This window comes from Artemia sp. Qi Xiang Cuo, chromosome 4 (genome assembly GCF_049724085.1).
Source record: "Artemia sp. Qi Xiang Cuo chromosome 4, ASM4972408v1, whole genome shotgun sequence".
In the NCBI taxonomy this organism is placed as follows: Eukaryota; Metazoa; Arthropoda; class Branchiopoda; order Anostraca; family Artemiidae; genus Artemia; species Artemia sp. Qi Xiang Cuo.
The window spans coordinates 46,849,224-46,993,402 of NC_142797.1; the positions used below are offsets into that span (position 1 = coordinate 46,849,224).

The 144,179-nt window shown below is 35.5% G+C and overlaps 1 protein-coding gene across 2 annotated transcripts; it reads right to left on the reverse strand.

Moving 5' to 3' along the window:
• Positions 1-10,184: 10,184 nt before the first annotated feature.
• Positions 10,185-120,379, reverse strand: LOC148953168 (facilitated trehalose transporter Tret1-like). 2 transcript variants are annotated; one of them, XM_089088332.1, is made up of 7 exons: positions 120,222-120,379; positions 84,690-84,822; positions 29,241-29,455; positions 19,909-20,156; positions 14,602-14,782; positions 12,993-13,187; positions 10,185-10,715 (listed from the first exon to the last, which is right to left on the reverse strand). In XM_089088332.1, the coding sequence occupies exons 1-7, from the start codon at positions 120,261-120,263 to the stop codon at positions 10,302-10,304; spliced, it is 1,428 nt and encodes a 475-aa protein (XP_088944458.1). In that variant the 5' UTR covers positions 120,264-120,379; the 3' UTR covers positions 10,185-10,301. The 2 variants fall into 2 exon arrangements, with proteins under 2 accessions (XP_088944458.1, XP_088944459.1); XM_089088333.1 differs by lacking the exons at positions 84,690-84,822; positions 120,222-120,379 and adding an exon at positions 34,754-34,924.
• Positions 120,380-144,179: the final 23,800 nt, after the last annotated feature.

Below are 144,179 nucleotides of genomic sequence, written 5' to 3' on the forward strand. Positions count from 1 at the left end.
CTTTAAACCAGTGGCGGATTCAGGGGGGGCGAGGGTGCGCAGGCCCTCCTAACGTAGTCTAAAGTAGTGTAATTTATCTAATTAACTCAAGTTTGCTTTATTTAAACTTGCTCCTGACGCAATTTTATCAGTTAAACCTATTTTGCGCCCCCCCCCCCCCCTAAAAAAAGTCCTGGATCCGCCCCTGCTTTAAACTGCGTACTTAAGTAACTACTGCAATTTTAAATAGTTTTTATTTTTCCCTTTTTTTCCTCTTGGCATATTCGTGTAAAATCAGTAACCCTCTCTTTCTATATAAATAGTAAAATTCAAGGTTTCTTTTTTAATTTATTTTTTGTATAAACAATTTTGGCTCAACCTTAGGTGGCAAAGAGGGCCAAGATCCTCTTAGCCCAAGAAAAATCACAATTTTTCCCACTTTCAAACACAATCGATTTCACGTCATGGTGTTTTTTTTTGCCAAATAAATAGATCTTTTATTCCTCCAACTTGTTTCGGCCAAATCATAAATGTTCTACAATCTCTGTTACCAGTAAAAGCACTGTATTTTCACAGTCTGTTTTTACGGATGTGCCCTTACCTCAACCTCCTTTAAAAAATTATGTATACAGGCATGCTTAATTGTCATTTTTTTGGATTTTTTTTTTTGTTCCACAAAAGAAGTTTTTCAAAGAAATATAAACAGCTACCGTATATTAAACCAAAGATGAGCAGAAATAAAGTCAAATAATATTTGAAACGTAAAATGACCGTAAATTATTATCAATTGATAAATAAAACTCAAAACGAACAGAAATTGCCATAAATAATCAATCCAAACTTAAAACGATCAGAAACTATTACAAAAAGGAGGGGGTTAACGTCCTCTTCGTCTTCTAAAGACCAGAACTTAATTTACACTTTACTGAAACAAAAATTGTGTCGAGCTATGCATTTTTATTTCTTATAACATAAAAAAATCACCATAATAACCAACATTACTGAATAGAACAAATTAATTTGGCTTGACAGTTTCATATTATACTGATATTCGTTTCTAAAAGCAATTTGGGATTTATTGAAGTAATAAAAGAGAAAACGTTGAAAATAAGTTTTCAATGAACATAGATGGCGCTACTTTAAAGAGTTTCAAATAGTCTTTATATATCTTTTCCGTGAATTCTTATTTTAGCCAACAATTTTTGAGAAACAGGCAGTAATGTTAGAGCATAAAATCAAACATTTTACGGGAACTTAGCAAAAACTGATATAATTACTTCTTTTCGTAACATAACTCTTGTTGTACAAGTTTTGTTTTTCAACCTTTTAAAAGATCTATGTTAAAACAATTTCACAACTTTCATTTTATTTTCAAAGTCACCGTCAAATTTGATTATTAATTAGAATTTTAAAATGCCATTTCTTTCTATTTTTACTATCCTTCGAATTATTTCACGAAAATTGATTGAGGCTATTGATGTGTGGCTCTCACAAATCTCTATATACCGTTTAATGGCTATGGGAAATGGACTTCAGAAAAAATATAAATCTTAGATATAACCTGTTGTAATTTATTTTCAGCCCTGGAAGAAAAGAATTACATTTCTTCTCATTCAACTTAGTCATAGTCACGTATGTCTCTGCTTTCGGTCGTCATCTGCTATGTTCTATTCACTGTAGAGAGATTTATACCACAGTAGATAGAATATAGTGGATTTATACAGTAGAATCATGATCAAAATATATTTGTCTACTGCCGTATCGGTGCGTATAAAAGCTCCTCCCATATTCTCTACCATCAATGATTCAGGTCAGTGTATATTCTCTACCATCATATTCTCTACCATCAACGATTCAGGTCAGTGTATATTTCTCAGGCACTGAATAATGGTGTGAAATTGTATCACTCATGATTGCGAAATCATGGTAATTTTTTTAATTTAGCAAATACGGAAATTTCTAGTTCTAACTTCTAATCAACAGGGAAATAGCCGGAATTTCATAAACAGTGAGAGAGGGATCCACGAAGTGACGGGACTATTTGAAAATTTTTTACGACAAAGGGGCAACCTAATAGTTTTAGCACATATTATCTATAAGGTTTCACAGTAATCTGTGGTTTTATATAGTCATTAAATAAAAAACAAGTTTTTTTTACTGAAAGTAAGGAGCGACATTAAAACTTAAAACGAACAGAAGCTATTCAGTATATGAAAGGGGCTGTCCCCTCCTCAACACTCCGCTCTTTACACTAAAGTTCGACTCTTTCTCAGAACTCTACTTTTTAAAACAATATAAAACTTCAGCGTAAAGAGCGGGGCGTTTAGGAGGGGACAACCCCTTTCATATACGGAATAATTTCTGTTCGTTTTAATGTCGCTCCTTACTTTCAGTTAAAAAAACTCCTTTTTTAATTTAATTTCTGAACGTTTTGTAATTTATACAGATATTGAATTTAGCTAATCGCATATTAACAACTAAAACTGAGTTTACATATTAATTTCACTTTTTTTGGCTAAAAAGATATCTCGAAATTTTGATCCCACGATTTTGAGAAAAAAGGGGTGGGGAGGGGGCCTAGATTCCTTCCAATTTTTGTTACCTCCAATTTGGTTACTTAAAAAGGGCACTAGAACTTTTAATTTTATTTACAAACGTTTTTATTAGTAATAAATATACGTAACTTACGAATTAGCTTACGCAACGAATTTCTATGTTCGTATAATTTTATTACGTATATGAGGGGGTTCATCCCCTCTGCCAATACCTCGGTCTTTATGCTAAAGTTCGAATTTTTTTCCAATTCTTTAAGAATGACCTCTGAATCATAAAGGCCATTTAATTAGAATAAATAGCTCTTTTGAAATTACTAAAAATATTTTAGCGTAAAGAGCGAGGTAATGACGAGGGGACGAACCCACTCATATACATAATAATTTGTTCGTTTTAAGTTTTAATGTTACTCCTTACTTTCAGTTGAAAATTTGTCTTTTTTAATTTAATTTCTGATTGTTTTTTAAAGAATGCTGGGAATTCCAGCGCCCCCTTCATGGAAATTCTCTTCCCCCATGGAGATACTCTCACGTAACCCCCTCCCCCTTCCCCACCATAAGAAAACCCCCCTGAAAACGTCTGTATACTTCCCAATAACCAATACTATATGTAAACAATAGGGAAAGTTCATAACTTGCAGCCCTTTCCCCAGGGAATGCAGGAGATTAAGTCGTCCTCAAAGACATACTTACTATATTTTTTTACTATGCTGAACGAAATGGCCATCTCAAAATTTTGATCCGGTGACTCTGGGGAAAAAATGATGCTGGGCGGGGGCCTAGTTTCCCTTCACTTTTTGGTCACTTAAAAAGGCCACTAGAACTTTTAATTTCCGTTCGAATGAGCCCTATCGTAACATTCTAGGACCACTTGGTCGATATGATCACCCCAGAAAAAAAACAAAAAAACACGCATCCGTGATCTTTCTTTTGGCAAAAAAATAAAAAATTCCACACTTTTTAAGACAGGAGCTCAAAACCTCTACAGTGGGATTCTCTGATACGCTGAATATGAAGGTGTGATTTTCATTAAGATTCCATGACTTTAGGGGGTGTTTTTCCCTTTTTTCGAAAACAAGGCAAATTTGTTCAGGCTCTTAACTTTTGATAAGTAAGACTAAACTTGATAGAACTTATATTTTTAAAATCAGTGTAAACATCCAATTCTTTTGATGTATCTATTGGTATCAAAATTCAGTTTTTTAGAGTTTCGGTTACTATTGAGTCGGTTTGCTCATTACTTACAGTTCCTTACCACGAACTGTTTGATATGAAGGGTGTTTTCCCCTCCTAAACACCTAACTCTTCATGCTAAATTATTATTTATTTCTTAAAAAATCTTTTTAATGGCCTAATTAAGTGACCCGTTGTGTTTTGGGAGTCGTTATTAATGAATTGGGATAAAATCCAAACATTAGCGCAAAAAGTGTGATTTTTAGGAGCGGAAATTATTCCGTATATGAAGGATTGCCCTCTCCTTAATACCTTGCTCTTTACGCTGTAGCTGCATTCAATGGGAGGGGGAGACCTTTTATATACGGAATAATTTTTTTCGGTTTGAGTTTTAATGTTGCTCCTTACTTTCAGTTAAAAAATCTAGTTTTATTTATTTAATTTCTGATCGTTTTTCAAATAATACCGGTAAATCTGTCTCACTCTCCATGAAATACACCCCCCCCCTCACAGGAAACTCCTCCCGGGGAATTTCACCCAACGTATAGTGCACCCCCTCAGTTAAATTCCTTCGAGACAGTTCCCTCCACGCTGAGAATCCCCCCCCCACCCCGCGTAAAATGTCTTGAAGACGATTCAGCATAAAAAATTCTTCTTATCATACTTTCATGTGTAAAAAGACTTTAATTTCTAATCGGTTTTTCAATCATTCTGGATATACCCCTTCCGTTGAATTTTTTTCTGGAAACCAAAACACGCGGAAAATAACCCACGGATAATTCCCGCGGAACATCTCCAGATGAAAAATTGAGTTGGCAAAGAGAATGTAAGTCAATTAAAAGGAATTTTGTATAGAAATTTTGTCTAATTCCCCCCCAGAAGGCTCCCTCCCCAAAGAAGATCCTCCTTAAGGAAATCACCCCCAACCACAAAATCCCCCCCCACCAAAAAACGTCTACAGTTCCCAATAACAAATACTATGCGTAAACACTGGGCAAATTTCATAGCTTATAGGTCTCTCCCCACGGACTCTGGGGGGTTATTTTACCCCTAAAGACTTAATTATTCCATCTTTCAATTATACTCAACAAAATGAATATCTCAAAATTTGGATCAGATAACTTTGGGGAAAAAAGGGGCATGAAGAGGGGAAGAGGGGCCCACCAATCTTTTTGGTCACTCAAAAAGGGCACTAGAACTTTAATTTTCGTTCAAATACACCCTCTGCCGATCTTCTAGGACCGTTATTTCAATTCAATCACCCTTGGAAAAAAAAATTTAATAAACAAGCATCCGTGACCTGGCTTCCGGCTAAAATAGCAAAATTCCACATTTTTGTATATAGGAGCTTGAAACCTCTACTTCAGAGTTCTCTGATATGCTGAATCTGATGGTGTGATTTTCATTAAGATTCCTTGAATTTTAGGGGCGTTTCCCCCTATTTCAAAAATCAGGCGAATTTTCTCAGGCTCTTAACTTTTGATGTGTAACACTAAATTTGATAAATTTTATATATTTTCAATCAGCATCATAAGCTGATTCTCTTGATGAATCTATTAATATCAAAAAAAATTGTTTTTTAGATTTTCAGTTACTATTCAGCCGAGTCGCTCCTTACTTACAGTTCGTTACCACAAACTGTTTGATTTACCCCGGACAATACCCATAACATCACCACGCATAAAACTGAGCTGGCAAATAAAACTGGTTTTGTTAGAATAAATAGCTCTTCTGAAAGTACTAAAAAAATCTTTAGCGTAAAGAGCAAGGTATCGACGAGGGGGCGAACACCCTTATATACATAATAATTTCTGTTCGTTTTAGGTTTTCATGTTGCTCCTTACTTTCAGTTCAAAAAACTTGTTTTTTTATTCAATTTCTGATCGTTTTTAAATAATGTTGGGGAATCCGGTGCCCCCTTCATGAAAAATTTTATCCCCCCATGAAAAATTCCTAAATGGAAAGATCCTCCCACGTAATCTTCTCCGCACCCCGACCCCCACCAGAAAAATCCTCCCTGAAAGTGTCTGTATACTTCCAAATAACCAATACTATATGTAAACAATGGGCAAAGTTCATAACCCGCAGCCCTTCCCCCGGGGACTAAGGGGGATTAAGTCGTCCTCAAAGACGTACTTACTAGATTTTTCGACTATGCTGAACAAAATGGCTATCTCAAAATTTTGATCGGGTGACCATAGGAAAAATGAGCGTGGGAGGCGGCCTAGTTGTCCTCCAATTTTTTTGGTCACTAAAACCCCGCATTAGAACTTTTAATTTCCGTTCGAATGAGCCCTCTCGCGATATTCTAGGACCACTGGGTCGATACGATCACCCCTGGGGTAAAAAATAAATAAACACGCAGCCGTGATCTTTCTTCTGGCAAAAAATACAAAATTTCGTATTTTTGCAGATAGAAGCTCAAAACCTCTAAAGTAGGGTTCTCAGATACGCTGAATCTGATGATGTGATTTTCGTTAAGATTCTATGTCTTTTAGGGGGTGTTTCCTCCTTTTTTGAAAATAATACAAATTTTCTCAGGCTCTTAACTTTTGATGAGTAGGACTGAACTTAATAAGACTTATATATTTGAAATCAGCATAAAAATCCGATTCTTTTGATGTATCTATTGGCATCAAAAATTCCGTTTTTTAGAATTGCCGTTACTATCAAGCCGGGTCGCTCCTTACTTACAGTTCGTTACCATGAACTGTTTGATATTGCACCATGGACCGTCAAAAATTTTTTCTCATTCGTAAGGAAAAATATGCCCTGGAATTTTTCCTCTTTTATAGGCTACTCTTTTTTGGGCCATAAAAATGTCCTTCAAAATTTGATATAGGACCTTTGTTGTTTTTTTTTCTACTAGCTGGTGGAATAGCCATATCCAAGAAAATATCAAACTTCTCTTAAGAACTGTTTTTCGTGAAATTCTTAGTGAGTTTTCAGAAAATTGAAGGACATCAAAAGAATTGTATTGCTTGTTGTTATTATTGTTGTAAATATTCTGCCACGAACTTGCAAATTACGTAAAACTTCTCATCAGAAAGTACTTTTCTATGACTCTTTAAGTTAACCCTCACGATTCTTTTTCAGAATTGTGTTAAGATTATTTAAAACTATTTAATTAATCTAGTTACCAAGTTTATTGTCAGTTGCTAATCAAACTTGTTTTGTCCAGGGCAAGTTTGGAGGCAAAGGGAGGTGGTATGGCCCCTCACTAGATCCAGTAATGGCCCTGCTTGCATAATTTAATGTAGCTTAATTATTAAGCTTTAATGTGACACAGCAAAAGACTTTTGCAGATGCCAAAACAAATGATTTTAGTGGAGTGCATTTCCAGGATTTTCTTTTTTGGAGAAAGGGAGGGGGCTGAGTTTTTCTTCTTCGATTCTTTACATTCAGTTCTCGTTTTAACTGTCTTGGCACAATTAGCTTCGCTTTTTAAGAAAATTGTCCACACTTAGGCTTTTAGCGGTAGCTAACAGAACTTTATAATGCCTTTTTCTGCTTTTGAATATGTTTATCTTATCCGCCTTTAGAGCTACCACCGTTATTTGGCATTTCAAGGACTTACAACGGTTCTCAGTTTTAAGGATTGCAAACTTCTTGGTTTCTCACCATGTGCACAAACAGAAAGAAGTCTTGTTCATAACGTTGTGAAAGATCCTCATGTGCTCCAGAGAAAGTTGTGCAAGTGGCATAATTTTTTCTTAGTTATTGATAAATATAATGTTTCACCTTCTATTTTTTCTAAGAGTTGGATTTTCTATCAGTCCAAAAGTAGGATTTCATGGGACAGTGGACTTTTTTCAAAGCGAGAAGGAAATATACGAAAGATGGTCATCTCTGCATACCTAGGTCCTCATGTTATTTTATTCTTTAAACCCACCTTCTCTCTGATCTCTCCTGTCAGAGATTTCATACTAAAAATTACTAGTTTTCTGCTTTCGGGCAAAGATGCATTAGAGGCATTTTTAAAGACAAATACAAATTTTAATCTCCTAAACAAACCCTAATCAAATTTCTTAATCAAATGTCATCATGTTATGGCATTGTTAAAATAAAACTTATTTTTACCTTGATTATCGTTATAAATTCATTCTTTGTTTTTCTTTCCATTCTCAAACCAATGTTATCTTTACCTTTTGCACTATTACAGCCATACCAATTATTTTCCTTCTTCTTTTTAATCTCTTCAACGTATTGTATTCTTCCTTATCCCGTTGACGCTCGATTCTTCTTATTTTCCTGTTGTCCAGGCTGTGAATACCTTTGCCACACGCGTGCCTACCCATGAAAAAAAATCTAATCTCGCTTAAGTTTCTACTCCTTTATATGTTCTCCGGAGCAGGTGCATCTCGGTCCGGCTTTGTCTAATGATTGAGATAGGTAATGATTATCCTGCTGCAGTTGTTCTAGTTTTGCTGATCTTCTCGTCAACGCCGTGACGAAATCAGTCATTCTTCTCGCTTAGGATTTCCCAATACTATTATGGAACTGTTATGAAATTTTCTATATACAAAATGATACGTAAACGATAGAATAAATCATTTACGAGCGGGCCAGAGCCGGATTCATCTCTTGGTAGAAAAAGGAGATCAGCATTTTAGGACCCACGTCAATATATATTGATATCACTGTGCCATAGTTTATTGCCATTGTGAGGACAGAGTGATACAACTAGGTATCTTGGTATCCAGCTAAACAGCAATCTGTCATTTGAAATTTACATAGTTAATGTAGAGAGCTAATGATTAACCATAATGTTGGTAAGCTGTATTGTATGAAATCTCTCCTACCTTTTAATGCCATTCGTTCTGTGTATTCTTCCCTTATTCAACAGTATCTTACTTGTGGTCCCCTTGCCTATTTTTATGCGTTGAAGAGGCATTTAGGTGTTCCTCAGAGGTTACAGAATCCTCAGGAAATCCTTTTTTTAAAGTAGTTCTTATCATATATAAGCTACTTAATGTTTTGCCCCTTACTCAATTGTTTTTTTTTCGATTATCTCATCAAGTTTTCACATTAAATATAGTATGCCTTGAATGACGTATTCAATTTGTTTCCTGTGGACCAAGTCCATCATTATCCTACTTGTTCTGGTTCTAATCCTCGTCAGCCTCTGATAGGATTTGAGTGATCAAGGTTTAGTCTACGAAATTGTCTTTTTATATTTTATAAGTTCAGATGCTAAAGAAATTGTTTGCCATTTCTTTCCTTTGCTGTTTTTTTTTTTTTTTTTAGGATTACTTTGCTTGATTTTTTATTAATTGCTGATTTAGCCTTATGTTTGGTTATATATAGCATTTTAGGTGGTTTGGCAGCTGCCTCACTGGTCCATCCACAACAAGATTTTCCTAGAGATTTAGTAAGCGCTGATTTGAGCCAATCAGAATTTTGCTTAAAATTTTTCAGCTAATCAGATGATTCTATGAAAATCTAATTGGCTCGAACTAGTGGTAGCTAAATTCCAGTGTTAGTAAAACCTCATTGTAAATGGGTCTTTTATACGTTTTCTCTGACATTATGGCAATAGTACTTTATTATGGGATTTTTGAGTCTTTAATCTGACATGTTAAATTCCATTATGCATTCTCTTATCTTTTATTTTACGCCTCAACTACTTTTGTGTTCCCTTGCTGTCGGACAAGTGATGTTATTTAATTTATTTGTTTTATCTTAACCTGGATATCACATAAATTACTTATTAATGCGTTATTCGATCACTGATAGCGTTTTTATTAATGTTCAGTGGTGGCTTACACCCAGCCCCTCAAGGCCTGCTGTCGGCTGGGAAAATATTGAATTTTCTGTACATTCTAATTTTGCATATGCATTTTTTTTCCTATTTTCCTTCTTTGAATTTAATTTATATGCTTTAATAAAAGTTCTAAGATTTTTTTTTTATAGAAGCAAAAAGTTTAAGTAGATTTCCAGCTTTCACAATTTGCGACAATTTGGTATTATTTGAGATATCAAGATTCAGTGCTTGAATTTGGAACTGAAACTATAAACCAGATCGTAACATGTGAAATGAATAAATGAACAACAAAATTCAATTTGATGAGCCTTTGACATTATTGAACAGGCATAAGACTAAACAATTGAAATGGAATTTTCAAGACCAATAAGATTTTTTTAGCTTAAGCGAAGCTGTATCAGTGTTAGCTTTCTTAACTTTACTTTTCTTTGTCTGCACTTTAATATCTTATTTTGACATTTTTCCATGAGTAAAAATAATCAAAACAAACCTATCTTTTTTAAAAGATTCTATTTTTGATCGTTTTATGAAAAATGTTATTATCAGATATTGAAATGCTGGAAGGAATTGCTAGGTTGTCAGATAAGAAAGCAAATCAAACCCTGTAATGCAGTCAGGCTATGCAGTAATCATCTGAGGCTCTTCAAATCCTATTTTTTATTTCATCTCCTGCCAATGCAAACCATTGAAAAATCGTGGAAATATTTGTTCATTACTTTTCATTTGTTTGATTTTATTTTATCTCAAAAATCCCCATTTCATGAATTTTGCATTCTTATCTTCATCACGAAGAGGCAGTGGGGTTTTCGTCAACATCAACACAAGGTAATTGCCTATAATTTTGGAACTAAAGCCCGATATGCTTTATCACTATCTGCAGTCTTTTCAACCTTCTTTCTCGTCATCTTCATCTCTATTTCTTCCAGTGTTTTACCTTTTGTTTCTGGCATAAAAATCCACACAAATATAATACCAGAGAGTAAGACGGCTGCATAGAACCAATATGCTCCAAAATGTCCTACTCTGTATTTTAAGTCAGCATAAGTCTTTACGCTAAGAAAAACAAAGAGAGAATTTGCAAAGTATCCAATGGAACCCATTACATCACGATATCGCACTGGGAAAGTCTCACCAAGAAGTATAAAAGGGACCTCATAGTATCCAAGGGAATATGCACCGTAATACACAAAAAGAGATGCAACTGGAAGCCATGTTATTGATGACACAGCAGATTCTCCTTGGAACTCCTAAAAGAAAAAAAAACCTCCATCAGTAATACTACTTTCATTTCATTTAATAAACACGTTTCCTCGAAATAATTTATAACTAAATTAATAAAAATAACTTTTTCCGCAAAATAAGTTTTTCAAAGAAAAGTAAAGAACTCCATTAAACCGAAAATCAGCAAAAATAAAAAAATAATCTACCAAGCTTGAAACCACCACAAATCAGAATCGATAAATAAATGAAACCCAAAACCAACAGAAATTACAATAAATAACCGAATCAAACTCAAAACGAGCAGAAATTAACATAAGTTGGGCTCCTAACCCCCTATGCCTTCCCAAGGCCAGAACATTGTCATTGTCATTCTTAAAAACTTAATTTCCAGAACTTTCAACTACGTTGAACAAAATGGCTATCTGAAAATTTTGATTGGATGTGTTTGGGGAAATGGTGGGTGTGAGAGGGTGGTTAGTTGCCCTCCAATCACTTTCGACTATTAAAAAGGGCACTAGCCCTTTCAAATTCCAATCGAATGAGCCCTTTTTGAGGTTTCTACAACTAAGCGTTCTATAAAAGCCTTGTATATCCCCTGGGCAACCTTACAACCCTTACCTTGAGGGCTGTGGGGGAGTTTCCTCCTCAAAAACATAATTTCTATTTGGAAATCAACTACGCTGAACAAAATGGTTATCTAAAAATTCTGATTGGATGTTTTTCAGGAAATAGTGGGCGTGGAAGGGGTGTTAGTTGCCTTCCAATCACTCTTGTCTATTAAAAAGGGCACAAGCCACTCCAATTTCCAATAGAATGAGCCCTCTTCAAAGTTTCTACGACAACTTCTTCGATACGAAATGCCCTGCTCTAAAGGAAAAAAATAATAAATAATACAGTGTGGCAACAAATTCTTATATGCCCCCAGGGCATAACTTAAAACCCTTGCCCTGGGGGTTATGGGGAATTGTCCTCCTCAAAAACATATTTTCTATCTGGAAATCAACTACGCTGAATAAAAAGGCTATCTCAAAATTTTGATTGGATGGCTTTGGGGAAATGGTGGGCGTGGAAGGGGTGTTAGTTGCCTTCCAATCACTTTCGAGTATTAAAAAGGGCACAAGCCACTACAACTTCCAATCGAATGAACCCTTTTCGAAGTTTCTACGACATTTCCTTCGATACGAAGTGCCCTGGTATGGAAAAAAAAACAAAAAAATAAATAGTACATAGTGCCAACATCATTCTTTACTTAGGCAGAACGATTGCGCTGCCTATGAAAGAATCTTCAACCGTGTATTGTTGGTGCAGAGGAAAGCATTGTTGACAAATAAGACTTTTCATTTTGATTCATAAAAATTGTAGAAACAACATGCTTTTCCACTGAAATAAAGCGTAATAATCAACCTAAAACGTGTCGAAATTTTCTAAGGTAAAGAGCGGTCTGTCGTACCTAAGGGTTTTCTTGCATGTTGTAACATGTTGTGCACTTACTTAACACACAGACCATCATATTTAGAAATTTGACTCCTCTGGTTAGTCAAAAGAAAAGAGTAAAAGTCAGAAAAGCATGGCAAACACACGGGCAGGAGCATTCTAATCTGTACCTCCCCCACCAACGTGGGAATTTCGTCTATTCTCTCTATAATTTCTTGTGGTTTCTATTTAATCTGCCAATTTTATTTTTTAAACTGGTACCATCTACCCGGAATAAGTTCTTGTTTTCTAAATGAGTATTATTTTCTCTTTAAAAGTATAAACCTTGCAGGAAAACTCGTAAAAAATTTTTTGGGGAAAAATCAAAGGAAAGGCCTTCAGTATTACTTTGGGATTTTTACTTCTTTTTCTTGTACTAAGAAATATGAAAATTTTGATGTGGCTTTTTTGCGTTGTTTTTAATCTGATCCCAAATTCTTTAGGCTATATATCTTTCACGCTCCTAATCTTACTCATTCAAAACTCTTTTAAATTCTCTAAGAATGTTCCTTTAATAAGTTACATTTGTCTCTAACAACTAATCAACGATTTTATTTTCTGGTCTCACCAAGACAAAAACCCTATAAGAAAAGGAAAAAAAAAAAATGCTATAAAAGTGAGGCACCTTCAGACAAAAACTATCTTTTGTATCAATTGAATGTGTATACTAGCATAGCAGGATATATTACTATTATTATTATTTTTTCTTTAAACGAGATAATATATTTATGTAATAAGACTTTTTATAATTTGTGAAATAGATTTATTTCTTGCTGATTTTTAACTATTTACTGTGTAGAAGAAAACTTGTTCTGAATTCTTCAACTTACCTTGATGTAAAAGAAAGCGCCCAGAGCACAAAGTGCAGCAATGAGAAAAAATCCAGAAATTGATAGGAGAACCTTTCTTCCTGCTTTGTCCATGATGAATGCAGCCATTATAGCAACTGCAACCATGACCGCAGCTAGTATGATAGATGCATTCTCTCCACGAAGGGGACTGTTGACCTCAGTCAAAATTTCAACCTAATAAAAATTAAATAAATGATATGTTGCACAAAAAATTCTATCATGACCATATCTCATTTAGAGTTTAGGGAACAAACAAGGATTTAGGGAATGCACAAGAGAAAAAATGCAATGTCCTTTGTTACAAACGGCTAAGTACTAATTAATTACTTACTAAAAACTTAATAATGAATTACTTACTATTTACTTACATGTCTAACTTCTAGCATGAAAAATTAAATAAGCCAAAAACAAACAAACCAAAAGGTATCGAAAAGTTAACGCAGACGGATAGCTTCGGTTATCCATCAGCTACAGACAATATACAGACAAATTCTTAATGTCCCCCTCCCCCTATGCTGGTCACTCATGGAGTTTTACATGATATCTTATGAATTACAATATAACCATCAATTGATGCTGGCCACACTTCATCAAATCTCAACGATCTTACATAAAATAGTCAACTAGTGTTACATGAGCAAACCCAAGTTTTGTTCTAAACGTGGGTAGACGTCAGTTGTAGCTGAAAGGTTAGAAATACTCATTGCCAAAATCAATTGTTCATTGAAATTGACTATTTAGACTTAGGAAGGTAGCTGAGTAGCAAAGAAACCTTATTTGTTCAATTGAAAAAACCAAACGGAAAGAAAAAGAAACACTACACCTTTATTTAACAAATAATAAATAACATAATCAAATAAGGTAGTTTTAAAGGCAGTTAATTGTAGAACAAACAAATTTAATATTTCGGTTATATATTTAAAAGCTGTCTTCACTAATATAAATAAGTAAAATAAATATAAAATTAAACTTACGCTAGAAACCAGAAAACTAAAACTGTTTTATTGTTAGGACTGTTTTATTGTTGGTTTTGATTTTAATCAAGCCCTTAGATAAAAAAAAGCAGATGTTTTTTTAATTCTTGTCCCTTTACGCCACCACTCAGACTGGGCAGCCCTGGGTGGGTGTCTAAACTCCAGATCGAAGATGCTTATGCGTATGATTTCGGTTGAAACAAGATGCAACATGCCCTCCTTCTCTTCTAGAACCTATCTGTGAAAATGGGCAGTTTGAACTTGGGACCATTTTTACCGGGACTGCGTGGGTCAAATCATCCTTGAGGTCATGTTTATTGGATACTTCGATTATTCTGGACAAAATAGTTATCTCAAAATTTTGGTCCGATTCCATTGAAGGTGAAGAGAGGCAGCCATGACCGCATATGGAGTGTGTGTTTTGGGGACTCACGGGACCAAATCATGTCCATAATGATGCATGTTTAAATTCCTTGAAAATTTTCAGTTTTAACTAAGTCCGACAATCAGATATTTTGAGGTTGTTTGCCTCGGGCTGCGCGGATAATATCTCCCCACTCAGAGAAAAAAAAAATTGAGTTCATGCTTAACCAGAAGATTAATGAAAAGCTTACTGAGTGGAAGATTATTGGACCATAGCCCCCAAACATTTGGAAAAACATCATAAAAACACAAAGTAGAACCGGCTTGTAGAAAAGCTTATCGAATATTTCTCGTATATGAAATTTTGGCCTTTCAGCGTCTTTATCACAGTTCTCCTTTATTCGCAGGAATTCTTCAGAAATCTCGTTATTCCTGGAAAAGGACAAGAAAAAGATTAACAACAGAAGATACACTGGAATGAGCATTTTTAAACCAGAATAGACAGATGTTCGACTCGTTTCGCCTAAATTACAGTCATTTAAAGGGACATATTGCGACTCTAGTTCATGGCTGATTCGCATAGCTATATATTTTATTATTTCTGTCCCATTTTCCTATTTTTTAGGGCATCCTTGCTAAAGAAATTGGAGATTCCCCTTTTCCCCTTTCTTAATAGTGATATTAGAAAGTTGCCCATGGCAAGAAAAATAGTTTTTGAGCTAACAGAGACACAATTTTCTTTTTAACACTTTTAAGAACACGTTGAGTCGGCGATGAACACATTTTGCATTGATTATTCTCTATTAAAATTTGCCCATTAGTCACAATTTTGAAAATCTTAGAAATTGACAGCTTTTTTGTTGTGCTACGCACCGAAAAAATTGTATAATGACTCCACTAAAAACGAGCTAAGACCGGATTCGTCGGAAAACCCAGCTGGGGACAAAAAGCAAACCTGTGTTCCGTTCGTTTTCTTTGGTCAATTCGGCAAGAAAGTTGGATCTTGGGAACCAGAGTCACGCACAGATTTGTATGAATGAAGAACCAAAATAGGTCAATGGTCCTCTATCATCCCTCCCCCCGCACATCCAACTGACAATTTTTTAGCACAAAGGTAGGCATGCTCCCCCTCCTTCGAAACAGAATAATTCAGTGATTTCAATGCCCCTCCAAAAACAATCTCCCATCCCTCCACCAGATTTTTAGCAGAAAGGTAGGCATGTTACACGCTGAACCGCAATTATTGGAGATTTTAAAATCAGCATGATTGGTGGCAAAGTTTACGGCCGTGGACCCGGAGACACTCACTCTCCCTGCCATATTTTTTGTGTAGAAAAATTTTGCACTTTTGCAGAAGAAAAATCCCCCAAGAATTTTAAATCTATCTTAATGGAAGCATAAAGTGCATGGCCGGTCTAATATCCACCAGTCCTTCCCGCGATTAACTTTGCAGCAAAGGGGTAGGCATATTTCACCTTGTTTCAACCGGAACAACTAAGATTTTTCTGTCGGTGTTATTTGAGAATCAAAGTGAACCAGAGGCCCCTACAATAACCCCATCAACTTTTCAGCCCAAAGGTAAGCATTTCGCACTCTATTTAAACCAGAAACAAACACGAATTTTAAATCTGTTTGAATGGAAGACTAAAGAAGGAAGTGGCCAAACCAACACTCCCCACCACTACAACTTCCAACTTCTCACCAGAAAAGTAGGCATGTTACACCTTGTTTAAAGCAGAATATGCAATGGTCTTCAATCTTTATGATCTGAGGTACAAAATGGACCCTTTTCCCTCCAGTACCATCACCCATGATCAACTTTTCAGAACTAAGGTAGGTAGGAGGATCTTTTTCAATTATTGGTTGGGAATTTAGGAGGCAAATTGGCACTGGAACATGAGAATGATGATTTACAGATGCTTATTGCCCTTCTCCGGTCTCCAATCCGAAAGAAACCTAGGGGTCAAGCAATTATGACCTGAGGAAACAGAACTGATGGATTTTCAAGCAAACACCTGTTTTGAGCCTCACCAAACTTCCACGCTAAACTATTTACCTGATATTTGGTATGAGGGTACCTACAGCCAAGAATATGTTAATCAAGGAATTTTAAACCGTTAAAATGCACAGCCAAGGCACTAGCAAGCTTCAAAGTTTTATCATCCAGAGATTTCTCCTCTATCAAAACAGCCCTTCTAAAAAAAAGAGCTCTGGAGCTAACTTGGTGAAATAGTAACTAATGGGTATATATTAATGGTAGGGGTTCAATTGTGACGGTTATTCACGAGAAGCATTCGATTGTGCTGGTTTTAACCAGGAAATGGCAAAAATCAAAAACGAGGAAAATTTTGAGCCTGAATAAACCACAGAAATAAAGCATTCCAGAAACTAGCCAGTGAACTAAGTTATGTTTACTTGAAATATGTTATCTACGGAGTTTGGTCATCAAAGTCGCGGCTTACAGAAAGGGATGCTACTTCAGTCAACATCACCATCTAGCTCTCAAAGAAGGAGAAGGGAATGTCGTACCCGCAAGCGATGTTTCGCCCTCAAATATGTGCCAAATTGTCATATTGCTGAAGCACTCAGATTCTATATAAGATTATAAAAAAAAAGTGTTTTCGAATGAAAGTAAAGAACGACGTTAAAACTTAAGATTAACAGAGATTATCCTGTATACATACACAGGCAGAAGGTCGTATCGAGTTACATATGAGGAATCACGGGACAAATATCAGCGTCTTGGCTCTGTTTGGGCCTATATTAACTTGTGGCAGAAAATAACACTTTGCTTTGGTCAGAAAAGGCATCGGTATTTCATATATCAAACAGTTCGTGGTAATGAACAGTAAGTAAGGAGCGACCCGCCTCAAGGGTAACCGAAACTCTAAAAAAAGGAATTTTGATACCAATAGATACATCAAAAGAATCAGATTTTAATTCTGATTTCAAATATATAAGTTTCATCAAGTTTAATCTTACCCATCAAAAGTTATGCGCCTGAGAAAATTTGGCTGATTTTCAAAAAAGGGGGACAGACTCCCTAAAAGTTATAGAATCTTAATGAAAATCACACCATCATATTCAGCGTATCAGAGAACCCTACTGTTGAGGTTTCAAGCTCCTATCTACAAAAATGTGAAATTTTTCATTTTTTGCCAGAAGAAAGATCACGGATGCGTATTATTTTTTTTTTTTTTTTTTTTTTTTTTTTTTTTTTTTTTTTTTCAGGGGTAATCGTATTGACCCAGTGGTCCTAGAATATCATAACAAGACTCATTGGAACGGAAATTAAAAGTTCTAGTTCCCTTTTTAAGTGACCAAAAACAATTGAGGGCAACTAGGCCCCCTCCCACCCTCATTTTTTTCTCAAAGTCACCCAATTAAAATTTTGAGATTGCCATTTTGTTCAGCATAGTAAAAAATTTAATAAATATGTCTTTTAGGATTACTTAATCCCCCACAGTTCCCAGGGGAAGGGCTGCAAGTTATGAACTTTGCCCATTGCTTACATATTGTATTGGTTATAGGGAAGTATACAGACATTTCCAGGAAGGATTTTTTTCTGGGGGGGTTGGGGGGGGTGGAGGGCTGGAGGAGGGGGCTACTCGGGAGAATCTTTCCGTGGAGGCTGTTTCTTTGGGGTAAAGGACATTTCTATGAAGGGGGCGCCGGATTTCCAAGCATTATTTAAAAAACGATCAGAAATTAAATTTAAAAAAAGTTTTTTCAACTGAAAGTAAGAAGCAACATTAGAACCTAAAACGAACAGAAATTATTACGTATATGAGGGGGTTCTCCCCCAAGTCAATAACTCGCTCTTTACGCTACAGTTTTTTTTGTGCTTTCAAAAGAGCTATCTATTCTAATCAAACGGCCTTTGTGATTCAGGGGTTTGTTAATTATTTTTTTTTTTTAACTTTTAACGTACAGAGCGTGGTATTCACTCCGGGGAGAACCCCCTTATATACGTAATAACATATACGTAATAAAAAAAAACAATAAAAAAAACAAGCGAAACGGCTCAATAGTAATCGAAACTTTTAAAAACGGAATTTTGATGTCAATAAATGTATCAAAAGAATGGGCTTATAATGCTGACTCTAAATATATACATTTTATTAAGTTTAGTATTACTCATCAAAGGCTACGAGCCAGAGAAAATTTACCTGATTTTTTGAAGAGGGGGAAAAAATCCCCTACAAGTGAAAGAATTTTAATGAAAATAACACTGTCAGATTCAGCGTATTAGAAAACCCTATTACATAGGTTTCAAGCTCATATCTGCAAAAAACTGCAACTTTGTATTTTTTGCCAGAAGAAAAATATACGAATATAGAAGTTCGTTACGTAAGTTAATTTGTAAATTACGTCAGAACCAAATTTAGAGACAGTCATTTAGCAAAAGAAAAGTAAAATTTTTATGCAAATTTTTTTTACTTATTCAATGACGGTGAGCCAAAATAAAAGCTGTATTTACTAAAAAACGATCAGAAATTAAATAAAAAAAAAACAAGTTTTTTAAACTGAAAGTAAGGAATGACATTAAAAATTAAAACGAACAGAAGTTTGGTACAAATTATTCCGTATATGAAAGGGACTGTCCCCTCCTCAACGCCTCGCTCTTTACGCTAAAGCTTGACTCTGTCTCACAACTTCATTTTTAAAAAAAATAAAAAACTTTAGCGTAAAGAGCGAGGCGTTGCGGAGGGGACAGCCCCTTTCATATACGGAATAATTTCTGTTCGTTTTAAGTTTTAATGTCGCTCCTTACTTTCAGTTTAAAAAACTTGTTTTTTTTTATTTACTTGATAGGATGATCCTATGGTAGGATCACCCCATAGAAAAAATTCAAACACTTGTCCCCGTGGCCATCTTCTTCGGAAAAAATATGACATAATGCACTTTCGTAAAGAGGGGTTGAAGACTTTGCTCTAAGGTTCTTAGACATGTTGAATTTGATGGTGTAGTTTCATCAATATCGCTCCTATTTTCGAGGGTGCTTTACCCTTTCGCAAAAATTTTGCATATGTTCTTATATTTATAGATTTTGACGAGTAGCCTTATACTTAATTAATTTTACATACTTGGAATCAATGTGAAGAATTGTTGGAATCAATCAAGAAGAATTTTTTTTTATTTATACATTGTCATCAAAACTCAGTTTGTTAGAGTTTTGGTTTCTATTGACAAGGGTCGCTTTCGACTTGCCATTCATTCCTATGAGAAGTTTGGTACATATTTTACATTATGGACAAGGATTTATTTTGTGCAGGTTGTAATTGTGAAGGAAATAACATGACTTAGCATTATGATATACATGGCTTAGCTGTATAAGACTCTATAATCATATAGATGTAAAGAAGTTGTAGTATGTTATTATATTACTGAACGCATAAGCGTTAAAATGTAAACGATGAATACGAAGATTTTAACTTGCTAATTTGACGCTTGGTTCCTGAAACAGTTCCTGTCCCCCCTCCCATTCCCGCACACACACAACTGGATTTACCTTTAACTATGTAAATAGGTTTTATAAATTACTTAAGTCAACTTACTTTCCACGAAGCCGTTGTAGTGACTCTTGAGCGTTGCTATTGTGCCCATTCTGGAGAAGCCATACAGGTGATTCTGGCTGGAACCACATGAATAGGTAGGCGATAGGAAAGGCAAGTCCAACAAGAGTCATATCTCTCCATCCCAGAAACGATCCCATCACGTACGAGAGCAGAACTCCACTGAGATTGAAAATTGAAGGAATTGTAGCAAGTATTCCCCTAATTTCTGGGGAAGATATTTCACTAACCTGTAAGAAGACAAATTCAGATTCTGCTGACTCAGCAGGTAATTAAAAAAAAGAATTCATATGAAAGTTTGATCGGGACTAAAACAAAAACACACACAGATTAACCCGAACATAAGGGACTGGTACTCCACCCCCTTTCTGTTCATGCTAAAGTTTAATTCCTGCTTTACTGGAAATATTACCTATTTTCAAACATGAGTTTTATCAGAATGTTTGAACAAAGAGTACACATAATTGTGTGTATTTGAAGAAGTACCACCAGGATTTCTGATATACTAGTGGTGAGACTTTCATAGTCTAACCATAGCGATGGTCGAATTACATAGCCCACACTTCAAATTCGCGTGTCATTCAACACTTTTCTCACATAAATGAATTGACAAAGCTTTTTCATTCTGTAATAAAAAAAAGCACAGTGACACAAAAAAGAGATTAGCTATTCACAACTCAGCATTATCAAACACCACATACAAGAATAAAACATGACGAGTAGATAAAAAAATAATTATTAAATTTCTGGGTGTTCAGTACTTAGAGGTCGGGTTAGTGAAAATTTATGGTTCTTTAATAATTGCTTTATTGCTTTTATTTAATTAAATAGCTTCAATAGGAAAACCTTTGTATAATTTAATACACTGGTGATTTAGAAAATTTTAGTAAAATAAACTTTAAGAACATTTAGCAAGCAAGTCTGAAAAGAATAGACTACTACTACTACTAACAACTCACCACAGCACCAAGCCGCCTGAGGCCAACACAGCTACGCACGCTCCTCCTCCATCCCCATCTATTCAAAGCCTCCCTTTTTACACCCACCCATGAAGTTCCCATTTCCTTTAAATCTTTCTTTATGACGTCCACCCCAGATGAGGACGACCTGCTTTCCGTTTAGCCCTAGATGGTTGGCCGAAAAGAACAATCTTCGACAATCTGTCATCCTTCATCCGCACAACTTGCCCTAGCCACCTCAACCTTTCTTTCATTATAGCCCTAGAGAGCGGTATTGAACCACATTTTTCGTATAGCCTATTGTTTGAAATACGGTCAGTCAGCCGGGTACCCAGAACAATCCTTAAACAATTTCTCTAAAAACATCGAGCAAATCTTCATCCGCTTTTCGGAGTGCCCATGCTTCAGAGCCATATTTGACCACTGTCATCACTGCAGCTTCTAATATTCTAATCTTGGTTTGCAGACTTATCTTATTCTTCCAAACCTTTCTTAACTGTGAAAAAACACCCTGAGCCTTGGCTGTTCTACTTTTGACATCTTCACTGCTCCCACCATCTTTACTAATAATACTACCAAGGTAGGTGAAGCTGTCCAGCTGATCAATCTTTTCATTACCCAACTTCACCTTTTCACCCTCATTTATTCCTAGCCTTAGCGACTTAGTCCTCTTAACATCAATTTATAGACCTGTTCTAGCACCACGAAATCGCAAAACCTCAAAAAGGTCAATCATCTTGTTCAAAATTTCATCTTGGATGCTTAAACCATCAGCAAAGTCCTGGACAATTTTTCCTCCCCGTTTGATTCTATAGTCTCTCATTGTCTTTCTTGTGCTCCTTTAAGACAAAGTCCATCAAAATAATCCATATAAAGGGGGATAGAACACAACCCTGTTTAACTCCTGATTTAATACAAACCAGCTGCTAACCTCGTTTCCTAACTTAACCACAGCACTATTAATCTCGCATATAGCACAAATCACTTTAATGTATTTGCCTGGTATACCATACAAGGATAAAATCTTTACTAAAGCTCTTCTATCAACAGAATCGAACGATTGCTCATAATCTATAAAACTCAGGACCAAAGGTGTTTGACAACTCAAGCACTTCTCAATTATTAACCTAAGAGTGAATATATGGTTGACACATCCTCTACCCTTTCTAAGACCGCACTTTTATTCTCCTAAAACTTTATCAACAGCATCTCTCACTGTAAAAAGTATCATATTACTAAGTAATTTACTACCTACAGAGACCAGACTAATCCCTCGATAATTAACACACTCATTTTTATCACCTTTCTTATAAAGTGTCTTAATTAAGGTTTTCCTAAAATCGCTAGGTACTTCCTCTTTTTCAACAATCATATTCATATTCTTCAGTGACTTATTTCTAACCTCATAGCCATCATATTTAAGAAACTCATTTATCACACTATCAGCACCGGGCGCCTTATTATTTTTTAGTCCTTTTAGTACTGTCACTAATTCTTCGTTACAAAATAAATCTTCCTTCACATCCAAGGTGTCACAAACTTTTTCATTTTCCTCTACGTCTCTTCCTTCAACTCTATCTCGGTTAAGCAAATTCTCAAAATGTTCGCCCCATCTCTCTTTAGTTTTGTCCTTATCACTATTTGCCACTCCATTCTTGTGTGGAGTTAGGCCTTTAAAGTCCCAATTACTCTCTCTCAAGTTACTAATATTCCATCATAATGTTTTACTGTTATGCCATCAAGATAAATCTTATAGATCCTCGACAATTTTCATCCATGTCCTCCCCTTCACAACTTTTTAGTGCGTATTTTAATGCTTTCGCCACTTTCTTTACATTCCTTTTGTTTTCAAATGATCTATCACTAAGGTAATTCTTGTACAAGTCCTTACTCCTTTCTATCAAACATAATGCTTTTTCACTAATATTCTTAGCTGAAGTTATAGCTTTCTTCCCTAAGACACCTTCAGCAACTTCACAAATTATTTTTCTAAAATTATTCCAACCATCTTCCACATTATCAAATTTTAAACTCTCCAATTTAGTATTCCACTGTTCCTGGAAAGTTTCTCTCAAATTTTTATCCTGGAGTCTACAACATCATAACGTCCTGAGAGGTTGTTACTGTTCAGATATATCTACTTTAAATTAACCCTGTATTAGGATAGATGGTGATCTTTACCCATACTGTCCGTAGAAATAATCCAATATATCCGTGTAAAGTTCATTGATTTTGCCAGTCCTCAGTTTAAACTAATATAACCCATAAGATTTGCCACCTGACTGTGATGGGAATGTCAAATTAATTTATGACTCATTTTACGTCAGCACATTGTATTGGTTCTAACTAGATTTTTATACCTACAAAATTGCAAAAGTCTGTATCCATTACTGTTTTCTTTTCCTACACCAAATTTACCTAGGCTAGGATACCATCTATCCCTATTTCTACCAACCTGGGCATTAAAATCTCCCAGTAAAAACATCATATTTCTACCTGGGACCCTGTCTATTTGCTCCTGTAACTGTAAGTAAAATTCATTTGAGTCACTAGTATCTCCGTCAGTCGGTTCTACAGGGGCATATATTACTATAACTGATACCCTGAACTTTTTAGTCATAAAATAGAACCGTCAGTCGGTTCTACAGGGGCATATATTACTATAACTGATACCCTGAACTTTTTAGTCATAAAATGAGCAATTAGCATTATTCTATTATTAATATCTTCCTAGCCTAAACAAGACTTAGCAGCTTCCTTATTCATCATGAGCCCTACTCCCTGTCTTTGTACCCCATCCTTCCTGCCTGAGTAAACAAATTCTATATCACCTAATTTCATAATTCCTAACCCTAGGATATGAGTTTCTGAAACTCCTCATAAATCCAGTTCGAATCGTCTGAATTCGTCAGTCAAAATGTCAATACGATAGTCATTTTTTAACGTCGTAACATTCCAAGTTCCATTTTTAATGTTCTTTAAATGATTGAAATTATTTTCGCCTCAGGAAAAGCAATGATCCCGGATACCAGTGCAGGACGGGGATCACATATCTTCTCAAGTCTACACGGAAGTGCTTAAGCCGGCTTAGAACCGGATAGCAAGAAGTCCCAGGGACCTCCATGAATGGGGGCTTTGTGCAATCCTGGGCCCATCTTGGTCACAACATGGTTTTCAGCACTTGGCGATGCTCTTCTATCAACAAGAGTCGAAATCCTGCACAGACAATCTCCAATCTATTACATCCGACTCATTATATATTTATGCCTACAAATATTTTGCTACTACAGGGAGGGAGACCATAATGGATAAATCAGGTAGTCAGAGGTTTATCAGCGTGAAGACACCTGTCGAAACATACGTAGCCAAGATGAACTGTTCATTAGTCAGAATACTACGCAAATGCTGTGTCGTTTACTAAGCTATAATTTCCTCGAGGGGCGCCACTCCTCAAGTAGGAATAGAGTTGACCGCAAGGTCCGCAGTCTTGCAGGTACCCCGAAAGGGTCAAGGCAGCCCTTTGCAGAGGCCGTTGTCCATAGACCTGAATCTTACACCCTGCCGCAGTTGTCCTCCTATAAAAGATCCTCCCGCGATGGTGTTCTGTATCACCATGCAATTTAACCCATTACTGGGAGGTTTGTAACTCCTTTTACTTGTGGACAAACCAGTGGGCCCTTTTGAGTGTATATTTGAGGGGCCTTCTTCCTCCTCCGCCTTTATTTATGACCCCGAGCGAGGGTGCCCCAGTTTCTCTTATGGACTCCGAGGGACAAGGGTCCCCCCTTGGTCCGTGCCTCCTGTGGAGGTACCCTACATATCTGCAGGGCGTTCCCCTATTATCACCTGGGGACACGCCGAATGGCCTGGGGGAGGCCAACTAATATCTAGCTTAATTCACTGATTCACTTCAACATTATATTACAAAACTAATGTAAGACTAGTAACTAGCTTAATTTATTAAATAAGTTCAGCATTAGCTTGCAAAACAAATGTAAAATTGATGTCTAGATTAATTTATTGATGTACTTCAACATTAGCATGCAAAATTAACGTAAAATTAATGTATAGCCTAATTTATCGATTCACTTAAACATTAGCTTTCAAAACTAATGTAAAACTAATATCTAGCCTAATTTATTGATTTACTTCAACATTAGCTTGTAAAACTAATGTAAAACTAATATCTATCCTAATTTATAGATTCACTTCAACAAGAATATATGGTACTGTGAAACTGAAATTTTAATATTACCTTTTGAGTACTACGATATAAAAAAAAAGATAGTGAAGACTCTCACTGTTATATCTTCACAATGTTTTCTCATGGTTATAAGAATGGGTTTTTATGTAAGAAAAAATGATGGAAGATGTCATTTAAAAAGGTTATTGCAGAGAGCAATTTGTGCGCCAAGTCGTCACCTCGGAAAAATCATTAAACAAAAAAATCATCATGTTTTTGAAGAGCTCTGCTCTGGTAAAAACATTAGAAATCATCTACAGCGATTGTTTGACAATTCACGGTGACGAACTGTAAGTAATGAGCTACCCGTACCAATGGTAACAAAAACTCTTAAAGACATCACTTTGGAAACGATTTTTAAATTTGTTGAGTGTTATTGTTCTTTCCTTGTTGTTTTTGTGTATATGGCCACTGGTTTTTAAATACACGCATGTATGTATGTATACATAAGAAACCTCCATTTTATGACAATTCAAAACACTTAAGATTTAGTGAGTTTAATGATAAGCATTAAAAATCTTTAATATCAATAAATTTGTGTACTCTCATAAAAAGCAAGAAAAATTACCCAAAAGCAATCTGATCTCGATAAAAATTGCACCTCCAAATTCGTAATGTCAAAGAACTCCCTTATGAAATTTTCCAGCCTCTAACTACGAAAAGGCAAAACTCCCTTTTTTGTGTTATGGGTGCTCGTTTATTTGCTTTTCTGTGTCTTTCGAACCAGTAGGCATAGAATTTTGGGAGGGATCTAATCGAAGCGGCCATCAAGAGTTCTAGTGCCCTTTTTAAGAGCTACAACTTACCTAACTTTGACCAGGTTCCCTCTTGATAAAATTGATGAAGATTTTGAAGATGCGGCCAAGACGGCATAAAAATAAAATATTGTACTGGTGTGTTAAAGAATTAAAAGGGAATAGTCAATCTGGACTTGTCCCAGGTAAAGAATAGGAACGGGGCATCAATTAGTGATAAGGAAAGATTTAAAGAGAGATAGGCAGAACATTTTGTATGTGCTGCAACTTGATAAATTTACAGGAAATGGTATAGATTAGAATGAAAAACTTTATGACACTATAGAAGTGAAGGAAGATTTAGTTTGTGAGGAAGAATTAGTGACAGTACTAAAAAGATTAAAAAATAGCAAGGCTCCAGGTGCTAACAGTGAGGTAGATTTCAAATATGGTGGTTGTGCCGTTAGAGATATATTACTGAGGATTATGAATATGATTTTGAGAAAGGGAGAGTACCTAGCGATTTATGAAAACTTTAGTTAAGCGCCTCTATAAGAAAGGTGATAAGAGTGAGTGTGGTAATTACAGAGGCTTTAGCTTGGCTTCTGTAGGAAGAAATTACTCAGTATAATGATACTTTTTAGACTTAGAGATCCTGCAGATAAAGTTTTTAGAGAAGAAGCGTGTGGTTTTAGGAAGGGGAGACCAAATTTTCAATTTTAGATTAATAATTGAAAAGTGACTGAGTCATCAGATACCTCTCGTCCCCAGTTTTATAGATTATGAGCAAGCGTTTGATTATTCAGACAGAAAAGCTTTAACGAATGTCCTATCCTTGTTGCAATTTGCAAGTTGCAATTTTCATATTTTTTAAGTAATTGAAATTATTTTGGCCTCAGAAAAAGCAATGGTCCCAGAACTAGTGCAGGACGGGGCTAACACATCTTCTCAAGTCTACACAAAGCGCTTAAGCCGGCTTAGAACGAGACAGCAAGGAGTCCCTGGTGCCTCCAGTTGAAGGGAGGCTCTGTGCAATTCTGGGCCCATCTTAGTCACAACATTGTTTTCCACACTTGGCGATGCTCTTCTATCAACAAGAATTGAAATCCTGTAATGAAAGTCTCAAGCCTATTACCTTCGAATCATTATATATTCATGCCTACAAATATTATGTTACTACGAGTTGGCAACAATAATTATGTTACTACAGGGAGGCATAAAAGATAAATAAGCTAGGAAGAGGTTATTCAGCCCAAAAACGACCACCAAAACATACCAAACCCAAAAGAATTATCCATTAATATATTTATCCATCATGGGAGGGGGAGGAAGAGTCTAGAGGAGCAATGCACTTTTATTATTGAAATAAGAGTTTATGATTCTTTTAAAATAGGTTTCAGAATTTTTGGTAACTACTTTCTACTGGCAATTATTAAGGAACAAGGTGTCACTTTAAGGGTTCCTTTAAGGGATTAAAATAAAATTTGCCAATGAAGTGTTTAGTATATTTGGGAAGAGCATAAAAAGGGCACATCAAGTGGTGTGCTCATATTCTACCTAGGTAAGTAATTGAAAAAAAAAACACCAAAACTCATTATGAGAGCAGAGAACAAAAAAAAAAAAAAAATCATCTTCCTATTACTTTGAACTACAATTGTGTCTGAATTACAACATGTTCATTAGTATAGTATACAACTAGAACAGTTGGAAAAATTCTTCTTCAATTGTTCCTATACTGTTTAGGAGGGAACAAATTTCTCTTACTGATTTAGTCACATCCTTAAAAATAAAACCATTTCTTAGGCCCATTTCAACTATCCATACTTTGTCTTTCTCACTGAAAAAAGTGTCACGTGGTGTATGGTTAGTCTAGAATAGACGAACTTTAATAAATTTTCCATAGCGCTCTGTGTGGTTCAAATTTCCAGCGCCGCTGAAACCATTCTAAAAGTAGAATATCAAGTCTTTTTCTTTAAGACTCACTGCAAGTATATTTTTATGATATTTTGAATTTTCCAAAATTTTGATTCACCAATTTTGGGCGAGTCTAAATTATGTTTCTTGTGAATATAATCTCTGAGGTCCCTTACTTCAATAACTAGATTCTTTATTACCCATGTTGGGATAGCCTTCCATGCCCCACTTGTCCAGCGTTTGTTTTCTTTATGTTTGTTATGTTTTTTGTTTTTTTCTTTAACCAGGTTTTTTTTTCTTTCTCTCTTTTGTTATGATGAGGAAATTTTTTTTTTTTTTTTTTTGTTTTGATTTGTTTATGTTTGTTTTTTAATTTTTATTATTATTATTAATACCCAATTTTACGAGCTTTGCTCTCTGTTGGGGGTATATGTTTTTTTGTTATGTTGATTTATTCAAATAAAAATCAAATAAATCTTATGTCATTAATAGTTTGAGAAATGGTTTCGAGTGTTTCTGTCGTCTTTGTTGGGCCAATGAGAACCTTCTTTAACCTCATTGTTTTCAGTTTTAATACAATTTTAGCTTTATTCAAATAATTAATGGGACAATAGATGTAAACGTTAAAAATATTGCATATTTTCTTGAATATCTTCGACGGTGCTCAAAGTCATTTTCAAAATAATGGAACTCTGAATTGAGCCAAATTTATTGGTTAAACCCACTAATGCAGAATAGGCTAAGTTGTACTATAAATTTATACAGGTTCCACTACAAAATAAGTGTTTTTCGTAGCGTCCATAGTTTTACCTCTGGGTTTTAATTTTTTGAAAATTCTAATTTAGATTTAGAAAACTGCGAATATTTTTCGAAGCGTCCGTAATTCTTCCCACTGGGTATTTAGCTTTTGAACATTCAGATTTGTCCAGATAAAAGTCATAAGTATTACCATCCCCTCAGTCCCTTTCCAAGAATTAAATTTTCCGACTTGACAAATTTCTTTAGGAAACCCAAAAAAAAAGTCAAATATCACGACAAGCGAAAGCTTTCTGTGTTGTGGTAATAACATTAGATAAATAAATATTTCACACTAGACAATTGTCATTTAGGAACATATTCTTATTAGATAGTTGTTTAAGAAACATACTGAGTCAGTCTGTAGCAGAAGCTGCCGTCGGATTAAGAAGAATACAAGGTTCAAGGTTTCACACGATTAGATTTTCCCCTTTGAAACCAGTCGGGTTTAATGAATTGCCAAGTGGCCAGCTTAGAAGTAAGACGGAGTTACAACGTTCGAGAACTAACCCAATGGTGTAAGTAAAGTCTTTATGGTCCTGAGCAGAAGTCTCAGACTCGCAAAAATTGTATTCGCGGTAAAAGACTCTTGGATTTTGTTTCCCTGACCAAATTGAAATTTAAAACGTAATCAGTGCACAAATACTTTTAGTTATAAAAAAAACTTACATAAATTTGAGCAGCCATTACATTGCAAATGTGTCCAATTCCAACAATTATTCTTCCCGTCAGGACGATTGCAGAGTTAAACCCGTAGGCACTCATAAGATATCCAATGAAATATAAGGGAGATACCCTTAAAATGGTACCCTGTCGGCCAAATTTATTGGTAATAAGAAAAGCAAATATGGCCCCAATTGTTGTACCAAAAGGTGTACCACTAGCTGAAAAAAAAGAATAGTTGAAATTGCAAAAAAGTCACGTGCGAGATTTGCATTGCTGAAAGAAACTAATAAATTGTGGAAGGCATTATACCATGTCGTTTTCGTACGCCATGAATCAGGAGCACCGAGGCAAGACCCAAAGGTACGAAGTAGAATCAGCTACACGGCTAGAGGTATAAGAGGAAAGACCAAAAACAATCCCTCGCCGATCTTTCAGTGACAGTCGTATGTGTCTAATGCAGAAACTAAGCAATACCTTGGACAGCTTCGAGAAGCAAGATCGTAATTCAGGAGGTCGGAAAAAAATAGCCCGGGTATGGATTTCCATCCATAGAAACATCGATTTCACATATGCAACTATGAATCTTTGTTTTGTCAATGATTTAATAATTTTGGCTGTTTTCCATAGATGTTAATTGCAATGACTGATTTATGCTCTATTCGGGGGGGGGGGGGATGGCAAGAAAAAACATCAATGGTAGATATACCACTGACATCAGAAAGAGAACATTTCTAGAAGTCAAACTTTCATCCAAAGTTAAAATAATTATAAATGCAATGAACTACTATATTATAATTAAAATCATTATATAAATGAATACTGCAGTAATTCGTTTCATAAATTTGTTCAGTTTCTGATAGGGAAGACCTAAATATGTGCTGTATCGTGGTTGCAGCCGTAGCTGCGTCCTAGTAAACGACGAACCAATAATATGACGGCCAATGGTAAGCCAAAATTAATTATTTTGAAACCAAATTGGATCGAAATAAAAAGTACATAATTGGAATTGTCCTAGTAGAATCCTCTTTTTGGATTCTGCAACACACATAGCAAGCATTTCTTTAACACACATAGCAAGGATTTCTGCAACACAAATAGGAGGGATTCCCATGATGCCCTGGAAGCGACACCCCCGTCATTCCTACGACGCCCCGTTTTAAATGATCAGCAGGTGTGACGTCACGGATAATGTTTACCTTCGTAATTGGGAATGTTTACTTTCATTTGTTATGCTTAGAAAACCTAGGGTGTGGGGGAAAAACCTTCAGGGGGTCCTTTACCCCAAGAATTTCCTTAAAAACCTACATTTCCCTAGGATTCTCCATTAAAAGCCTATGAGGACTTATTGGCCTCTTGATTACTCACTAAAAACCTACTTTACCTAAGATTTCCATTTAAAAAACTGTGAAGTTTTTTTTACCAGTAGTATCCCCTTTTAAGGTTCCATGACACCCATACCCAGGAATCTGGAAGACATACCCCAAGATTCCCGTGACACCCCTGTTTTAAACGGACAGCAGTTGTTAGTTAAGTCATAGGCGAAAACTACGAGACGCAGGTTTTAGGCTTAATAACCCAAATATAGAGGAAAAACCTTTAAAAAAAACTGAGAATGCAGGGAAAAAACCTTCTGGGGCTCCTTTACCCCAAGAATTTCCTTAAAAAACGTACATTACCCTAGGATTCTTTAAAAACATTCTTTATCCTACATGACCTAATAATTTCGTTTAAAAAAACATGTGAAGGCTCCTTTACCCCCAAGATTCTCCTTTAAAACCCTACATTACCTAATAGTTGCACTTAAAACAACCTGTGAAGGCTCCTTTACCCCGGGAATTTTCTTAAAAGCCCATGAGGGCTCCTTTACCCCAGGAATTTCCATAAGACCTACAGTGCCTAATAGTTTCCCTCTGTGAACCTTATAATTTCATTTGAAAAAAAATGTGAGGCTTCTTTACCCTAAGACTCCCCTTTAAAAACCTACATTATCCCAGAATTCTCCTCTAAAAACCTACATTACCTAAGATTTGCCTCTAAAAACCTACATTACCTAAGATTCTCCCTTTAAAACCCCTGTGAAGGCTTCTTTACCCTAAGATTCCCTTCTAAAAACCTACATTACCTAAGATATCCATTTAAAAACTTAACTTACCCTAGGATTGTTCTTCAAAACCTAAATTACCTCATACTTTCTTTTAAAAACCTATATTACATAAGATTCTCCTTTAGAAACCTGTGAAGCCTTCTTAACCTCAGGAATTTCCTTAAAATACCTATGAGGGCTCCATTACCCCAGGAACTTCCCTCTAAAAACCTACATTACATAATAGTTTCATTTAAAAACAACCTAAGGGTTTGTTTTACCCTAGGATTATTCTTTAACAACCTAAGTTTCATTTAAAAAACCTGCGAAGCCTCCTTTACCCCTTGAATTTCCCTCTAAAACCTACTTTAACCTAGGATTGTTCTTTATAAACCTACATTACATAATAATTTCATTTAAAAAAAACCTAAGGGTTTGTTTTACCCTAGGATTATTCTTTAACAACCTAAGTTTCATTTAAAAAACCTGCGAAGCCTCCTTTACCCCTTGAATTTCCCTCTAAAACCTACTTTAACCTAGGATTGTTCTTTATAAACCTACATTACATAATAATTTCATTTAAAAAAAACCTAAGGGTTTGTTTTACCCAAGGATTGTTCTTTAAAAACCTAATAGTTTCATTTAAAATACCCGTGAAGGCTCCTTTACCCCTGGAATTTCCCTCTAAAAACCTACATTACCTAAGATTTCCCCTTTAAAAACCTTCTTTTCCCTTTAAAAATCTTCTTTACCCTAAGATTTCCCAATATACAGACGATCATTTTATGCGAACAAAATTTCCGCCATTTTCCAGACAGCAAGTATCGATTTCTATTGGACTAAGAATTCTTGGAAATTCTTTTCCCCCGTTAATTCTTTGAAAAACATCTGCTAGAATTCTAACTGGAGGTCCAAAATACAAACGGTCATTTTATGCGAACAAAATTTTCAGTCATTTTCCAGACAGCGAATATCGATTTCTATCGAACGATGAAACCCCCGTTAATTTTCGGAAAAACATATGCCTTCTCTTCTAGCTGGAAGCCCATGCAATTCCTTTTGTCTCCAGGGCACTATAAAAGCAGGGGACTAGAACGGATTTTCCATCATTATTACATAACTTATTGAACATGACACGCCTCAACTTTAAAAAAAAATGGATGCTAACGGGAAATTGAAAAAGGATTGAGCAACTGCTTACATGCTGGTGAGCCCTTCTTTTCTATGCTCTCTATATTGGGCAAAACTCCTAAAAACTTTTTATTGCAGCTAGAACAATTTCTCACAGAATATATGCTTTTAACCTTCTCCAATTTTAATGTACTTTCCTGCTAATCGAAGGACTCGGGCAAACTGGTAAAGGGCCATAAACATCTTTTCCCATAACCCCTCGCCCCACCATTAAGGTGTACATATTCAAATTTGAGCAGATATAACTCCCTTATATTAGATAAACAGCTAAAACCCCATCCCCTTTCCCAATAAAGTACTTTTACCGCTGATAAATAAATCTAATTTATTGTGTTAAAGCATTCTTTACTCTATTCTAAAAGGTGCTTTATTGTCAAGCTGACAGATGTGTCTAAGCCAGGTTAAATATTATCCATCAGCTATTGAGGATTAAGCCTTTAATTATTGTGCATTATAAAAACCTGCCTGCTGTTAACTAATTGTGGATTAGGGAGATGCGTTGGTGCTTCCCTTTGCAATTATTCAAAAAGGGTCTTTTTTTGCATTTCGGTCAAAATAATTCATTTCTCTGCAAAATTGACGAGTTATTTTTCTATAATAAATCAATTGATTTTCGAGATGTATGGTGCTAGTTATGAATTATCTAGGGACAGATGTAACCCTGAAGTTTAGTGATTTTCTGGCCTTTTTCCTCTAGAGTACTCCAATATACATATTTCTTCCTAAATCCTCCCCCCCCCCCCCTCAAAAAATTCTAGTTTTGATACAAACAATTTAAGCTAGGTTTCTGGCAAAGATACAGAAGGGGGATATGTTAAAGCGTTCTATAAACTTTTTAATTGGAAATCCTTTTATTTGAAAATAAGTTGTATTTTTTCATGAAAAACTAATATTTGTTTCTTTTTAAGGAGTAACCCGACCTGCCCCCACCGACAAAAAGGGCAAGGGCGCACGACACAAACCCAGTGCAACTGGCAAGGCCATCGGTCATGAGATATGCTGGCCCTTCCAAGCCTCATGCCGATCAAGCTACCGGCCCTTCAAGACCTGTACTGTCAGCGCTCCCCATGCAAGGCCATGATGCTGCCCCCTCAAGCCCCAGTCAAGCTTCGGAGCCTTCCAGAGCTTTGCAGCTTGTGCAATGCGAAGATGTAAGTGTCAATTATTCTTTCGTACAAACTTATTTATTAGGGCTATAAAAACTATTGATATTCACTTTTTATTTTACTATTGGAGGGGGCTTCACTATGAAGAAAGGCCCCCCCCCTCCCCTAAGAGAGAAACGAGGAATTCATTTTGTCTCAATTTAAAAACTTTTTTCAATAACTAGGCTATGATTCATCTTTAAAAGTAAAGCATTCTTTCCACATTTTGAGTGCCTTTTCACTATGATTTAACGCTAAAAACTAACTTTTTATCCCAGATTAACCATCTTTAAAAAGTAACGCATTCTTTTTGGATTAATAAAAGGGGCCCCTGTCAATAGTTTGGAGACAAGACCCCCGCGCCCCCCCCAGTCCAAAGAGAGAGATACAAGACATTCATTTCGCCTCAAATTAAAAACTTTCTTTCAGCCAAATAACAGTGTTGAAGGGCTTTTCACCATGATTTAGCGCTAAAAACTCAATTTTATCAGAGATAAATTTCACTGGCTTTTAGAATATTGATGATATTAACAATCTTTAAAAAGTAACGCATTCTTTTCAAGTTTTGAAGGGCTTTTCGCCATGATTTAACGTTATAAACTAAATTTTTATCCGAGATTAACCACCTTTAAAAAAGTAACATAGGTATGTAAAAGTTCGTTACATAACTAAAACTAATCCATTCTTTTAGTTAACAATAGTGCTTTACAATTGCCTCTAACAAGGTTATTTGAGGGCTCCTAATAATTGGGGAAAATTTCAGGGGGACTCCCCGGGAAAATAGGACATTCTTTTCAGGAAATAACTAGGACCTTCTCTTGAAACATTTTCAGAGCAACTATAATTTTCCCTTATACAGCTAAAATCATAAATACTACAAGGGGAATAAAATTTGTTATTCTTTTTCCAGGTCAACAATGATGAACTCCCAGCATGGGTCCACGATTTACTCGAAGCCTTTGGAAATACACCAATGGGCAGCAACACCTCCTCAGTAAGTTTTTTTCTAAGACTCTTGAAAACATACCTGATATTTTTTTCAATAAAGTATATAGCTAGTACTATGGACTCAAAGGGTCTAGGGATGGTCATTATACCTTTAGATGCTAGTATGCTCTTAATACATCCAAAGAGCTCCTTTGCAGGCCCATGTATAGTTATTAAATTTATAGCCAGTAGTAAGTTCATAATGTGTCCGAAGGGTCTCATTGCCCATCTACGCTCACTACGTGATAGTGAGGTCCTTCAAGCCCATTGTTAACTATTCTCTTCCCCTTTCATAGGCCGAAGTGTTCCAATGTGCTAATAAGCTCTTATTATTTTCTAGGTTTACATCCCGACACTACCAGGGCCCTCCATTGAGAACCTCTTGCATCCTCCATCAAAATTACACGATAATATGTGTACGACCCAACTGGAAAGAGAACTTGAGGGGGGGAGAAGTGTGGGAGTGAGCCCTATTTGCATAGAGTCCCCAAACTTTGATTTAGACACTGGGATCTCGGCCTTGATACCTTATTTTTAGACCGTTTTTTAGATCAAGTACCAGCAAGCGAGGTCGTGAGGGCGCTATAGGCACCCACCCCTCACAGTGATATGGGGGAACCAGAACAAAATGGTGCCGGATCACCCCCTGTTTTACCTTACTTATATTTAGCCAATACCGCTTTGCAAAATATTTATGTTTTTAGAGTTGAGTTTGGAGAACCCTTAAATAATCTTACAAATGGTAGTATCCATACGGATCCGGTGGACATAGCGTACTCATATATCAGCAAGATTCGGGATTTCCTCTAAAACCACAGACAGTATAAAAGCATTCATCGCACTTAAAATATTTTTTTAATGAAAAGACAGGTGATTTGTACTCGCATTACCTGCAGACAGAATTGCGGACACTTCATCCGGACTTGCATAATTTTTAGAGTATTTTTTCTGACTGGATGGGTATTACTTTTAATACGGTGGAGAATCATAATGAAAATGGGAGTGGGTCAGTTGTTTTATGCATAGAAAATTTACAGGTTAGTCTAAAAAAATTAAAAAGGAATTTGTTTTAAGAGGCGGGGTTCGGAAGAGGGGTGCAAGATATAATGCATATCTAAAGGCATGTGAAGGTGTACAAGATTTTCGTTTTGATACGGGCTTAGAGTGCCTCAAGTATTCAGTCCTCGTCGTGGGACATAAACCCGATTTGCCTTGGGTTTATTGACTCTAAGTTGGGGGACTCTATACTAAAAGGGCTCATCCCCAAACTTAAACCCCCTCAAATTCATTTTCCATTTGGGCCGCACGCGCATTTTCGTGGAATTTTGATGGGGCTGGTGAGAAGTTATCAAGAGGGCCCTGGTAGTGTCGGTCCAAAGGCTTCGAGTAAATCGTGGACCCATGCTGGGAGTTCATCATTGTCGACCTGGAAAAAGAATAAAAATTTTTATTCCCCTTGAAGCATTTATGATTTTAGCTTTGAACGGGAATGTTATAGTTGACCTGAAAAATTTTCAACATAAGGCCCTAGTTATTTTCTGAAAAGAATATCCTATTTTGCCAAGAGGGTCCCCCTGATATTTTTCGCTATTATTAGGAGCCCTCAAATAACCTTCTTAGAGGCAAGTGTTAAACACTAGTTTTAGCTAAAAGAAATGATTAGTTTAGCTATGTAATGAATATCGGCCAGGGGTCCATTTATTAACCTGAAAGGATTATTTAGGACCGACAACAGTCTAGTTATCTTCCAAACCCTTAAGAACTATCGAATAGGACCCTCAAAGCCTTAATTAGCCAGAGAAGAATGCATTACTTTTTAAAGATGAGTAATATTATCAATATTCTAATATTTTCCAGAAAAAATTTAGTTATTAGCGTTAAATCATAGTGAAAAGCCCTTTAAAGCTTTAAAACAATGCATTGCTTTTTCAACGGTGGTTAATCTCCGGTATAAATGTGGTTTTTAGCGTTAAATCATAAAGCTTGAAAAGGCCTGAAAAGAATTAAAAGCTTGAAAAGAATGCGTTACTTTTTAAAGATTTTTAATATCATCAATTTTCTAATAGCCGGTGAAATTTATCTCAGATAAAAATTTAGTTTTAGGGTTAAATCACGGTGAAAAGCCCTTCAACCCCGTTATTTGGCTGAAAGAAAGTTTTTAATGTGAGGCAAAATGAATGTCTTGTCTCTTTCTTAGGAGGGAGGGGGGCAAGGGGGTCTTCTCTCAAAACTTTAGACAGGGGCCACCTTTATTAATCCAAAAGGAATGTGTTACTTTTTAAAGATGGTTAATCTCGGATAGAAACTTACTATGATTACAATTTACTATTTCAAAAATTAAAATTTCTCGCATTTTGTGAGAAATTGTTTTAACAGTAAAAAAACTTTTTTATGGGGGTATACACAATATAGAGTACAGAAAAGAAAGACTCAATAGCATATAAGCAGTTGCCCAATCCTTTTTCAACTTCCTGTTAGCATCCATTTTTTTAAAAGTTGAGGTGTGTCACGTTCAATAAGTTATGCAATTCTGATGGAGCATCCATTCTAGTCCCCTGCTTTTATAGCGCCCGTAGACAAAAGGAACTGTATGGGCTTCAAGTTAGAGGAGAAGGCAGATGTTTTCCCGAGAATTAACGTGGGTTTCATGGTTGGATAGAAATCAATAGTCCCTATCTGGAAAATGACTGAAAATTTTGTCCGCATAAAATAGCCGTCTGTATATTGGGAAATTTCAGGGTAAAGAAGGTTTTTAAAGGGGAAATCTTAGGTAATATAGGTTTTCAGAGGAAAATTCCAGGGGTAAGAGTCTTCAAAGGTTTTTTAAATGAAACTATTAGATTTTTAAAGAACAATCCTAGGGTAAAACAAACCCTTATGTTTTTTTTAATGAAACTATTATGTAATGTAGGTTAAAAGAACACTCCTAGGGTAATGTAGGTTTTTAGAGGGAAATTCCAAGGGTAATGGAGCCCTCATAGGTGTTTTAAGGAAATTCCTGGGGTTAAGGAGGTTTCACAGGCTCTCAAAGGAGAATCTTACGTAATGTAGGTTTTTAAAAGAAAATATTAACTAATGTAGGTTTTTAAAGAACAATCCTAGGGTAATATAGGTGTTTAGAGGGGAATTATAGGGCAAAGAAGCCTTCACTGAGTTTTTAAAGGGGAAATCTTAGGTAATGTAGGTTTTTAGAGGCATATCTTAGGTAACGTAGGTTTTAAAGGAAAATTCTGAGGTAATGTAGGTTTTTAAAGGGAGATCTTAGGGCAAAGAAGTCTTCTCAGGTTTTTTAAATGAAAGTATTAGGTTTTAGAGGGAAACTATTCGGTAATGTAGGTTTTTTAAGGTAATTCCTGGGCTAAAGGAGCCTTCACAGGCTTTTTTATTAGTGAAACTATTAGGTAGTGTTGGTTTTTAAAGGAGAATCTTCGGGGTTAAGGAGCCTTCACTGGTTTCTAAATGAAACTATTAGGTAATGAAGGGTATAGAAGGTTTTTAAAGGAGAATCCTAGGATAATAAAGTTTTTTTCGATAAATTCCTGAGGTAAAGGAGCCCCTAGAGGTTTCCCCTACATCCTTAGGCATTTAAGTACAACACCTGTGCCTTGTAGTTTTCCCCTATGACTTAACTAACACCTGCTGTCCGTTTAGAACAAGGGTGTCAAGGGAATCCAGGGGTGGGTCTTCCAGAATCCTGGGTGTTACAGGAATCCTGGGTATGGGTGTCACAGAACCTTAAAAGGGGATACTACTGGAAAAGAAGCCTTCACAGTTTTTTTTTAAATAGAAATCTTAAGTACTGTAGGTTTTTAATGAGGAATCAAGAGGTAAACAAGTCCTTTAAAGGAGATTCCTAGGGTAATGTAGGATTTTAAGGAAATTCCTGGGGTAAAGGACCCGCTGAAGGTTTGTTCCCGCACACCCTAGGTTTTTTAAGCATAACAACTGAAATTAAACATTCACAATTACGTAGGTAATGATACCCCGTGACGTAAAACCTGCTGACCATTTAAAACAGGGCGTCTTAGGAATGACGGGGGTGTGTCTTCGAGGGCGTCATGGGAACCCCTCCTATGTGTGTTGCAGAAATCCTTGCTATGTGTGTCGCAGAAATCCTTGCTAATTGTGTTTCCGAGTCCAAAAAGGGGATACTAATTGCCACGGCCGACAAACCCCATACAAGAAACTTACAGTTTTCTCGTTTAAACAACAAGAAAAATCACTTTTTTGCATGGTTAAGTATTAGGGACTGAGTTGTTGTGTCTAGCTCTTTTAAAAGAATGGACAAACAAGTCCTTTAATTTACAACCTCCTCATCTTTTTGCTGTATTTGGCTCGTCGACAAGTTCTCTTTTCTTCTAACATAAATGAAATCCTGTTTGCAGCAGTAACCGCAACCAAGTAAAGAGAGAGCAACGGCCCATAGTAACCAAAAATTAAAAAACGGAGGTTTTTAAATAAATATATTTTTTTAAACCTTGATTTGATAATAATTCAAGAATGGTAACTATAATGCATGTTAAACTTAAAGGTAAAAAGTAATGACGAAAACAAAATCTATGGGAACTTAGAAAACGAGCCTTAGAAGCCTAGAAAACACTCGTGGATCTAAATAAAAAGTATACCATTGAAATAACCATGGTTGAAAACCCTCACATGTATATACCTTACTTCCGTCTTCAAATTCAAGAAAATCACATTTAAGCTTAGGTAGCACCGATGTCTCCTCCCCCTTGTGATAACGGGGTGCTTGAACGTCCTTGAAAGGCGTTTAAGAAGTCATTCGACAGCAAATGCTTATATATAGGTGGATTTTTTACAATTTCGTCTTGATAGCAATAAATTACGCATATTGAAAAAAAACTGTCAGGAGAGAAAGAATCGCCATTTGAACCCGATTCAAGAATTGACTGGAACGAATTGCCTGAAACCCCATAAAAATGGTGTCGAATCAATATGAAAACTGCACCATTGGATACACCATAGACGAAAACCCCTTTTAAATGAATTACACTCCCCCATCTTAACCAACAAGGAAAATCACTTTTTCGCATGGGAAGCAGTGATGTGTCTCCATTTTTATTAGTCGCCGCTAGTGAGGCACTGAAAATCATACAGAGATGTTTAAGGGCTCATTTAAAGAGAAATTGCTGTATCTAGTGTCTTTTGGAAGTATTAAAATCATGTAATTAAACTAAAATGTAATTTTTGACAAAAATGCATCTTAATTTAGGAAATGATGCAACACAGTTCAGTCAAACTTAGTTCAAAGTGACTTGAACTCACATCCTCCAACTCTGAAAGAGAGTATTTTGGTCACTGTGTTTGCGGTACCACAGAATTATATCAATTTGGGTAAGGACTTTTTTTTATTATTCAGCGACGTGGCGGATGACTGTTATTTTGGGATTCAGGGTGAAATTCTGATTCATCTCAACATAATGAGATAAAACCTTAGCTATGTCAATAAGTGTAAAGAATACAAAATATATAACATGACCATTAGTGGGGGGGGGGGCTAAAATAAATTAGTGGGGCTAGCTATTTTAATATTTTGTTAATGGGAAAATCTACTCCGATTTTCCGTTGATTGATACAACAATTCAAAACATATCCTTATCCTAAGTGAGTAGGGAGGCATATCTAATTACGGAACGAGATTTAATGTCCTTGGTAAAAGTCTTATTTCTAAGCCAATCAGAGGGCTAAAAATACTAACGGGAGTGACATCACAGCCACAAGCCCATTGAATACTAAGCTAAGTAACATCAGACCAGATTTCTGGGAATTGATTAGCATTGGATTTGTGTAATAGGATGATGTCGTAATCAAACTACGCATTATCTGCTTTTATGATTCCAACCATATAAGTTGTTTGTGCTTCGAGCCTAAGATAGCAGTTCTGTTGAAACCTTTGAGGAATAAACACAATCTAAAATGAAGAACATTGATGATGTAGGTACGGAAATTTATATCGTAAGTTTTATTTTTAAAAATAATTAATTGAGATATTTGCATTATATTGGAGACATATGAAAAAAGACAAGTTTACTTAATAAAATAAATAATTGATGAAAAATACTTTATAAACAAATTTGGGGTGCATATTTGCACATTGTGTGGGAGGGGTGGGGTTGCGTAAAGCAAATATTAATTATAACCATGCTAGCATTTTTTCTCTGAACATATTAATTTATTTGGGGTCTACTAGGCTAGCAGTGAAAATGTCGTTTGATGTAAATTTTAGGCCTATAAGCTGTGTGTGTGTGTTAACGAGCATTTAAACACATGAAAAAAGACAATTCTACTTAATAAAATAAAAAATGGGTGAAAAATACTTTAAAAACACATTTGGGTTGCATATTTGCACAGTGTGTAGGATGGGTGGGGATTGCGTAAGGCAAATATTAATTGTAACCCTGCTAGCATTTTTTCTCTGAACACATTAATTTATTTAGGGTCTACTAGGCTGGCAGTGAAAATGTCGTTTAATGTAAATTTTAGGCCTATAAGCTGTGTGTGTGTGTGTTAACGAGCATTTAGACACGTGAAAAAAGACAATTTTACTTAATAAAATAAAAAATGGATGAAAAATACTTTAGAAACACATTTGGGGTGCATATTTGCACATTGTGTCGGAGGGGTGGGGATTGCGTAAGGCAAATATTAATTGTAACCCCCCTAACATTTTTCTCTGAACATATTAATTTATTTGGGGTCTACTAGGCTAGCAGTGAAAATGTCGTTTGATGTAAATTTTAGGCCTATAAGCTGTGCGTGTGTGTTAACGAGCTTTTAGACACATGAAAAAAGACAAGTCTACTTAATAAAATAAAGAATGGGTGAAAAATACTTTAAAAACAAATTTGGGTTGCATATTTGCACAGTGTGTGGGACGGGTGGGGATTGCGTAAAGCAAATATTAATTGTAACCCTTCTAGCATTTTTCTCTGAACACATTAATTTATTTGGAGTCTACTAGGCTAGCAGTAAAAATGTCGTTTGATGAAAATTTTAGGCCTATTAGCTGTGTGCTTGTGTTAACGAGCTTTTAGACACATGAAAAAGGACAAGTTTACTTAATAAAATAAAGAATGAATGAAAAATACTTTAGAAAACAAATTTGGGGTGCATATTTACACATTGCGTGGGAGGGGTGGGGTTGCGTAAAGCAAATAATAATTGTAACCATGCTAGCACTTTTCTCTGAACACATTAATTTATTTGGGGTCTACTAGGCTAGCAGTGAAAATCTCTTTTGATGTAAATTTAAGGCCTATAAGCTGTGGGTGTGCGTTAACGAGGTTTTAGACAAATGAAAAAGGACAAGTTTACTTAATAAAAAAAAGAATGGATGAAAAATACTTTAGAAACAAATTTGAGGTGCATATTTGCACATTGTGTGGGAGGGGTGGGGTTGCGTACAGCAAATATTAATTGTAACCATGCTAGCATTTTTCTCTGAGCACATTCATTTATTTGGGGTCTACCAGGCTAGCAGTGAAAATTTTGTTTGATTTAAATTCTAGATATATAAGCTCTGTGTTAACGAACTTTTAGACACGGGGGGGGGGGTTGTTCTGTGTAAAAGATGGGCAATTTTTTTTCACTATGGTTTAAAAAAAATAATTTAATTTCTTTTTAAGGATAATTTTAAAAAATATGCCCCTCCCACTGACAACTAAGCCTGGATTGAGGATGGGGATCACATACGTCCGTCTGTAATTAAACACGCTGCACGTTATAAGTTCAATATAGAAGAAAGCAAACTTACAATGAATACGATGACCTTGCAAGGAAGAAATAATGTGAGTTTTAAATTTACGATATTTTCGCTTATGATTTTTCTACCAATGAGAATAGTCAATTTGAAGGACAAGGATTGTACATTTTTCGTTTCTACTTTCACATGTGGATGCCAAATTGCGTTATATAGGCTTCGAAATAATTCCAGAATTTATCTCTAAGCCTAAAGAATTCTAAAAAACATATCTCTATTACATACTGCAATCTAAAGGCTTCAACCCTTACCCTATAGGAAGCCATAATCAGCAATTTATCCTAACACCTTTCCATGCATTTTCAATTTTCAGATCTAGGTTCATGTCTGAATTCCATGGCCTATTGCGTAAATCCATGCTAGCGTTCCTAGGACTTGGTCAAATAGACATCTGAACAGTATAGTCAAAAACACAAGTCTGAACAGTATATGCACACGGATATTGCTACTAAGTATGTTTTTTATTTATTTTAATGCATATGTTTTAAATGATTTGAAAATATAGTCGCTAATAATCCAAAGTTCAACTTAAAAAAAAAATAGGGTGATTTATACACTTTAAAATAAGTGTCTATTTTCTTTATAGGTTAGAACGGACGCCATAATATCACTACCTTCTCCCCCACCTGAAGACACAATTCATGAATTATGTGATCTCATTGACGAAACTGTTTTAATTGAAGCGCTAATGCAGTTTCGTAATATTCAGATCGCCGTTGGAACACCACCTATCAGTGAACGGTACGGTAAATTTTTACGGGAGTGTTAATTTAGAAGATATACCTTCTAACGTTATTGACGACTCGGAATGGGCAGATATCCTTTTAAGAAAATATTTCAGTGTTGGTAATAATTCTTTAGATGTAGACACTAGCACAGTTGAACAAAGCAATGAAGTTAATTCAGAACAAGATGTGCTAGAGGGCGATTTTCCTTGGCTGAGTCGTAAAAGCACGCAAATTTTAGATAATTTTAGTCGTAGGTTAAATCAAATCCCTTCCCCGACACATTTAATGGACATAACCCCATTTCAACCCAATTTAATTGAAAAAAAAAGAAAATAAACTCGCTTGCACTGATTCACATAGTCCTAACTCGTTAGAGACTATGTTTAGCGAGCAGGGGGATTTCACTCCCCACACCAGCGCTATTGTTGATGTTCAACAAAGTTGGTGAGGGGAGTAGTTAGTGACGATATACAATTCTTACCACTACCGGAATTTCATCAAAAAAATTCAATTCTGAATACAATAGACGCTTTCACTGCGACTTTCGGCGATCCGTTTAATACACTGATGGCGAGAAATATTATAAGTGATCCCATAAGTATTATACATACATATGTGGAGAAGATTCGAGCACTTCCTGAGCACCAAATTTAACTGTGGGGGCGACGAAACAGCATCAAGTTGCAGAAAGCACAGCATAAAGCCTCAATTGTTTAAAAAATATTCTATTTAAATGAAAATCACGGTGAAGTCTACGATCATTATGGGCACACTGAAATGTTGGTGCTGCACCCACAGTTGAGGAATTACGAGAATTTTTTCATGCAATGGGTAGACAATGTTGTCACGCATCAGGACAATTATAATGAGAATGGTAGTGGTTCAGTGGTTTTATTTGTTGAAAATTTAAGTGTAAATATATGTAAATTTAAGAAAGATTTTATTTTAAGAGGAGGGGCAGGGCCAGGATCTATAGTTTTAAAATATAATCCTGATTTAGAAGGATGTCAGGGTGTCCAACGAAAACAGAACGAAAGTGTTTCATGTACGCATTTCTCATATCGGCTTTCCGACCTATGCAAAATAAAGCTACTAAGAAAAATTTGGATCAGTGGGCCCTGCATGGAAAACAAGGATCTGATTTCCCCGAGTAGATTTCACTTGCTTAACAGATAAATTTCCTGTAACATTCAAAGGAATAGATACTTATGAACGGGCAAACGCATATTTAAACACTAGTGCTACAGTACTACAATACGAAACGGAATTTGAAGAGGGTATAAGCTCTAATAATAAGAAGATAATATTTACTGTAAAGATCCCGTCAACAGAATCTGTGGAACACTGGATCTTTTTGGTATACACACCATATAGTGAACCTGATTCAATTGGCCATTTTAACCCAATTACGGATATTAGTAGAGTGCTGGGGAAGGGAAAGAAGGGGAGCGGGGTATGCTACTATTGTTCAATGTGTTTGTCTAGATTTTGGACTGAATTAAAGCTAGAGAATCGAATGTTACACTGCAAACGACACGGCTATCAATCTGTGGGGACCGTTGCTGGTGACCAATCAATTTTAAGTTTTAGAAATTTCCAGAATACACTTATGCAAAGTGATAAAATAATCTTAGACTGTGAGGCTAGACTCACAGATGTGAACGACCCCCGACATCCAAATCGTATGAAAGAACATCAAGCTATTGCAGTTTCCTATGTCCATGCGCAGAAAGACAGCAGTAACACAATACGACTGTTAGAAATATTTGAGACGTTGGACGAGGAAGATTGCAGGGTCAAAGCGTTGACTAAATTAATTGTCAAAACGAATAGAGCAATCTCTCGCTGGAGACATACACATGACCCAATGATTCTATCAGCAGAGGATCGTTTAGCAATTAAAAATGAGAAAATATGTTGGGTATGTAAGGGGGAATTTGAAGGGGGGCTAAGGGGAAAGGGACTAGGGGAAAAAATACTAAGGGGGGAGGGGAAGGGGAATGTCCGTTACCACGATCATTTATGGTAGGAAATATCATCAGGGGGTAGTAATTTTCGTGGCGTAGCACATCAATCGTGCAAACTGAATGTGAGCCAGCAGTTCTTTTATACCGGTTTTCATTCACAATTCAAATTACGATTGGAAAATTATTTTACCGGCACTGGCACGTATGTACAGAGAGGGAGTTGCAGATAGCCCATGGTTAGATAACTCATTTACCTATAATATTATACACAAATCAGCTGAGAAGTTTTTGCTTTTAGAATTCAAGTGGCAAAGAGTGGATAATGGGCATACGTGTTGGAATAGAATCCGCTTTTTAGATTCTTATAGTTTTTTCCCCAAAGCTTTCAGCCAACTGATTCAAGTGCAGAAAAATGACAATTTCGATAGTTTCCCTCTGCTTAAACAGGACTTTCCCGACAATGAAATATATGACTTACTGACTTGTAAAGACATATATGCATATGATTATTACAACTGGCGCAAGGTTAAGTGAGGAGAAACTCCCCCCCCCATTAAAGGATTCTATAATTCACTTACCGATAGTGAATGCACTAAATTCTTCGCGATTTTTGGTTTTATAGTGAATGCACTGCCGAAGACTATGAATTTGCCAAAAGGGTATGGGCTAAGGGGGGCTGTAAAATGGTTGGAATTATTGTAGAATGTACTTGACAAGCGATGTTTTAACTCTTTTAGCTATTGTCTGCAAGAACAGAAATCAAATCTATCCGGAATTTTTTAACACCACACCTAGTGATGGATTTAATTCTAAAAATCAGTAGGAAGGAAATAGGTCTAATCACCGACGTGGATCAACACTTCTTTGTAGAAAGATCTATGAGGGGGGGGGGGGATATGTTTTTCATGGGGATCGCGTCTTAACGACTGATCGAACAGGACAGAACTCTGTTAACGGCGATGTATAGTCCAATACTGTTTTTCTGGACATGAGCTCACTCTATCCCTTGGTAATGTCTCACTATAGTTTACCGTATGGCATTTACAAATGGCTTGAAAATCCTTGTGCCTTAGATTTCCCAGACATTCACACTGTCGAGGAAAATGGTTCCCAAGGGTGTTTTTTTTTAATTGACAGTCACATACCAATGACGCTCCACGATTCCGTCAAAGATTTTGTTTTTCCGTGTGTAAATAGACCGGTGACCAAGAACTCTTTGAGTCCATACGATTTGTCTTTGGTCGAGGATATGGGCATGCAGTGCACCCCCTCCACGCAGAAACTAATTGCCGATCTGGACCCGAAACAGAATATTGTTGTTCACCATGTGCTATTGCGGTGGATGGTGACCAACGGTTTCAGGGTTACAAAGATAGACAGAGCCCTGCAATTCGACAAGAAACCCTACTTGAAAACGTTTATAGACACGTTTGTCAGTAAATGTTCAAAGGCAAAAAGTGAAGTTTAAAAAGAAATATATAAACTTATTTCAAATTCAGCTTTTGGGAAAATGTGTGAATGCTTACGAAACAAATTTCATTGTGAAGTCGTAACCTGCCCCCTACATTGAGCATAAATCGTTACCGATCCTAATTTCACACAATATTAATTATCATAGACCCGAATGTGGTTTTCTTGAACATAAAAAGGAGAAACATCGTTCTGAATAAGAATATGGCGGGAGGGAGTGCGATACTAGAAATTTCCAAGAAACTCATGTTGTCATTCTTTTACAATGTGTGTAAGGTACAATGGCCAAGGGAGGGGAAGTTCAAGTGCACTATGGAGACACAGATTCTTTATTGTTAAAAGTTAAAACCGAGAATTTATTGAAAGATTTGGAAAAAGGTGTACATATCAGCTCTTTTATGGATTACACGCATTGGAATGAGAGCATCTATCCCGAGTTGGTGAAACGCCAGGCCCCCAGACAATTGTTATCATTAAAGTCGGAGACGGGGAGCGATTGATTATCCAATGGGGTGTTCCCCGGTCCAAAAGTATACTGTGGAGAAACACGATAAGGATGTAAAACAAGCGTGCAAAGGACTGCCTACACACTTTGTAAAAAATGTTTTCGACAGGATTGTCTACAGAAACTGTGTGGAGAGTAATTTAGTGCCAAGATCAAAAGTAATGGCGATTCGCTCATTACAATTTAAAAATTATTATGTTAGAGTGGAAAAAAATGCCATGTCTTACATATCCGACAAGGTCCATGTACTTGAGGATGGTGTGAAAGTACTCACCCATGGTCAATATCGTATTTCAGATAGAGTTGAATATATGGACTATCGAAAACAACTCGGTCTGGATAAATTAACTTAAATTCAAAAATAGTACTAGTACTATTTGGCGGGTGGTTTTTTTTGGAGGACAACAATTTCCCAGCAATATACATTTTATTTTTTGCCATCGTCAACATCATCGTCATCAACATCATTTAACTTTTGCTGCTATTTTATATATTTTTTTCCACCGCAGCGGGCCGGCCCCCGTGCTTTCCGGCCCCCGGGGTGTGAGGGGTCCCAGCCCTCAGCCCCATGGGGTAGGGGGTCCCGGCCCGACCCCCGGGGGGGTGGGGTGTTATTCTCGTCTTTTAAATGTTGTAAATAGTGTTTTCTATTTTCCTATTTTCATAGTCTACAAATATGTTCAACGGTGCTGCTGCTGTTCTTGCTGTAGTGCATGCATTATTTAAAATACATGTTGTATTTGTTGTTCTTGTTATTGCCAATAAATGAAAAATATGATTCTTACCTTGTTCTTTTGCTATTATTGTTGTTGTTGTACAAAAAGTGTTGCTAATAAAAGAAAAAATATGTTTTTGTTGTTCTTGTTGCTGTTAAATATCCTACTAGGTAGATGCTGCTACTCTAGGGAAAACTATTATTATTTATTCATCAGACAAGTATAGCTTACAGTTAGTTGTAGTCCAACTGCTGTCAACAGCAGTATGTATCAATTTAAAACACCATTCAGATCGTTTCTCTGTGGTCCGTCAATGTGGGGGAAAACGACACTTTTAAGTAAGATAATTAGAAATTGTAATAAAATGTTTTTGGAAAAAACAAAGAAAATTTACTATGTTCATAGTATTTGGCAAAAGCCCTATAACCAAAAAAATGCTATTGATTCTGCTACATATATGCCAATACAATTCTTACGAGAAATTAATGTTTTCAATTGTATTGAACCAAATTCATGGATGATTATTGATGATTTAGCTGAATCCATTGAACAATTCTCACAGGAAATGCTACATCTGTTTACTGTTCGCTCTCATCATGATCACATTTCTATAACCCTAGTTCTATACAATCTGTTTCATCAGAGGAAGTGTATGAGAACCCTTGCTTTGAATTGAACCGTCTATATTATCTATAGAGTTGTTCGTGATTCAAGTTCTCTAATAACTCTCAATAAACAAATATATCCCGGTGCCCTAAAATTTCTCCTTTCAGTGTACAATCAGGCAACAAATAAGCCCTACGGGTACATTCTGTTGGATCATAATCAGAATACACCCGAGGATTTGCGTGTAATCACAGATATTTTTGACAAAGAAACTGCTGTATATCTTCCGGTGAACAGTAGAAAAGGTTATTAGTTGCCATCATGACACTGAAGAAACTACACGAAAATAGACACTTATTTTCCGTTCTAAGTACTTAAAAACCACCCCTCAGGAAGGCCATACTCAAACATGGTGTTGACAAAGAATATATGAATCTAATATCTGAACTTTATTTCAATTTAACCGAAGGCAATGTATAGTTGCCAGAAGGTGTTACACAACAGACAAAGCAACATCGTTCCACTGTACGTGCCTTGGCTTAAGAAAACAAAGGAATAGATTTTAAAAGAAAACGTCTCCTTCAAGCGGGCGGTAGCTTTTTTTGCACCTTTACTGCTAATAATCGCAGGACTTGTAAACAGTTTTTTCTCTAGATGGCTATACACTACAAATTGACTCCAAAAGAACTTGTCCTTTCACCAATTGAACAGTTTAAGAAGAATCTTAAAGAACTGATTAGTTAAGAAAATATTGCCAATGATAATATGCTGGTTCTAACCGAGGACGTCTTGTTTTGAGGGAGACAGCACATATTTTATTCGCAGAATTCCGCTGTCAATGTCACTGATCCGCAGCCACCCAAAAGGGAAACATCTCCTCAAGATTCTGCAGCAAGAGCAATAGCACAATCAAAGGAGGAAGAATTGAATTCAATAGTGACATCAATTGGAAACTTACTGCCACAGACCTATCGGGAACAGAGTAAAAGAATATTAACATAACTCACATTAGAAAGTGGTGATGATCATCAAGTTTAAAACGACAACACAAGGAAGCGAATTATAATTCAAGAGAACATTTACAATCTACATAATTTCATTTGTGATGTGGTTGTAGATCGTAAAGGACTTTTATCATTTGACAATAATCTATACAGCTTTCTAATAACATAAAACTTCCCCAAAAGTCTTATTGGCAATAAGCAAAAACTAGGGAAATTTAAGGAATATAGTAGAGGTGTCAGTCTTCTATCACCAACACCGCCACCAACAACATCACCATTTAAAAAAGAAGAAGAAGAAAATTTTAAATCTAGCAGTAGTAGCAGCAACAGCGACGATGGCGGCGGCTAAACAAAAGCGAAGACGTATTTATATCAACTCACCGTCACAAGCACCACCTTCCAGTGTGCAAAAGGGTAGCGGGTATTACACTACGTGTTTGCGTTCAAAATGGATGAAGTTTTAAAACATGTGTATGAAAATATTGGTATAGTAGGAAGTCTAAGTTCCCCCACAACACTTTCTAAAGTCGCCTCTGACGTCAATGGCGGTGTCAAAAGCAATTTGAAAAATGCAAAAGAGTATCTAGAAAATGAACCGAGTAACACTCTACATCGAAATCACAGGCTTCGTGGCAAACAATATTGACAAACTAAAGCCTTTATCCCACTGCATATAATGCAAGCAGATCTTTTAACTCTAGATGAGATTCAAAGACGCCACAATACACCCTAAATATATATTCTAGTGGTAATCAGTGTCTTTAGTCGTACTGCATATGCTATTCCTTTGCGATCAAAGAGAGGTGTTGAAGTTTGTCAGGCTTTAGAAAATATTCTTGAACAAGATTGCTATGGACAAATTCAGTGATCGTGGTAGCGAATTTGTTAATCCACATGTGGAAAAGGTTCTATTGAAATATAATACAAAGCTCTATCATAGTCATAGTTTAATAAAGGCTGCATTGGCAGAGTGATTGATAAGAACGATTCGTCTATTAATTATGAGATATTTTACACTGAAAAATACTGCTACTTTTATTCATAATTTAGAAAAAATCATGCAAATACATAACCAAAGACCTCATCGATCTCTGTCCAGTGTTAGCCCTCACGAAGTTCATTGCAGTGAAAATACATTTGACACTTTTATTAAACAATATTCCAGTGAAAAAAAAATTGTGAAGCAAAAATTCAATGTTGGTGATACTGTTCGAATTAATGGAACCAGCAATATTTTTGAAAAGGAGAATTATTTATGGTCCACTGAACTTTTTAAAGTGTCAAAAATCCTAGACACCGTGACCACGACATATCGTCTGCGAGACACCAAAGATGATGAGATTTCGTCGGTTTTTATGATTTCGAACTACAAAAAGTTAGAAACAGTAGTGAAATTTATCAAATTGAAAAGATATTAAAGACCCGTACTTGCAGGGGCAAGAGATAGTTGCTTGTTCGTTGGCTAAGATACAACTCTGATTTTGATTCTTGGGTTGCAGTTGAAGACATTAACAATGCGCAATGATTTCTGGGCGACACTAATGTCCAATATCTCCAATCCACTCTACTATGATTTGAGTAGAACGAGTGGTTTATGGACGAAACTCTCTCCCACAATCAAATTCAATGGGGCGTGTGAAGTGGCTCTTGTCGACTTTATTCTCAAAAACACCTATAATATCCTGAGAAAAGATCGCATATATGTTATAGAAATTAGACCCTATGATTGGCCGCCACCCATTAGCGAACAACATAAAATTCAAGAGATAAATTGATTGGACTATCCATGTATTGAATTACTATAAAAAGCGCTCAGTTGTATGAATTATTTGTGTCATTCTATGAATAAAAGAATTTCAGCTCGTAAGAAAGGAGCCTTTCATTTCAACTATTCAAAGGAAGAGGGCAAGTTCTACATTAGTTCACCCATTGCCAGTGAAAAGGTTATTCTCAATGATAAGCTAAAAGATATTCTTGGCTTTAAACTTAATATAACCAATAGTAAAAGTGCCGGAAACACTAATGTTATTTTGGCTGCCTATCCGCCAGCATTCTTCATCGACACTTATATATTTCTTCATGCTTCATGTGTTGAAAAATTATGAGTTGGCAATAGAAATGTCCCCCTCCTAAGACATCTTGAACGAAAAACCAATCAAGATCATAATCATCCTTACAATACAAAATATTTTCACTATATCCCTATAAACACTTTCTATGTAGAATTCTGCCAGTTAATACTAAGAACTGAATTAGGTTATTCTCTAGCAATATCAAAAGGTTTGGCTGTCATTACACGCCATTTTCGACCCATCGTTGTCAGTGTAAAAAAAACAAGATGTCTAATAGAAAAGTGGTTTTCATTTGTCCTGATATTGAAAGCTGTGTTAATACTATTGGCCCAAGACAACTGGGCAATAGAATGGACTATTACAAAGGTCATTCATCAATGTCTGGCTATGGTCTTGGCAGTTGGTTTGCTAAGCTGTTTCGCTCTGCACTACCTCTGGCTAAGAAAATAAATTGTACTGGCTACTACAAATTTTGCATCCTCTACACTATACAATTGAAGCTCTGGTGAGGATTTTAAAAAAAGTGGTTCGGGAAATATTAGGTCTTGTGCACGAACCCTTGGCGAGCAATTGGAACCTTGACAAAATAGAAATATTTTAAAATAGTCAAGAAACAGTGCATCACTCATCAGTCTCTAGTCATATCAGAAACGAAACACATCACTCCTGTCAAAGAAAAGAAGGGAAAAAACGACAAGTACAATAAGTAGAAGAAGAAGAAGAAGCCCCAGGAAGAGAATTGTTAGATCGAAACTGGATTTCTTTTCATAAACTGAACAATGGCATATCTACCGCATATGGATTCTCATCCTTCAATCACTTCATCTTTAAATCTATTCAATGCCTAAAACGTTGATTTGAGCGTAAAACATGGATACTATGAAACATTTCATCTACAACAGTCGGTATCTGATAATATCCGCTTTCAAATTTATTCCAATGAGGACTACTTTATGGACATGTTTTCGACATTTATAGATTTACATGTGATAGTCAAGAAATCCAACAATGGAATGCCAATTCTTACCGATGGAATATCCCATGAAAACTGTATATTACATCATATATTTCGTCAAATCAGTGTCTAGATAAATGGAACATTGGTGAGCACAAGCAATAATCTCTCAAATTATACAAGCTATATGAAGCTCATGCTGATGACAATCAAGTCATACAAGGAATTGAGAGACACCTCAAATAGATATGAATATATTACAGATACTGATAGTACAGATGCACTTAAAAATGCTACCACCAGTCAATTACATCTAGTCGAAAACTAAATCATGAGATATTTAATATACCCCAATGGCTACCCCACCACCAAATATTAAAGTGGATATAAAATTGACGCTTGCTCCATCCAATTTCATTTTACGAAAGGAACTTCCTTTCAATCCTGATGTAACTCTCTCCCTAACCATGGCAACACTACATGTACAAAAGTAGCAGATTATGAGTTCTGTTACTTTGGCAGTGGAGAAACTGAGAGCCAGTGGGATTAATATTAAACTACTTGTTCCTCATACCATCACCAATCAACGTAATATTGCCAAAGGCTCGCGCACCTTCATCGACTCGTCCTTTATCAATTGCGAAATTCCATCTAATTAGCATTGGCATTTGTAAAAAGTGCTAGCGCAGTAGGATCGTGGACTGGCTGCCCACATAAATTTGAGATTTTTGGGCTTTCATCTCTTGTCTCTAAGTAAATAGAATTCCACTCTACAATCTATCTTTTGATAAATCTTACAGGGAATCGTATGAGTTGAAAATGCAACCCCTAGATCACGATTCACAACTATTTGAAAATGGTATAACCAAAGAAATGTTCGCTAAAACACATGGTATTATTGTTCTAGACTTGCCTGTCACACAAGATATGAGTATAGTACGAACATAGAGTGTTTGCGTTTAGAGTCCACAGTTGCTGACATATTATCTGAGAGTATTACACAAGTCCCGTGACGTCCATCTCAAACTTATTGGGATGTCTATCTCGAAGGTAGTGTTTTACAAGATCTATCGTCATATACACTAGTCAAATAAGAGACTTTTTTTATATAGACCTCTAAATTTCACTCTACAATTCCCTTTATCTGCCGTGGGGCTTCCTTGGGGAAATTCAGTATACCAGCAATACTATTGATATTATTAACAGCGTCTTTTTGAAATTGGCGGTTGGCGACTTGCACTGTATCTTCCAAAGAACAAAGATGATTAAATTTTTTTATCCTCTCGGCCTATCCTATACATTCTACACTCCACACATCAACAGCTATATTGAAAGCAGTGGGACAACTATTATTCAAAATCGAAAGAGAGTGCAGGATCCAACGACTAAAAGTTGCGGTTTTCATGCGCTACTATATTTTGTGTTCAGATGTTGCAGTTATATTTACAAGCAGTTTCTCAAAATTTACGTAGACAACCCACGTCTGAATGACTTTATGGTGGAAAATATGCTGTCAGACCTGTATAATATTGATTTTAGCGTCCTACGAGTAAAGAGTTTGAAAAATGTATGTAAATTTGTTTATTAATATACAAAAATGTATATACACATCAACAATGTCTTTATTCTTCACTTTAGATTTCTTCAACTACTGTGTATAGGCAACTGTCGAGAGCCACTAATGCTGGTAGATCATTTGAATTCACTGTATATGGATCTTGACTGGCTACAAAGTCAGGGTCACATTTTCAACAGTACAATGTAACTTCACTCTTATCATATCTCTTTGTATAGTCAATGATACTATATGCATTCATATTGTGAAATTCACGTGTTTCAATTTGTCTATTTCAAGCAATATCGTGTTTTCAAGTGGTGAATCTCATTCTGTAACAGCCAAATAATAATCACTAGTTTTATAGTCATGATAGGCAGTGTCTTCACAACGATGACGTAGAAACCAAATTGTCTTGTTACCCCAACAGTTGAATCGTAGACCTGATTCTTCCTCCTAAAATAATTTAAAACCACGACGATACCAGTCTCGTAGAAATACACTAAAATTTCGTTTGGGGTTCTTTCCAATCATACCAGGATAAGTATTCTCCCACTGATCACATTTATCATAGTGACAATTGGAGCATAGTTACCCTCTAGGGTGAGAGTCACAAATCTCTTCAAGACATGAATTGCAGCCTTTAATTTGTACTACATATCCTCTATGTAATTTACACAGATTGCATAATTTGCAATTTTCATTATACTCAACAATAATTGTAAAATTCTCACATGATGATCAACTGCCAAGAGTATACACACGCAGTGGAAATGCATAAAATATTTTTTTTTGGTTTCCAGTGTAAACTTACTCATAGCCAAAATGAAACAGAACTATTTTTGATAAATTTAGAGGGGGGAGAGAGAAGTAAGTCAGTGAAATTACATTATCTGTTGTAAAGGGAGAGTCATCAACATAGAATCTATGGTAATTTTTTCAAAAGTATATCCACGGTATAATTCTGCTTTGTTTCAATTAATATGTCAGTAAATTGAGTAAATGCATTTGAGTCACGTCGTAAATGCTTCATACAATAGTCCAACGGTGCAGAATCCGTTTTCATTATATTTTCAAGTGTTCCCTAAGAAAATATCTTCCGTTGAAGAGATGACTCTAGAAAATCGCCATCTACAATCAAACGTTTTCCCATAATCACAAGATTCAACTTAATTCTCTCTTTCTGAAATTCATTCATTTTTCAATCCTAACACTCTCACTGCTGATTCTAGACTAACCACGTTTCGTTCTACTTCAAGAATATTCGATAACCTACTTTAAAAAAATATAACAAAGAGAAAGGGGACATTTTCAATTTCGAAACAATTGTATTGTGTGTGAGAATAATTACAATAATAATATATTACACATATTCAATTACCGATATAGCTTATTGTCCTCAATATGATTCACTGTTACATTTGAAGCTCTTTGAATTCCATGTACATGTATTATATCAACTTTCGCAGCGAAGCATAATTGGTCCTCCAATTTTAATTTACTCAAAGATATCACGTATCTTGCATACACTTCTTCCCACTCGAGACAAAGTCGAGATCCTCTTGTGATTTCTACCGCAATGTTAGATGCTCTTGTATCATTTCTGCTGCTGCTACCAGCTCCCATATGAAATTCTAATAGTGTAAACATTCCACTCATTATTGCAAATATATATCTTGCCAAATAAATAAACGAGTAAAGTCAAACTGTTCTCACTCCTTGAATTCTGTTCTCACACTAATATCAACTATACTGAAAATCATTCATTATATTAGTTGGGCTTGCTATTGCGCAGGTTTAGGCTAAAATTCCTGAAAAAAAGAGCTAAGTGATGTCACTTCGTCTCGTATTTCTAGCCCTCTGATTGGCTTAGAAATAAGGCTTTTACCAAGGACATTAAATCTCGTCCCGTAATTAGAGATGCCTCCCTACTTACGTTATTACTGTGCGATAAATGCAAGAGACCAAACTGAAGGACTGAGATAGTTGATAGAGAGGAGGCAAAAACAAAAGCCAAAAGTAGAGCTAAGGGTACGACTTAGTCACACTTCGCCATTGAGGTGGGGGAGGAGGGGGTATGAAGAAAGTAAATTTTATGTGATTAATTTTAAATTTTTCTCTTGGGAGTTAGTCCTTAGGAATGATCTTAGGGGAAATAGCTCCGCCCCCCGCCAGAAATGGTGTGCTTGATATAGGCTCAGACACAAAAGCACAAACGTCATTTAATGACCTACAGCTTGTATGTAAGAGCCAATCAGAAGCCAGATCGAATGACTCCATGAAACAAATAACTAAGAATAGTGAAAAAAGACACATTAAATGTCAAAAAAAAAATTTGTTAAAAAAATCATCTGACGGCAACCATTTTCAAATTTTTATGTGTATAAGGTATTTCAAAGTGAAATGAATAAAACTCTGCTTCAATCTTTTAAAAGTGCAATAGATAAAAAACAAAATACTTGCAATTACCCATTGTCGGGGTTTGAAGAATTCACAAATTCTTCCCGCATAGCACTATAAAACAAGAGCGTAAAAGAGCAGGGCAATATGGGGACAGCCCTCCATACATACGGAATTATTTCTGTTCATTTTAAGCTTCAATGTCACTCTTTACTTTCATTTTAAATCATTACTATAGAGCGACTTGTACTTCAATCCTCCTTCTCTGGAGAAGAGTCCCATAACCACTGTACTGTAGTAACTGCTATAAATAAAAATATATTGTTATACTTGATGATTTTATATATCTGCTGATGACCCACACAGTCCCAGGGTCAAGCCTATACATATGTATGCATGTATAAAATCAGTCTGTGTATGTGTTCGCGTGAGTCTGTGTATTTGTGTCCGCTCAAAAGTAAGCTAAACTAATCAACCTAGAAACATGAAAAATTATGTGGAAAAATATTTGAAAGACCAAAAGATGCAGAGGCTATACATATCCTAACAAAAAAAACCAAAAGTTGAAAATAAAATATCAACCTAACAAGCATGAGTGGGCCAAAAAATTTTGTCGTCACAATAAATCGTCATGATGATCCTTTGCCAGTAAAACAAAAGCATTATGAAGAGTGGAAAACTGTTTTCATTGCAATAAGAAGTACATCAGTCAGACGAAGTTCGGATCATGGTTGCCCCCTTAGGGACCACGTAGTAAAGAACGAACACTAGCCCATAACAACCGATAATTTAAAAACCCGTTTGGAGAAAAAACTTTGAAGTAGGGAAGAATTACCATTATAACCTGCCTAAGGAATGCTAACTGTTATTCCGAGAAATCTTAACCCTAGTAAAGAGCATAAAAGGTGTTTTAAGGTGTTTCAATCTTAACTAGGTTCCAACTAAGAAAATGCCAAAGGGTTTTTCCTGTGTGTGATGTGTTAAGATGTAAGTACAGCCCCCATAATTAAAAAAAAAAGTTTCACTCACCAAGCTTCAGTAGTATGTTACCTTATACTTTGCGTCCTTTATGTTCCATCCTGTTTTATTTGCGGCCTTTACATTCCCTGGCACCTTTCCACCAGACTAGTTATTGCTATTGTTGTCAATTGAATATGGAATTATACAAAACCTACCAAACAAGTTCCCGGGCCAACCAGACATGTTTCTGGGCCAAGCAGACAAGTTTCTGGGTCAACTATAAGTTTCTGGGCCTTTACATTCCATGGCACCTTTCAAGAGCATATACATATGGATTTGGGGCCTTTACGTTCCTTCCTGTGCTATAGAAAACCGGTAATTTTTTGAATAATAGGAGTATGAATGATTCTAATTAGTGATTGGATTGTATGACGGTGGAGAAAAAAAAGGATTAAACTGATTAACAGTTAAGGTAACCCTGAAGGGGTTGTTAACTCAGGTAATTTGTTATAAATTTGAAACAACATCAGTCTATGAAAATGGCTAACGACGATAGAATGACATTGTGAGTTGACCTAGCTTTACCTCTCCGAAGTGGTCTGAATAATACACAAGTGATGTTTGAACAGTATTGTCAATTTAAAATTGGGTCTAACGTTTTAGTATACTAAAAAGTTGATACTAAGAGAGACGTAGATGGTAAGAAAAGAATTTTAATAATGAAATTAAGAAAAAACCTTAGAAATCCTTGCAAATCAAGTAGTAAGGTGTATGTGAGTAAGAACCATCAAGGATCATAAGCACCATAGACTCTAACCAGCAGAGACGTCAACTCCCCAAAGGTCCCTTATCCCCAAACTCGAAGGGCGTCCCCGCCCTCCACCGTTTTTGCCCCCCCCCCTTTTTTTTTTTTTATAATTTAAAATGTGACAACGCAGTGTTATCAAAAACATTATTTGGACGAAACCGTTTTGGAAATTTCGGCGAAACAGTTAGAGACATTTAAAAAGATGATTTTAGAATGTGTTTTTTCGAAGTTCATTTTGAATTTCTGTCGTGAAATGCAAGAGTTGGAATATTTCAGTAGTGTTTTGTTGTGCTTTACCTTGTCACAGTTACATTCTGTTGATTTTCATAGTTCATTTTGAATTTCTTTCATTGAAATGCAAGAGTTGGAATATTTCAGTAGTGTTTTGTTGTGCTTTACCTTGTCACAGTTACATTCTTTTAATTTTTCAAAGTTCATTTTTGAATTTCTTTCGTGAAATGCAAGAATTGGAATATTTCAGTAGTGTCTTGTCGTGGTTTACCTTCTCACAGCTATATTCTCATGATTTTTCCAAGTTCATTTTGAATTTCCGTCGTGAAATGCGAGAGCTGGAATATTTCAGTAGTGATTTGTTGTGCTTTACCTTGTCACAGTTACATTCTCTTGATTTTTCGAAGTTCATTTTGAATTTCTGTCGTGAAATGCAAGAGTTGAAAAATTGGGGTCTTAGTCCACCAGCCGGAATGGTGGAAATCCACTAGCTCAGTATTGGGGTCTTAGTCCACCAGCCCGAATGGTGGAAATCCACTAGCTCAGTATTGGGGTCTTAGTCCACCAGCCTGAATGATGGAAATCCACTAGCTCAGTATTGGGATCTTAGTCCAACAGCCTGAATGGTGGAAATCCACTAGCTCAGTATTGGGGTCTTAATCCACCAGCCTGAATGGTGGAAATCCACAGCTTTACCTTGTCAAAGTTACATTCTCTTGATTTTTCGAAGTTCATTTTGAATTTCTTTCGTGAAATGCAAGAATTGGAATATTTCAGTAGTGTTTTGTCGTGGTTTACCTTGTCACAGTTACATTCTGTTGATTTTCATAGTTCATTTTGAATTTCTTTCATTGAAATGCAAGAGTTGAAATATTTCAGTAGTGTTTTGTTGTGCTTTACCTTGTCACAGTTACATTCTCTTAATTTTTCAAAGTTCATTTTGAATATCTTTCGTGAAATGCAGGAATTGGAATATTTCAGTAGTGTCTTGTCGTAGTTTACCTTGTGACAGATACATTCTCATGATTTTTCTAAGTTCATTTTGTATTTCTGTCGTGAAATGCAAGAGTTGGAATATTTCAGTAGTGAATTGTTGTGCTTTACCTTGTCACACTTACATTCTCTTGATTTTTCGAAGTTCATTTTGAATTTCTGTCGTAAAATGCAAGAGTTGGAATATTTCAGTAGTGCTTTGTTGTGCATTACCTTGTCACAGTTACATTCTGTTGATTTTCATAGTTCATTTTGAATTTCTTTCGTGAAATGCAAGAATTGGAATATTTCAGTAGTGTCTTGTCGTGGTTTACTTTGTCAAAGCTACATTCTCAAGATTTTTCAAAGTTCATTTTGAATTTCTTTTGTTGAAATGCAAGAGTTGGAATATTTCAGTAGTGACTTGTTGTGCTTTACCTTGTCACAGTTACATTCTCTTGATTTTTCGAAGTTCATTTTGAATTTCTGTCGTGAAATGTAAGAGTTGGAATATTTCAGGAGTGTTTTGTTTTGCTTTACCTTGTCACAGTTACATTCTGTTGATTTTCATAGTTCATTTTGAATTTCTTTCATTGAAATTTAAGAGTTGGAATATTTCAGTAGTTTCTTGTTGCGCTTTACTTTGTCACAGCTAAATTCTCTTAATTTTTCAAAGTTCATTTTGAATTTCTTTCGTGAAATGCAAGAATTGGAATATTTCAGTAGTGTCATGTCATGGTTTACCTTGTCAAATATACATTCTCATGATTTTTCAAAGTTCATTTTGAATTTCTGTCGTGAAATGCAAGAGTTGGAATATTTCAGTTGTGTTTGGTTTTAGTTTCCCTTGACACAGTTACATTCTACTGATTTTCATAATTCATTTTGAATTTCTTTGATTGAAATGCAAGAGTTGGATTATTTCAGTAGTGTTTTGTTGTGCCTTACCTTGTCACAGTTACATTCTCTTAATTTTTCAAAGTTCATTTTGAATTTCTTTCGTGAAATCCAAGCATTGGAATATTTCAGTAGTGTCTTGTCGTGGTTTACCTTGTCACAGCTACATTCTCATGATTTTTCAAAGTTCATCTTGAATTTCTGTCGTGAAATGCAAGAGTTGGAATATTTCAGTAGTGACTTGTTGTGCTTTACCTTGTCACAGCTACATTCTCTTGACTTTTCGAAGTTCATTTTGAATTTCTGTCGTGAAATGCAAGAATTGGAATATTTCAGTAGTGTCTTGTCGTGGTTTATCTTGTCACAGCTACATTCTCATGATTTTTCAAAGTTCATTTTGGATTTCTTTCGTTGAAATGCAAGAGTTGGAATATTTCAGTAGTGAATTGTTGTGCTTTACCTTGTCACACTTACATTCTCTTGATTTTTCGAAGTTCATTTTGAATTTCTGTCGTGAAATGCAAGAGTTGGAATATTTCAGTAGAGTTTTGTTGTGCTTTACCTTGTCACAGTTACATTCTGTTGATTTTCATAGTTCATTTTGAATTTATTTCATTGAAATGCAAGAGTTGGAATATTTCCGTAGTGTTTTGTTGTGCTTTTCCTTGTCACAGTTAAATTCTCTTAATTTTTCAAAGTTAATTTTGAATTTCTTTAGTGAATTGAAATAATTGGACTATTTAACTAGTGTCTTGTCGTGGTTTACCTTGTCACAGCTACATTCTCATGATTTTCCAAACTTCATTTTGAATTTCTTTAGTGAAATGCAAGAGTTGGAATATTTCAGTAGTGACTTGTTGTGCTTTACCTTGTCACAGCTACATTCTCATGATTTTTCAAAGTTCATTTTGAATTTCTGTCGTGAAATGCAAGAGTTGGAATATTTCAGTAGTGACTTGTTGTGCTTATCCTTGTCACAGTTACATTCTCTTGATTTTTCGAAGTTCATTTCGAATTTCTGTCGTGAAATGCAAGAGTTGGAATATTTCAGTAGTGTTTTGTTGTGCTTTACCTTGTCACAGTTACATTCTGTTGATTTTAATAATTCATTTTGAATTTATTTCATTGAAATGCAAGATTTGGAATATTTCAGTAGTGTTTTGTTGTGCTTTACCTTGTCACAGTTACATTCTCTTCAATTGTCAAAGTTCATTTTGAATTTCTTTCGTGAAATGCAAGAATTGGAATATTTCAGTAGTGTCTTGTCGTGGTTTACCTTGTCAAAGCTACATTCTCATGATTTTTCAAAGTTCATCTTAAATTTCTGTCGTGAAATGCAAGAGTTGGAATATTTCAGTAGTGACTTGTTGTGCTTTACCTTGTCACAGTTAGATTCTCCTGATTTTTCGAAGTTCATTTTGAATTTCTGTCGTGAAATGCAAGAGTTGGAATATTTCAGTAGTGTTTTGTTGTGCTTTACCTTGTCACAGTTACATTCTGTTGATTTTCATAGTTCGTTTTGAATTTCTTTCATTGAAATGCAAGAGTTGGAATATTTCAGTAGTTTTTTGTTGTGCTACCTTGTCACAGTTACATTCTCTTGATTTTTCGAAGTTCATTTTGAATTTCTGTCGTGAAATGCAAAAGTTGGAATATTTCAGTAGTGTTTTGTTGTGCTTTACCTTGTCACAGTTGTCACAGTTACATTCTCTTGATTTTTCGAACTTCATTTTGAATTTCTGTCGTGAAATGCAAGAGTTGGAATATTTCAGTAGAGTTTTGTTGTGCTTTACCTTGTCACAGTTACATTCTGTTGATTTTCATAGTTCATTTTGAATTTCTTTCATTAAAATGCAAGAGTTGGAATATTTCAATAGTGTTTTGTTGTGCTTTACCTTGCCACAATTACATTCTCTTAATTTTTCAAAGTTCATTTTGAATTTCTTTCGTAAAATGCAAGAATTGGAATATTTCAGTAGTGTCTTGTCGTGGTTTACCTTGTCACGGCTACATTCTCAGGACTTTTCAAAGTTCATTTTGAATTTCTGTCGTGAAATGCAAGAGTTGGAATATTTCAGTAGTAACTTGTTGTGCTTTACCATGTCACAGTTACATTCTCTTTATTTTTCGAAGTTCATTTTGAATTTCTGTCGTGAAATGCAAGAGTTGGAATTTTTCAGTAGTGTTTTGTTGTGCTTTACCTTGTCACAGTTACATTCTGTTGATTTTCATAGTTCATTTTGAATTTCTTTCATTGAAATGCAAGAGTTGGAATATTTCACTAGTGTTTTGTTGTGCTTTATCTTGCCACAGTTACATTCTCTTAATTTTTCAAAGTTCATTTTGAATTTCTTTCGTGAAATGCAAGAATTGGAATATCGTTTCTTCAACTGAAAGTAAGAAGCAACATCAAAACTTAAACCTTGGATACACAATACAGATACTTTATTCAAGAAATTATGAAAAAATCGCAAGTAAGTAACAAACTCTTTCTTGAATTCCCCATTTGGATGCACAATACAGAAATTTAATTCAAGAAATTATGGAAAAAAATATAAGTAAGTAAGTAACAAACTCTCTGCTTTTTCTGCATCAATTATCGGATATGTTTAATAAAATATGCAAAGTCGACGTAGCTTTATTTCATTTTGTAAGGTTAATTTAGACGAGGTTACGTGCGCGCACGTAACCTCGTCTAAATTAACCTTAAAAAAATTCTCTTGATTTTTCGAACTTCATTTTGAATTTCTGTCGTGAAATGAGAGAGTTGGAATATTTCAGTAGAGTTTTGTTGTGCTTTACCTTGTCACAGTTACATTCTGTTGATTTTCATAGTACATTTTGAATTTCTTTCATTGAAATGCAAGAGTTGGAATATTTCAAGTGTTTTGTTGTGCTTTACCTTGCCACAATTACATTCTCTGAATTTTTCAAAGTTCATTTTGAATTTCTTTCGTGAAATGCAAGAATTGGGATATTTCAGTAGTGTCTTGTCGTGGTTCTTGAATTAAATTTCTGTATTGTGCATCCAAATGGGGAATTCAAGAAAGAGTTTGTTACTTACTTGCGATTTTTTCATAATTTCTTGAATAAAGTATCTGTATTGTGTATTTAATTTTTCAAAGTTCATTTTGAATTTCTTTCGTGAAATGCAAGAATTGGAATATCGTTTCTTCAACTGAAAGTAAGGAGCAACATCAAAACTTAAACCTTGGATACACAATACAGATACTTTATTCAAGAACTTATGAAAAAATCGTGAGTAAGTAACAAACTCTTTCTTGAATTCCCCATTTGGATGCACAATACAGAAATTTAATTCAAGAAATTATGGAAAAAAATGTAAGTAAGTAAGTAACAAATTCTATGCTTTTTCTGTATCAATAGCTTTATTTCATTTTTTTAAGGTTAATTTAGACGAGGTTACGTGCGCGCCCGTAACCTCGTGTCAATTAACCATAAAAAATTAATTAAAGCTATATCGACTGTGCATATTTTATTCAAAATATCCGACAATTGATGCAGAAAAAGGATAGAGTTTGTTACTTACTTACTTATATTTTTTTTCATGATTTCTTGAATTAAATTTCTGTATTGTGCATCCAAATGGGGAATTCAAGAAAGTTTGTTACTTACTTGCGATTTTTTCATAATTTCTTGAATAAAGTATCTGTATTGTGTATCCAAGGTTTAAGTTTTGATGTTGCTCCTTACTTTCAGTTGAAGAAACGATATTCCAATTCTTGCATTTCACGAAAGAAATTCAAAATGAACTTTGAAAAATTAAATACACATTACAGATACTTTATTCAAGAAATTATGAAAAAATCGCAAGTAAGTAACAAACTCTTTCTTGAATTCCCCATTTGGATGCACAATACAGAAATTTAATTCAAGAACCACGACAAGACACTACTGAAATATTCCAATTCTTGCATTTCACGAAAGAAATTCAAAATGAACTTTGAAAAATTAAGAGAATGTAATTGTGGCAAGGTAAAGCACAACAAAACACTATTGAAGTATTCCAACTCTTGCATTTCAATGAAAGAAATTCAAAATGAACTATGAAAATCAACAGAATGTAACTGTGACTAGGTAAAGCACAACAAAACTCTACTGAAATATTCCAACTCTTGCATTTCACGACAGAAATTCAAAATGAAGTTCCAAAAATCAAGAGAATTTTTTTAAGGTTAATTTAGACGAGGTTACGTGCGCGCACGTAACCTCGTCTACATTAACCTTAAAAAATGAAATAAAGCTATGTCGACTTTGCATATTTTATTCAAAATATCCGACAATTGATGCAGAAAAAGGATAGAGTTTGTTACTTACTTACTTACATTTTTTTCCATAATTTCTTGAATTAAATTTCTGTATTGTAAATCCAAATTGGGAATTCAAGAAAGAGTTTTTTACTTACTTGTGATTTTTTCATAATTTCTTGAATAAAGTATCTGTATTGTCTATCCAAGGTTTAAGTTTTGATGTTGCTCCTTACTTTCAGTTGAAGAAACGATATTCCAATTCTTGCATTTCACGAAAGAAATTCAAAATGAACTTTGAAAAATTATGAAAATGTAACTGTGACAAGGTAAAGCACAACAAAACACTAGTGAAATATTCCAACTCTTGCATTTCAATGAAAGAAATTCAAAATGAACTATGAAAATCAACAGAATGTAACTGTGACAAGGTAAAGCACAACAAAACACTACTGAAATATTTCAACTCTTGCATTTCACGAAAGAAATTCAAAATGAACTTAGAAAAATAAAGAGAATGTAACTGTGACTAGGTAAATCACAACAATTCACTACTGAAATATTACAACTCTTGCATTTCACGACAGAAATTCAAAATGAACTTTGAAAAATCATGAGAATGTAGCTGTGACAAGGTAAACCACGACAAGACACTACTGAAATATTCCAATTCTTGCATTTCACGAAAGAAATTCAAAATGAACTTTGAAAAATTAAGAGAATGTAATTGTGGCAAGGTAAAGCACAACAAAACACTATTGAAATATTCCAACTCTTGCATTTCAATGAAAGAAATTCAAAATGAACTCTGAAAATCAACAGAATGTAACTTTGACAAGGTAAAGCACAACAAAACTCTACTGAAATATTCCAACTCTTGCATTTCACGACAGAAATTCAAAATGAAGTTAGAAAAATCAAGAGAATGTAACTGTGACAACTGTGACAAGGTAAAGCACAACAAAACACTACTGAAATATTCCAACTCTCGCATTTCACGACAGATATTCAAAATGAACTTCGAAAAATCAGGAGAATGTAACTGTGACAAGGTAAAGCACAGCAAGTCACTACTGAAATATTCCAACTCTTGCATTTCACGACAGAAATTCAAGATGAACTTTGAAAAATCATGAGAATGTAGCTGTGACAAGGTAAACCACGACAACACACTACTGAAATATTCCAATTCTTGCATTTCAGGAAAGAAATTCAATATGAACTTTGAAAAATTAAGAGAATGTAACTGTGACAAGGTAAAGCACAACAAAACACTACTGAAATATTCCAACTCTTGCATTTCAATTAAATAAATTCAAAATGAACTATTAAAATCAACAGAATGTAACTGTGACAAGGTAAAGCACAACAACACACTACTGAAATATTCCAACTCTTGCATTTCACTACAGAAATTCGAAATGAACTTTGAAAAATCATGAGAATGTAGCTGTGACAAGGTAAAGCACAACAAGTCACTACTGAAATATTCCAACTCTTGCATTTCACGACAGAAATTCAAAATGACCTTTGAAAAATCATGAGAATGTAGCTGTGACAAGGTAAACCACGACAAGACACTACTGAAATATTCCAATTCTTGCATTTCACAAAAGAAATTCAAAATGAACTTTGAAAAATTAAGAGAATGTAACTATGACAAGGTAAAGCACAACAAAACCCTACTGAAATATTCCAACTCTTGCATTTCAATGAAAGAAATTCAAAATTAAATATTAAAATCAACAGAATGTAACTGTTACAAGGTAAATCACAACAAAACTCTACTGAAATATTCCAACTCTTGCATTTCACGACAGAAATTCAAAATAAACTTCGAAAAATCAAGAGAATGTAAGTGTGACAAGGTAAAGCACAACAAGTCACTACTGACATATTCCAACTCTTGCATTTCAACGAAAGAAATCCAAAATGAACTTTGAAAAATCATGAGAATTTAGCTGTGACAAGGCAAACCACGCCAAGACACTACTGAAATATTCTAATTCCTGCATTTCATGAAATAAATTCAAATTGAACTTTGAAAAATTAAGAGAATGTAACTGTGACAAGGTAAAGCTCAACAAAACACTACTGAAATATTCCAAATCTTTCATTTAAATGAAAGAAATTCAAAATGAACTATGAAAATCAAAAGAATGTAACTGTGACAAGGTAAAGCACAACAAAACACTACTGAAATATTCCGACTCTTTCATTTCACGACAGAAATTCAAAATGAACTTCGAAAAATCAAGAGAATGTAACTGTGACAAGGTAAAGCACAACAAGTCACTACTGAAATATTCTAACTCTTGCATTTCACGACAGAAATTCAAGATGAACTTTGAAAAATCATGAGAATGTAGCTGTGACAAGGTAAACCACGACAAGACACTACTGAAATATTCCAATTCTTGCATTTCACGAAAAAAATTCAAAAATGAACTTTGAAAAATTAAGAGAATGTAACTGTGACAAGGTAAAGCACAACAAAACACTACTGACGTATTCCAACTCTTGCATTTCACGACAGAAATTCAAAATGAACTTCGAAAAATCAAGAGAATGTAACTATGGCAAGGTAAAGCACAGCAAGTCACTACTGAAATATTCCAACTCTTGCATTTCACGACAGAAATTCAAAATGAACTTTGAAAAATCATGAGAATGTAGCCGTGACAAGGTAAACCACGACAAGACACTACTGAAATATTCCAATTCTAGCATTTCACGAAAGAAATTCAAAATGAACTTTGAAAAATTAAGAGAATGTAACTGTGACAAGGTAAAGCACAACAAAACACTACTGAAATATTCCAACTCTTGCATTTCAATGAAAGAAATTCAAAATGAATTATGAAAATCAACAGAATGTACCTGTGACAAGGTAAAGCACAACAAAACACTACTGAAATATTCCAACTCTTGCATTTCACGACAGAAATTCAAAATGAACTTTGAAAAATCATGAGAATGTAGCTGTGACAAGGTAAACCACAACAAGTCACTACTGAAATATTCCAACTCTTGCATTTCACGACAGAAATTCAAAATTAACTTTGAAAAATCATGAGAATGTAGCTGTGACAAGGTAAACCACGACAAAACGCTACTGAAATATTCCAATTCTTGCATTTCACAAAAGAAATTCAAAATGAACTTTGAAAAATTAAGAGAATGTAACTGTGAAAAGGTAAAGCAAAACAAAACACTACTCAAATATTCCAAATATTGCATTTAAATGAAAGAAATACCATATGAAATTTGAAAATCAAAAGAATTTAACTGTGACAAGGTAAAGCACAACAAAACACTACTGAAATATTCCAACTCTTGCATTTCACGACAGAAATTCAAAATGAACTTCGAAAAATCAAGAGAATGTAAGTGTGACAAGGTAAAGCACAACAAAACACTACTGAAATATTCCAACTCTTGCATTTCAATGAAAGAAATTCAAAATGAAATATTAAAATAAACATAATTTAACTGTGACAAGTTAAATAACAAAAACCCACTCATTAAATATACAAACTCTTTCATTTCAATCATTAAAATCAAAATTAAAGTATAACAATAAAGATAATTTAAATGTGACAAGGTAAAGCACAACAAGTCACTACTGAAATATTCAAACTCTTGCATTTCACGACAGAAATTCAAAATAAACTTTGAAAAATCATGAGAATATAGCTGTGACAAGGTAAACCACGACAAGACACTACTGAAATATTCCAATTCTTGCATTTCACGAAAGAAATTCAAAATGAACTTTGAAAAATTAAGAGAATGTAACTGTGACAAGGTAAAGCACAACAAAACACTACTGTAATATTCCAACTCTTGCATTTCAATGAAAGAAATTCAAAATGAACTATGAAAGTCAACAGAATGTAACTGTGACAAGGTAAAGCACAACAAAACACTACTGAAATATTTCAACTCTTGCATTTCACGACAGAAATTCAAAATGAACTTCGAAAAATAAAGAGAATGTAACTGTGACACGGTAAAGCACAACAAGTCACTACTGAAATATTCCAACACTTGCATTTCAACGAAAGAAATCCAAAATGAACTTTGAAAAATCATGAGAATGTAGCTGTGACAAGGTAAACCACGACAAGACACTACTGAAATATTCCAATTCTTACATTTCGCGAAAGAAATTCAATATGAACTTTGAAAAATTAAGATAATGTAACTGTGACAAGGTAAAGCACAACAAAACACTACTGAAATATTCCAACTCTTGCATTTCAATGAAAGAAATTCAAAATGAACTATGAAAATCAACAGAATGTAACTGTGACAAGGTAAAGCACAACAAAGCACTACTGAAATATTCCAACTCTTGCATTTCACGACAGAAATTCAAAATGAACTTCGAAAAAACACATTCTAAAATCATCTTTTAAAATGTCTCTAACTTTTTCGCCGAAATGTCCAAAACAGTTTCGTCCAAATAATGTTTTTGATAACACTGCGTTGTCACATTTTAAATTATTAAGAAAAAAACAAGGGGGGGGCCAAAAAGTTGGAGGGAGGGGGCGCCCTTCGAGTTGGGGGATAAGGGACCTTTGGGGAGTTGATGTCTCTGCTGGTTAGGGTCGTTGGTGCTTATGATCCTTGATGGTTCGTACTCACATACACCGTACTACTTGATTTGCAAGGATTTCTAAGGTTTTTTCTGAATTTCATTATTAAAATTCTTTTCTTACCATCTACGTCTCTCTTAGCATCAACTTTTTAGTATACTAAAACGTTACACCCTATTTTAAATTGACAATACTGTTCAAACATCACTTGTGTATTATACAGACCACATCGGAGAGGTAAAGCTAGGTCAACTCACAATGTCATTCTATCGTCGTTAGCCATTTTCAAAGACTGATGTTTTTTCAAATTTATAACAAATTAACTGAGTTAACAATCCCCTTCAGGGATTACCTTAAATGTTAATAAGTTTAATCCTTTTTTTTTCTCCACCGTCATACAATCTAATCACTAATTAGAATCATTCACACTCCTATTATTCAAAACATTACCGGTTTTCTATAGCACAGGAAGGAACGTAAAGGCCCCAAATCCATAGGTACATGCTCTGGAAAGGTGCCATGGAACGTAAAGCCCCAGAAACTTATAGTTGACCCAGAAACTTGTCTGCTTGGCCCAGAAACATGTCTGGTTGGCCCGAAAACTTTTTAGGTAGGTTTCGTATAATTCCATATTCAATTGACAACAATAGAAATAAGTAGTCTTATGGAGAGATGCAAGGGAATGTAAAGGCCGCAAATAAAACAGGATGGAACATAAAGGACGCAAAGTATAAGGTAACATACTACTAGCTTCTACTAAGCTTAAAGCCTTTTCGCTAAGATTCCTAGGTGCGTTCACCTCGAGCGGCAAAAAAGATTACACCACAAACGTGGTGTTGTCAGTAATTTTGTAGCACAAAACAATTGGCCCATCACCCATTAAGTGATTAAATAAATAAAAACAAATTTTTTTTAACTGAATGTAAGGAGCAACATTAAAACTCAAAACTAACAAAAAATTAATCCATATATGAAGGATTGTTCCTTCCGCACTACCTTGCTCTTTACGCTAAAGCTGTTAGCACTTCAAAAAGCTTGTTTTTCTAATTAAACGGCCCCCGTGTTTCTGTAGCTGTTCTTAAAAAAATGGGATAAACAGTCAAAATTTAGTGCAAAGAGCAAGGTATTGAGGAGGGGGCAACTTTTCATATACCTAATAATTTCTGTGCCTTTTGAGTTTTAATTTTGCTCCTAATTTTCAACTAAAGGAACTTGGTTTTTTTTTTTTTTTTTTTTTTTTAATTTCTGATCGATTTTCAAATAATGCCGGTAAATCTGGCTCACCCTCCATGAAATATACCCCCCTCACGAGAAACTGCTCCGTGGAAATTTCATCCAACGTAAATTGCACCCTCCCCGTCAAATTCCCTCCAGACGATTCCATCCTTGCTGAAAATCCCACCCCCGTAAAATTTTATTGCGGACAATTCAGCCAGAAAAATTCTCCTTAGCACATTTTCATGTGAAAAAGACTAATTCCTAATCGCTTTCTCGATCACTCCAGAAATGCCCACTTCCGTGGAAACGTTTTCCCGAAAATCAAAACACGCGGGAAATAGCCCCTGAAACATCTCCACGTACAAAATTGAGTTGGCAAAGAGAATGTAAGACAATTAAAACGGATTTCGTACAGGAATTCTGTCAAATCCCACCAGTGTAAAATCTCCTCAGGATCATTCACACCCCAGAAATGTCCCTCCCCAAGGAAGATTCTCCCTATGACAATCCACCCCAAGCAAAATCCCCCCCCCAGAAAATGTTTGTATACTTCCCAATAACAAGTACTATACGTAAACAATGGGCAAATTTAATAACTTCCTCCAATCTTTTTGGTCACTAGAAAAGGGCACTCGAACTTTTAATTTCTGTTCGGATGCACCCTCTCCCGATCTTCTAGGACCATTATTTCAATTAGAGCACCCCATGGAAAAAAATGGCAAAAAAAAACAACAAAACAAAACAAACAAATAAACACGCATCCATGATCCTTCTTCTTGCAAAAATAGCAACATTCCACATTTTTGTATATAGGAGCTCGAAACTTCAAAAGCAAGGTTATATGGTACACTGAATCTAATGCTGTGATTTTCATCAAGATTCCTTGAATTTTAGGGGGTGTTTCCTCCTATTTCAAAAATCAGCCAAATTTTATCAGGCTCGTAAATTTTGATGATTAAAACTAAACTTGATGAATCTTCTATATTTGGAATCAACATAATAAATTGATTCTTTTGGTGCATTTATTGATGTCAAAATTCTGTTTTTTACAGTTTCAGTTGTTATTAAGTCAAGTCGCTCCTTTATTACAGTTCTTTACCACGATATGTATGATAATCTGAGATAGCCAATCGATTCAAAATTATCGAAAAAACTACATGACAAAACTAGAAAAACTACATTCGCTACCACGATGTTTGATAATCTGAGATAGCCAATCGATTCAAAATTATCGAAAAAAACTTCATGACAAAACTACAAAAACTACATTCGTTACCACGATATGTTTGATAATCTGAGATAACCAATCAATTCAAATTCATCGAAAAAACAACATGACAAAACTACAAAAACTACATTCGCTACCACGATGTTTGATAATCTGAGATAGCCAATCGATTCAAAATTATCGAAAAAAACTACATGACAAAACTACAAAAACTATATTCGTTACAAAAACTACATTACATTCGTTACTACAAAAACTACATACCACGATATGTTTGATAATCTGAGATAGTCAATCGATTCAAAATTATCGAGAAAACTACATGACAAAACTACAAAAACTATATTCGTTACAAAAACTACATTACATTCGTTACTACAAAAACTACATACCACGATATGTTTGATAATCTGAGATAGTAAATCAATTCAAAATTATCGAGAAAACTACATGACAAAACTACATTCGTTACCACGATATGTTTAATAATCTGAGATAGCCAATCAATTTAAAATTATCGAAAAAACTCCTGTTCCAGAGACAGTAATGGCTTTCGGTGGCGCATTCGTCCCTAAAAATTTATGAGCTAAATACAAGGTAAACTGTTCATATAGACATTTTATTTTAAAGCTTCATTTAACCAACTAGATTCATTTGCGGCTTGGTAAAATTATTTACAGTGGCGCATAAATGCACATCAGTAACAATGAAGGAGAGCCAGTGGGTCTTTGTGTAGGTGGGGTGGGCTGAAACCTAAAAAGTGCGTTTCTATGCAAAAAAAAATCTTACCTCTTTGTGAACCTTCAGGTCAATATAGAAGGTGATGTTTTTTTTTGGGAGGGGGGGATTAATTTAAAATCACCCTTGATTACCAGAATTTTTAGACAACACTGGTAATAAGGTGTTGCAGATTTAGAGCACCCCTCTTGTTACAGCCAATCTTTTTCTGTTTAACATAAAAGATAACATTCGGATGCTTACCAAAACAAAAGGTGGAAAGGTGGAGGTATTGTGATCACTGTAAAACGAACAAAAAATATTCTGTATATTAGAAGGTCTGCCCCCTCCTAAAGCCCCTCTTTACGCTAAAGCTGAAAATTTTTTCCCAAACCTTCAATAACGACTTATCAAACACAAGGACCGTTGAATATGTATAAAAAGTGTTATAAAGCACCATACAACTTTAGCATAAAGAACAGGGGCTGAAGACGATGCAGACCCCTCATATATGGAATCATTTCTGACCATTTTAAGTTTTAATGTCGCTCTTTACTTTCAAATGAAAAAAAAATTAATTTTTATTTAATCAGAGTAAAGAGCTATGATGTTTCAATGTATTATCATTGTTTGTTTCTTTTCTTTTCTTTCTTTTTACCAGAGGAACTTCATATAGAAGAGGTGGTCGTATTAACTTTGAAGGGGGTTCATTTGATTGGAAATCAAAAGTTCTAGTGCTATTTTAAAGACTCAAAAGTTATCGGAGGTTAACCAGCCCCCGCCCCACCCTTCCTTCCCCAAATGAAACCGATTAAATTTTAAGATAACCATTTTATTCAAAATCGTCTAAAGGTCAAATAACTTTGCCTTGAGAGTTAGCAAATTCCCCCACAGCTCCCGGGGCAATGGCTGTAAGTTATGCAAGTTACCCATTGTTACCATACAAGGTCTTTATGGAAGGGTTGATCATATAAACTTTGGAGGAAACCCATTCGATTGGAAATCAAAAGTTCTAGTTCCATTTTTAAGAGTCAAAAGTGATCGGAGGGCAACCAACCCCAAATGAATCCTGATTCAAATAATGAGATAAATATTTTGTTCAAAATAGTCCAAAGATGAAATAACTATGCTTCCGGGGCTGACAACCCCCCAGCCCTGGGGCAAGGTCTTTGAGTTATGCAAGTTGCCCATTATTAACGCATAAGGTTTTTATTGAAGGGGCGGTCGTAAAAACTTTGGACGGGGCTCATTTGACTTGAAATCGAAAGTTCGAGAGCCCATTTTAAAAGGCAAAAGTGATATGAGGGCAACCATCCCCCTGCCCTTTTTCCCCAAAATGTACCGGATCAAAATTTTGAGATAGCCTTTTCAGAGGCAACGCTACAACGGTGCCTATAGTAAAGGCCATATGGCTCCAATGTTTTATGATTATTATTTATTTATTTTTTTCCAGAGGAACTTAATATGGAAGGGGTCGTCGTAGAAACTTCAAAGGGGGCTCATTCGATTGCAAATTGAGAGTTATAGTACCCTTTTTAACAGTCGAAAGTGATTGGAGGGCAACTAGCCCCCCCCCCACACCCATCATTCCCCCAAACACATCCAATCAAAATTTTGAGATAGCCATTTTGTTCAGCGTAGTTGATTTCCACATAGAAAAAATGTTTTTGAGGAGGAAAATCGCCCCCAACCCTCAGGGCAAGGGTTTTAAGTTATGCCCTGGGGGCATATAAGGTTTTTATAGAAGGCGTTGTCGTAGAAACTTCAAAAAAGGCTCATTCGATTGGAAATTCAAAGGGCTAGTGCCCTTTTTCCTAGTCGAAAGTGATTAGAGGGCAACTTGCCCCCCCCCCCCAAGCCAATCATTACCCCAAACACATCCAATAAAAATTTTGAGATATCTATTTTATTTAGCGTATTTGATTTCCAGATAGAAAATTGGTTTTTGAGGAGGATACTCGTTCACAACCCTCAGGGCAAGGGTTTTAAGTTATGCCCTGGGGGCATATAAGGTTTTTATATAAAGCATTGTAGTATAAATTTCAAAAAGTCTAATTTGATTAGAAATTAAAAGGGCTAGTGCCATTTTTAATAGTTGAAAAGGATTGGAGGACACCTAGCCCCCCCCCCTCCCATGCCCATAAGTCCCCCAAACACATCCAATGAAAATTTTGAGATAGCCATTCTGTTCAGCGTAGTTGATTTCCAGATAGAAAATATATTTTAAGAAAGATACTCCCCCACAACCCTCAGGGCAAGGGTTTTAAGTTATGCCGTGGGGGAATATAAGGTTTTTATATAAGGCATTGTCGTAGAAACTTAAAAAAAGGCTCATTCGATTGGAAATTCAAAGGGCTAGTGCCCTTTTTAATAGTCAAAAGTGATTTGAGGACAACAATCCCCCCCCCCCCCTCCCACGCCCATCATTCCCCCAAACACATCCAATGAAAATTTTGAGATAGCCATTCTGTTCAGCGTAGTTGATTTCCAGAGAGAAAATATGTCTTAAGAAAGATACTCCCCCACAACCCTCAGGGCAAGGGTCTTAAGTTATGCCCCGGGGGCATATATGGTTTTTATATGAGGCGTTGCCGTAAAAACTTAAAAAACGCTTATTTGATTGGAAATTCAAAGAGCTAGTGCCCTTTTTCATAGTCGAAAGTGATTGGAGGGCAACTAACCCCCCTCAGACGCACACCTTTCCCCAAACACATCCAATCAAAATTTTGAGATAGCCATTTTATTAAACATAGTTTTAAGTTCTAGAAATTAGGTCTTTGAGGATGACAACTCCTCCACAGCCCTCAGGGCAAGGGTTGTAAGTTATGCCCTGGGGGCATATAAGGTTTTGTATTGACAACGATGTCGTAGAAACTTCAGAAAGGGCTCATTCGATTGGGAATTTAAATGGCCAGTTCCGTTTTTAATAGTCGAAAGTTATTCTAAGGCAACTGACACCCCTTACACGCCCACCATTTCCCCAAACACATACAATCAAAATTTTAAGATATCCATTTTGTTCAACGTAGTTGAAAGTTCTGGAAATTATTTTTTTGAGCAGGACAATCCTCCCACCGTCTTCAGGGCAAGGGCAATAAGTTATGCCCTGGGGGCATATATGGTTTTTATGGAAAGAATGCTCGTATAAATTGCAGAGAGGGCTCATTTGATTGGAAAATGAAAGTTCTGATTCACTTTTTAAGCGTCAGAAGATATCGGAGGGTAACCAGCCCCCCCCCCCCCCCCGCCCCCAAACCTTTTTTTCCCAAAAGCATCCAATACAAATTTTAAGATAGCTATTTTGTTCAAAATTGTTCAAAGTTCATAGAACCAGAAATACGTTGTCGACACAACCCCCCAGGACCCGGAGGCAGGCGTTTCAACTTCTGCCCTGGGGCATATAAGGTTTTTATAGAAGGCGTTGTCGTAGAAACTTAAAAAAGGCTAATTCGATTGGAAATTCAAAGGGCTAGTGCCCTTTTTAATAGTTGAAAGTGATTGGAGGGTAACTAGCCCCCCCCCCCCACGCACATCATTCCCCCAAACCAATCCAATCAAAATTTTTAGATAGCCATTTTGTTCAGAGTAGTTGATTTCCAGATAGAAAATATGTTTTTGAGGAGGATACTCCCCCACAACCCTCAGGGCAAGGGTTGTAAGTTATGCCCTGGGGGCATATAAGGTTTTTATAGAAGGCGTTGTCGTAGAAACTCCAAAAAAGGCTCATTCGATTGGAAATTCAAAGGGCTATTGCCCTTTTTAATAGTCAAAAGTGATTGGAGGACAACTATCCCCCCCCTCCCACGCCCATCATTCCCCCAAACACATCCAATGAAAATTTTGAGATAGCCATTCTGTTCAGCGTAGTTGATTTCCAGAGAGAAAATATGTCTTAAGAAAGATACTCCCCCACAACCCTCAGGGCAAGGGTTGTAAGTTGTGCCCTGGGGGCATATCAGGTTTTTATATAAGGCGTTGTCGTAGAAACTTCAAAAAGGCCTCATTCGATTGGAAATTAAATGGGCTAGAGACCTTTTTCATAGTCGAAAGTGATTGGAGGGCAACTAACCCCCCTCAGACGCACACCTTTCCCCAAACACATCCAATCAAAATTTTGAGATAGCCATTTTATTAAACATAGTTTTAAATTCTAGAAATTAGGTCTTTGAGGATGACAACTCCTCCACAGCCCTCAGGGCAAGGGTTGTAAGTTATGCCCTGGGGGCATATAATGTTTTGTATTGAAAACGATGTCGTAGAAACTTCAGAAAGGGCTCATTCGATTGGGAATTTAAATGGCCAGTTCCGTTTTTAATCGTCGAAAGTTATTCTAAGGCAACTGACACCCCTTCCACGCCCACCATTTCCCCAAACACATCCAATGAAAATTTTGATATATCCATTTTGTTCAACGCAGTTGTAAGTTCTGGAAAGTATTTATTTGAGCAGGACACTCCCCCCCCAGTCTGCAGGGGCATGGACTATAAGTTATGCCCTGGGGCCATATATGGCTCTTATGAATGGAATGCTCGTATAAACTTCAAAGAGGTCTCATTTGATTGGAAATTGAAAGTTCTAGTTCAATTTTTAAGCGTCAAAGATATTGGAGGGTAACCAGCTTCACCCCCCCCCCCCCCCGCCGCCAAACCTTCTTTTCCAAAATGCATCCAATAACATTTTAAGATAGCTATTTTGTTAAAAATAGTTCAAAGATCAAATAACAAAAATTCCGGTGTCGACACAGCCCCCAGTGCCCGGGGGCAGGCGTTGTAAGTTATGCCCTGGGGCATATAAGGTTTTGATAGAAGGCGTTGTCGTAGAAACTTTAAAAAAGGCTAATTCGATTGGAAATTCAAAGGGCTAGTGCCCTTTTTAATAGTCGAAAGTGATTGGAGGGCAACTAGCCCCCCCCCCCCACGCCCATCATTTGCCCAAACACATCCGATACGACCTTCGAGAAAGCTATTTTATTCTTCACAGCTGATTTCAGGCTACAATTTATGTTCTTGTAGCGTGCAAACCCTAAGAAACCCCAGACCAAGGTCTTTGAATTATGCCATGGGGGCATGCAATGTTTTTAAAGAAGACGTCGGCGTCGAAACTTCAAAAAAGGGCTAATTCTATTGGAAATTGAAATGGCTAGTGCCCTTTTTAATAGTCAAAAGTGATTGGAGGTTGACTAGCCCCCCCCCCACGCCCATCATTCCCCCAAACACATCCAATCAAAATTTTGAGATAGCCATTTTGTTCAGCGTAGTAGATTTCCAGATAGAAAATATATTTTTGAGGAAGACGCTCCCCCACAACCCACAGGGCAAGGGTTTTAAGTTATGCCCTGGGGGCATATAAAGTTTTAGTCAAAGCGTTGTCGTAGAAACTTAAAAAAAGGCTCATTCGATTGGAAATTCAAAGAACTAGTGCCCTTTTTGATAGTCGAAAGTGATGGAGGGCAACTAACCCCCCTCTCACGTCCACCTTTTCCCCAAACACATCCAATCAAAATTTTGAGATAGCCATTTTAATAAACGTAGTTTTAAATTCTGGAAATTATGTCTCTGAGGATGACAGCTCCCCCACAGCCCTCAGCGCAAGGATTGTTAGTTCTGCCCTGGGGGCATATAAGGTTTTGTATAGACAACGTTGTCATAGAAACTTTAGAAAGGGCTCATTCGATTTGAAGTCGAAAGTGATTCTAAGGCAACTGACACCCCTTCCACTCCCACCATTTCCCCAAACACATCCAATCAAAATTTTGATATAACCATTTTGTTCAACATAGTTGAAAGTTCTGGAAATTATATGTTTGAGCGGGACACTCCCCTCAAAGTCTTCAGAGGCAAGGGTTATAAGTTATGCCCTGGGGGCATAAATAGTTCTTATGGAAGGAATGCTCGTATAAACTTCAGAGAGGGCTCATTCGATTGCAAATTGAAAGTTTTAGTTCACTTGTTAAGCGTCAGAAGGTATTGGAGGGTAGCCAGCTTCCCCCCCCCCAAGACCTTTTATCCCAAATACAACAGGTAAAATTTTAAGATAGTTATTTTGTTAAAATAGTTTAAATATTGCGTGACAAAATTCCGGGGTTGACACAACCCCCCAGGGCCCGGGGGCAGGCGGTGTAAGTTATGCCATGGGGGCAGATAGTCTATGTGTCTTATTGAAGGGACGGTCGTATTAACTTCAAAGAGGGCTCATTTGATTGGAGATTGAAAGTTCTAGTTCACTTTTTAAGAGTCAAAAGAGTTTGGAGGGCACCAAGCCCCCCCTCTCCACGCCCTTTTTTCCTTAAACCAATCCGATAAGAAATTTGAGATAGTTTTTTATAAATAGTTCAAAGACCATATAACTAAAACCCCAGGGTTGAAACAGCCCCCCTGGGCCCGAGAGCAAGCTTTTTAAGTTTTACCGTGGGGGAATATACTGTTTTTATTGAAGAGATGCTCGTAAAAACTTCAGAGATGGCTCACTGGATTAGAAATTGAAAGTTCTAGTTCAGTTTTTTAAAGTCAAAAGAGATTAGAGGTTAACTAGCCCCCGCCCCCCCCCTCCCACGCTCCCCTTTCCCCAAATGCATCCAATAAAAATTGAGATAGCCATTAAGTTAAAAATTGCTCAAAAGATAACAAAAACTCAGGTGTCTTCACAACCCCCCTGGCCCGGGAGCAGGCGTTGTAAATTATACCCTGGGTCATATATTGTTCGTATGAAAGGGATGCTCGAGTAAACTTCAGAGAGGTCTCATTTGATTGGAAATTGAAACTTTGAGCTCACTTCATCAATAGTCAAAAGATATCCGAGGGCAGCTACCCCCCCCCCACGCCTTCTTTTTCCAAACCCAGCTGATAAAAATTATGAAAGACATTTGTAAAAAATAGTTCAAAGGTCGGATAAGAAAAAATCCGGTGTCAATACAACCCCCCAGGGCCCAGGGGAAGGCGTTCTAAGTCACGCCCTAAGGGCATGTATGGTTTTTATGAAAGGCATGCTCGTATAAACTTTATAGAGGGCTCATTTGTTTGGAAATTGAAAGTTCTAGTTCGCTTTTTAAGAGTCATGAGAGTTAAGGGCAACTAGCCCACCCCACGCTCTTTTTCCCCAAACCCCTCTGCTCCAAATTGTGAGATAGCCAGATTTTTGGAAATAGTTAGAAAATTAGATAACAAAAACTCCCACTATGGCCCGGGCGAAAGGCGTTTTAAGTGTTATCCTTGGGACTTATCTGGTTCTTATTAAAGGGATGCTCTTATAAACTTCAGAGGGGGCTGAATTGATTGGAAATGAAAAGCTGTAGTTCAATTTTTAAGAGTCAAAAGATATTCGAGGGCAACTAGCCAACCCCCCCCCCGCAACCTTTTCCCCCAAAGCCCATCCGATAAAATTTTTTTAATAGCCATTTCATTAAAAATAGTTCAAAGGTCAGATGAGAAAAATTTCTGTGTCGACGCAACCTACCAGGGCCAGGAGGCAGGCGTTTTGAGAAATACCCTAGGGGCATATATAGTTCTTATGGAAGGGATGCTCGTATAAACTTCGGAGAGGGCTCATTTGACTGGAAATTGAAAGTTCTTGTTCACTTTTTAAGAGTCAACAGACATCGGAGGGCAGATCCAGAATTAATCCTACTTATTTTCAATGAATTTTCCATGCTTGATGGTTTCTTTAAGTTTATTCATCGACTAAGGAGGAAAGCCTACGTAAATTTAGCAATAAAGGAACTCGTGGATAATATTTAAGTTGAGCTATATATTTGCAAATTAAGAGAGAGATTAAGTAAAGGGAGACAGTTTTGGGAACGATATAAATAAAATAAAAAATAACTTAAAAGAAGTTTTCAATTTTTCAATAAAGATTACATAGTAAATATTAATTAATAAACATGTTTAGAGAACAATTCTTAATTGATACTTTGGCAAAAAATATCCAATAAGAAATCAACTTACGGTATCCGTTTCCATTTTTTCAAAGGTTTCAATAACTGTAACTATTCTGTATAACTGTAGAAATTTTGAGGGGACGTTAAGACACATCAAAATAAACTAATTAAACTTAGCAGAAAAAGGACTTGGGGTCCGTACGAAGAATAGATCCTCACGAAATTCAAAAACTTTTTAACCTACTTTTTTGTTATTCCTAACAGCATTTTACTTAACTGTACCCCTATCATCCGCCAATCCCCCTCCAAATACACAAACATATAACAAGAATTACTTATTCTTAATGAACATGTAACTTGGTCTATATATTTTCAGACTAGAAGGGGGGATAAAGTAAATTGAGACACTTTCAGGATCGATATATATAAATATTAAAAAAAATATATATATATTGTAGTTTCTAATTTTTACAATTAGCATATAAATGAGGCTATTACCAATGAAACATGTCACAAAGACAATCGATCGTTTCAATTACAAAATGTTATCGTATATCCAGTTTGAATCCGATTTATTGGTTTTACTTATATTTGAACGCTGGAAAAATCAAGAAAGTTAAAGACACGCGGTAGATATATGATTTTTATTCAAATATAGTATTACATAATTCACATTTAAAAAATATGTGTTAACACCGAAACATACTGACTCTCAGTGAATCTTCAGGCATATACAGAATTAGTTCAAAGGAAGGGGTATGGATGGTTGTAAAAATCGATACTTATCAATTAAAAGTAAAGAATTTGGGATTTTATCGAGGGGGGATTTTCCTTGGAAAACTTTCCGACGGATTGGGGAACTTCTGGGGAAGGGGACGCAGGTTCCCTATCTAACCTGAAGATTCCATTGTTATAAATTCAGAGGAAAAAGACAGGAGCTAGAATTTTTGTTCAGGAGGTGATGGTATTTCTTGGGAGAGGGTGGGGGAAGAGGTTCTACCCAACTTTCTACGTAAGGCCTACGTAAGGCTACGGTTAGCCTACACAAGAGCTCTTCATTAATAATCATGCATAGAGAAAAATTCTTAATCGATAATTTGCAAAAAATATCAAGCCATAAATGAGAGCACTTTATCTATTTACATTTTTTTAAAGTTTACAATAACTGTATATATTATGCGTAACTGTATATAGAAATTACGACTGGCCTGAAGGAGATATCAAAATACACTCATAATAATCAGAATAAGATTTTTATCTGAAAAACATCACATAAGTTCTTTCAAATTGAAAAGGCTAAAATATTAAAAATTACGGCCATACTTAAAATAATGTTAAAATCAAGAATCTGAAATATATAAAAAATTGATTTGTAACAGAAAATCATATTAAGGTCAATTCCAAACAGTCCTGATCCTTCTGTTTCAGCACGTGAAATGTTCTAAACACCCTTATTGAAACTATTTTTTTCAATCCATTCATTGTTGTCAATCGCTGTCCACAAGTTATGCAAGCTGTCCATTGTTCATATATAAGGTTTTTATCAAAGAGGTAATCGTATAGACTTTGAAAAAGCCTCATTCGATTTAAATCGAAAGTTCTAGATCCGTTTTTTACGAATTATATTACAAATGTTTTCTTTTGTACTTAATATTGCAAATAAATATTAAAATTACAGTAAAATTTTGAACTGATGAGCTTTCAGCAATTAATATCATTATACATCAAATATTTAGCTTAATTTATTAGTTCTTTCCAAGATTGTTCAAGACACATATAGTTTCACTACAAACAAAATTCGGATACTGCCCCCTTCTTTAACTGTAAAAACCTAAAGCCTTCTTCGTCATTGGCGCTTCACTGAAAACGAATTAGTCGTATGTTACAAATTTATTTTTTTTCCAGTTCTTACAGCATTGAAAATGAAAATAAAAATTACAGTGAAAACAAAATCTTGAACTGATGGATCTTTCAACAATTAATATCATTATATATCTAACATTCAATTTGATTTTTTTTATACTTTCCAAGACAGTTCAAGACTCATTTTAGTTTTCAGTAAAGGGCCAATGACGCAGTAGGTTTTAGGCTTCTGCAGTGAGGCGATACCCAAACTCTTGTTTGTAGTTATTTTTATTCGATTCAAGCTTGATTTGCATGTTCAATTTAAGTTTCACTCGATTTAAGATTTATTTATTCATTTACATTAATATCTATTGTATGTTTGTTCGCATTGATTGTTAATTTAATTTCTGTTCGTTTTAAGTTTAATTTATAGGCCTACCTCAATAACAAAATTTTTTTTTTTCGTTTAGAGCTTGATTTTCATATTCAATCTAAGCATTACTCGCTTTAAGATCTATTTATTTATTTATATTATTACTTGTTGTATGTTTTTTGCTATGATTGTTTATTTCATTTCTGTTCGTTTTGGGTTTTATTTATTCTTTAATAGTAATTTCTGGTCGTCATTAGTATTAATTTTAACACGTATTTGTATCTGCTGAGCTTAAGTTTAAAATGGCCTTTACTTTTGCTTGAAAAACTTATTTATCGGAAAGTTTGTTTAATTAATTGCTTAAAATAGTCCAAATATCGTATGATAATCATCAGTTTTTTAAATGTATTTTGGGCCGTCCATTTGTTTTTAAAATGTATTTTGAGCTATTTTAATAAAAGAGACTTGTTTTTTTGCTGCTAAAAGAGAAAAGAAAAAAGAATAAAACACATTTAAGAAAAGAACCCAGAATATATTTTAAAAACAAATAATTATGAAAAATATAATGCAATAAGAAACTTATAATTATTCGGACGATAAATATTTGTCTATATTTAAGTTTGTAACAGGATGTTTCTAATTGTCTAGCTCTCTTTCGTAAACAGATTGTTGCTGATTCAGTAAGAAAAAATCAGTTCAGTTATTGAAAATTGTAGCAAACCGTGGAAAATATAACAGAAGAGCTCTTGGGCGCTTATTCCAGACCTTTTCTGATCATTCTGTGCTTTATTTTTTGGGTGTTCATTCCGTTCTTAAGCTAAAGGATTTAAAAAAAGATTAAAGTTACATATTTTAAATTTTGCCAATTTCTTCTTTCTCTGCTGCCATGGACTAGAAATCAGTATCTAGTTAAAAATTTCGATGTTACGGATGTAACTCAAAAGCTCGGTGACCTAGACAAAAAGTTTTCTGCTGATGCATTTTGTAATAATGGCCCTGACCACGGTCTTTTACAGTTCTTTTCTTAGATTAATTTAATTGCTAGTGTTTGTTGATTTTCTTTTTGTTGTTCTTTTTTATTATTATGTTTATGCTCCACTTGTACTACTTGTTGTCTTGTAGTTGTGGGTAATAAATGATTGATTGATTGATTGATGGGTGTCAGGATGGCTTAATCTCTATCGAAGGCCAAAAATTATGCAAATTTTCGGTTCATTTGAATAATATCCTCCCTCTCATCCATCCAAAATTCTATAGTAAAACTATTGTCAAAACTTGCTGCAAAATTTTATCTAAAATATAAATGACAAGCCAAAATTTTGATTCTCAAGCAGAAAAACCAAAACAAAAACTTTATATTCTATGGAGTAATAAAGAAAAGTCAATCAAAAACGAACTGAAAATAATTAAAAAACAACCTTTTTTCTCAAAAAGAATTTTTCAAAGAAAAGTAAAGAGCCACATTATACCGAAGACGAGCAGAATAACTTTCATATAGTATCTTAAACTTAAGTCGAGCATAAATTACTTTCATTGAGTAAACAAAACTATAATATTTACCATAAACCACTAATTATGACGTTCAAAAAGCTTTCTTTTTTTAATGACTTTACACCTTCTGGTTAATTAATGACTTTCGGAGCATGTTTTTTTTTTTAAGCAGGATAATTATTAAATTTTGCATTATGTTCTGAGTAAGATAAACTAATTTGTATAATTCTTAAATTACCCCAGCATAACCTAAAAAAAGAGACTTTTTATAGTCACTCTTGAAGTTGAATACTTTCTATAACGTTTTATTTGGATTTTTATGTTATATAAGAACTTAAAAATCTTTCTTTTATGCTGAATCTACCACGACTAAAAAACAAGTAATTCTAATAGTTGAGGTGCATGTCTTCGCTTTAAATAATTTTATTTTTCTCTCTTTGCTATTTTCTCTCTTTCTATCTTTTTCTCTCTATACTGTTAATGCTGTTTTGGGACGTAGAGGACTCTCCTCTTCCACGCAAAAATCCTCTTCCTTCCTGACTCACTTCTAAAGGTGTTGGACATTCGTTTCTTACTGCGGAGTATCAATTAATAGTGCCAAAGCTCTCCAGGCTCTTTGGGTTTTAAATTGCTACAGTTTTGTTTATGAAACTTTCTACCTATGATAGCATAATCTCTTTAAAGATTACCCCTGCAACCACCATAAATGCTGCGTTGATTTGCGCAAAAAATCTTCCTTTTATAAACAGGGGTAAATTTTTGGGCCTATTTGACACTGACTAGATTATCATCTCTAATATTCTTACCTATCCACTGAAATTCTTCTTCTGATGCAGTAAAGTTTCCGTCTTGCTTCATTTTCGGTATAGCTGGGGAGGCCCAACCATCGTCATAACCCAAACCAACAGACCCAACAGAGACACAGACTGTGGCAACTAGCTGTAAGAAAACGAGCATGAACAGTACCGGATGGGAAATGACAGAAAAGCCGAACAACAAACGAATTCCTAAATAATTAATTGGAGTGATTTATTCACGTTAGACATAAGACCAAAGAGGTTGGGGAGCTGAAGATTAAAAGAGAAGACCGGACAGGACTGGTCTTCTCATGGGTTCCAAGAAATAAAAGAAAACCCTGCAAAAGGACCATATTCTGAAATGATAATGATTTCTGTTTAGTAGTCTCCGCCACGACCCTTTAATGGCATAGTGTTCTTGGAGAGGGAGGGGGGTAAAAAGGTATATAATGTCTATAGTATCAGCAATTTATTGTTATGACCAACAAAGTTAAAGAATATAGGTAGCCTATAGCGTCCAAATAAGGGGGTTCCTTCCCTAGTATAGGCAAGATTTAGTGCCCAAATAAGGTGTGCTCGTAGGCAATAAAATGATATTCGTTCTTATCTAGATTGAAAATTCTTAGTGTTTTTGAATAATTAAAATTTGTCTGTTAGAACCTTTCTTAAAAGATGTTATGGAGGCCGGTAGCGGTTTTAGGCCTAATAATCTGGGGGGGGGGGGTCAGGTGTACCATAGGAGTGTAAAAATTTTAAATAAAAGGAATTTAATGACAAATAACGGAAAACTTGGGGGGAGGCACCCCCCCCCCTACCCAGGCTAAGAACAGCCACTGATGGAGCCGTAAGATTTTAACACTAAAGTTTTTTTTATTCATTTCAACGATAAGTTTTTGGTACAATAGGAGCACCAAGGGCGTATAGTGGGGAAAGTAAGACCACTAGACTTTCACCCTTTTCTCCAATTTCTAAATTACTCGCTTGAAATTAATTTTGCTGTCTAAACGGCGCTCAATAGAGCATAATAATTCCGCTTACTTAGCAAATAATTGCAATTAATGACAATAAGCCATAATGAACACGGGAAAAGTTTAAAATTATCTATAAGAAGTAAATAGGTTAAAGAAATAAGCAGAATATTAGAAAAAGTGGCGAAATACTATCCCAAAAGCTGTGACCTACATCAAAGAGTTTAGAGTAAGGGACAATAAGTAAAGAATGACTCTTGTCAATTAGAACGGAAACTCTAAAGTGTAGAATAAAGATATCAATTCAGATCAAAAGAAAAAATGTAAATTAAAAGCATGCGCATCTTTAGGATTTTACCCGTTAAGGTTATAAGTAAAGAGCGACTCTTGCTAATCGAAACCGAAACTCTAAAGTGTTGAATTGGATAACAATTCAGATCAAAAGAGCATATCCAAATTAAAAAGATAGACATTTGATAATATTTTGTATATTCCAACATAGTTATAAATTAGATTTTTTGATTTGAGCCCATTGTAACGGAAGAAATCCTCATTTCGGTTATGCTGATAGATTTTTTTTTTCGAAAATAAGAAAATATCTACTGACTAATGTTTCTAGGAAATAAATATTAACATGGCAAGAAAGACTAACAACTTGTGAGGGGATATAAGTAGTAAGGCTATAGGCACTTTCAACCCTAACCGCAACCCTATACCTGAGGCATAGATATGCGGGTTAGTTTTAAAGTAATTGGGGTTAGCAGTACAATTTGCATAGATTGATCATTTCTATGTGTTGTAGTGTAACTTGAACAATCATGTAGACCTTGATTGAAGCTCTGTGTTTTGAGTACGTGTTCGTACCAAACAGGTTCTTCTACCAGTCCTATTCTACAGGTCATTACACCTTTGCCAAGAGGAGTGAGTATAGCTTGATTGGTGATTAGTATTTGAATAAAAGGAATAGTTTTATTTACATTTAATATTAGTAATAGAATTTCATTAAAAGATGATAGTTTATTTGCGAGTTTAGTTTTGAAAAAAAAAAAATGAGTTTGGTATTTACATTATTTGAGGTTAATGATGTAACAAACAGCAGCAGCAGCAGCAAAATAATATTACCTAATGTATCTATGGAAATGACTTCTGGCTGTAGACTATGTCTAGAATGGGACATTATTTATGCAAGATATGTTATATCATTAATCAAATTTAAGCAGGAGGAGCAGCTGTGTTTTGCTGGAAAAGTGAATATTCTCCATATAAATAAACTTCGGTCAGCATTAGATATCCTATCGAAATATATTGATGAGAACAAAATGCATCAGTGATTATCATTATTGTAATTATGTTAAATAAAAATTTTTATAAATAAATTGTGTTTTTCTTTCTTTCTTTAGTACACATTCGTATATTTTATAGATTACGAAAAGAAATTATTTTTAGTCTAAATTTTATAATGAGATAGTTAGGACAAAAAAAAAAAAATGGATATATTCTAGAAATTTCGAATAATGAGTAAAATCTTTAATATGGAAAAAAGTTTAATTATAGACGATGATTTTCTAGAGTTGTCTATTCAAAGGAGGATATTTTCTCGAGGAATGCTTGTCGATATAATGAAAACTGATTCTCCATCATTAGACTATTGTATAAAGCTTCTACATCGTGGTCCAAGTGCATTTACACAATTTATTGATATATTGATCACGACACGACAAAATGATATTGTGGATATGCTTTTAAACATTAGTTTAGAAATTTAGGATTTTTTTCATAAGAAAGATGGTGCTCAAGGATGATTTACTCCTCTCTCTGTCTCTCAGACATTTTTTTTGTGGCTAGCTCAGTTTCATTGTGGCAGTGAGAGCGTTAACACATGAAAAAATGTTCCATACATGTCCGTTATATCTGTATATACAGGGCAGTTGGTCATCATGTGAGAATTGCACTATGATTGAGGAGTATGATGAAAAGTGTAGATTATGCAACCCGTGTAAATTGCACAGAGGATATGCTGTACAAATTAAAAGTTGTAATTCCTGTCTTGAAGAGGTGTGTGACTCTCATCCTAGAGGTCACCTATGCTCCAATTGTCATTATGATAAATGCAAGCAGTGGGAAAGTACATATCCCGGTATGATTGGAAAGAATCCTAACCATGATTTTAGTTTATTGCTACGAGATTGGTATCGTCGTGGTTTTAGATTGTTCTGGGAGGAGGAACCGGGTCAACAACAAAAGAATATGGTTTCTACGTCATCGTTGTGAAGACAATGGGTGTTATGATTATAAGCCCACTGATTTTTATTTGGCTGTGACGGAATGTGATTCGACACTTGAGGACACTGTTTGTGAAATTGCTTCAAATACGCAAATTGAAACATGTGAATTCTATAGAATGAAGGAGAATAGTATCATTGACTATACAAAGAGATATGACAAGAGTGAAATCACACTCTACTGTAGAAAATGTGACCCTGACATTGCACTACATCAAGATCAGTACACTGTGAATTCAGATAATCTACCTGCACTAGTTGTTGTCGACAAATACCTAGTAGTGGATGAAATCTAAAGAGTAGAAAAGTCGTTTTATCATGTATATAATTTTTTTTATTTATAAACAATTTCACATATATCTTTAGAACATTTTATTCTTAGGGCACTAAAATCAATATTAAATACACTTGTAAGTATATTCTCCACTAGAAAGTCGTTCAATTGAGGTAACTCAACGTAGATGTTGAGAAACTGCTTGTAGGTGTAGCCACGACATCTGAACATGAAAAAGAGTAGTGCATGAAAGCCACATGTCTTAGTCGTTAAATCATGTACTCTTCGTTGATTTTGAATAATGGTTTTCCCACTGCTTTCAATAAAGTTGCTGATGTATGGAGCGTAGAATTTATACGATAGGCCAAGAAGATCAAAAAATTCAATTTTCTTTGCTGTTTGAAAGATGCATAGCCAATGACCGGTCGTCAAAGTCGATGGACTGCTATTAACAATGATTAGGGTATTGTTAACACTTGGAATTTTTTCAATGAAGTCCGAAGGTATGCAATAGGACTTGTACCGGGACATGTATGGATCCATACTAAGTACGTTGATTATTTGGTTTGTGTTCATGGTGCTAGGTCTAGTAGAACACTGCGGTCGGGCGTAATTTCCCAATAGGTTTCAAATTGACTCAGTGATATTAGCGTGATACTCTCTGTCAGAGCATTGGCAAATGTACACTCTAAACTTACATTCCCAGTTCGTACTATGCTCATATCCTGTGTCCCCGACAAGTCCAAAGCCATAAACCCATGATTTTCTGAAAACATTGAATCGGTTATTCCATTTTCAAATAGTTGAGAGTCTTGATCTAGGGGCCACATGGTTTGCCCGTTAAAAGTTCAATGTGATTTTTGTCACAAGACAAAGTGTCCAATAGAAGATCATTACCTTGACACAAAAAGCTTGAGGGCTTAAAACCGTTAAAATCCTGGGGGGATCCGGCCCAGAACCCAACGATATTATCACTCTTTACAAGGTCTACAGCCAGTTGTGTCGGGGTTAACTAATTGGCAAAGGATGAATCGGAATAGTTACGAGAATCGGCTACCCTGTGTCGGTGGTTGGTGATCGTATGGGAGAAAAGAAGTTTAATGGTGTTGCCAGAGACTCAAATCTTTTCCATTACTACTTTACCTGAGGTTGCTAATAGTGATTTCTGACTGTGGAGAATGTCCGATTCGATAATAGCATTTTCATCAGGTATTGCAGGAGGTGCTTATCTCAAAATAAAATTTAATGATGCCAGCTGCAACTTTATATCAATCTTGACATTGGGGGTAGCCATTGGGATATATTGAATATCTCATGATTTAATTTTCCAACTAGATGATACTCCTGGGTCACTACAGTAGTTAACTCACCGTCAGTATCAACACCTGTTCGATATTCATAGCCCAGCGATTGTCCTCTAATCTCCTTGTACATCTTTGGCGTCATCATCATAAATTGTATGTAGCTTGCATAGTTTGATAAATTATTGCTAGTGCTCACCAATGTTCCATTAATAAATACATTAATTTGTTTGAATAGGTTGTGCAGAATACAGTTTTCATAGGAGAGACCATCGCCGGCATTTGGAGTTGTATTATCTGACTTTTTCTTCACCACAACATTTAAATCAATAAATGTTGACGACAAATCAATGAAATAGTCTTCATTGTAAAATATTTGAAAGTGTATATTTTCCGAGTGGGGTTGTTGAGTTTGAAATTGTTCATAGTAGCCATACATGACACTGACATCAAAATTTTCAGAATTGAATAGATTCAATGAGGAAATGATTTATTGATATGATTCATTGTGGGGGAGATAAGTCATCTTAAGAGAAGAAATCCTTCTTTGATCTAACAACCTTTTTCTTTTTCTTCTTCTTCTTCTGTTGCCTATTGGACTTCGTTGTTTTATTCCTCAAAGTCCCTGTTTATGTCATTTGCTTACTGCCTGGGTGGAGACTGATGAGTGAATGACGCGAACGCATCCTTTTCAATCCCTCCCCATTTTGTCGAGATTTTAATTGTTCACCAACGGCTCTTGCTGAAGATCTAATATTTTCTTTAACACTCTCCTTGAAATTCTTACCACCCCCAGTCCTGTAGTTTGGAGGCAGCAAAATTCGATGCAGCAGGAACAAGATATTTTCTGGAAAGGGGTAGTGCAGAACGAAATAGCCTAGAAAACCAGCTACCAAGACCATAGCCAGACATTATAGTACGCCCCTTGTAGTAGTCCAATCCATTACCTATTTGACGTGGACTCAAAGCACCAACATAACAGTCAATATCGGGACAGAAAAATAGAATTCTTCTATTGTTCATTTTTTTTTAGTTTATTGTACCCTCGTCGTTGACAATGGGTCGAAAATGACATGTAATAACTGCTAAGTCTTTTGAAATTGCTAGAGAATCACCTAATTCGGTTCTAAGCGTTAAATGACAGAGTTCCAAATAGGAAGTGTTTACGGGAATATACTGAAGATGCTTTATATTGTAGTGGTGAACATGTTCTTGGTCGGTTTTTCGTTCAAGAACTCGTAGGAGGGGAACATTTGAATTACCAACCCTAGATGTTTCCACAAATGAAGCGTAGAGAAATATAAGAGTGTCCGTGGAGAAGGCAGGTGGGTAGTCAGCAAAAATGAAATTAGTGTTTCCAGCACTTCTACCATTGGTTATATTGAGTTTAAAGCCAAGAACGTCCTTTAGGTTATCATTGAGAATAACCTTTTCATTGGCAATAGGTGAACTAATGTAGATCTTGCCCTCCTCCTTTGAATAGTTGAAATGAAAAACTCCTTTTTTACGAGCAGAAATTCTTTTATTGATAGTACGACATAAATCATTCTTGCAGGTGAGCTCCTTGTAAGATAATTCAGCATATAGATAATCCATCCAATTGATTTTTTGAATTTGTTCTTGATCACCTGGTGGTGGCGGTCAATCATAGGTTCTAATTTTTATTTCATATTTAAGATCCTTTCTCAGGATGTCATAGGTATTTTTGAGAATACAGTCGACAAGAGCCACTTCATATGCACCGCCAAATTTGACGGCGGGTGAGAGTTTTGTCCAAAAATCACTTGTCGTTTTCAAGTCATTGTAGAAAGGATCGGAAACGTTGGACATGAAAGTTACATAGAAATCATTGGGCATTGTCAATATCTTCAACACCGATCCAAGAATCAAAATCAGAGTTGTATCCTAGCCACCGAACAAGTAACTGTTTCTTACCCCCACGAGTACGTCTCTTTAATATCTTTTCAATTTGATAGATTTCACTGGCATTTTTTACTTTTTGTAGTTCATAGTCATAAAAGCCGCCGAGAATCTCCTCATCTTTGGTATCACGCAAACGATAAGTTATGGGATTAGTGTCTAAGATTTTTGCCACCTTAAAAAGTTCTGTGGACCATAAGTAATTCGCCTTTTCAAAAAAAGTAGTTGTTCTATTAATTCAAACGGTTTCACCAAAATTGAATTTATTTTTCTTCTTCTTAACAGCCGACGATTCATTGGATTACTGTTTAAGAAAGGTGTCAATTGTATCATGATCAGAATGATGAACTTCCGTTGGCGTAGAGTTGGACAATGATCGATGAGGTCGTTGATTATAAATCAATATGATTTTATCAAGATCTCGAATCAAAGTTAGTACATTTTTCAATGTACAATATCTCACAATTAAAATTTAAAGACTTCATATCCATCTTTTAACCCTCGCAGTCTTTCTTAGACGATTACTGTAATAGAGCTGTGTCCTCTATTTTTCGAGTACCTTTGCTAAATTGGGATCGACAAATTCATTCCTATAGTCCGTTTGAATTTTTTTATACGTATCCTGTTCGAGAATATTTTCAATGGCCTGAGCAACTTCAATACCTCTCTTTGATCGCAATGGAATTGCATATGCATAACGACTATAAACACTGATTGCAAGTAGAATGTACTTGTATGGTGTATCGTGACGTCGTTGAAGCTCATCTAGAGTCAGGAGATCTTCTTGCATTATATGCAATGGGTAAAAGGCTTTAGTTTTTCGATATTGATTAGCACGAAGTCTATGATTTCTATGCAGAGTGTAAATTGATTCATTTTTTAGATAGTCTTGTACATTTTTAGTGCGAACACCAGTGACTTTGGAAAGAGTGGTGGGGGTGCTTAAACTCCCCGCCTCACCAATATTTTCATAAACACCTTTCAGATCTTCAACCATTTTGAACGTAAGCACGTTGTGTAACGACTGCTACCCTTTTCTATACTGGCCTTTGGTGGTGATGATGACTTGATGCGTCTTCGCTTTTGTCTAGCTATCAGCGGTGTGCTAGTATTTTCCAAAATTGATTTAAAATCTTCTTCTCCAACTTCATTTTTTAATGGTGTCAATGTTGTTGATGATTATGACGATGATGCATGTTCATTTATTTTTTTTAGAATTTGTCTATTGGCAATAATACTTTTGGAGAAGTTTGATGTATTTAGAAAGTTATAGATATGAGTGTCAAATGACAATAGTCCTTTACGATTTGTAACCATATCATAGATTAAATCAAGTATATTATAGCTCTTGCCCTGAATTATAATCCCTGTCCCATTGCTCTCAACTTGAATGTGATCACGGTCCAAGAGATAGGCTAGGAATCGTGTTATTTATTAACGCTATGAGTTAGGTATTCTATTTACAAATTTCATTACAATTGAATCCAAGTCCTCCTTCTTCAGTTGTGTTCCAGCAGCAGAATCCTGAGAAGATGATTCTTTTTTGGGATCAACAGCAGCAGCAGTGGGCTTCGAGCGATAGGGCTTGTGTTTGTCCACTCGGCGAATTGCATCTTGAAGTAAAAGCAGTTTTTTATCATCCTCAATATTTCCATTGTCAAGGAATTTACTCAGATTGTTCTCAAAGTGTTCGACGGCTGAGAGAGCGAGTTCTATTGGAACCAATTTATACGGTTTTGCCATTCTCTTCTAGAAAAAACTGTTTACAATTCCTGCAATTATTGGCAGTTAAATTTTGAAAAAGCTACCGCCCGCCTGAAGAAGTCGTTTCCTTTTGAAATTCTTTCCTTTCTTTTGAGATGCCAATGCACGTAACAGGGAACAATTCTTCTTTAACTGGTGCGTATCTACTTGTGATAGTTTAACATTACACTTAGTCGAATTTTAACACTGTTTGAATATTAGACTAATAAACTCGTTGTGAATACTATGTGTGAGCTTTGCTTTCCTGAGTGGAGGTTTTGAAGTGCTTAGAACTGAAAAAAAATGTCTATTTTCATGTAGTTTCTTCAGTGTCATGACAGCAACTAATAGGTCTTTTTAGTGTTGACAGGAAAATATACTGTAATTTCATTTTCGAAAATATCTGTGACCACACGCAGATCCTCGGGTGTATTTTGATTAAGATCCAATAGGATGTAGCAGTAGGGTTTATTAGTTGCCTGATTGTATTCTGAGAGCAGAAATTTGGCGGCTCCTGGATGGATTTGTTAATTAAGAGTTATTAGCGAGCTAGAATCACGAACAGCTCTGTAGATGATATAGTAGGTGCAGTTCAATGCAAGTGTTCGCATACATTTGCTCTGATGAAAGAGATTGTGTAGAACAAGAGTAACGGAAATCTGTTCATGATGAGAGTGAACAGTGAACAGTTGTAGCATTTCCTGGGACCATTGTTCAATAGATTCAGCCATATCGTCAATGATCAACCAAGGGTTTTGTTCAATAGTGCTGAAAACATTAAGTCCGTGTATGAATTGTATCTGCACAAGCCCCATGGTGGTGGTGGTGGCACTCGCTTTTATTCTATCATATGACTCCTGCCAAATACTATAGCAATAGTAGATTTTTTTCGGCTTTTCCACTAACATTTTATAATAATTTTTAATTATTTTAGTTAAGAGTGTTGTTTTGCCCGACATTGACGGTCGACACAGAAACGATCTGAATGGTGTTTTAAATTTATACATGTTCCCTTCAATAGTTCACCTAGACAACTAACTGTAGACTATGACTGTCTAATGACTAAATAATTTCCCTATTACTACTACTACTACTCCGTTCAAGAATAATAATAACGAGAAGAAGAAGAAGAATAAAGAATAATATTTTCTTTTATTACATACATAAAAAAGGTAACAATACTTTAAAAAAAAAATACTACATTGAAAAAGGCACATTAAAAATTAATAAAAAAATACACTTTTTTTTTTAATTTATTTATAATAAAAAAAAAACAACATTTACATACCCACTAGAAAAAAAAAACACTTAAATAAATACACTTTTTTTTCTGTTTATTCAATTATAAAAAATACAACATTTATTGGACTAATGCACACTTGTGAAATAATATCAGGCACTTTTACTTAAAAAATTTCAAATTTTGGGGTCCCCCCTCCCCCCGGGGAGCGGGCCCGGCGGGGACCGGGGGCGGGATCCCCCCGGCGCCGGGGGGCCCGCGGGGGGGGGCCGGAGCGGGGTCCTGAATTAAATAAGGGAAATTTAAAGGCCTTTCAAACACACACACACACACACACACATTGAAAATTGTTTTTGATATAAAAAAAAAGAATTAAAAAAAAAAAAACCTAATTCCCCAAAAAAAAAAACCTCCCACACAATTTATACTTTTTTTTTTTAGTGAATTTAATTTAATTTTTTTAGAACTATTTTTTTTCTGTAAACTGTAAATTAAAAACGGGCGGTAACTAAATAATTAACGGGTGTTAGTAACTTCACACCATCCACAAGTACATATACTTTGTCCAATATGGCAGACATGGCGTTTTTCTCAACTCTAACTGTGTAGTTTTTAAATTGTAAATAGTGAATCACCATGACTTTCGCCCTTGGCACTAGACTACGTTCCATACAGTTTCCATACACACTCATGTCGAAATTTCTTTTTACAAAGTGTGTAGGTACCCCTTTTCAAACTTTTTTGATATCCTTGCCGTGCGTTTCCACACAGTATACCTTCGGTCCAGGAAAAACACCACTGGATATGAGATCGCCACCCGTTTCAGATTTTAGCATTAACAATTGATTTGGGGCCTGGCGTTTCTCTAGCTCTGGGTAGAGGGATTCGTCCCAGTTAGTTTAGTCCATTCGTGAGCTAATGTAGTCGCCATTTTCCAAATCATTCAATAGGTTTTCAGTTTTGACTTTTAACAGGAGTGAATCAGTGTCCCCGTAATACACTTGAACTTGTCCCTCAATCGGCCACTGTACCTTGCATACATGATAATAAAATGACAACATGAGTTTCTTGGATATTTCAGTTATTGCACTTCCGCCCGCAATATTTTTATTTAATACAATGTTTCTTTTCTTGCGATGTAGGAGAACCATATTGGAGTCTATCATTGTGAACGATATGAAGTTTGGATCCGAAATGATTCGAGTATAATCTTCGGGGCTGATTAAAACGTAACATTAACTTATGTGTCGCACGCTTTTGCACATTTTAACAAAAGCTGAATTCAAAATTAGTTTATAAACCTCTTTTTCTACCGTTTCTTTCGCTTCTGAATGCTCACTGGCAAAGGCTTTACCAAAAATTTTCATGACTGGCGTTTGATAAAATTGGAGGGCTCTCTGAATTTTTGTGAACTTGACACGATATTATAACGTCCATTTAAATATCACGTGATGAACAACGATATTCTGTTTCGGGTTGAGGTCGGCAATTAGTTTTTGTTTTGAAGGTACCCAGTGCATACTCCCATCCTCTACTAAAAATAAATTTTAGGGGCTCAGAGACTCCCTACCCACCGGTCTATTTATGCATGGAAAAACAAAGTCTTTTACCGAGTCGTGGATTTCGATGGGTATTTCGCCGTCAATTTAAAAAAACCATCCCTCTGCCCCATTCTCCTCAACACTGGCAATGTCGGGGACCTTCGAAGCACAGGGATTGTCAAGCCATTTATAATTGCCATACGGCAAACAATAGTGAGACATTGCCGATGGGTAAAGAGAATTCATATCCAAAAAACTGCGTCCGACTTTTCATCGGTGTGCTGTCCACTCGGATCAGTTTTCATGATACGATCCCCGTGAAAAACATACCCCCCCCCCAATTTTCTATATACAAAAAGATGCAGATACAAAAAGGCGGTAAGAACAAATTATTATTTTCTTAATTTATGGATAAATTACATAAAAAAATTGGTATTTGAAAAATAAAAAATAAAAAACAAACCAAATTCCCCATAGATTTTATCAGTATTTTTGCACACAATATACAGAAGAGTGAGTACGTCACTAGCCAAGTATAGTTTACAATAATCCCACCCATTTTTACATCCGCCCTTTTCCCAAACCCTCTTAGCAAATTCGTAGTCGCTAGTGGTGCACTCACTCTCAGTAAGAGAATTGTAGAAAGCTTCAATGGGCGGTAGTGACACCTCATCTAGCCTCGAGCCAGAGTTGTAATAATCATATGGATATATACCCTTTCACGTTAATAAATCATACATTTCATCATCGGGGGAGCGCTGTTTGAGGAGGGGGAAGCTATCAAAATTTTCACTTTTCCGCACCTGAATCAATTGACTTTAAAGATTTGGGGAAGAAGCTGAAAGAGTTTAAAAAACGGACTTTATTCAGGCACGTGTTACCCTTGTCAACTGTTTTCCACATGAATTCTAGTAGTAGTAGCTTCTCCGATGATTTGGGTATGCTATTATATGAGAAAGTACCATATATCTATGCGTCATCTACAACTCCTCCCTTGACAAAGCGGGCCAACGCCGGAAGAACAAAATTTAACTCGTAATTGGAATTGTGTATAAAAACAGGTACGAAATATTGTTGTCTAACGTTTAAATTGCATGACTGGTGTGTTTCCCCTCTAAAGTTACTCCCTCCCGATGTAATTTCCTGCCACAAATGATCTCGGTCGATCACATTCCTCCTCCCGCCATTCCCAACACCATCATCAAATTCTCCCTTGCAAACCCAACACATTTTACTATTTTTAAAGGCCACTATGTCATCTGGTGATTGGAGCATAGGATAGTTTGTATAACGAAGGCGCGAAATTGCACCGTTCGCTGTTTTGATTAGACTGACCAATGCCGAGTGCATGCAGTCTTCACCGACACTCAACATCTCAACTACATCCAACAATTACATGGTTTTATTGGAATTTCGTTGCGCGTGAGCGTAAGAGACCCCTATGGCTTCATGTATTTTAACACGATTTGAATTTGACGGATCGCACACGTCTGTCAGCTTAGCCTCGCAGTCCAAAGCGATATTATTGCTCTGCAGGAGCGTGTTTTGAAAATTTTTAAAACGTAAGATCGCTCTATCTCCGCTTACCGTCTCCACAGCCTGGTATCCCGGACGTTTACAGTGTTTCATGTGATGCTTTAAATTTAAATCAGAGCAAAATCTTGAGAGGCATGTTGGACAGTAATAACACACACCACCTCGCTTTTTACCCTCACTTAGAACCCGACTAATATCCGTGATTGGATTGAAATGACCAATTGAATCGGAGTCTGTGGGTGGGGTGTATAGAAGCCACACCCAATTTTCTACTGATTCAATTGAAGGAGCCCACGCTGGAAATAATACACCCTTCTTATCGGAACGCTGACCCTCTTCAAATTCTGGTTCCTACTGTAACACCGTGACACCAATCTTTAAATGTGCATTAGCCCACCCAAAAATATAGATTCCTCTTATTGTCACGGAAAATTGGCCATTTAAACAATTAAAATTTACTTTGGAGAACTTTGAACACTCCCTACCATTCGGTGCCATTTTATCAAACTTTTTCTTAGTGACATCTATTCGAAGTGGTCTGTATGCTGCAACCAAAAATGCATACTTGAAACACTGCAGCCTCGTATCGAAACAGATTCGTTGTATACCCCTACATCCCTCTAAATCAGAATGATATTTTAATTCAATTTCCCTCTCCCTATGCCCACCTCTTACAATAAAATCCTTTTTAAACCTACAAATGTTAACATTTAAACTTTCAATAAATAAAACCACAGATCCACTACCCCCCTCGTTATAATTTTCCCACTTACTTTGAATAATATTATCCCAATTTAGAAAAACTTCCGCATAATTTAATAAATTCGGTTGAAGTCAAATCATCTTCTTGTGCAATTATTTTAAATACAACAAACCCGCATCTTCATTTAAAAAAAATATTTTTAGTGCTAGTGATTCTTTTAAACTAACCCCCACTCCCCCCACGCTCAGTGGCGCTAAAAGACCGACGCGAAGATTCGCCGTCTCTTACTGTGACCTGGCCAGGGACGCTGGGCGTATACAACACAACACACAAGAGTCGAAAGGGTCACCGAATTTGGCGCTGTAGACCAATGTGTGATGCAAGGCAGAGTTGGAGAGAAAAAAATCCGGAAGAGGGGATACTGTTGCTGTTGTATTACTAATTCTATCTATAGCATTAAGTGGAATGGTGGCGGGTGACAGAGAATTGTCAATAACACCACTCCCAGTCTGTTCAATCGTTTTGGGGGGATGTGGCATGAGGTCCCCTAGTACATATTCCAAGGTGTTTGGGGAAAATTGATCGAGCCAACATGTATTGTCCTCTGATGGAATTTCATTATGAGGACCCGGTTCAGATTTACTTGTAACATCACCTAAATATTCAAGCATGAAACTATCTGGCCACCGCGGATCCTCAAGCATGTCAATATCACAGCTTAAGTCATCCAGGCTGGACATTTCCCCAAAAACATCGTTAAAGAAGCTTCTTTCCCACTCCAAACTCTCTAGAACCAGTGTAGCTTCATCCCTGGACTCTGCTGCTGGTGACAGAAGTGATCCTGTAGATATAGTTGCTTCATCACTCAATGGTGTCGCTGGTGGTGCTATATTTTTAATCTTTAGAAAAAAAAAAGTTTTATTTTTTATTTAAATTTTATAGTTAATAAACTTTGTCAATTTCTCATAGTCATTGTCCCACTACCACCACCACCACCACCTGAATAATTAATAGAAGAAGAAAAAAAGTTGCATTGCCTTATGTCTTTCATAATGTCAACTGAACATGTTAAAAAATATATATTTTTTTTTTTAGTCAGTAAAATGTGGTCTTATTCTTAGAAGGTTAAGATAGAAGAAGAAAATGATAAAAAAAAAACTAATGTTTTTATTCCAAAATTTTTTTTTTGAATGAAAGTTCAAAATATGGGTCCAATTCGATTGTTTGAGCCTCTTCATTATAATCCTTAATTAAATTTGACCAATGTTCAAAAGATTGTTAATAATTAAATAAAAAAACAAACTTTTTTCAACTGAAAGTAAAGAGAAACACTGAAAATTAAAATGAACCAAAATTATTACGTATATGAGGGGGGTTCCCTCCTCCTCAACACCTCGCCTTTCACGCTAAGTTCAAATTTTGTTCCAATTCTTTAAAAATGACCCCTGAATCAAATAGCTCGCTTAATTAGAATAAATAACTCTTTTGAAGGCAATAAACAAACTTTAGCCTAAAGAGTGAGGTATTGACGAAGGGGCGAACCCCCTCAGATAAGAAATAATTTCTGTTCGTTTTAAGTTTTAAAGTTGCTCCTTACTTTCAGTTGAAAAACTTTCAACTGAAAGTTTTATTTATTTAAACTACTTTATAGTTTAAATTTTAGTTTAAAATTTAGTTTCTTATCGTTTTTAAATAGTGCTGGGAAATCTGACACCACCTACATAGAAAATTTCTCTTCCCCCATGAAAAATTCCTCCCTGGAGAGATCCTACCACGTAACTCCCGCCCCCCACCCCACCCGCGACCACAAAAAAAACAGAAAAAGTCTGTATAATTACCAAAAACCAAAGCAATATGCAAACAATGGGCAAAGCTCATAACTTGCAGTCTTCCTCCCGGGCATGTGAGGGATTAAATCATCCTCAAAGACATAGTTATTAGATTTTTTTTGAATAAATATGGCAATTTCAAACTTTTAATCCGGTGACTTTGGGAAAAAATGATCCTAGGATGGGGGCTTAGTTGCCGTCCAAATCCTTAGGTCACTTAAAAAGGACACTAGAACTTTTAATTTCTGTTTGAATGAGGCCTTTCTCAATATTCTAGGACCTCTTGGTCGATACAGTCACCCCTGAAAAAAACAAAACAAATAAACACGCATCCTGATAAAAAAAACTAATGGTTTTATTCATAAATATTTTTTTTAAATAAAAATGTAAAATATGGGTCCAATTCGATTGTTTGAGCCTCTTCATTATAATTCTCAATGAAATTTGACCTTCATTCAACTGACACAGTATGCTCTATGAACACTTGCTCCTCGGCTTCAGTTAACGGACAGGAATCCCATATGTCGGTGGTTGATGGTGCTACCTTCTCAATAATCCGTATTTTCCTGTTTCTTTTGCCAACGGATTTGTTTGAAGTTGACCGGGGCTAAATAAATGTTTGTAAGAGAGAAGAACTTTTTTCTCCATCCATATCAACAATTAAAGTGCAATTAAAATGTTGGATGGTCCTTTTTTAGAACCCTCCTCCCCTCCCCCTCCCCTCCCCCTCCCCTCTCCCAGGGGGGGGGACCCTTGGGAACCAGGAGCTTCCTTCGATGTAGGAGGATCGATACCCTTTCGAGTTGGGGGTATCGGACTTCACAACACTGTTCAAATAGAACAGCCTCAAATTCTTTCTCGAAAACACCTAAGTGTTTCAATGAAATGACCAAAAAGGGGTTCTCCCAAATAATATTTCTTGACATCGCTGTAAAGATATATTTGGAAACTATCAAAAAACCTTTTTCCCTGTGTAAATTGCTTATCGAAGATAGACATCTGGTTATTCAAAGTCCACTTTGCAAGAGGCCCACTTAAAATTCAAATCGGATTAAAAAGCGATGGGAGATCTGATAAGTAGCGGATGCATGCAAATGCCTTAGCGCAAAAATACCAGTTTAAAAGTGCGCGTCAACTGTGAAGTAGCAAATTGTTTAGGTTTTTTTTTTTTTTCAAAAATTTATTTTTTTTCTAAAATGGATATTTGAATTATTTCATTATAATTTATAGTTGTTATAACTTAAGAGGTAATGTTTTTTTTTATAGAAATTCATGATAAGCATTCATTTATATATACCACTAATTTTGATAATTAAATAAAATGAAACAGTTTTTAGAAAAAAATTTTAATAATCAAAAGCTCTGGGCCTGAGAAAATTTACCTTATTTTTTAAAATAGTGATAGAAAAAAAAAAATTATGTATAAAATTAAAAATTATGACTGGGCTTATATATCTAAACTCCTTGGAAAAACTTGAAGGGAATCAAGCTCACAATCTTCAGTAGGCTGAGCTGAGGCATCATACAAAGCAGTCCAGTCCCTTTTCAAGTTCCTTCCAGCTGACATGGAGCTAACACTGGGGTCAGAGGACCCTGGCATTAAAAGATTCGCGGCCATTGGCTGGTCCAGGTCGTGTGTAGTTCTAGCAGCGAATTTGATAATTGATGGTCTTGCAGCTTGCATTAATATACCTTCGCTATATCTTGCCTTCTTTTCAGAAGGGGGGCATTGCACGTGTCCACTTCCTTTAAAAAAAAAAGGGTAAAATTTAACATTAAAAAAAATGCATTGTTGGTTTTGAAAATAATTAATTTTATGTTAGGCATTTAAATTATTTTAAAAAATTTTTTTTTCAATATATATAAAAACTTTTTAAAAAACATCCCTAAAAAGGTTAAATGATAATTATAAAAATCACACCGTAAATGCATAGTGGCCTGTAAGTATTTACAAAAACACCCCTAAAAAAAAAAAACGCCGCCGTAAGTTTCACCCTATATGAGAATTATTTAGAGGTTTCAGCTCCTAAAAACAATAGGCTTCTAAGTATATAAGTAGCCTTAGTTCTAGTGTAAGGAAAGAATTTCTTCCTTAACTTAATGACAAGACAATTTCTTTTTTTATTATAATAATGAGAAAATTTTTACTCACCAGAAATTGCTTTGAATTATCCATTTTCTATGTAAATGCTTACAAAAAAATGTCAGTTGTGTTATGTTCAATAAACTATTCAAAACTGTTGAGGAATCTAATTTGAAACTTGAATATATACAAAAAATAATTGGCATCTAAAAAGATACACCGGTTTTTCCCATACGGATCTAACCTAAAAAAAAAACTTGTATAACATGAAATAGAAATTCAGCTAATTGTGTCAGAAAAAACTTGAACCAAAACAGATTATACCCAACATGTTTGGTACGGGCGCGTATGGACAGTATATAGCTTCAAGCACATTCCATATGATATTTCAAATTACTATACCATCTATAGAAATGGTACCTCTATGCAAATGAACCTGGTAACCCAATTACTTGAAAACCTACACACATATCTATGCCTCAGGCGTAGGTTTGCGTGTAGGGTTGAAAGTGCATATGGCCTTACTACTGATAAGTACATCAGCTCCATAATAACGACAAAATAACGACGAAAATCACAAACTGTAAAATATACAACTGTAAACTCTAAAATATATGTAAAAATATAAAATATTGATATTTTCTAAGCCAAAAATTTTTGCAATGAAAATACAAAAACATTATTTTCAGTTAAAATATCATAAAAACCATTTTTCAAAATCTAGGGGGTCGAAAATTGCCCAATTGACGCAGTCTTGGTCTAGACTGGAACTTCCATATCCTATTAAACCATACTTCTGGCTGTGGCACTTAATCAGCAATTTTTCTTGTGGATCTACTTAAGGGTAGAAAGATTTATCATGAAAGTAAAATACAGGTGAAAGACGAGATAATTATGGAAAAGTTACTTACATTCTTGAAATTTTAGGAGGCATTCCGGGATTGCTCTGAAAACAATGCTTGTCGATGACTAAGAATTTTATTAATGAATAGGAAAATATAAAACAATGCTGTCATGTTCAGGTGTGCAACGTGTCGTCCATCTGTTGCTATTTTTGCTACCCTCATAATATAGAGCAAATGATCCAGATATATACAAAGTAGTGTTGGGCGATGTCTGGATTTTCTGTTATATTAAAATTTTCACTTCCGATATTTAAAATATTGAAAATATTTTTCACAGTTATTTTCTGCTACGATATTGTAAGCCTTTTTACCGGAGTTAGATAAAAAAAAATATAATTAGCGAAATGTTTTCCAACACTTTTAGCAGTATCAAATCAAGTGATTGAACATGAACCCAAACAAAAACTAACTAGACTGAAAAATAGCACTATGTCCATCGTTTTTGCAAACAGAGTTGTATCTATCTTTCAGTGATCTTCAGACTGGTCTTGAAAAAAATTATCTTGGAAAGATAGAATGCAGAAAGAAGGTCATGTACTAACGCAGGGACTTTCCGTGAGGCAGGCCTGTCCAGGGGGCAATATTTGGTTTCGTGGGAGCACGGTCCTGTGGTATAACTTGTCCAGGAGCACCACCACCTTTCCAATAGTTAAGATGCTTATGGATTCCAGGATTGAGAATTTGAAAGGACCTTTCCAAGAACACTTGATGGACATGAATTGGGGAGCTTAGACAGAATTTGAAACTACAGAAGATGGGTAGTGTAATTTTAGAAAGATAGTAGGTGAAATAGCAGAAGATGTCTCTGGGAGGAAATATGCTATGCTTTATCCCCCCCCCCCCTAATGTGGAAATATATAGCAAAAATTTGTTTCTGAAGTATTATATTTTTATCATGCTGTTTTATTTCATTAGCATTAACGAAACTTCACTTATCGCGTGTTTACTGGATTTTTATCAAATGCCTACATATTTTAACAGCTGTCACATTTATCATGGTTTCAAAAGGATTTAATAAGAAGCCTCTGGCTCTAAGGACAACAAATCTGCTTAAGCATTTTCCATTGAAACTTATCACTTTGCCTGTCAGAGCGTATATAAGGAAGGGGGAGTACCTCCCACAAAATCTTTTATTATTTTTCACACGGACAAGCCTGTCCCGTGAAACAGCTTCCTGCATCAACACATGGCCGGCATCCCCCTTTCCTTCCAATGCTATTCTAAGCATTACTTTATTCTAGTAAGTTCTGTCTTTTGATCTATGGTGCTTAAAATTTTTAGCAAAAGATTATGCTTTATGCCATCTTGTTATCTGTAGTTTATCCTTATTTAAAGATGCCAAAAAAAGGATATATTAACTTCGAGGGTACTTGTCTAGAATCTGGGTACACACGCGAGAAGTGAAGTTTCGTTAATACTAATGAAATAAAACGATATAGGATGAAAATATAAGAGTTTAGAAACAAATTTGGGCTATATATTTGAAAATGGGGGGGGGGGGGGTAAAGTATAGCATATAATAAATACGTAACCAAATCTAACCTAACATAGCCTAACCTAACCTAGCTACCTTTTAGCCCCTCCTAAACCCCCAAAAATTAAAGTTTAAATCTTTGTCACGGAGTGAGCAGCACCTCACGAACCTGTTTATCAATAACGGCTTCGAGATTTCGATGCAGTCTTTCTTTCGCGTTCACCCAGATTCTAAACAAGAACCACTTCGAGTAGAAACTAACTTCGAAACATTGGTTTCAACATTTTAAATATTGGCAAGTGAAAATATTGATACATTCAAAAATCTGTAAGTCGTCTAGAATTAAACTGCCGTACCGTAAAAGCCTAGATCATCCGTTCTACAATTTGAGCGCGGGAAAAATAACAATGGACCTACAATATACGACAAACTCAATCTACGATTCAACGCTGTTGCTAAGTCAGAGACAAATGAAAATACTTCTTATAATAGCTGTCATTCATATATTTTAGAATGCAGAGCTGTCATTCCAAAGACTGGAGTATCGATTGCGCCGAGGACTACGCTAGCAAAAAAACAGGTTATACCGGCCTTTGCCCAGCAATTAAATAAGATATAAAAACTTTTTATCAACTAAAAGCTAGGAACAGCATTAAAACTTGAAAGGAGAAGAAAATATTCCGTACATGAGGGGGGCTGTCCCATCCTCAACCCCTTTATCGTTACGCAAAACTTTGTTATTGCTTTCAAAAAGCTTATTGTTCTCATTCAACGGACCTCGTGTTTCAGCAGTTGTTCTTAAAGAATTGGGACAAAAAGTAAAAGTTTAGCGTAAACATCAAGAGGTTGAGGATGGGGCGATCCCCCCAATATAAGGAATATTTTCCGTTCGTTGTAAGTTTATTGTTGCTTTCAGTTGAAAAAACATGTTTTTTTATTTATTTTCTGATCGTTTTTTAAATCATGCCCTGGCCTAACCCAGATACGATGTGGGCTACCGACCCCATAAACCTCCGATTTCTTGCTGCTAAATTGTATATATTAATAATTGTAAATTGAATGGTAGCTTCACACTTTTTCAAATTTTCTACTTAAGTATTGAAAATTTAGATTGCAGTTATAATATTGGACAAAATTTGAATATTCAGCTAAAATTACCGACGATCAGTAGTTTCGTTGAAAAAGCTCTTATTAATATTTTTACTACATAATTTCGGGTGGGCGGGGAGCGGTATCATTGTTCATATGGATGGAAATTCAGCATTTCCTCTGATCTTCTATGCGGCTGAAGCTATAGCGGCCTCTGCCATAGGGTTCTCTGACCTTTAAAGACATTGATATATTGAAACAATGTAGGTAAATAGTAAACAAAATATATTATAATTTAAAACTGTTGAAATCAATGTTCCTGGTAGCGCTTGCCAACCCCACCCCCTCCTCTCCCCCAAGAAATTTTCTGACTTGGTTCATGATGCCCCGTCCCGCTTTTTCTAACTCTGTACTGGTAGGCTCGTTAATTAATATTTTATGCAACATAGAAAAATATTTTACCAAATGATGGTTTGCTATTATACCCCCAGCGCCAATAATAAAAGCGTAGATCCAACATATTTCCAAGAATCAAAAAGATTAAGATATAAATTTCACCCCACCCCCAAAACTCATTTTATATTTATCTGAAGACTCCATGAAAGATGGGATATTTGGGCATAAAAATGCACTCTTTGAGGCATCTACACCCCCCCCCTTGCCTAAAAAATGACCGTTTTCATAATAAGTGACGCGCACTCACAAATCATTGCATATAATTTCATGAAATATGTAGCAAATAAGTATAGCTAACTGAAAATGTCAGAAATATTTTTCTAAAATAAGAAGAGAGATATCAGCCCACAGCACCCTTAGTGAGAAATGGTGTAAATGAAGAAAGAGGAGATATTAATTCCTCCCCCCCCCCCATACCCCTTTAGGTATTTATCTGACACCTCATGGATATTTAGATGCCTTGGGCATTGAAATACATTCTTTTAGGCGTCTGCCTGCTTCCGCCAACACAATGACCCACCGCTCCTCCTTCATAATAGCTGATGCTCAATTATATATTGCTAAACATAATTTCATGAAAGGACAAGTGTCTCAACTTAGTTAAATCAATGATTAAGGTAAATGTCCGTAATAACAATTCAACTTGTATAGACTAGGTTACTTTTCAGGAACGAATGCACCACAGTGCAGTACTAGGCTACTTCCTCCGAAACTGGGAGGCTCAATATATAGTTTTCTGATACTTTTAAATCGATTAACTGTATCAGAATTTTCATCAGATAGCAACTTGGTCCTCCATGGGGCAAAATCATAGTTATATACCGCAGCGGCAGAAAACGCTGCTTTTCCGTGCCATAATGTTTTGGTCGCTTAAAAAGGGATCTAGAAGATTTAATCTCCGTTCAAACGAGCTCTCTTCTGATCTTCTAAGGCCATTGGTTCAAAACGACCCTGAGAAAAAAGCACACAGTGTTCTATTATTATAGTCACCTTATGTTGTGGTATGATCTCGGTAAAGACTTAACATCCAAACTTAAGAGCCCTATGATCCAAGATATTCCGGTTCGCCTACCAAAATCTAAAGTATGTTCACAATCCCCCATAGTTTTACTGCGTTTCAACTGTATTGATTTTATGCTACATCCAGGGGTACTTGTCTATTATAGCACTGACCACTCAATAAGTGAAGTTAGGATAATCTTAATGATATATACACCAAAGTATGATAGAAATATAATACTTTAGAAACAAATTTGGCTATATAATTGCACATTAGGGGGGGGGGGGGTAAAGTATAGCGGGTGTGCATTCAAAATGTGTTAGGTACAATTATTCTGCATATTATGTAGCAAGAATTGTTCTCTAACTTCACACTTTCCAAATACTTTACCCCCACCTCCCTAATGCGCAAACATATAGCCCAAATTATGCATTTCCCATCTATTCTGTCACTTCTGTGCCTCACGCTAAGCTGGAAGAAAGTAACGAAACAAACCGATTCTACAATGCGTCAAATTGATAAACAAACAACTTGAGCGCTCTGTGTTATCATGGTTGCAGCGGTAGCTGCAACCTAGTAAAGAGCGAACCACAGCCCATAGTAACCAAAAGTTAAAAAAACGCGTTTTGGAAAAAAAACTGCCTAGTGAAAAAAATTACCATCTGACACTGACTCAGGAATGGTAACTATTATTTCGGTTTTGTCGTAAAAGTAAGTTTATTGCGAAAACAAAATTTGATTTAGAAGAAAGCCAGAAACTCCTCGAAAATGGCGGCAGATGTAAATGAAAAGTGTACCAATGAAATCAGCATGGTCGAAAACCTCTTGCAATGAAATTACAGTCCCCCTGCTTGAACAAAAGGAAAATCACTTTTTTGCAAGGGTACCACTGATCTGTCTCCCGTTTTTTTATTGTTTTTTTTTTCAGTAGGCCTAGCGGGCTACCAGAACATAATGGAGATATGTTTAATGGCTCATTCAAGAGCTATTTCGCATATTTAAGTATTTTTATAAAATCCGCCATCTGATAAAGCACATCAAAGAACCTTAGTGTTGAGGTTTCACAAGCCTATCCACAACAAATGTAGAATTTGATACTTTTTCGATGAAAATATGTAAAAACAAAAAATTCGATGTGGTAAGATTGGTGAATGTGTGGTGGCAGTCAAGCAAATTGACAGTTTCGTGGAGATTTAGGGGAAAATCTTAGAAAATCTTGGTCATGCCGTGCATCAGTGGAAAATTCCTCGTCCAAACTTCCTATTATTTAAGTTTTGTATTCTGTTAAAGGGAACTTATTTTTTCAAAGGGGGTAACCCTCTCAAAAGCTGTAACGGGTTTTGATAAAATTCAAACCGTTGAATCCTGTACATAAGAGACCCTTTACATTGAAGTATCACGCGTCTTTCTACGAGAAATGCATGATATTTTCTTTTATCAATGAAAATATGTAAAAAATTGAATAATGCCACGGTGGTATGAATTGACAGAATGTATCACATAGGATAGGCCTACGAAAACTTGAATCAAGGGGTTGAAGTATAATTTTTAACAAGAAATGTCTGAAAATGTCTTGGAGGTGAGGATGTGATGTCCCTGGCCAGGAGAAGATTTTACACCTGGCCAGCAGAGACAGTGATGCGCGCCGTAATTATATAAAAGTTTGTACTGACCTTACATAAAGTGTGCGCCGTCAATAATTTAAAAGAAAGAGAAAAAATGCTTTGAACATTTCGCGCGATAAAAACGTCAGAAAGGTATTACTTGACAGGGATGGTTGCGCAATCATTACGCGGCATCACATAAGGTGTGTGCTGTCGTAAATTTACAAAAGAGGATTCCCCATGGGTTCCTGACACAAGGTTACATAAAATTGTGTCAAGCATATTACACCTGACCGTTTAAAACGGGGTAAGTCATGTAATGCCATTGGAGTCAAGAGGGATGTGTCCTGGGAGTCTTGCCAACTGTGTTCCCTTTAATAGGACCGGTAACCGCGTTGCACAGTTGCGAACGCTTGAGGGTCTGGTAGCTCAAATTATCTGGCCCATCAAAACCCAAAGTTAATTTTCATATGGCTGTCTTTAAAATCCCATGTTAATTTCGTATGTGACCGTTTAAAGGCGAGGGGCTCTTGTAGGAATCTTTTCGTGCTGGAAACAGGGCTGACTTTAAAATCCCGGAATTTTCCGGAATTAAGTTCGGAATTTTCTCAACGAAGAGAAAAAAGGTTCAAATTCTGTTCTGAATATTATCCAGGAAGAGAAAAAAGTTACATTTCGATTTCAAATTTTCTCCAAAGGATAGAAATAGTTCCAGTTCATTGGTTCCAGTCCAGATTGGTAGATGTGTGCTAGTAGTCAAGCAACTTAAGAATTTCATGAAGAGTCAGGGGGGAGGACCTTAGAAAATCTTGGTTATTTCCTGTATCAATGAAAAATCCTCGAGAATTTTGCCTTTAATCTAAGTTTTGTATTCTATTGAGCTAACTTAATTTTTGAAAAGTCGAAAACATTCCCAAAGGCTGCAACGGGTCTTGATAAGAGTTACAGCATCAAATACAAAACATTAAAGAACCTTAGTGTATAGGTTTCGCGCACCTATCCATAAGAAATTTAGAATCTGTTGCTTTTTCGATGAAAATATATAAAAATTGAAAATTCACCGTGGTAAGCTTGGTGAATGTGTGCTAGTAGTCAAAGAAATTCATAATTTCGTGAAGATTCCGGGGGAAATCTTGTAAAATCTTGGTTATTCACTGTATCTGTGAAAAATCCTTGAAAATTTTGCCTGTAATCTATGTTTTGCTTTCTATTGAAGCAAATTTGATTTTTGAAAGGGGGGAAACATTCTCAAAGGGTGTAACTGGTCTTGATAAGAGTTACAGCGCCAAATATAGCACATCAAAGAACCTTAGTGTTGAGGTTTCACAGGCCTATCCACAAGAAATGTAGAATTTGTTCCTTATTTGATGAAAATATGCAAAAAATTGGAAAACTCAATGTGGTAAGATAGGTGAATGTGTGCTATTAGTCAAACTACCTCACAATTTTGTGAAGAGTGAGAGGAAACTCTAAGAAAATCTAGGTTATTCACTATATCAGTGAAAAAATCCTCGTCACATTTGCCTATAATCTTAGTTTTGTATTTTATTGAAGCGAATTTGATTTTTGAAAATGGGGTAACATTCCCAAAGGCTGTAAGAGGTCTTGATGAGAGTTACAGTATTAAATAAAGTACATCCGAGAACCATTGTATCGAATTATCACGTCTCTTTCTACGAGATATGCACAATTTGTTGTTTTTTTGATGAAAATATGCAAAAATAAATAATGCCACGGTGGTCTGAATTTACATAGTGTATCACGTAGGGTTGATTGGCGAAAACTTGAATCAATGGGTTGAAGTATAATTTTTAACAAGAAATGTCTGAAAAATGTCTTGGAGGTGAGGATGTGATGTCCCTGGCCAGGAGAAGATTTTACACCTGGCCAGCAGAGACAGTGATGCGCGCCGTAATTATAGAATTTGGGTTTCACGCACCTATTCACAAGAAATGTTGAATTTGTTGCTTTTTCAATGAAATATGTAAAAATGGAATAATGCCACGGTGGTCTGAATTGACATGGTGTATCATTTAGGGTTGACTTGCGAAACCTTGAATCAATGGGTTGAAGTATAATTTTTAACAAGAATGTCTGAAAAATGTCTTGGGGATGGTGATATGATGTCAGAGGGTCCCACAGAGCGGTAATAGTTTGGCACTGTGGCGTGAATTGCATGGAGTACCATACTCTAGCAATGAAATGTCGATTTCCCGCTGTTCAAAAATAAAAAAGTGTTTAATTAGATTCACGAGCTTATTTTCGGTGGGAAAAGTTGAAAATATCCTCGGGGGTGATGAGGGGTGGTGCCACGTGGATCACGGATGGGGAGTGTGTAATGCCACGGTGGTGTGAATTGACATTCACATTCCTTTTTAGATGCAGTTTATAATTTGACTGATATTAGGTATTTATGAGTTTATAATTTGGAATGAATCCCCAAAAGAAAAAATTAATAATATCCAAAAAAGCAACCAAAAGCAATAAAAAAGCAGCAGTTCAGCCTTAGCCTACATGACATATATTCCATAAAGAAGCCAAAAAAACTTAAAAATGCATTTTTTTTAAATTGTTATTAAAAACCAGTTTTTAATACAAGAAGGCTTCTTAGGTATACTAAAGAACAAAAAAACAATCAATATCAAACTCGCACATTTCAACTGTTTTAAAGGTGATAAAACAGATATAGGAAAAGGTCATTATGAATAAATTAAGCTTCTAAGTTCAAAGTTATATTCAAAGTATTTACCCAGATAACTGACAAGTTTTGTGATACGGTATTTGATGTTTTGTATGCAGTAATGCTCGATGAAAAAAAACTGCTAATTTTGATAATTATTTATGTTAAGAATACATAGCTAATAGATACTTCAACTACTCGTATATACAAGGGTTCTGAAACGCCACAGCCATTTCGTTTCTACCAGATTTCTACTTCTCTTGATGAATAACGAAGAAGACCAGTTTCCAGCCAGCGACTTGTGAATTTTTGAACTCATGAATAGGTTCAAATCTGTTGGAAATTTAAGCTGCGATTTGAGAAAGACTGATGAAAACATTACTGTTTGCGGTCAATATTGATCTTACCGGCGGCGCGCCGCCGACATCTTACCGGCGGCGCTCCGCCGACATCTTACCGGCGGCGCGCTGTTTTGGCCCCGCCGCCGCTGGTCTTTCCTCATCGGTGCGGCGCCGGGGTCTACACACAGCCCCTTGGGAAAGGGCTGTAAAGTTGTAAAATTTGGCTATATTTTGCAATAATATTTGTTATTGGGAAGTATGCAGACATTTTTCGGGAGCTCGATTTTTGCCTGGGGGTATTTCCACTGGGAGGATTTTCCGTGTGGAGGTAAGCTTTTCCAGGAGAAATTTTAAACTGGGGGAACTTGCAAGGATTGTTTGGCGAAATTATTTTTATTCGTCTTAATTTCTCTTTGCCGTGGATTTTTGATGTGAAGATGTTCCAGGGGAATTGTCGGGGAAAATTTCTCAGCAGAAATGGAATTGTCTGGATGATTTGTCGACCAGGGCCAGATCCAGGATTTTTTAGGGGGGGGCGCAAAATAGGTTGATCCGAAAAATAAATTTAAGGGGGGCGCAAAATAGGTTGATCCAATAAACTTGCGTTAGTAGCAAGTTTATAGCAAACTTGAGTTAATTAAGTAAATTATACTACTTTAGACTACGCTAGGGGGCGCAACCCCCTCGCCCCCCTGGATCCGTCACTGTTGTCAGCAGGGGGGGTAATGATTTTCACTTGAGAAATTGTCCATGGGGGAACTTTCCACTGAGGCGAGGGGGGGGGGAGATTTCCGAGAAAATTATATACAGAGTTGGGATTACTCGTATGATTTGAAAAACGATCAGATACTAAAATCTTTGTCAAATGAAAGTATGCTAAGTGGAATTTTGCAGGTGGAATCATCCACAAAAAAAGATTCCGGGGGGATTTTCAGCGAAGATAGAATTGTCCGGGGGGATTTTATGGTGAGAGGAAGGAATTTCTCATAGAGGAGGAGCCGGATTTCCCGATATCATTTGGAAAACGATCAGAAATTAAATATAAAGAAAAACTAGTTTCCACTGAAAAATAAGGAGCAATATTAAAACTTTAAACGAACAGAAATTATTTCCTATATGATTATAACAAGAAGCCATGGTAAAATTCTAGTTTAGCTAATTTTCAGTATCATGGAAAGGGGTTAGGTTAGGAAAATGAAACTTACAGGGATGGGTCTACAGACTAAAGTTTGTCCCATGAAGGTATTTTAAAGTACCTATCTCCACTCCTTCTCCCTTCAGAGGACAGTGACCTTTGATGACCTTTAAAGATCCTTGTTATGAAAATGAAACTTTGCAAAACAGATCTTCAGCTTAAATTAAGTACAAGAAAACTGTTTTCAGCTTCACAAATTTGCTTAATCCCAATTTATGGGGTTTCAAAGATATGCAAATTCATTTCCTAAATTTGGAAAAACCCATTGTTACAGCTTAAAATTCTACTCAAGTAACAGGAATTACATTTTCAGTACTAAAACCAGAGAAAAAGAAGCTGAAAACTGAAAATTAAGGTTTTTTTGTCAAAATTTCAATAGGTGACACGTCAAGTAGGCAAATCTCTAAGACTTAGAAATCAGAAGAGGGTTAACATGGAAGCTTAGAAATACCTTCCCAGAGTATGTTTTAAGCCCTGGACAGGAGCGGGTCCAGGATTTTTTAAGGGGGGAGGGGCAAAATAGATTGATCTGATAAAAAAAATTAGGGGGGGGGCAAAATAAGTTGATTCAATAAACTTGCAATAGGAGCAAGTTTAATTAACGTAAACTTGAGTTAATTAAGGAAATTACACTAATTTAGACTACGATAGGGGGCGCATGCCCCCCTCGCCCCCCTGGATCCACCACTGGCCCTTGATTCATTACTGAAAGGTTCATTTTCCTAATAAACCCCTTTCCAATACAGCAAAAAGTAGCTAAACTAGAATTTTACCAGAAGCCTTTTTTAAAGGTACTACAAATGTCATCGTAAAGAGCGAGGCATTGAGGACGGAGCAACCCCACTTAGATACCAAACAATTTTCGTTAATGTTAATTTTTTATGTTGCTCCTTATTTTCAGTTGAAAAGTACTTGTTCTTTTTATTTAATACTGTAAAAATTTGGTATTTTAAGCGTTTTGTTCTTAGTTTTGCATAAACCTATATCCTAGGGCTATCAGGAGGGCTAGGGCAAACCTACATGGGACCATCAGGAGGGGGTCCATTTGCGAATGTAACGATTAATGTTTGGAAAGAGCTTGAAAAGGCATAGAGCAGTGTTTTCACCTTGTCCCTGAGTCAGTAATAGAATCATGTATATGTTTACTTTCTTTTCTTCTTTGTTAAATACAATTTTTTTTTTTTTACTGAAAGTAGGGATTGACATTAAAACTTAAAACGAACAAAAATTATTCAAGGGACTGTCCTTTCCTCAACGCCTCGCTCTTTGCGCTAAAGTGTTTTATTGTTTTAAAGGTAGGGTTGTGAGAAAGAGTGAAACTTTAGCGTAAGGAGCGAGACGTTGAAGAGGGGACAGCCCCTTTCATATACGGAATAATTTCTGTTCGTTTTAAGTTTTAATGTCGCTCCTTACTTTTAGTTAAAAAAAACCCTGTTTTTTTATTTAATTTCTGAACGTTTTCGAACTAATGCAGGTTTTGATTTTGGCTCACCGTACATGAATAATTAGAACAAAATTTGCATATTAATTTTACATTTTTTTGGCTAAATGGTTTTCTCAAAATTTTGATCGGACAATTTTGAGAAAAAAGGGCCGAAGAGGGGGTCTAGTTGCCCTCCAATGTTTTTGATTACTTAAAAACGGACACTAGAACTTCTAATTTTATGTACGAACGTTTTTATTAGTAATAAATATACGTAACTTAAGTATTAACTTGAGCAACGAACTTCAATATTCGTATATTTTTATTACGTATATTAGAGGGTTCGTCCCCTACTCAATACCTCACTCTTTACGCTAAAGTTCAAATTTTGTTCCAATTCTCTAAGAATGACGCCTTAATCACATAGGCCGTTTAATTAGAATAAATAGCTCTTATGAAAGTACTAAAAAAACTTTAGCGTAAAGAGTGAGGTATTGACTAGGGGGCAAACCCGCCCATATACGTAATAATTTCTGTTCGCTTCAAGTTTTGATGTTGCTCCTTACTTTCAGTTGAAAAAACTTCTTTTTTTATTTAATTTCTGATCATTTTTTAAATAATGCTGGAATACAGCGCTTCCTTCATAGCAATGTCCCTTCCCCCATAAAAACTCCCTCCATGGAAAGATCCTACCACGTAACCCAGACCCCCCCCCCAACTACCAGAAAAAATACCCCCTGAAAACGTCTGTATACTTCCTAATAAACAATACTATATGTAAACATTGGGCAAAGTTCATAATTTGCAGCCCTTCCCCCGGGGACTGTGGGGGATTAAGTCATCCTCAAAGACATAGTTATTATATTGTTCGGGTAAATTTTTCGAAGTTCATATAATTGTCTTACGAATAAAGTAAACATACCACTCGATACCTCTTTTTATGCTCTTTACCAAAATAATAATCATTTTTGTCGGAAATGAATTTTAACCCCACCCCTATATATACCAATTCAGGGTATATATTTGCACATTAAGGGGGTGAGGGTACAGTCTAAACTTACCTCTTATTTACATCAGAACTAAAATTTACCGTTACCACCCCCCCCCCTCTATTGTGCAAATATATACCCTGAATTGGTATATATAGGGGTGGGGATATAATTCAATTCCGACAAAAATGATTATTATATTTGGAAAGAGCATAAAAAAGGCATCGAGTGGTTAGTTTACTTTATTCGTAAGTCAATAATATGAACTGCGGAAAATTTACCATTTTTTGACCATGCTGAACAAAAAGGCTATCTTAGAATTTTGATCGGGCGACTTTGAGGAAAAAAGGCGGGGGAGGGGGCCAGGTTGCCCTCCAATCTTTTTGGTCACTTAAAAAGGGCACTAGAACTTTTAATTTCCGTTCAAAGGAGTCCTGTCACGACATTCTAGGACCAGTGGGTCAATACGATCACCCCTGGGAAAAAAAAAAAAAAAAATAAATAAACACACACCTGTGATCTTTCTTCTGGCCAAAAATACAAAATTCCACATTTTCGCATATAGGAGCTTGAAACCTATACAGTAGGCTTCTCTGATACGCTCAATCTGATGGTGTAATTTTCGTTAAGATTCTGTGACTTTTAGGGATGTTTTCCCCTTTTTTCGAAAATAAGGCAAATATTCCCAGGCTCGTAGCTTCTGATGGGAAAGACTAAACTTGATGAAACTTATGTATTTAAAATCAGTATAAAATCCGATTTTTTAAATGCGTCTATTGGTATCAAAATTCCGTTTCTAGAGTTTCAGTTACTATTGCACCGGGTCTCTCCTTACCTTGTGTGTGTACCTTTGTGCATAAATGCCTTGTGTGTTACCACGAACTGTTTGACTATTTTACGGGGAATGCTCGCCATGCTCGGCCAAGTCTAATCAATTAGCGCAAACAAAAAACCTACGCTTTCGTACAATATAGTCAGGATATACAGAAAGAGCTAAATGTTGACCATTAAGAGGGGGGACGGGTAAAGAGAAGCAGTGCACATTCGGGAATGACATACCGTAAGTAAGTAGGGGAGAGAGGGGTGAAACCGTACATTTTGAGGATTTTGACCCCACAAAAGCGTATTTCTAAAGATACAAACTTCCTTTTTACATGAATGGATAGCTCAATTATTCACTTTTCTTGGTGATTTTTTTCAATGAAATTCATCAAGTTGGTTCTTGGTGAGACCCAAAAATGTTTGACCTCTTCAAGTGTCCAAAGTCACCCCAACCAGGGGGTTACTTCAGACACACATGGGGCTTTTCTGTACATTCATTAATTAATGCTTGTGATTATTGATTCAGATATTATTAACATTTGATTCAGATAACATACAAGTTAAATGTAACATTAAATTTATTGTATGGGATATTGAATCAAATCACAGCCAAATACAAGAGCTTTGGCTGTTTGCCCAGTTCCTCCTACTGACACTGGTGTGGGAAGCTTCATGATAATGTCTTGAAAGTCAGTTTTTGCACAATCTCGACATTCAGGGAAGATGAACTTCCCACCAGACTTGTGCAGGTAGTTAATTTCTGCTACCCTGCCACTTATTTCTTCAATTTCACCAACATAGTAAACAGCAGAGTTTTACTTCTTACCAACCATAAACCTCACAAGCACAAAATTTCCACAAGATAATTCTTCATCTGTCTCAAACTCACTGATACTTCCACAGTGTAAAGACTCGTCATTGAGCTGTATATCTATGTCTGAAATGCTGTCTCTAGTTTTGTCAGCAATGAGTGAAACCTTTGACTTTTTTAGCGACTTTTTCTTTTTCTTAGCAAGCCTTAGCTCAGTCTCTGCTTCTAGTGCTCTTTTTTCTGGCGTTTCTGTCAGAATTCTACTTTTGCCTTTTTTACGGTTTTTGCACCGCCACACTTGCATCTTTGCCTGTGAATATGGTCTGATGCTTTCAGGAGTTACTGCCGTAGGCAAGTTTGACTGCTGTTGACCCATCATGACAGGAGATGAATCACAAAATAAACTAGGGTAACGATCATCCATATTGGAAATCTCTGGGGCATTCTGTTCGGCTGGATCTGGGTGGTTTGCCACCTCAGCGGGCAGAAAATCAACTTCTGTGAACACATTTAGATTTAAAGGCCAAATTCCTGCCTTCTCAAAACCAGCAGTGATGTTTTGAGGATTCAGCTTTTCCAGAAAGGGATACTTGCACAATTTTGCTATTTCATGTATTGAAATTCTCTGACCAGGATTGAATTGCATCCAATTGTCAAACGACTCCCTGATAGCATACTTCAATGGTGCATACACTGAAACATCAAGGGGTTGGAGACGATGGGAGCAATGGGGAGGAAAGGTTAGGAGGTGGATGCCATTATCTTTACAGAAGGAAACTAATTCTACTGAAATATGGCTTTCATGATTGTCAAACAAGAATAAAACAGGGTTATTTTTGCTGGGTTTGACCTCTTTTAGAAAGTGTTCCATGGAACAAAGGAAATTGTCCAAAGTCATCCATCCACTGCGATGGGCTAAGCCAATGCATCCTGGTGGTCCATCTCAATACATCCTCTCTGGAGCTTTGACTTGAAAAAACAAACACTGGTAGAATTGTCTGACCAATTGCAGATATAAAGCATAGCAGTGTGGTATTTTCCCCTCTTTCTGCTGACACAGTCTGTGTCACCTGTTTTGCTCCCCTTTTAGCAATCACCTTTGAGGCCTGAACAACTGTAGTACTTCTGTTTCATCACAGTTACAAATTCGACCAGGAGGAAAATGATACTTGCAATATAAATCCTGAAGATTTCTAAAGAAGACAACAATTACAACGGCATTAGAGCCGGCAGCACGAGCCTGGCTTGTATTTTCGGATTTTCTGATAGACAAACTGGCGTTCCGCTTGATGAAACCTCTTAGCCAATCCACTCCTGCTCTCTCATTCAATTTCCAGCTTGATGGGAATTTTATCTTCAATGTTATTGCCCATTGGTAGGCTAACTTTCTTGTTGCATAGGGAATCGGCCCATGGTTAAGTAGTGAGCATTTTTCGAGGTATGCAGCAAGCTCTTTCTCTTGTTTGGAAGTAAGAACAAACTTAGTGCTCTCCTGAACAATGTCATTGTCAAAATTCCTACCACTAGCACCACTCTGCTCGAGAATTTGCATTTTTGCCTTGTATCGTTTCACGGCATCCGCAAGGGTACTCTTCTTCAGGGAAAATTCTTCTGCGGTTGCTCGGAAAGACAACTTCCTATGAATAAATTAAATAACAGCATGCCTGACTAATTCTGGATCAGGAGGACCACTCCCCTTTCGAATGTAGGTGCGAACCATCTGTAAAAGAAAATTATAATCGTCAGAACCTCAAGAGAATAACATGGGAATTAAAGCAGGTCACGCCATGCTTTGAGGCATAGAATGGAAAGATGCCTGCATGCAGTGTAATGTTTAGTTTAACATTATAATACAAAACATTAAACAAAAAAACTTTAAAAACCACATCAAACATTTGTTTATGTTAATTTTTCTTACGTTTCTACAAGTCGGACAAACATTTCGGGGGTTTCAAACCCTCTACCCCCTTTGTTACAGCCTTAGACTCTACTGTTTATCTTTCTGATATAAGTAGGCATTAAATAAATGTTTATTGTTCAACATAATAGTAAATCATTTAATAATAAGTATTTTTTTAAATATGATGGGTGAAAGTGAATTGAACTGATCTGCATAGCTGTGAAGATGTACTGTAAATCTAAGCTTATATAAATCTCACATGACTCTATTTGAATGATTACTGTCTAATTATAAGTTCCAATCACATATATTATAAAACTAAACATTATAATATATAAGACAATAATCCATTGAATGTATACAATTCAGAGTATGTATTTTAAACAAGGAGGGGTGGGGGTGGGGGGTTATTAGTACACCAGTTAAAAAGTATTGAAGAATATTCGAATAAGATTAGCTTGAATATTTTTGCCATAGACAGTGACATGCCGAGACTATTTTAAACGTATAGACAGTCAAAAGTACACCTTAATTTTGGATAGAAATTAAAGGCTAAGCTTAGCCAAATCATAGAAAATGCTGTCCAATCTTGAACATGGGATCTTAAAGTTGGAACAAAGTATCTAAATAATAGGCAGACTTAATCTTGGACAACTTTGATTCAAGACAAAGATTGTTACACAGAGTAGTGTGTTTAAATAGGCTAGGCTGTAAGACAAGGGATAACTTTTGTCTAAGTGTAAATGTTGAAAACAAAGTTTGATAGTCAAAACAAATCACTTCAGTTTCTCTATAGGAAGACAGGAATACAGTCAATTTCACCAATATTCTGCTTCCAGCTACACATAGTTCCATTTTCCAACTTATGAAAGACTTCCGTCAGTACAGGGCGAAACCGGACACCACGAAAAGTGTCCGGAATCGCCCCCAAAAAAGTGTCCGGAGTTACCCCATGTTGACGCCATTTTGAAATATTTTTTTTCGTAGATAACGGCCTGATATTTACTGATGAAAATTACCGTGCAAATAGCAGAGGTATACCTTGTCTGATCCTGCTAACTCACGGCTCAAGAGCTGCAAAAACTTAGAAAATATTTGACAAATACTACATGTGTTAGGATTTCCAGCAAGCATATAAAAACTTCCTTACCTCTTTTCTCGGTTGTCTCTTTTCTCCAAAATTTAAAACTTGCGCCAAATGAGCGTTACATGAAGGGCATCTAGCGGGAATTTTTTGAAAGGATTAGCTCAAAAACTTTAGACGACAGGTCAAACGTACGGAGTCGCCCCCGTGCGGTATCGCCCCTCTCTCCCCTATTTAAGATTGTTTTAAAACAGCTTTCAAAATTTTTCTAGGGTCTCCTTACAATGTGCCCCTGTGCTTGACAATTACCTATAGGCTGGATTTACCAAAATAGAAAAGTAAACATACCTGTGGCAGAAATTTGTACAAAAACTCACACGATTCACTCATCTCCTATTTTATTCCTTTTAAATAAGAGGTCTTAAGCCGGCAGCCAACTGAAACAAAGTGTCTAAAAAACGTGGAATTTTGGATGCTTGCGTAGGTCTTAGCCGCAAGCGGAAAAATTAATTTTCAAAGCGGTTGTTAGATGCAATGCCTAAGCCCCGCCACAGTCCGCTTCTGTTAATAATAAAAAAATATTAATGATATGTTTTGGTTGATTTTAGCGTCATATTTGTACCACATAATCGGAAAATTCAAGCGTAAAGAAATCAGAAAATTCAAGCGTAAAGAAATCGGTTTGAAAAGCGGGCAAAAACACTATTATATTCCAAACTGTTGTGTACTAATTCTGTATCTTTTGCCAGATCCATCATACACATAGGAAAACAAGCTGCGGTACTTATCTTTTAGCCAGTACACAGTCGAGAATTTGGATCTAAAATCAGACGATAACCGGTTGATTGATGTTTGTATACGGAGACAATTAGCTTTGGCTCATCGGAAAACTACATTGTAGCTATATTTTAATAAATGTTTAGTTGGTATCTTGGTTAGGTTACATTTAGCTTGCAGCACCGCTTTACTTAACCCCCCCCCCCCCCAACCCCCCTAATGTACGGATTTACAGCCAAAATCATATATATCATATCTATCTCCTCTGCCTATCTATCTACCGTACCTGTAGATCCAAACTCTCAAGTGTCTACTGGCTAACAGATAAGTACCCATGCTTCCATCTTATCTAAGAGCAAAAAGTGATGCCTTAAACATCCCCTCTGATTATTCAATTTCACGCTATAAAGGTGAACATCGGTCAGTTTCCAAAATAGTGTACTTCTATAAAGAAGAATACGGAATATAAGATTTTCCTCGAGATCGTTGGTTACTAATACATGTGTTTTTTATATGGGTGACTATTTACAAAAAGGATAGGAACAATAGTATGGAAATTCTGACTTTTAATACCATTTTTAGTTTTCAAAAGAGATGCAAGCCGTATATTTTCAATGTGTATTTTCCGCCATTTTGTGTCGCAAAACCGCAAAGCTGGCCCAGAAAGGACCAAAATTCAATTGATGGAAATTCTGATACAACCAATTTTAAACTATCGAAGACCTCCTAGATTTCAGGAGCCACTGCAAAATTGAGCTTTGGGACCTTGAATGAGTTGTTAATTCATATACAGTACTGCATACCTTTGCATCAACTTTTAAGAAGAGGTTCAATCAATCACCCGCGAAGGGAGAGTCTAAGCTTTTAAATAGTAGGTTCTTTGGCCCAATATTCGTCGAAGGCCTTTCGATCAAAATTAATATTAAGGTAAGTTAACCACTAGCTCCTCTGGGGGAACGATTTAGGGGGACCCTCCCCCTCCCACCAAACAGGATTGGAATAGTTAAAATCATTGAACAATTTGAAAATTATTACCAGAAATTCATTGCTTTAAAATATCAACCCACCTCCCCTCTCTCAAAAATTTACTCCCATCTCATCCCAATCAGTCTGGACAAAAAAAAACTTATTCTAAACTTCATCAGAAGGAGTATATTAATTAACACTAAGCGTTAAACATTGCCAGTGAAGAATCGGGGCATCCCACGCCCTTACTAAATGTAATAAAAAAACAGTTTTTTCAACCGAAAGTAAAGAGAAACATAAAAATTTAAAGTGAACAGAAATTATTAGGTATACGAGGGAGATTGCCCCCTCTTCAATACCTCGCTATTTACGCGGAAGTTTTTCTTATAACTTTAAAAAAGGCATATTATTCTAATTAAACTGTCCTTGTGTTTCAGAAGTCGTTCTTAAAGAATTGCGAAGAAAAGTCAAACTTTCGCGTAAAGAGCAAGATATTGAGGAGGGGACAACCCCTTCATATACGTAATAATTTCTGTTCGTCTTATGTTTTGATTTTGCTCCTTATTTTCGGTTGAAAAAACTTGTTTTTTTTTATTTAACTTCTGATCCTTTTTAAATAACGCCGGGAAATCCGGCTCCCCCTCCATAGAAAATTCCTCCCTTCCATGGGAAATCCTTCCATGGAAAGTTATTCCCATGTAAAATACCCTTCCCCCCCCCTCTCACCAGGAAAATTCCTCCCAGAATGTTTCATTCTAGCGGAAAATTCCCCCAGAAAAATTATTTACGGACAATTCCGGGTGAAAAATTTTCCTTAGTTCACTTTCATTTGAAAAAGACTTTAATTTTTGTTTTGTTTTTAAATCATACCAGAAATCCCGTCCTCTGTGGAAAAGTTTTCCCGCAAATATACCCCCCCCCCTCATCCCCCAGTAGAAAGTCTCCCTTAGAAAATACCTTCTGGAGAATTTATCCCTTGGAAAACTCCCCATGGAGACTTTATCCCGTGGGAAATCCCCTCTTTACGGAAAGATTCTCTAAAACAATTCCAACCCGGTAAAAATTTCCCTCCCGGACAATGCCCCTTAACATCTCCACATTTAAAATTGAGTCGGCAAAGAGAAAGTAAGACAAATAAAAAGAATTTCGTATAGAAATTCTGGCAAATTCTCCTAGTGTAAAATTTCCCCTGGAAAGTTCACTCCCCAGAATCTTACCTCCCCATGGAAAATTCTTCCCGTGGGAGATCCCCCATCAGAAAATCCCCTCCCCCCCAAAAAAAAAATATTATCTGTATACTTCCCAATAATAAATGCAATAGCCTACGTAGACAATAAGAAAATATCATGACCTACAGAACTTTCCCCAGGGGCGGTGGGGTGGGGGGGGGTCATGTTATCCCCAAAGGCATAACATGTCCCCTCAAGGCTTTTTAACTATGCTGAACAAAATGGCTATCCCCAAATTTTGACCGCATGACTTTGAGGAAAAAAGGGGGCTGGGAGGGGGGCTACGCTAGTTGCCCTCCAATCTCCAATCACTTAAAAAGGGCACCAGAACTCTTAGCTTCCGCCCGAGTCAGCCCTTTCCTGATATTCTAGGACTATTGGTTCGATGCGATCACCCCTGGAAAAAATGCATCCGTGATCTTTCTTCTGGCAAAAAAAAAAAAAAAAATTCCACATTGCAAGTGTTTATGTTCGAAAGCTTTGTAATAAAATAGCACAATTTTGGTGTATAGAGCAAGGACTATAGGGAACACTGCCACCGCACAAATACAATCATTTCTATTTGCTTCAACTTTTAGCTTGTTTTCTGTAATTCCAAATGAAACATTTTTTTTTGTATTGACTATACTAAGCGGTATATTGTGCAACAACTGGGTATGGGTTTTATCAAGTCAGTACTGTTACTAACAGTAAAAAAAGAAGAAGAAAAAAAGTACTAACAGTCTGTTAGTACTTTTTTTCTTCTTCTTTTTTTTGAAAGCTAAAATTTATTAAAAGTTACCGCGAAGGTTCAATGCCCGAAACACTGCTCTACTGGCTTTATTTTGCATATACGAGTCAATAACCTGTATTTTCTGTCGAAACAATGATCGTAAAAAATAATCAAAAACATAGACACACAAACTTGTAATAATTTCGGAAGAGCTACTGCTCATGTTAGTCATAGAATGAGATGCCCGCGTAGAAGAAATTTAAATGATAAAGCCCTGGCTGACATTTCATTGTTGAGAAGTGCATAACTTCATGGATGTATGTCGTGAACAAAGACAAATTGATAAGGTCTCTGATATTAATAACATTAGCATACTTTTTGAATTTTAATGATCCATTCTACTAGTGGGCAGTATTGCCAATTTGGTAAATTTTTTTCCATTTTCGGAACAATTCAGTGGTCCTGGTTCAATGCTAATCCTCATTCTAACATTTCATGGTACATTACGGGGTACTTACGTGTTATAGCGACCACACCGAAGAAGTAAAGTTAGGTTAATCCTCATGAAATATACCAAAATATGATGAAAATATAATACTTTAGTACCAAAATTACGGAAACTACAACAGAGAATTAAGGAAAGCAGGCCGCCCAGAACGCATTATATCAAATACCCAACCTGACCAACTCTATATATTAAATATTGGTACTGTTCTAAAATTCGGGAAACGAATGCTACTGAAATAAAACAAAATAGTTTAGAAACAAATATTTTTATTCGATTCAAACTTGATTTGTATATTCAATTTAAGTTTCACTCGTTTTAAGATTGATTTATTCATTTACATTAATATATATTGTATGTTTGTTCGCATTGATTGTTTATTTAATTTCTGTTCGTTTTGAGTTTCATTTATACTTTAATAGCCAAATATGTGTTTTCGTTTTAAGCTTGATTTTCATATTCAATCTAAGCATTACTCGCTTTAAGATCTATTTATTGATTTATATTATTACTTGTTGTATGTTTTTTGCTATGATTGTTTATTTAATTTCTGTTCATTTTGGGTTTCGATTATTCTTTAATAGTAATTTCTGGTCGTTTTGAGTTTGAATTTTAACAGGTATTTGTATCTCCTGAGCTCAAGTTTAAAATGGCCTTTACTTTTCTTTGAAAAACATATCTTTCAGAAAGTTTTTTTAATTAATCACTTGAAATGAAGATCAAATAAGACATAATTAGTCCAGGACTTTTAGCTAAAAAAAATGTCGAACCCGGAAAAAATTGCAATATAAACGAAAATGGTACCAAAATGATCAGAAAAAATTTTTGTACAACATACTAAAAGTCCCCATAAATCCGAGTGGAGCGAGCACCCGAAAAACAGGGGAAAAGGGGGAAATGCGGGGGGAAATGGGAAAAATGTCGAACATGCCCAGAAAATAGTTTAAAGTGAGTTTCCTGAGGTTTTCACATACGCTGATTACGAAATTGACATCTAAAATTCAGTATAGAAAAAGAGTACTACAGAAAACGGGGGAACAGGGGAAAGAGGGGAGAAAAGACAAGAATACAGGGTAGGGGTAGAAAGCGGTTTGAAAGATATTTACTGGTGTATTCCTATCTTGTGATTACAAAATTGAGAACTAAAATTATATAAGAAATTGAATAACATAAAACGGGGAAATGGGGGGGGGGGAGGGAGGGGAAAAAGGGAAATAAACAGGGTAGGGGTAGAAAACAGGTGGAAATTTTTACAAATGTTAATACAGGAGATAAATATAGGTTCGGCTACCCCATAAGTACGGGAAAGGCAAAAAAAAAACTCTAGAAAGAAATACGGCTGACAAGAGGAAAAGGGATGACTGAGCTTCAGAGAAACATATGGACAATGTCTATGCCAGTACTCGCTTCAGTGAATGATCTAATGCAGAAACTGACGGGCCTAGAGTACAGTTATAGTGAACAGCACGTTACTGCAACCGCAGCACGAATAAAGAGAGATACTAAGGATCTACTGACATTTCTTGAATTCCTTCTAGAGAACTCTCCTTTCACTAATTCCACAGAGCTTAAAAGTATAGGTTCCGGGCTGATTGCCCAAAAAGACGGCAATACAGAGGATACTACAGCTGTAGGTGAGCTGATCCTCCAGCGCATGGATGGCCAATCTGTCGAAAGTTTTTCATTCAGGAAGAAAGACAAAGTCGTTACACTGGAATCCGATGGGAACATTAGGATAGATGGCGAGATTTTGCATATCGACCCTGCACTGCTTTTTCAACGTCTTTCGACTGCTGCCTATACATCTGAAAATGACATGGCAGAAACTCTACGTTACGAACTGTGCAGTTATCCGCCCGCTTTGTTTGAGAATTCTAGCATAATGCGTCAGCCAGACAAACCTGCACTAGCGAAAGCAATATGGAAAGAAGCGAAAACGGACTCGATTCACCACCTGCCAGTGTCAGATCGTGTCACTGTAGTTGACGGAGGTTGGCTGCTTCAGTAAGTACCCTGGAAGATTGGTGATACTTATGATTCAATCTGTGACAGCTATGTTAGTTTCGTTACTGGACGCTGTACCTCCCCTACTGTTGTCTTCGATGGATACAGCGCTGGTCCAACCACGAAAGATGCTACCCACAACCGACGGTGTAAGGGAAGCCAGCATCAAGTGATCGATTTCAGTTTAGGGATGAAGCTCCAGAAAAAGAAGGAAGAGTTTTTGAGCAACTCTCAGAACAAACAGCGAATTACAAGCTACATCGGGGAAAAACTCAGAGCCAAAGGATTTGAAGTCGTCCATGCGAAAGATGATGCTGACAATCTAATCGTGAAGACTGCTGTAACGAAAACAGAAAACTATGAAACAATAGTTCTTGGCAATGACAATGACCTTCTGATTTTACTCTTGTATCACTTCCCGCCTAATACAAAAACACTTTACTTCGAATCGTCAACGAACGCAAAAGAAGCGATAACACGGTTCTGGTGTCTCAGCGAAGTTAAAAAAAAAATGGGAGAAGTATCCAGGCTACTTCTGGTAGGGCACGCACTCTTGGGATGTGACACGACCTCACGAGTTTTCGGACTTGGAAAGCAAGCTGTACTACCTCTTTTGAAGAAGAGCGAAGTGTTCAGAAAAAAATGCGAAGTGTTTCTGGATGAATCATCGTCTAAAGATGAAATTGTGAAAGCGGGTGAATATCTTCTCCTCACCTTGTATAAAGCACGACCAAACGAAGATCTCACTAAGCTGCGACATCAAATTTTCTTGGAAAAAGTTTCTTCGTCAAATACTACGGCGTTTGTTAAGCCTGAAAGGCTTCCGCCAACCAAAGCTGCAGCTTCATTCCACTCCCAGCGAGTGCGCCTCCAGGTATCCCGTTGGAAAGGGGAACCAGCTGACCTCGACCCGGCTGACTGGGGTCGGGTCCTCAGAGACCATAAATACTCATCTGTGATGACCGATTTGTTGCCCGCACCTCAGACTCTTTTGAGTGTCGTGAGATGCAACTATAAGACTGGCTGCGAGAACTCGCGATGCAGCTGCAAAGAAAATGGATTAGCGTTTACGTTCGCGTGCGGAGAATGTCAGGGTATCAACTGTTTGAACAGGGACAACGGGATTGTCGAAGACGAGGAGAGTAGTAAAGCATTAATAGATACAGCCAGTGATTGCGTAATATGCCTTACCACGGTCCAGGCATCTATATATTTGAACCCTACGCCTGAGGCATGGATATGTGTGTAGGTTTTCAAGTAATTGGGGTACCAGGGTCATTTGCCTATTACAATGACCTTCCGGTTTTTCTGTTAGGTAATTCTAATATAGAGGTCAATACATCTTTCAAAGAGGAACGAGTACGCAATACCGGTCCTAGTGTGATTGATTTTTTGGACAATTGCCTTTAGGCAAGAATAGTTTGTTAGGAGCGTGTCGTTGCTAAAGCTAACTCTCATTGGAAAAAAGGGGTATAAAGCTTTTTTGTTTTTGATAAGAATTGCACAATGAATGTATCGTTTGACGTGGGCATTTTTTATGAGCCAATCAGAGGTTGTTCAATATACGATAACTTGATTTGCGGTTGGGATTTGAATAAAAGAAATGGTTATGTTATTTGCTTGCGTGTATAGGAATTCCCATGTTATTTGCTTGCAGGTATAGATATTCCTTTGTTATTTGCTTGCATGTATAGGTATTACCATGGTATTTGCTTTCTTGTCTAGGAATTCCCATGTTATTTGCTTGCATGTATAGGAATTCCCATGTTATTTGCTTGCGTGTATAGGAATTCCCATGTTATTTGCCTGCATGCATAGGAATTCCCTTGTTATTTGCTTGCATGTATAGGAATTCCCATGTTATTTATTTGCATGTATAGGAATTCCAATGTTATTTGCTTGCATGTAGAGGAATTCCTATGTTATTTGCTTGGGTGTATAGGAATTCCCATGTTATTTGCTTGCGTGTATAGGAATTCCATTGTTATTTGCTTGCATGTATAGGAATTCCCAAGTTATTTGCTTGCGTGTATAGGAATTCCCTTGTTATTTGCTTGCATGTATAGGAATTCCCATGTTATTTGCTGTTAAGTCCATTGCTTTGTGTTTTTTACGTGCGCGGTTACGTGCGCGCACGTAACCTCGTCTAAATGAACCTTAAAAAAATGAAATAAAGCTATGTCGACTTTACATATCTCTCCCAATTGGTCCCTAAAAAACCAGTCCGGTTGAAAACGTGGAGTTTTCGTACTGCTCACTTTTTTTGCAATGTGTAGGAACCAGTGGGAAATCCCCGCTCGTTTGGAAAGGTGCCAAGGAAAGGCATACAAATAGCATGTAGTTTCAAAACATGTTTAATCACGTTTCTTGAATGAAGTATCTGTACTGGTGACGAAGACCACACTTTCTTTCAATCATAAACAATAAGTAGAACAACAGAGAAAATTTTATAAGACAGTGGAATGCAATTTTAAATGAATATTTCGACCCTATATCTAAGGGCCGTCCTCAGCAAAACAACGAAAAAGAAACAATATAAAAGAAACTCACATTATTTTGATGCTAGGACTATTTTGAAAATTAAAGAACTTTTTTCAGTTTTAACGATCAAATTTTAATGTGAGTTAAAAAAAAATCTCAAATGGTTTGTTAAATCAGAAATAATTTTTAAAAAAAAACACAAAAGTTAAAAAAAAATCCAAAATAGTTCTTGCAATACCAAAGTTATTCTTACAAAGTACAAAACTACTTTATACAAACCCGAAATAGTTCTAACAGATTAAAAAACGTTTGCTACATAATACAAAACACTTGCTTCAAAATATGAAAATTCTAACAACATCCCAAATAGTTCTAATTGAATACAAAAGTTCAAACATATTCTAAAAATAATTTTTACTGAACATAAATAATTCTTACAAAATACAAGAAGTTCTAAAAAATCCAAAATAGTTCTTACAAAAAAAAATTATTCTTACAAAATAGAAAAAATATTTTAAACGAATCCAAAATAGTTCTAGCAGAATAAAAAATAGTTACTACAAAATATAAAATGCTTTTCAAAAATATTAAAAATTCTAAAAACATCGAAAACATTTCTTGCAGAATACAAAAAGTTCAGAAAAATCCGGAAATAGTTCTTACAAAATATAAAAATACTTTAGACAAATCCAAAATAGTTCTAACAGAATAAAAAATAGTTCTTGCAAAATACAAAATACTTGTTACAAAACCAAAAGATTTCTAACAATATTAAAAATAGTTCTTACAGAATATAAGAGTTCAAACAAAATCCAAAGCAGTTCTTACAAAACAGAAATAATTCTTAAAAAATACAAAAAGTTTTAAGAAATCCAAAATAGTTCTTACAAAACAAAAATTATTCTTAATAAATACAAAAATACTTTACACAAATCCACAATAGTTCTAACAGAATATAAAATACTTGGTGCAAAATATCAAATACTTGCTTCAAGACACTAAATTTCTAACAACATCCCAAATAGTTATTATAGCATACAAAAAATTCAAACTTATTCCAAAAATAATTCTTACAAAGCAGAAACAATTCTTGCAAAATACAAAAAGTTGTTAGAAAATCGAAAATAGTTCTTAAACAACAAAAACTATTCTTAAAAATAGAAAAAATCCTTTACACAAATCCAAAATAGTTTTAACAGAATTAAAAATAGCTTCTGCAAAATATGAAATACTTGTCACAAAGCACGAAAATTCTAACAACACCGAAAGTAGTTCTTACAGAATACAAAAAGTTCAAAAAAATTCCAAAAATTGTTCTTAAAAAACAAAAATCATTCTTACGAAATACAAAAATATTTTAGACAAATCCAAAATAGTACTAACAGAATAAAAAATAGTTGTTGCGAAACTTGAAATAGTTGTTACAAAACAAAAATATTTCTTAAAACATCAAAAATAGTTCTTACAGAATATAAAAAGTTCAAACAAAATCAAAATTGTTCTTACGAAACATAAATAATTCTTAAAAAATGTAAAAAGTTCTAAGAAATCCAAAATAGTTCTTACAAAACAAAAATTATTCGTATTAAATACAAAAATACTTTACGCAAATCCACAATAGTTCTAAAAGAATAAAAAAATACTTGGTGTAAAATACCAAATACTTGCTTGGATTTGAATACCAAATTCAAGACACTAAATTTCTAACAACATCCAAAATAGTTATTATAGCATACAAAAAATTCAAACATATTCCAAAAATAATTCTTACAAAGCAGAAACAATTCTTGCAATATACAAAAAGTTGTAAGACAATCAAAAATAGTTCTTAAACAACAAAAACTATTCTTAAAAATAGAAAAAAATCCTTTACACAAATCCAAAATAGTTCTAACAGATTTAAGAATATCTTCTGCAAAATATGAAATACCTGTCACAAAGCACGGAAATTCTAAAAGAACCGAAAGTAGTTATTACAGGATACAAAAATTTCAAACAAAATCCGAAAATAGTTCTTATAAAACAAAAATTATTCTTACGAAATAAAAAAATATTTTAGACAAATCCAAAATAGTACTAACAGAATAAAAAATAGTTGTTGCAAAATTCGAAATACTTGTTACAAAACAAAAAGATTTCTAACAACATCAAAAATAGTTCTTACAGAATATAAAAAGTTCAAACAAAATCTAAATTGTTCTTACGAAACGGAAATAATTCTTAAAAAATATAAAAAGTTGTAAGAAATCCAAATTATTTCTTACAAAACAATCAATTATTCTTAAATAATAAAAAATTGTTAACACAAATCCAAAATAGTTCTAACATAATAAAAATACTTGGTGCAAAGTACAAAATACTTGCTTAAAAACATTAAATTTCTAGCATCATCACAAATAGTTCCTATAGCATACAAAAATTTAAAGATAGTCCAAAAATAATTCTTACAAAACAGAAACAATTCTTGCAAAATACGAAAAAGTTGTACTAAAAACAAAAATAGTTCTTAAACAAATAAAATTATTCAAAGTTATAAAAAAATAAAAAATAGATACTGCAAAATATGAAACACTTGTCAAGAAACGCGAAAATTACAATGACATCGAAAATAATTCTTACAGAATACAAAATTCAAAACTGGTTATTAAAAAACAACAATTATTCTAAAAAAATACAAAAACACTTTACACAAATCCTAAATAGCTGTAAGAGAATAGAAGTTTTTGGCGGTAAAATACAAAACACTTGTTACAAAATACAAAAAATTATAACCACAAGCAAATTATTTCTAACATAAAACATAAATTTAAAAATAAATCAAATATATTTATAATAGAATAAAAAAAAAAGCTACTGCAAAATACAAAATACTAGTTGCTACAAAACAAAATATTTTGTTTTGTGACACAACACCAAAATTCTAACAACATCAATATAGTTCTTACAGAATAAAAAATACTTGGTGCAAAATACCAAATACTTGCTTCAAGACACTAAATTTCTAACAACATCCCAAATAGTTTTTATAGCATACAAAAATTCAAACTTATTCCAAAAATAATTCTTACAAAGCAGAAACAATTCTTGCAAAATACAAAAAGTTGTAAGAAAGATGAAAATAGTTCTTAAACAACAAAAACTATTCTTGAAAATAGAAAAAATCCTTTACACAAATCAAAAATGGTTCTAACAGAATTAAAAATAGCTTCTGCAAAATATGAAATACTTGTTACAAAGTACGAAAATTCTAACAACACCGAAAGTAGTTCTTACAGAATACAAAAAGTTCAAACAAAATCCAAAAATAGTTCTTAAAAAACAAAAATCATTCTTACGAAATACAAAAATTGTCTAGACAAATCCAAATTAGAACTAACAGAATAAAAAATAGTTGTTGAAAAATTCAAAATACTTGTTACAAAACAAAATGATTTATAACAACATCGAAAATAGTTCTTACAGAATATAATAAGTTTAAAAGAAATCTAAATTGTTCTTACGAAACAGAAATAATTCTTAAAAAATATAAAAATTTCTAAAAAATCCAAAATAGTTTTTACAAAACAAAAATTATTCGTAGTAAATACAAAAATACTTTACACAAATCCACAATAGTTCTAATAGAATAAAAAATAATTGGTGCAAAATATCAAATACTTGCTTCAAGACACTAAATTTCTAACAACATCCCAAAACAGGGTGTCTAAAAAAAATGTACTCATACTTAGAATAATGAGAAATCCTTTATTTATTAACATACAGTGAAATGAAATAGCTTCGAAGATAGAAGACAAATGTGATTAAGAAATTATGTTCGCAAATGTTTGAATTGATTGCCATTATTGTCAAGACAACGCGGATAAGGCGCACCAAGGGATTCACAAACATCACGAAACAGGTCATTAGGAATATTGCAATATTGTCTTTCAATTTCCATTTTCAAAGCTTCATTTGTTCTTGGTTTGATGTGATAAACTTCGTCTTTGAGATATCCTCACAGAAAGAAGTCCAAGGGCGTGAGGTCCACCATCTTGCTGAAAGTAAATTTCGCCGTCATCACCAGACATTTCAGGAATTTGTGGACCAACAAACTCCTGAAGCAAGTTAAGGTAGCTGTCATCAGTAACCGCTCCATTAATAAAAAATGGCCCTATGATGCCCAGTGCAGATATCCCACACCACACTGTTACTCCTGGCAAGTTGAAATGGTCTTTAAGTGTTACATGAGGATTTACAGGAGCCCAGTACGTGCAATTATGGGGATTAATGGTGCCATTTAATTTAAAGGTTGCCTCATCGCTCCAAACAATTTTGTGTGGAAACCCTGCACATTTCGCCAGGTATCATTCACAGAATTCAACTCGCCGGTCAGGATCGTCTTCGTTTAGGGCATGAATTGGTGTTGGAATGTAGCATTTCCAGTGCAGACGCTTGAACAGCGTCCTTAATCACATTAATGAATCACGTCTTAATGAACATGATTCCTAATCATATTTGTCTTCTATATTCGAAGCTATTCCATTTTCTGTATATTCATAAACAAAGGATTTCTCGTTATTCTAAGTGTGAGTACATTTTTTTTTTAGACACCCTGTAGTTATTATAGCATACAAAAATTCAAACATATTCCAAAAATAATTCTTACAAAGCAGAAACAATTCTTGCGAAATACAAAAAGTTGTAAGAAAATCGAAAATAGTTCTTAAACAGCAAAGACTATTCTTAAAAATAGAAAAAATCCTTTACACAAATCCAAAATAGTTCTAATAGAATTAAGAATAGCTTCTGCAAAATATGAAATACTTGTCACAAAGCACGAAAATTCAAACAACACCGAAAGTAGTTCTTACAGAATACAAAAGGTTCTAACAAAATCCGAAAATAGTTCTTAAAAAACAAAAATTATTATTACAAAATACAAAAATATTTTACACAAATCGAAAATAGTTCTAACAGAATAAAAATAGTTGTTGAAAAATTCGAAATGCTTGTTACAAAACAGAAAAATTCTAACACCATCAAAAATAGTTCTTACAGAATATAAGAGGTTCGAACAAAATCTAAATTTTTCTTACGAAACCGAAATAATTCTTAAAAAATTAAAAAATTTCTAAGAAATCCAAAATATTTCTTACAAAACAATAAATTATTCTTAAAAAATACAAAAATACTTACCACAAATCCAAAATAGTTCTAACAGAGTAAAAAATACTTGTCGATTAAAATATTCAAATCAAGAAAATATAAAATTAAAGTTGAAAAGATATTGAAATAGATCAAATATTTTGCTAAAAGTAAGGAGTGATGTTAAAACTTAACTGTCATCTAAAATACAAAGAGGGGGTTGCCCTCTTTTTAGAAGGTAATATCTCTCTGTTTTAAAAGTTTTAATTTTACAGGGGGACATATATAAAACAATTTCAAAATGACCCCCCAACTATAATAAACTAGGTACTGTCAATGACCAGCCATAGATTGCTACGAGGACAGCTGCATAATAAATTCTGGAACTGATGTAAATTGGAACTGGCTTGGTGGAACCCGAACGGTGGTATCAGGGAGCAGAAGTGGCGCAACCGAAACTAAGAGGACCAGAATCACTGAAACTGGGATTGGGACTGGAACCTGGGTTGGTGCCAGCAGATTCAGAACTGGAATAACTTTAAGTGGAGCCAAAAGCGGGGGACTAATAGAATTAAGAATAGCTTCTGCAAAATATGAAATACTTGTCACAAAGCACGAAAATTCTAACAACACCGAAATTAGTTCTTACAGAATACAAAAGGTTCTAACAAAATCCGAAAATAGTTCTTAAAAAACAAAAATTATTCTTATGAAATACAACAATATTTTAGACAAATCCAAAATAGTACTAACAGAATAAAAAATAGTTGTTGCAAAATTCGAAATACTTGTTACAAAACAAAAAGATTTCTAACAACATCAAAAATAGTTCTTACAGAATATAAAAAGTTCAAACAAAATATAAATTGTTCTTACGAAACCAAAATAATTCTTAAAAAATTAAAAAATTTCTAAAAAATCCAAAATATTTCTTACAAAACAATAAATTATTCTTAAAAAATACAAAAATACTTACAACAAATCCAAAATAGTTCTAACAGAGTAAAAAATACTTGTCGATTAAAATATTCAAATCAAGAAAATATAAAATTAAAGATGAAAAGATATTGAAATAGATCAAATATTTTGCTAAAAGTAAGGAGTGATGTTAAAACCTAACTGTCATCTAAAATGCAAAGAGAGGGTTGCCCTCTTTTTAGAAGGTCATCTCTGTATGTTTTAAATGTTTTAATTTTACAGGGGGAAATTTATAAAACCATTTCAAAACGACCCCCAAACTATAGTAAACTAGGTACTGTCAATAACTAGCCTGAAAGTGCCACGGGGACAGCTGCATAGTAAATTCTGGAACTGATGCACTTTGGAACTTGTTTGGCGGAATTCGAACTTTTAAATCAGGGAGCAGATGTGGCGCAACCGAAACTACGAGGACCAGAATAACTGAGACTGGGATTGGGACTGGAACCTGGGTTGGTGCCAGAAGATTTAGAACTGGAATCACTTTAAGTGGACCCAAAAGCGGGGGAGTGGATTCGGGTATCATTTTATTACAAAAAATATTTTAAAAGACCGTGGGGAGTGTAACATGATTGGTTGTAAAAACACAAAGTAATGGACTTAACAACAAATAACATGGGAATTCCTATACATGCAAGCAAATAACAAGGGAATTCCTATACACGCAAGCAAATAACATGGGAATTCCTATACATGCAAGCAAATAACAAGGAAATTCCTATACACGCATGCAAATAACATGGGAATTCCTATACACCCAAGCAAATAACATAGGAATTCCTATACATGCAAGCAAATAACATAGGAATTCCTATACATGCAAATAAATAACATGGGAATTCCTATACATGCAAGCAAATAACAAGGGAATTCCTATGCATGCAAGCAAATAACCTGGGAATTCCTATACACGCAAGCAAATAACATGGGAATTCCTATACATGCAAGCAAATAACATGGGAATTCCTATACACGCAATCAAATAACATGGGAATTCCTATACATGCAAGCAAATAACATGGGAATATCTATACCTGCAAGCAAATAACATGGGAATTCCTATACATGCAAGCAAATAACATAACCATTTCTTTTATTCAAATCCCAACCGCAAATCAAGTTATCGTATATTGAACAACTTCTGATTGGCTCATAAAAAATGCCCACGTCAAACGATACATTCATTGTGCAATTCTTATCAAAAACAAAAAAGCTTTATACCCCTTTTTTCCAACGAGAGTTAGCTTTAGCAACGACACACTCCTAACAAACTATTCTTGACTAAAGGCAATTGTCCAAAAAATCAATCACATTAGGACCGGTATTGCGTACTCGTTCCTCTTTGAAAGATGTATTGACCTCTAGATTAGAATTACCTACCAGAAAAACCGGAAGGTCATTGTAATTTGCAAATGACCCTGGTAACCCAATTACTTGAAAACCTACACACATATCTATGCCTCAGGCGTGGGGTTCAAATATATAGATGCCTGGCCCATGGTAAGGCATATTACGCAATCACTGGCTGTATCTATTAATGCTTTACTACTGAGGAGCTCGACTAGTGACATCAATGCTGTGTTTTTCAAGTAAACTCTACTGCCTTAAAAAGTGCAGATTTTACCTATAGTTACTGAAGTTCTTTTTTTAGTTTTTTATTCAACGATATTGCCTTCGAAAGTACAAGTTTACCTATAATAGCTGAAGTTTTATACTGTGATCACTGCCAAGCGGTTGTTTTCTTTATGTTTAGTAATCCAAATGGTTATAAGAAATGTCTGTGATTCAAGAAAGTAAAAGTTTGATACTTAAGTGAGTTATTTTGTCCATAGGCCAGTAGGGTGTATCTATGGAATTTGCTCGGGTATATAGGAATTCCCATGTTATTTGCGTACAGCACGTTCCTTGGTGTCTTTCCAGAGCTATACAGCTTTTCAAAGAGAGTGAGTATCCTCTCACACCTAAGTTCCTTGGCACCTTTTCAGAGCATGTACTTATTCAACATGATTAAACACGCTTTTACAATCGGAATTCATTGATTGACATTTGCAAAAAAGGGGTAATTAGTGATTGGATAATTTTTTAACATGAAATCTCTGAATAAAATATTTTTGGAGCATGTACTTGACGATGGATAAAAGGGTTAAGGTGATTAGCAATTACGAGCAAGGATTCCCCCACTGGTTCCTGGCAGTAGGCTACGCATATCAAGTTGAAAATTTGACAGAATGAGGTATTTGAGGTGGCACTTGAACTAAATCAAGCATGTGGATATTCGCTAGATTTAAGTGCCGTTTTTAAAAGTCGAAAGTGGTTTGAGGTCAACTAATCCCCGTTTTCAGACCTACGTTTGTTATATTTTCGTGGGTGTTTAGTTCCCGGGGTTTATTATTTGAGAAGTTAACTTTAGTATTTCGTGATTTGACGTGCCTGAAATCATGAATTAGAATAGTTAATTAGCTGTTTGGGTTTTCAGACCTAGTTTTTTAAATTTTAGTGGGTGTTAGGTTCCAGGGGTTTATTATTTGAGAAGTTAACTTTAGTATTTCATGGTTTGACTTGCCTGAAATCATGAATTAGAATATTTAATTGGCTGTTTGGGGATTTTCATACCTAGTTTTTTTTAGGTTTTTGTGTGTGTTTGACTCCTGGGGTCTATTATATGAGAAGTTAACTTTAGTATTTTGTGGTTTTACGTGCCTGAAATCATGAATTAGAATAGTTAATTAGCTGTTTAGGGTTTTGAGACCTAGGTTTCTTAGATTTTCGTGGGTGTTTGTTTGCTGGAGTTTATTATTTGAGAAGTTAACTTTAGTATTTCGTGGTTTGATGTACCTGAAATCATGAATTAGAATAGTTAATTAGCTGTTTAGGGTTTTCAGACCTAGGTTTTTTAGATTTTCGTGGGTGTTTGGTTCCCGGGGTTTATTATTTGAGAAGTTAACTTTAGTATTTCGTGATTTGACGTGCCTGAAATCATGAATTAAAATAGTTAATTAGCTGTTTGGGTTTTCAGACCTATGTTTTTTAGATTTTCGTAAGTGTTTGGTTCCTGGGGTTAATTATTTGAAAAGTTAACTTTAGTATTTCATGGTTTGACTTGCCTGAAATCATGAATTAGAATATTTAATTGGCTATTTGGGGATTTTCAGACCTAGGTTTTTTAGGTTTTCGTGTGTGTTTGACTCCTGGGGTTTATTATTTGAGAAGTTAACTTTAGTATTTTGTGGTTTTACGTGCCTGAAATCATGAATTAGAATAGTTAATTAGCTGTTTAGGGTTTTCAGACCTTAGTTTTTTAGATTTTCGTGGGTATTTGTTTCCTGGAGTTTATTATTTGAGAAGTTAAATTTAGTATTTCGTGGTTTGACGTGCCTGAAATCATGAATTAGAATAGTTAATTAACTGTTTGGGTTTTCAGACCTAGGTTTTTTAGATTTTCGTGGGTGTTTGTTTCCTGGGGTTTATTATTTGAGAAGTTAACTTTAGTATTTAGTGTTTTGACGTGCCTGAAATCATGAATTAGAATAGTTAATTAGCTGTTTGGGTTTTCAGACATAGTTTTTTAGATTTTCGTGGGTGTTAGGTTCCTGGGGTTTATTATTTGAGAAGTTAACTTTAGTATTTCGTGGTTTGACGTGTCTGAAATCATGAATTAGAATATTTAATTGGCTGTTTGGGGATTTTCAGACCTAGGTTTTTTAGATTTTCGTGTGTGTTTGGCTCCTGGGGTTTATTATTTGAGAAGTTAACTTTAGTATATTGTGGTTTTACGTGCCTGAAATCATGAATTAGAATACTTAATTAGCTGTTTAGGGTTTTCAGACCTTGGTTTTTTAGATTTTCGTGGGTATTTGTTTCCTGGAGTTTATTATTTGAGAAGTTAAATTTAGTATTTCGTTGTTTGACGTGCCTGAAATCATGAATTAGAATAGTTAATTAGCTGTTTGGGTTTTCAGACCTAGTTTTCTAGATTTTCGTGGGTGTTAGGTTCCTGGGGTTTATTATTTGAGAAGTTAACTTTAGTATTTCGTGGTTTGACTTGCCTGAAATCATGAATTAGAATATTTAATTGGCTGTTTGGGGATTTTCAGACCTAGGTTTTCTTAGGTTTTTGTGTGTGTTTGACTCCTGGGGTCTATTATATGAGAAGTTAACTTTAGTATTTTGTGGTTTTACGTGCCTGAAATCATGAATTAGAATAGTTAATTAGCTGTTTAGGGTTTTGAGACCTAGGTTTCTTAGATTTTCGTGGGTGTTTGTTTGCTGGAGTTTATTATTTGAGAAGTTAACTTTAGTATTTCGTGGTTTGATGTACCTGAAATCATGAATTAGAATAGTTAATTAGCTGTTTAGGGTTTTCAGACCTAGGTTTTTTAGATTTTCGTGGGTGTTTGTTTCCCGGAGTTTATTATTTGAGATGTTAAGTATTTCGTGGTTTGACGTGCCTGAAATCATGAATTAGAATAGTTAATTAGCTGTTTGGATTTTCAGACCTAGTTTTTTAGATTTTCGTGGGTGTTAGGTTCCTGGGGTTTATTATTTGAGAAGTTAACTTTCGTATTTCGTGGTTTGACTTGCCTGAAATCATGAATTAGAATATTTAATTGGCTGTTCGGGGATTTTCAGACCTTGGTTTTTTAGGTTTTCGTGTATGTTTGACTCCTGGGGTTTATTATTTGAGAAGTTAACTTTAGTATTTTGTGGTTTTACGTGCCTGAAATCATGAATTAGAATAGTTAATTAGCGGTTTAGGGTTTTCAGACCTAGGTTTTTTAGATTTTCGTGGGTGTTTGTTTCCTGGAGTTTATTATTTGAGAAGTTAACTATTGTATTTCGTGGTTTGACGTGCCTGAAATCATGAATTAGAATAGTTGATTAACTGTTTGGGTTTTCAGACCTACGTTTTTTAGATTTTTGTGGGTGTTTGGTTCCCGGGGTTTATTATTTGAGAAGTTAACTTTAGTATTTCGTGATTTGAGGTGCCTGAAATCATGAATTAGAATAGTTAATTAGCTGTTTGGGTTTTCAGACATAGTTTTTTAGATTTTCGTGGGTGTTAGGTTCCTGAGGTTTATTATTTGAGAAGTTAACTTTAGTATTTTATGGTTTGACTTGCCTGGAATCATGAATTAGAATATTTAATTGGCTGTTTGGGGATTTTCAGACCTAGGTTTTTTTAGGTTTTCGTGTGTGTTTGACTCCTGGTGTTTATTATTTGAGAAGTTAACTTTAGTACTTTGTGGTTTTACGTGCCTGAAATCATGAATTAGAATAGTTAATTAGCTGTTTAGGGTTTTCAGACCTAGGTTTTTTAGATTTTCGTGGGGGTTTGTTTCCCGGAGTTTATTATTTGAGATGTTAACTTTAGTATTAGTGGTTTGAAGTGCCTGAAATCATGAATTAGAATAGTAAATTAGCTGTTTGGGTTTTCAGACCTAGTTTTTTAGATTTTCGTGGGTGTTAGGTTCCTGGGGTTTATTATTTGAGAAGTTAACTTTAGTATTTCGGGGTTTGACTTTCCTGAAATCATGAATTAGAATATTTAATTTGATGTTTGGGGATTTTCATACCTAGGTTTTTTAGGTTTTCGTGTGTGTTTGACTCCTGCGTTTTATTATTTGAGAAGTTAACTTTAGTATTTTGTGGTTTTACGTGCCTGAAATCATAAATTAGAATAGTTAATTAGCTGTTTAGGGTTTTCAGACCTAGGGTTTTTAGATTTTCGTGGGTGTTTGTTTCCTGGAGTTTATTATTTGAGAAGTTAACTTTAGTATTTCGTGATTTGACGGGCCTGAAATCATGAATTAGAATAGTTAATTAGCTGTTTGGGTTTTCAAACCTAGTTTTTTAGATTTTCGTGGGTGTTAGGTTCCTGGGGTTTATTATTTGAGAAGTTAACTTTAGTATTTCGTGGTTTGACATTCCTGAAATCATGAATTAGAATATTTAATTGGCTGTTTTGGGATTTTCAGACCTAGGTTTTTTAGGTTTTCGTGTGTGTTTGACTCCTGGGGTTTATTATTTGAGAAGTTAACTTTAGTATTTTGTGGTTTTACGTGCCTGAAACCATGAATTAGAATAGTTAATTAGCTGTTTAGGGTTTTCAGACCTACGTTTTTTAGATTTTCGTGGGTGTTTGGTTCCCGGAATTTATTATTTGAGAAGTTAACTTTAGTATTTCGTGATTTGTTGTACCTGAAATCATGAATTAGAATAGTTAATTAGCTGTTTGGGTTTTCAGACCTAGTTTTTTAGATTTTCGTGGGTGTTAGGTTCCTGGGGTTTATTATTTGAGAAGTTAACTTTAGTATTTCATGGTTTGACTTCCCTGAAATCATGAATTAGAATATTTAATTGGCTGTTTGGGGATTTTCAGACTTAGGTTTCTTAGGTTTTCGTGTGTGTTTGACTCCTGGGGTTTATTATTTGAGAATTTAACTTTAGTATTTTGTGGTTTTTCGTGCCTGAAATCATGAATTAGAATAGTTAATTAGCTGTTTAGGGTTTTCAGACCTAGGATTTTTAGATTTTCGTGGGTGTTTGTTTCCTGGAGTTTATTATTTGAGAAGTTAACTTTAGTATTTCGTGGTTTGACGTGCCTGAAATCATGAATTAGAATAGTTAATTAGCTGTTTGGGTTTTCAGACCTAGTTTTTTAGATTTTCGTGGGGGTTAGGTTCCTGGGGTTTATTATTTGAGGAGTTAACTTTAGTATTTCGTGGTTTGACTCGCCTGAAATCATGAATTAGAATATTTAATTGGCTGTTTGGGGATTTTCAGACCTAGGTTTTTTAGTTTTTCGTGTATGTTTGACTCCTGGGGTTTATTATTTGAGAAGTTAACTTTAGTATTTTGTTGTTTAACGTGCCTGAAATCATGAATTAGAATAGTTAATTACCTGTTTGGGTTTTCAGACCTAGGTTTTTTAGATTTTCGTGGGTGTTTGGTTCCTGGGGTTTATTATTTGAGAAGTTAACTTTAGTATTTCGTGATTTGACGTGCCTGAAATCATGAATTAGAATAGTTAATTAGCTGTTTGGGTTTTCAGACCTAGTTTTTTAGATTTTCGTGGGTGTTAGGTACCTGGGGTTTATTATTTGAGAAGTTAACTTTAGTATTTCGTGGTTTGACTTGCCTGAAATCATGAATTAGAATATTTAATTGGCTGTTTGGGGATTTTCATACCTAGGTTTTTTAAGTTTTCTTGTGTGTTTGTCTCCTGGGGTTTATTATTTGAGAAGTTAACTTTAGTATTTTGTGGTTTTACGTGCCTGAAATCATGAATTAGAATAGTTAATTAGCTGTTTAGGGTTTTCAGACCTAGGTTTCTTAGATTTTCGTGGGTGTTTGTTTCCTGGAGTTTATTATTTGAGAAGTTAACTTTAGTATTTCGTGGTTTGACGTGCCTGAAATCATGAATTAGAATGGTTAATTAGCTGTTTGGGTTTTCAGACCTAGTTTTTTACATTTTCATGGGTGTTAGGTTCCTGGGGTTTATTATTTGAGAAGTTAACTTTAGTATTTCATGGTTTGACTTGCCTGAAATCATGAATTAGAATATTTAATTGGCTGTTTGGGGATTTGCAGACCTAGGTTTTTTAGGTTTTCGTGTATGTTTGACTCCTGGGGTTTATTATTTGAGAAGTTAACTTTAGTATTTTGTGGTTTTACGTGCCTGAAATCATGAATTAGAATAATTAATTAGCTGTTTAGGGTTTTCAGACCTAGGTTTTTTAGCTTGTCGTGGGTGTTTGTTTCCTGGAGTTTATTATTTGAGAAGTTAACTTTAGTATTTTGTGGTTTGACGTGCCTGAAATCATGAATTAGAATAGTTAATTAACTGTTTGGGTTTTCAGACCTACTTTTTTTAGATTTTCGTGGGTGTTTGGTTCCTGGGGTTTATTATTTGAGAAGTTAACTTTAGTATTTCGTGATTTGACGTGCCTGAAATCATGAATTAGAATAGTTAATTAGGTGTTTGGGTTTTCAGACATAGTTTTTTAGATTTTCGTGGGTGTTAGGTTCCTGGGGTTTATTATTTGAGAAGTTAAGTTTAGTATTTCGTGGTTTGACATGCCTGAAATCATGAATTAGAATATTTAATTGGTGTTTGGGGATTTTCAGACCTAGGTTTTTTAGGTTTTCGTGTGTGTTTGACTCCTGGGGTTTATTATTTGAGAAGTTGATTTTAGTATTTTCTGGTTTTACGTGCCTCAAATCATAAATTAGAATAGTTAATTAGCTGTTTAGGGTTTTCAGACCTAGGTTTATAGATTTTCATGGGTATTTGTTTCCTGGAGTTTACTATTTGAGAAGTTAACTTTAGTATATCGTTGTTTGACTTGCCTGAAATCAAGGATTAAAGTTGTTAATTGGTTGTTTGAGGTTTTCAGACTTAGTTTTTTTCTTATTTCCATGTGGGTTTGGCTCCTGGAGTTTATTATTTGAGAAGTTAACTTTAGTATTTCGTGTTTTTTTACTTGCCTGAAATCATGAATTAGAATATTTAATATGCTGTTTGGGGTTTGCAGACTTAGATTTTTTAGATTTTCATGGGTGTTTGGTTCCCGGGGTTTATTATCTGAGAAGGTCTGAAAATCCCCAAACAGCCAATTAACTATTCTAATTCATGATTTCAGGAACGTCAAACCACGAAATACTATAGTTAACTTCTCAAATAATAAACTCCAGGAAACAAACACCCACGAAAATCTAAAATACCTAGGTCTGAAAACCCTAAACAGCTAATAAACTATTCTAATTCATGATTTCAGGCACGTCAAATCACTAAATACTAAAGTTAACTTCTCAAATAATAAACCCCGGGAACCAAACACCCACGAATATCTAAAAAACGTAGGTATGAAAACCCTAAACAGCTAATTAACTATTCTAATTCATGGTTTCAAGCACGTAAAACCACAAAATACTAAAGTTAACTTCTCAAATAATAAACCCCAGGAGTCAAACACACACGAAAACCTAAAAAACCTAGTTCTGAAAATCCCCAAACAGACAATTAAATATTCTAATTCATGATTTCAGCATTGTCAAACCAGTAAATAATAAAGTTAACTTCTCAAATAATAAATACCAGGAACCTAACACCCACGAAAATTTAAAAAACTAGGTCTGAAAACCCAAACAGCTAATTAATTATTCTAATTCATGATTTCAGGCATGTCAAATCACGAAATACTAAAGTTAACTTCTCAAATAATAAACTCCGGGGAACCAAACACGCACGAAAATCTAAAAAACGTAGGTCTGAAAATCCAAACAGTTAATTAACTATTCTAATTCATTATTTCAGGAACGTCAAACCACGAAATACTATAGTTAATTTCTCAAATAATAAACTCCAGGAAACAAATACCCACGTAAATATAAAAAGACTAGGTCTGAAAACCCTAAACAGCTAATTAACTATTCTAATTAATGATTTCAGGCACGTAAAACCACAAAATACTAAAGTTAACTTCTCAAATAGTAAACCCCAGGAGTCAAACACACACGAAAACCTAAAA

Bases quoted from the DNA above. Each gene is read 5' to 3' on its own strand.
- LOC148953168 (XM_089088332.1), bottom strand. From the start codon at position 120,263: ATGAGTGAATCGTGTGAGTTTTTGTACAAATTTCTGCCACAG. The intron at 29,456-84,689 runs GTAAGAATATTA...CTTTTTTTTCAG, and splicing joins AGAAGAATTTCAGTGGATAG to CTAGTGGTACACCTTTTGGT. The intron at 20,157-29,240 runs GTAAGTTTTTTT...GTCTTCTTACAG, and splicing joins TAATGGCTGCTCAAATTTAT to GTTAGTGAAATATCTTCCCC.